A 124,105-nucleotide genomic window follows, 5' to 3' on the forward strand; every position below is an offset into this window, starting at 1 on the left:
TATGCCCCTTTATAAATGAAAAAATTGCAAAATTTTTATTTTCATCTAAATATCAAGTTTTTTTTTAAATTGGAGTTATCTTCCTTTGTCCATGATTATAGTTGAATCAACTACAATCAATGATTTATACAATGCAATGTTTAATTTTGACTTCCACTGATAAAACACAGATCAAGTTGAATTTGGGTAGTGTCACTTTAACCATTATTGAGTTATGGCCCTTTATAAATCGAAAGATTGCAAAATTTTTAGTTTCCATTCTGTAACTTAACTTTGCCCCAACCAAACATTATGAAACCTATACACAATATTCATTACCACAAAACTAAGATCAAGTTCATTTTTTTTCCGTTTTCTAACTTGAGTTTGCCTCAACCAAATGTTATGAAACTTATACACAATGCTTATTACTACATAATACAGATTAAGTACGAAATTTGGTGGCGACACTTTTACCATTCTTGAGTTTTGTCCCTTTATTAACATAAAAATTGCTGAATTTTTCGTTTCCGTTCTCTAACTTTAGTTTGTCTCAACGAAATGTTATAAAACTTATACACAACCGTTCAAGAGTTATGCGTGTTTACAAAAAGAAAAATTGCTGAATTTTTAGTTTCTGTGATCTACTTAAGTTATCCTCAACGTAATGTTATGAGACTTACACACAATGCTTATTACCACAAAACTCAGATCAAGTTCAAATTTGGGTAGCGTCACTTTTACCGTTCTTCAGTTATGTCCCTTTATAACTATATGATATGCAAGCGGGGGCATCATCTGTGTCCACATGTGGACACTATCCACATTTATTTTGGTATATTTTTCAAATACTTATAGCAATAGGTCAGCTATATCTGGTGAATGGAATAATTGTAAGGTAAACATGTCTGTCTGGCAGGTATTATCTGACCCTGACCTCATTTTCATGGATCTTTAAAAATGTTAAGTTTATGAATTACTTGTAGTAAAACCTTTATCTTTAAGACTTTCAACATAAAATCAATGACCAGTAAAGCAGGCGAGACATATCAGCCTGTGCACTCTGGTTTATTTTATTATTGATAGTATTTAGTTGACCAATAAAAAGCGGCTACATTAATAAAGAATACTACACTTTAAATTTGTGGTTAAATGCCATTTTGAAAAAAAATTGTTGAATTGCTTTTCAAACCATATGAAACTATCAGGCAATAAGCTTTACCTAAATATGCATGAAATATTGGCCACTGGACTTAAAGCGAATAACATATCAATTAATCAATCTACCCATATAATAAATAGTTCTTGTCACTTCCTGAACAGCTTAGAACTAACATCTTCGCAAGCCAAGGGTAATGATCCGAGCGGGTCGGATCGTAACCCTTGGCTAGCAAAGATGAGTACTAAAGATAAAGGTATTATCAGTTGATACGTTTTCATTTAAAATTAAAGTCACCTGAACTACTTTTTTTGTAAGTTAGATCCATGTTAAATGGAGTCTGTTGGGCTCTTCGATATCTATAGATGAACAAGGATATCTGGTTTGAATAATTTCTGCCCTTCTATTCAACATGCCCTTGTGCACTTTAAACTAGTGGCAAGCACAATTTCTCATTCTTCTCTCGATTTATCATTTTTTTAACCTACCAAATTGGATAATTGTTAACTGTTCTTTTTCATAAATATGAATGCAATATTTGTCACTGGACGTTAAGCAAACAATAATTCTAATGGCAGTCAGAAAAAAGATATCGTGATTTCACCTTTTTAGATCCTATCAGTTGACATTCTGAATATTTCAACTAGAGATAAGCACATGACAATGATTAAAGCAACACAAAGTATCTAGTTATTGTCTTTACCTCGGTAGTTTAATTGTTGCTTGCTTAATGTCCAGTGGCAAATATTTCATGCAAATTCAGTAGATAAACAGTTAATAAATTATGAACACTATTTACAGGTGTTTTGTTGAAGATGGTTTTGGAAATGTAAGATCATATCTGCATTGATTGTAGGTCAAATATGTAAAATAGTGAAAACAGGCTAATTGGTAAGCATTCTCTTTAATAGAAGTAAAATACCGTTCAATGACACTTTTGAACAGGGTTGAGCAAAAAAAGAGGTGGAAGATACCATGGCAGAGGCGAATTTAGGGGGGCAGGATGCCCGGGCCCCTCTTTTGTGGGAAAAATTTGGTTGATTAAATAGGGAATCACTGAAGCATGACAAAGTGGGCCCCCTCTTATGGCAGTCCCCCCCCCCCCCCCCCCCCCTTTTATAAAAATTTCTGGATCCGCTACTGCATGGGGACATTCAAAAGTCGAAGAAAAGCTGACGGCCTATTGCAATAAACTTACAAACTAAAAGCATAAGACAAGAATGAATTATTTTTGCCTTGTATATAAAGAACTGAAATTAACAAGGTCGATTAATTTTAAGGTAAGAGAAATGCACTATTGAACATTGTGAGTTAACAATATGTTTCTGCAGAGTTTGGATAAAGTAAAGTCAAGATCATTCTTCAACAGATGAACAATCATGAGTTGTTGGTTTTTTTTAATATGGACCAGTAAGATTAAAAACAATTGCGACAACAGTTTTTGTTTTAATTTTTATAATATATATATGCAAAACATACACAACAAAATGAAAAAAATGAAAAAAAAGACTGCCTGCTTTGAATGCACACGAAGTCTGGAGATGAAAAGCTAGGGTTGTAGATATTTTGTCCACATTCTCTAATACTTTTGAAAGGCTTAAATAATTTTACAATTTTTGCAATTTCTGGGGCTAAATAATTGCTCTTTTCAAACCTCCTCGTTTGGAATTAATACGCATAAATTAATTATAATGTAAAAGTTAAACGCAAAATTGTGAAGTACAAAATATTTGCAAGTCGTGAAAACTCAGTTTTCATCTCGTTTGCTTGGTTAATTGGAAGCTGTTTAACCTTGGCGAAGTACTTATTTGCAATGTTCAATGTTCAGCTATCCATCCGCCTATTTGCATAAAACTGTATAGTAATAACACCAACTAAATAAAAATGTCAATTTAAGACTTAATCATATGTTTTAGCAAACAATAAATTATGTTAAAAAGATGTCATTATCAAATTTTACACTAGATTTTGTAAAATTACAGTATCCTTTGAATGAATCATTCGGCGAACATGTCTTATTGATAGTCACTTACAAAATATTTCAGTTTTGGTGTCAAGAATTGCCAAGTAGACGAATATTGAATGATCAACAAATTTATTCAGATCAGTCATCTAAAAGATGTTTTCAGAGTGAAATCAAACTCTGACCGCCTAGTAGTTTTATCCATATTTTTTTGGATTATTGCTTCACTACAACCTACCAGTCTTTTTAAGAATTGAAAACTGTACATAATGCACGACAAAACGGGTCAGGGGGCGGGAACGGGGAGAATAGGGGGAGTCAAAAAAATAAGGAAATGCTAAAAAAAGTTACCGATTTTTGTCTGGGAATAAGGGGTAGCAGAATTCGGAGTAAGGGAGGAAAGTGGTAATCAGGGACCCCCCCCCCCCCCCACCACACACACACACGCACATACACACCTCTGTCCAACCTCTCTTATTAAGATGTCATATAAATTAAAAATAAAAAGCCACCCTGGCCATTGACGTAACTTGATAGATGTATTATCACGTCACATGAAATGTCAAACGAAACTAAACCCTATGTTTTAGCAGTCAATAAATTATGTAAAACAGATATCATTATTGAAATTTACGGTAAATTTTGAAAGCTATTGTTCCTATGGGATGAATCACTCCTCATGCATGCTCTTAGGTAGTTGGTAGTCACATTTTTAAACTATGGTGTTAAAAATACCAACAGATTCAACAAGTAAGGTGTTTTTCGAAGATTAAATTCTGACGTTTCCTACATGTCTCCAATTTCTTTTAATGATAAATAATATATAGAAGAAACAGATTTGAAAAACAAGTATTTTTTTTTTTATCATAAGTATATATTCTAGGGGTAACATTTCTTCCTGTTACCTTGTAAGCCAGCACGTTAAAAATTAAACATACTCAATATGTTGGGCTAGATTCACTTGACATTAATGTTTTCGTCCTCCGGAATATACATGTAATATCTGCCGATGGACGTTAAACGCCAATAAATTTTTAAAATAAGTTTCATTCTGAGTAAGACCGCATATTGACGTTTTTTTTTTGGTATTAGTATATTTGCCATGCACGATTATAGATTTGATTCTGTTATTAGGTTCAAAGTGATATATTATAATACAAATAGTTAACAAAAACTTTTGGCAGTACAAATTAAAATCTCGTCATAACCAAGATTGTGATCAATTGCTCCATATATTATAACAGGTATTGCATGTGACACCAATCGTATGGTCCAGTAGTCATAGCCCAATAAGATGAAGTATGCGTAAATAATAACTTCAATGATAAGGTAATACAAACATTACATAAATAACACATAGAGGAGGGTGATATAGCAGATTGTTACCCCGAGAAAACATTGTCAACTGAGGTGAAGCCAAGGTTGACAATGTCGTTTCGAGGGGTAACAATCTGCTCTATCGCCCTCTCAGATATGTGTTATTTAATTTAGTATACTGAATGCTCTGTTATTGCTGTCTATTAAAGTTCAAATTCAAAGTAATAAACTATGACGTCTTGTACATAACAACCTCCATTTTGAATAAAGGGCACACTTGATCAAGCGTCTCCTTGAGGGGTAACAGAGTATTTGCCATGTGATAGAGTAAATTATCTCCATCGTATTAACCAATCAAAATTTGGCATTTTGACATGAAGTATAATAAAAATGTGCTCCGCCTGGAGCAGTTGGATACGACCGCGGAGGTCGAACTCTGAGCAGTTGGGGCAAGTATTGACACAATATTCAAGCTTGATACAGCTCTGAATTAGGATAGTGATTAAATATTTGACACATAAAAGATTTCTGACACAGAATAAATGTGGTCAGATAACTTAAAAATCCTCATTGAAATTGGTTAAAAGATTTGTATTTATTTTCAATTGAAGATTTCTTGCTGTTGTGCAATACTTTGCTGTTGCGCAATACTTAGTAAATCTGTTTACAAACTAAATATAACAAGCATTCTGAGAGCTAGTATGGCAATACATAGTCCCCTAGCGGTTAAAAATTCATTGTACTGGAACAAAATGCTAACTTGATCTATAACTTGTCATGGTGTAAACTTTATAACAAACATCAAGTCAATATCTTCAAGCATGACGAAAAAAAGTGTGGAAAACTGATTACTTAAGTGAATTTTCTAAGTCCAAGGACCATAACTCTGCACAAAATCATCAGACCGGAACAAAATTCGAACTTTATCTGTAACCTGTCATGATATACCAAAATATACCAGTATACCAAATATCAAATCAATATCTTCAAGCACTTAGAAAAAAAATGTGGAAAACTGATTTGCCAGACTGACGGACGGACGAACGGACAGACTGACAAACGAACGGACGGACGGACGGACGGACAGACAGACGGAGTGCAAACCTAAAGTCCCCTTTTGACTTCATCAGTAGGGGACAAATAATTAACACACCCTGTTTGGTGTGTATCTCCTGCCATATCAGTATTTGTTGTTTCTTTATATAGATCAGAAATAATTTATGTTAGAACCAGCTTAGCCAGTATTAGAAAAGTCTTGTTTTTGGCCCTATTTGGCCTCTAGTTTCTTAACGATTAAAGCCACAACCCACAAAATTGACCCAAACCTTGTGTGTGTGGTATGGAACCGTGTGGTACATTTTCATAGAGATCCATTGACCAATACTTAAGAATTTGTCCGGAAACCAGAAACACCTTGTTCCTCTTTGTCCCTTATTCCTGAACGGTTTGAGCCATAACCCCCAAAGTCAAACCCTACCTTCTCTTTTTGGTATGGAACCTTGTGTTTCAATTTCATAGAGATCCATAGACTAATACCTAAGTAATTGTCCATTAACCAGAAAAACCTTTTTTTCCCCCCTTTTTTTGCCCCTAATTCCTGAATGGTTTGGGCCTTAACCCCGAAAGTCATTCCCAACCTTCCCTTTGTGGTATGGAACCTTATGGTACAATTTCACAATTTATAAACAAGTGTCCGGAAACTAGAAAAATGCCTTTTTTGGCCCCTTTTTGACCTCTTATTCCTAAACAGTTGGAACCATAACCCCCAAAATCAATCCCAACTTTTCTTTTGTGCTATTGAATCTTGCAGTTAAATTTCATAGAGATCCATTAACTTATGCTTAAGTTATTGTCCAGAAACCAAATGTCTTCGGACAACGATGAGGACAACATGATAGCCATATACGAACGCAAATTTTTCTGCGGTCGTATAAAAACAAATGTCTCAAAATAACGTGAGAAGTATCATTCCAGTGACATTTAAGGAAGTGCGTTCATACTTTTTAATTAGATAATGATGGTGGATTGGTGTTAAACGTCCAGTGGGAAACATTACATGCATAACATACTAATGGGATCTTAATATGAACCTTTCTTTGTTCTACTGTGATCTGCAGTCAATAATACCAAAAATTACCAACACTGAATAACCTACAAATGAAAAGAAGGCAAGAAAATATAAAATTTATTCATGTCCTTTGACGGACCACAAACAAGAACAAAAACCAATGTTGTTGATATAGATGTATCATATGCTTACAAGAGTTATTTCATTACAATCTTCACAACAAGTATAATTATTTCAACATATAAATCAACTTAGTGCAAGTTAATATAAATTTCAGCCACGCAATAATGACATTTTAATGTAAAACATACTAAAATGAAAAGTTAGATATGTCAAAGTATCGTAGTACACAATTTAATGAAAATGTTACATGTAACATCCCAGTTAACCACGTTACATGGCATATTTTCGTGTCCATTCCTTCGCTGTTTTATCGTATTGTGTCCTATCTGATTCATATAGTTTTGCAGCATCTGGTTCAAGTGGATCATCAGGATCTGGACAACTTAATAGTGATATTATATTTAGTAACACTGTAATAGAAAAAACAAATCATAAAAAATAGAGCAAATGCATTACACACGCTTGTGTAGTTGAATTTACAAATGTATTCTCAATAAAAGTCACGCTCTTGTGTAGTTTTATTACATATGTATTCCCAGTAAAAATTCACACGCTTCACCTTGTGTAGCTGTATTACATATATTCCCCACATTTAAGCCACACTCTTGTGTAGTTGTATTACATATGTATTCCCAATAAAAGCCATTCGTTTGTGGTGTTGTATTACATATGTATTTCCAGTAAAAGACCCACGCTTGTGTAGTTTTATATCAGATGTATTCCCAGTAGAAGTCACGCACTTGTCACGGTAGTTGTATTCAATATGTATTCCCAGTAAAAGCCACACGTATTACATATGTATTCCCAGTTAAAACCATGCGAATATGTAGTTGTATTACATATGTATTCCCAGTAAAAGCCACGCCCTTGTCATGGTAGTTGTATTACATATGTATTTCCTGTAAAAGCCACACGTATTACATAAGTATTCCCAGTTAAAGCCACACGCTTGTGAAGTTATATAACATATATTTTCCTAATGATAAAAGCCTCGCGCTTGTGTAGTTGTATTACATGTGTGTTCCCAGTAAAAACCATGAACTTGTGTAGTTGCATTACATATTATATTCCCAGTAAAAGCCACGCATTTGTGTAGTTGTATTAGATTTGTATTCCCAGTAAACACCAACTCTTGTGTACTTGAATTACATATGTATTCCCAGTGAAAGCCACACGCTTGTGTAGTTGCATTACAAATGTATTCCCAGTAAAAACCACGCGCTCGAGTAGTTGTATTACATGTGTATTTCCAGTAAAAGCCACACGCTTGTGTATTTTTTTTACATATGTATTCACAGTAAAAGCCACGCGCTTGTGCAGTTGTATTACATATGTATTCCCAGTAAAAGCCAGAGATTTGGTTGTTATGCCACACGTAAAAATAAAGTATGTGAACTTAGGTGCCCTAAAGGGTCAGTCAGTATTTCCTGCTCCATTAGAGACTACCACTCTGTTACCCTGGTATATATTGTTTTCTAAACCGGTTAGTCCACCTAGTCATCAACCTTTTTGTGTTATAATATATATATATGAGGGTCTGGATTGGGGTTATTAATTTCTTTTTTCTACAAAATTTTCTCTATTCTTTTATTTTGACACCCCGTTATTCTCTATTCTTTATAATTTTAGGTCCATTTTTCTCCGTTTTTAAATTTTTTTGACAATTATTCTGTATTTTCCCCCATTATTCTCAATACTGTAAACCCCATTTAGACCCTCATATATATATATATATATATATACGTTGGACATATTGAAACCTAATGGACTGTTAAAGGTGATATTTAATAGGTCACATCTTTGTCCTTGGTATTCTTGGATAAAGTTGTCTCAATGGCAATCATACAGCATATCCTTATTTTCATTTACAATGTAGTAGCATTCTACCTGACATGTTGAAACTTAAAGCTACATCTTACGTTTACGTATGTCTAAAGATGGTGCCCAATTTGACTTAAGTACGCCTAAACATATTTCTCCTGAGCTTCCATTTATGTTTGGATGGTAAATCTTAGTTGTAAATTTTACCTGCAAATAATAGAAATGTAAGTATGGAAATATTACTTGACTATAGAAATATTACTTAAAGCGCAACTTAGTTTAAAGTTTATAAATTTCACAGTACATGTTTATTGTAACACTAAAGGAGTGCGCTGTTGTAACAAAGGTTGCCCTTTTTATATTTTTATATGCAGTGCTTTTATCTCTAAGCAAATCCTTTACTGATATATGCTTATTTTAATTTTTTATATAATTTTGTATTTTTTCACTTTTTTTGCCTCATTCACTTTGATCTGAGACTACACTATGATAGTCTGAGACTACTTTACATAAGCGAAGCGTGGACACCGGATCTTTTTTTCTATCATATTGACTTCATACAAAGTATAATCTAATGAAAACAATTATAGAATAAACAAACTTACCTTTGGTGGTTTTAAAGGATAATCACTTGGAATCATTATCCGCAAGAAAAATAACCCTCCAGCATAAGGAGTTCCATCCTGAAACGACAAATTATCCAATAGGATTTTGTCAATTTTTAGATTTTTGACAATGTGAGTGAAACATTAATACAGAAAAAATTGGTCCTACTCCTTCCAGAAAAATTGATAGGAACTTTCTTTAGGATAATATAGTCATTATAATAAAACTGAAAACAGTACAAGCAGAATAGACATCAGGTTTCAGGGGTGGATCAAGGCATTTTTAAAAGGGTGCTTCCCAACCAACGATAAAAGGGGGGAGGGTCCAACTAAATGTCCCTATTCAAATGCAATAGTCAAAAAAAGGGCCGCCACTGGGTTTTGAGAAAGTCCTTTCTGTAATTACAAAAAAACTGATGACCTATATAACATATTTTTTTCTGAGTATGATGGAGTCATTATGACATGTATGAGGTGTGTTCGAACAGTTACCGTTGATAGATGATATTGACCTGTTTGCTCAAAATGAGAAAAGATAGCAAAGATTTTGTGGTTATTTTGCATGATTTAGTCAGTCTTTTTCGACTTATGAGCTTTGATTCACCATTTGGTATCTTAGTTTAAAGAGGATCTAAATGGGGGTCCCTCAATTCTTTATTTTTTAATATTTTAAGCCATTTTTCTCTATATATATATTTATATTTTTGGTCAATTATTTTCTATTCTTTATATGAATATTGTAACACTGTATAATTCTCCATATTCTTGATTATTTTGGTCCATTATTCTGTAGTATTTGTCAGTTATTCTCAATTATGAAAAGCCCATCTGGACCCTCTTTATACAAAGCCTATACTCACTGGTCCCTGTATCCTGCCCTCCCAATTGAACACTGAAAAATAAAGGAAACAATTTTTTTTTCATTAGCTACATTTCATATTCTTATCTTTTGTGTTTCAAAAAACGACCATTATTTTTAACCTCTAAATGTTGCCATATATTTTGAAATGCTTTTGTGTATGAATGATATTCTAGGTGAATATTCATCAAAGAACACAGATTTCTGATAAGTTTAACTGAAATAAGCCACTTTACCCTACTAAGCGCAAGATACAAAATGAATTCGAATTTCACTCTTAATATATTACGTTCACACGATCCACTACGTTTTCACATAGTTTTAGTAATTCATTCCTTGATGCATGCGCTTCAGATTTATTTATATACTTTTTGATATATGTTTTTGTTTTGTTTATAGATATGAATTTTTACTACACTATACTCTGCATTATAAAAATGCAATACATAATTCTCATTTTAAATAGATTCTATAAAGAAAGAGTACTGGTCAATGTATCTGATATGATTGTAGAATTAATACAGGAAATAGATATCGCAGATTAATCAGAATTAGAGCCAACAAACAAATTCAATTTTGTTTTAAATATATACTACTTTCCAGTAATTTCTTTTTGATCGGGCCCGATTAGGTGGTTTACATCTTACAAAGTCTATTCAAATTTTTTTGCAAATAATTCCGCTTAAACTGTTGCTATGCGCTGTACAATTATTTTGCAAATATCGCTCAAACCATTGCTTTGGGCCGTCTAAAAATTGCAGAGAGGTGAGAGTATTTTTTTGCTCCATGTTGAAGCCCTGACTGACTTTGAGATGAAGTAAAGCAATAAAAGTGCTGTTCCTTTGTTTTTTGTGTGTTTTTTGCTGTGAATGTACTGATTTTGTGTCATGGGTGGATACTCCATATACTTTCTTTTTCTATCAATAACATGTATCGTAAAATATTCTAGAGTCCTTTGCAGTTTCTATAGTCTACAATATCTACATATCTAGACATGATATACCGTAGAAAGGCTTGTATAGTTCGCAGTGGTACATAGTCCGCACCCCCTTCTCCCCACGAAATTTTAGGTAAAAAAACTTTTTGTAACTGTTAGGAAAGGTCTAATGAAACTCCGGTAATTTCAAATCCTGTGCGGTCGTTTGCGGTATTTTCTTGGAAAACCCTGTTTTCCATCATCAAACAGAAGCTGAAACTGCTTGTAAATGATTCTAGAACGCTTCATGATTGTTAAAATAAGTTTAATTCACTTAAAAAACAATTTAGAAACTTGTGTATGTTTAAACAGGAAGTTTAAAAAGCACGTGTAAAAGAAGAAATTAACCGGTGAGAGTCGAAATCCGTACATAACAGATATCACTATAATACGACTTTGAAAGTAAAACAGTTCCATCCTTTTGTAAAACAGTCTTTAATATATCTATCACATTAATGTTTGAAGGGTCTTAAGCTAATACAAACCCTATTAGTCAGTATGAAACACCAAAACGGAACGAACAATGACCGATTACGTTTTGTAGTTTACAAATTCTAAGCTGGTTTACGGTTGTCTTTTTCACTATGTTTGTATCGTTTCAATCAAGCAGATACCAGTTTATTTCAACCAATGCATTGAAAAGAAACGAGAAATTTGTAATGAAAGGTTTAGTTTTTATATTTATCAGTATTAATTTGATATTGAATAGAAATAACTTATTAATATGGATGAGTTAAAATTATTAGTTTGAAAAATGATAAGAGCGCCCTCTACAATATAAATAACAAAGATGGCGGAACGTAAACAAACCACCTCGCCCGCGAAATTGAAATTTTTCTCTTATTTCTTGCTTATTGTACTCTATAGTCCGCACCCCGTCTGGAAGGTCCAATTTTGGAGAATAAAACCGCGGACTATACAAGCCTTTCTACGGTATATAACTCAATATCTCGCTTATAAATTTTATCGCCCTTCATGTAAGTTGTGGGACAAGGTTATTGTAACAAACTCATATCCACTCCAGATTTGTTTATGGATTTATTATAAATCACGACCAAGCCAGTCATTTAGCCTCTGGTAGAGTCTAAACTGGACCCCTGCTGTTGTTTCAATCTTATCTACACAAACAACAGGTCAGCGCTAATATAAGACAGCCACGATTAAGGCTGTACCGTTATCTCTCGTTAATTACGAGAGTTGATAGTTATAAACATTGAAAATGGCGCCGAACAAGTAAATATGACTCCTCGTAAAATTGGAAAGAATATATGTACTGTATGCAAGATTGTTGATTTACCAAATGGATCGACTTGGAGACACCTTAATTCTGATGCTGGTCTTAAGAAAAATTTGTCAACATTGCTTCTGAAATACGGCGAAATAGATGTTTTAGAAGGTGTCGTTTGTAGAAACTGTGAAAGAAAACTACTGAGTATAGACAAACAAGTTTCAGAATTTCGTTCAAAATGTAATGAAAAGTTAGATTTAGTAGGTGGTAAACGTTGCATGTCAGAACATTTATCTAAGGCAACAAAAAGACGGAGTGAGTCGATAGAAGAAAGAGCTAAAACTGAACTTTTCCCAAATACTCCAGATAGTGGAACATGCAGCATCATTACAGAGGATAAAGAAAATGACAGTTCTGTGCTGAATGTGATACCAACAACTCCGAGGCTGAGTTTTTCTAATTCTTCAGATTCTGGATACATTACATTATTAACACCTATTCTTCCAAAACCAAGTTTCCAGAGTTATAGTACAACCCCTGGCACCATAGCAGACATCAACAAAAGTACAGTGCAAAGTAAATGGTAAGTTCAATTCTTTAATATTACAGTTTTGCATCTATGATATATCCCTCTTAAGAAAAGGGGACTGTCCGGCCTCTCAAACTTTAAACCCTTGAATTTCCTGTTCATTTTGGGGCCCTTTTAATCAATGACAATGTTTAAAAGTCACCAATATGTGTTAATATTAAAGTTTCGAGTCTTATTCCGTCAGTACAAGTGTTATTCGGTTAATAATGGTGTAATTCAGTCATTCCTGTTACCCTTTATACAATGTAGCTTGCTGTTCGGTATGAGCAATTTTTTTTAAGGCTCCTTGTTGAAGGCCGTACTTATAATTGCTAACTTTAAATACATTGCGTCTTGGATGGAGAGTTGTGTCATTGTCACTCATACCACATCTCATTATTTATGTTATTTGTACCTAATATAGAAAATATTTTTTTATATACATGTACTAACTGCATGACCTGTCATGTCTGAATCATGTGTGCAAATGTACAGTGTACATGTATCTGAATATTTTAAATTGATATTTTACCTTATTATTTATATGTATTTTTTTAATTTACATTACAGTATAACGTCAACTCCAAAACCAGAAAACAGAGGTTCAGAATTAAAATTAAGCAAAAAACATGAGTTGCCACTTCAAGAGCACAACTATGCAAGCAGTGCTTCAGAGAAATTCAACAGAAAGAAAGCATGTTCCAGAAAGAAAAAAAACCCTTCTGAATCATCATTGAAAACAACAGAAAATAACGATTTACACAAGAAATTATTTGAACAACCAGAAATTTGTGACATTTTGTCTTCTGAGGAATTCTCAACTGTTATTTCTGTTTTGCCAACAAGATCACGGAAAACTTTGGTTAACACCATATTACAATTTGCTGAAATTAAAACTCTTGTGAAAGAAGAACTGTTTTCGGAGTTATCAAAAGAACACAAAATTTTGAAAAACAGAAAGCATGGAAAAATAAGCACATTAATGACAAAGGATTTTGAAGACTTAAAACAGTTTACTTGGGACAGTATTGTAAATGAGGCAGTGACAGAATTCCCTCTTCTTGTTGATGTTTTGCTGGCATTTTTAGTCCCTGACAGTTTGGAACAAAAGACTAAAGTAGAACGAGTTGCATCTTTAACTCCAAGAATTGGATTTTTGTATTCCGTTCTTGCACAGGGCAGAAATCATGAACTGAGTAAGGTGCAGAGAGTTATAAGCATCAACCTGTTTGACAACCTGTGTGATCAAAAGGTAATTTATTTGCTATATATAGCTTGTTGATTTTAATTGAATGGTTAAAAAAAAATGTTTGTTTAACAACTCAGTGACTTACATGTACCAAATTCATGTATATATATGCACAAATGACATGTTCAAGTACATTGTACATGTACATACAATGTACATTAACATGCAGCTGACATACACATGTACATGTATATAATGTGTGAAACAGTGTGATGACTAATCTATTTCAGTAACACACATACATGTATATCAATCTGACACGAAATCAAAATTCAAAATATTCGAACAAATTGAGTTCTGAAATTTTGAAATACAATTTCTTTCTATTGTCAGATCAAAATTGTATGTACATGTAATTTGGACATTAGGTTGGGTAAAAAGCGGATAAACAAACATTTTTTTTTCAGTTTTTTTTATACCTGATACAATGTATGTGAACCTGCTTGAAAATTTAACCCATTGCCTTTTGAAATGTTTTAACTCACCAAATTAATAATTTTTATCAGAGGATTACATTCATACATGTATATGTACATGTATATGTATACATGTATGCTCAACAGTAAGTACTAGTCATGACAGAAAATTAGAATTATCATTTTAAAAATGTACATTGTACCTACGTACAAATATATGATGAAGAAAATTAGATGGAAAAAGCTCAGTTTAAAAAAAAAATAAAATGCAAAATTCATATAAATAATATTTTCTTCCTCCCCTTTGGCAAAATGTTTGGATAATAATATTCGTGAGTACCTGTAAAAGAAGCAAAATTTCTAATACTACATAATTGTAAACAAGGTTTATAGTTATCATGGTTATGTTATCTAACAGTTTATCTGTTAAGTAATTTATTCATATTTGACATATATATTTAAAACAAATATCATGCTCCTACACATGTAGCTTGATTCAGGTAACGTTAATTAAAAAACAGCATGAGATCACACCTGGTTTTTGTATGTCTGTCCTTGGCTTAAGACTGTCATGACTGACACAATGTCTCTAAAAGTTATCAATCTCAGTATGTACATGTACATTACATGTACATGTATGTAATGGTAATATTAAAACATAAGAAGATGTGGTATATGATTGCCAATGCAACAACATTCCTTCAAAGACCTAAAGTAGTAAATATACAGTCATAAATTGTGGTTTGGCATTTCCAGGACCAAATTCATTATTCTCCACATTTTTCTCAAGATTGTATTACAAAATTCACAAAAATCAACAAAACAGAAAAGATTTTCACAGGCTAGAGGCTGGCAGTCTTGTGCTAAATTCGAAGACTTAATATAAAAGCTAACGCAATTACAGGTCAAGCTATGAAAGGCTCTATTAAAAATGACTAGTGTAAAAATGATATCATATATAAAACTGTAAATTCAGAAATATTTAAGTTTCCTGATAAGAAATTAAATATTGCAATGCAGAATAATAGGTCAAACTTGAAAGCATTTGGGGCCAGCTGAAGGACGCCTCCGGGTGCGGGAGTTTCTCGCTGCATTGAAGACCCATTGGTGGCCTTCGGCTGTTGTCTGCTCTATTGTCGGGTTTGAGTTTGGGGGTAATTGCCCTAAACGTTGAGGAATTTGGGGCCAAAAAACAAGCATTTTTCTAGTTTCCAGACAATAACTTGAGTTCAAGTGTATGGATCTCTCTGAAATTGTACTGCAAGGTACCATACCACAAAGGGAAGGCTGGGATTGAGTTTGGGGGTGATGAATCATAAGGGGGTTCAAAAAATTTGGGGGGGGGGGTTGTTTCCTTTTTTTTTTCTTTAAAATTTTCCATTTTAAATTGGTTATTTCTGATTTATATATAAAAGCAAATAATAATGATATGGTTTGAATAGGTAAATTAAAAATTTTTAAGTTCTTAGACCACATTCATTCTGTATCAGAAACCTATGCTGTGTCAAATATTTAATTACAATCCAAATTCAGTGCTGTATGAAGCTTGAATGTTGTGTCCATACTTGCCCCAACTGTTCAGGGTTCGACCTCTGCAGTCGTATCAAGCTGCGCCCCAGCGGAGCATTTTGTTTAATGTGTTACCAATATGCATGTAATGTATATATAGATATAAAGAATCGATCTATATGTTTTTTAAAATGTGATAAAATTTGTTTTGTTTATCCAAGATCCTCTCTTTTTCAAATCATTTTTTTCTAAAAAGTTATCTTAATAAATAAGGTTTATTCCTCAGTGTGGTGTTTTGGGGCATGTTTCCGCACTGCAGCTATATATATATGCTATACTTTCAATTACAATTCAAATATTCTTTTTGGCTCCTATAGTTGTATGGAATAAAGATCAAGACATTGCGGCATCACTTTCAAAGTCTTTAAACATGCATTTTACATTGTATGACACAAGATTCATAAGAATAAACTTAAGTCACATTGATAGCATTCGGTTGAATTTGTATATTTTGGTTAGGTTGATGTCTCTTTGACACATTCCCCAGTTCCATTCTTTATACTATGACTTGACATTTCTTTATTAAATGCAGAAAAAATACTTTTGATCACCTTAATGGTTTTTTTTCCCCAGCATTAGTGCATGAATTAAAAAAGTACAAATCAAATTGGTTAAGCCTAAAACCATATCTATACATGTACAACTGCTGGTCTGCAAAAATACAATAATAAATAATGATGATTAATTAAGATTTTAATAATATGAATTGTTTAGCACAATACTTTGAACAATGATTGAAATGTTTTCTGCAATTTCTGGACCAATTTTAGGATATTGTTCTAGTATAATGGTACCAGAAAGGTAGGCTTGATAGTTCTCAGATATCAAGTTTGCAAGCTCTTTGGTGAGACCTGTATAAATTGCTGCATTTGGCATGTTAAGACATTCGTTTTCTGATTCAAAATAGTCGATAACAGTTGCTAATATTGAACTTTTTAAACCAACATCAGTAGCAGATTGTGGCACATCAATGATATTGTCTGTTTGTTCCATTTCACTTGGAATTTCACTTTTTGTTTCAGAACACTGATTACATGTGCATTCCATTTCACATAAATCACAACATTCATGCTTGAAATTCATTTCACTGAATTCACAACCAAAATGTTCACATAAATAGGCACGTCGACAAGTTTTTGAATTGCAATAATCTCTCATTCCATCTGTCATACCAGGAACAGCTTGTGAAATATCAGATTTGTTATAGTACAAAATAGCTGTTGATGATTTACCATCTCTTCCAGCTCTGCCTATTTCTTGTATGTATACTGAAATGAAAATAAATTAACATGTTAATTGTTATCTATCATTGTTTATGTTTGCATACATGTAAAAACACATGTATAACATACATGTACATATATATAGGTTAATTTAAATTAAGAACATTCCAAATTTTGAAACGTTAACAAAGGTTTTTACTGGTAGATTTTTGTATAAACGATAAATTTATACAAAATTTGATAAATGGACATTCCAATACTGTATTACAGTATTTAACTTGTTTTTTTTTGTGTGTATAAATTGATGAATTTAATTGTACATATGTATAGACATTGTATATATATATATATATATATATATATATATATATATATGCATATTATTTATTGCTTTTTTGTACCACTGAATTATGATGTTTTGAAATACATTCATGTATATATATTAAAAAACTATAATATGCAAGTAACTTGTCTGTTTGTTTTCATTTTTATCGTAAACTTGTCAAGTGTACAGGTCGAAAATGAGGCTTTTTTTTTGTTCGGTGTGATATCTGAAAGCATATAGTTAGAGGACAAAATCCAATTTTCAATGAAATTCATCTCGAGTGATCAGTGAAATTTTATATCTTATTATAGACTACTTAATTTGCAATTGTATTTGAAACATACTTTCTAGTGTTTTTGGAACTCCAGCATGAATAACCCTTCTAACATTTGGTGAATCTGTACCCATACTAAATGCTTCCGTTGCAAAAAGCAGTTTAAGGTCACTTCCAGGACTTGCCATGTCACTCAAAACTTTGCTCTTCATCTAGAAAATTGAAAAAATAGAAATATTTAGAAAAAAATAGTATGATTGCTGAAGTGACAACTCTTAATCTCAGACTAAATGAGTAACAGTACAGTAACATGTTTGTTGTAAATGATCTGGTTCAGTTTCAAAATTGTTGATGGTGTGGTACATCATACAGACAGGCTTGACAGAGCTGTCGTTCATTTTAAATCTCAATGTACATGGAACTATATATATATATATAGCTATATAGAATTATACTATTACGGTTCAGCTTTGAAAGTAATTTTGATTTGTCATATTTGATTTAAAATCTCGTTTTAAAATTAATGGTGTGATACAGTGGATGACTGGACAGACCCAGCTGAACATACATGTACATGCAAAAATGGAGCCTGGAAAATAAATATATTTTTAGCAATTTAAATGTTTTATAATTTCTTATTTTGATGATATGGGACAGAAACCTTTAATTTCTTTTGAATTTGAATAGTTTCTTTAATGACACCAAAGAAAGTTATAAGACATTTACCTCTGATGTACATGGGCTGTGAAACTGGGCAAAACATTTCTCAATATTGTCCTCTTTGTCTCCATTTTTCAATGGCCTGACCACTTCCTCATAACCATAGCCACACCAATTTATTTTCGAATAAACTATTGTCCTTTCAAAACTTGACTTGTCTGTCCGTAGTTCATCAACTAATGGTTGATAGATAAAATCATATGATTCCTGGACAGTGTTTTTTCCACCACATCCAGCTGGTCTTTTGACCAATGTCAATTTTATGTTTGGTCGGTCCATTGATGATTGGACAGTCAATGCGCTCTTCATTCCAAGCTGTTTTCTTATTTCATTTTGCATTTTGGTTGTAGCAGTTGCAGTCAAAGCCAACATTCTTGCATTTGGAAACATTGACCTCAGTTTTACAAGTTCAGTGAATTTTTCCCTGAATCCATGACCCCATTGAACTACACAGTGTGCTTCATCCACAACTATATGTGAGATTTTACTCTGCCATTTCTCTGACTTAAAAAGTCCAAACACGGCTTTATCAATAAATTGTTCTGGGTGACCCAAGATGTATGAAAAATTGCAACTTTTCAATTTTTCAATGTCATATTGACGGAAGCAAGTTAACTCGTACCATTGTAAACTCGTACCACGTAAACTCGTACCAAAAAAGTTAACTCGTACCAACGTAAACTCGTACCACTGGGAAGTCGTACCAATCAGAACTCGTACCACTGCAAACTCGTACCATTAAAAATATATTAAAAAATACGAATGTTTTATGATTTTGTTTTGGTATCACCAGCCCAGTAGTCAGCACTTCTGTGCTGACATGAATTATCATTGATATGGTCATATTTATAAATTAACTGTTTACAAAACTTTTGCAATTTTGAAATACTAAGGCTTTTCTAGCTCAGGAATAGAATCACCTTAGCTGTATTTGGCAAAACTTCAAGTTAGGAATTTTGGTCCTTAATGCTCTTCAACTTCGTGCTTTATTTGGCTTTTTTAACTTGTTTGGATTCGAGCGTCACTGATGAGTCTTTTGTAGACGAAACGCGCGTCTGGCGTAAATACAAAATTTAATCCTGGTATCTATGATGAGTTTATTTAAAACACAATAAATAAATTCTTTCGTTAAATAAAAATTCCTTTTAGAAACAAAAGAAAAATACACAAATCTATTCAATGATACTGATTTGGAATGATTAAAAATTAAATCAAATAGTTGTCAGTAAAAGTTTAAAAAAGAGTCTACTCAAGGGAGACAACAAAGCCAATCTGCCACGGTTTTCTCTATCCAATAAGACAAGGAAAATTAGCTACAAATTGGTCATTGTAATTTCAAATTATATACACTTTACAGATTTACGAGGTATTGAGGGAAATTAAAGTATATATTCATCATTAAACACCATTTGAATGCATTTAAATAAGTTGGTACGAGTTTACAATGGTATGAATTTACCGTGGTACGAGTTAGCAGTGGTACGAGTTTGCATTGGTACGAGTTTTTTTTTAGTGGTACGAGTTGACATTGGTACGAGTTTACAATGGTACGAGATAACTATAATTCATATTGACAGTCCTCAGATAATACACCAGTTTTTAAGCAACGTACAATATCTGAGTTCAAATGTACAGCTTTATCTCCATAACGTACTAACTGTTCCTCTATGATAGAATTCAGCGGAGAAATTACCAGAATAGATGAATTTCTGAAATACGGCAGTGTCTCAAATATTAATGATTTTCCATATCCTGTTGGTAGAACGGCTAATGTGTCCCGAATCAACGCTTCTCTGATACACAGAAACTGAGCTGGTTTCAAAATTCTAAATTCAGTGCCCCTTAATTTGTTAATGGTTGTCAAAACTAACTTTATTTCATTCACGAGTCTAATTTTCTTTTCAAAGTCCGCCATGTTTATCTAGGACGCTGCGTATCGGAATATCTCTAGAGTCACTGAAAAATCAATTGACCAATGCGATGGTCTAATCAGCCGATATCAATTTACCACTGACCCGTTGTTTGTGTCGAAGTATCAATCAGCGGGTGGCCAGTTAATGGTAGAGTCTCGAGAGTTCTGTCGTTGGAAACCATCCCATCATAGATGGTCAGGTGTAATATGAAAATGAAAACTACATATCGTATCTCAGCTTTCATATATATATATATATATATATATATATATAATAACATGAATAAAGAAAACTTCAATAAAATTAAGTACAACAAAAGCTTTGCCTTATTAAATCCTTGGTGCCATCTCCCTTAGGCTGTCAAACCCGTCATCCTCATGTAATAAATAGCTTTAAACAATAGGATATTGAATATTAATTCACAGTAGATTCAGACTTTGAAAGAAAATGTACAAATATATAATATGATACCATCTGATTTAAAAAATAAATTTATAGTCACTTTTATCTTCACTTTACAAGTCATCGAAGAAAGAACAATGCTCGTGTGGTTTTAACCAATTCCTTTAATTTTTGTAGAGTATTTTTTTCTTCTTCCAAAATTCATGTGCACGCCCGAGCGTTTTGACGTAAATGTAGCTACGCGCATGGCCTCCCCCTTTTTATGTGTAAACACAGGCACCCGATGTCTGGACTCCTCCCCCTTTTTATGTGTAAACACAGGAACCCAATGTCCGGAACCCTCCCCCTTTTTATGTGTAAACCCCCTACCCAATGTTTTGACCAGTCAGGGGACTTATTGAAATAAGTGATTTTTAAATCACTTATTTAAGTAGCAAATTCGAAGTTTTGTCACAAAGAAAATTGAAAAAAATGAACTTTTTGCTTCTTTTAAGCAGCAAGGTTTATGCCTTTGATGCAATTATTTAGCTGCAAATTCTATTTTAGTTGAAAAAATGCTATAAACATGGCTTTACATAATGAACTGATACTTTCTTAACAGATTTTTCCCAGCAGTGGGAGTATTTTTCCTGTAAAATTCAAGGTTTCATCTTATAGATTATGTAATAAAATTCTACTGTTCGCGATCAAAATTTCACTGTTCAGGGTGTTGAAATTAGTGGGGGTTATTAAAATAATGATACTTAAAGAAGTGATTTTTTGGAAGGAAACTGAGGTATGATACTTAAACAAGTGATTTTTATGTCATTATCCTAGATTTAGTACAAGGTCATCACCTGATATGACCCGGTCATCCTAACAACACAGATGTTGGTTCTGATAATTTTAGCAACATAATTAGTCCCTGGATCATTAGTATTCTATATTTAAAGCTACAATAAAATTAAATCACTTAGTCTAGTGATTAATTTGAACTACTTAAATAGGTGATTATTAAAGAACGACAACTCTTACTTCCAACCTTTATGGACATAATGTTACTTGAATCAGTGATTTAGAAAATCACTCATTTAAGTAAGTCCCCTGACTGTTGACTGAAAGATCAAATTACTTAAACTTACAAATTTATTAGCCGAAAAACGACTTGACCGTCGATAACAAATAAGAACAGAGAACAACATATTCGGACCCTCCCCCTTTTTATGTGTAACCCCCCTCCTTCCTACCCAATGTTTTGACTAAAAGATGAATTTATTTAAAATTTACCAATTTATTAGCAAAAATTGACTAGATGGTAGATTAAAAACAAACATTTGTCATTGCTGGGTCCACACTCTTTATTTCAACACTTGGCTGCCCAATTGTACCACAATTTTGCAGGCATCTTCTAGTATATATAAATATAATTATTTAAATTGCTTACTGTCATCGTTTATAGGGCCTGCTGAACAACCTGGACTAGGATTTCTAGAAAGGTCTTTAAGTTCCTGAAAAGTAAAATTACACGTGATTAAATCATGAGGCACAGTCCTGGAATAGCAGCAATGCAAGTTAGAAAACTAATTTATATTGCGATTTTTTGTACTGTTTATCATTTCTCTTTTCTCTATCATCATTGATCATACACATTCTTCGTCTATTTTAAAGCATTTTAAAAATTAAACACAACTGACATACCCAGTCTTTCCTCCTCTGCAGTCGTTGCAAAGATACATCATTTGTATTTAATTATCAAGGATAGAGCAGATCTTGTAAAATCAGTAATGTGTTTATATGATAGTCCGTATCCATGGTATCATGAAACTTTTAAAGCATACACCAGGGGCGTATCCAGGATTTTAGGTTAGGGGGGCGCAAATTTAAAATTTCACCAAGTGAAGCGAGGCGTTTTTTTTTTGGAGGTAAAATTATCGAAATATTCTTTATTAAGCTGAGGACAACCAATGCTTTGCAAATTTTAGGGGGGCGTACGCCCGCCACACCCCCACCTGAATCGGCCCCTGTACACATGAAACAGATCCCAACTAAAATTATCTGTTATATCAGAGACATATATACACAATTTCAATTGGATTTCGCTGACCACTGTTGCAGTTGCCAATCTCTATGTATATATGTATATGTCTCTGGTTATATATACTCGGTAGAAGCTTACATAAGATATATTTTTGAAAATGACTGACATAAAAACACCAATGGTTTAAAAAGTATTGGTATTTAACTGAATTTCATCCTTAAATAAAGCTTATTTAGTGGGTCTCATTGGGGTCTAAGCGTGACCCAGGATTGCCGATTATTTGTAAGCGTGACACGTGAAAGTCACAATATTGTGCCGTGAAAACTGGAAATGAAGTCTAGCGGGACACGGGAAATTACAAAAAAATGAGAATTGCTTACGTACATAGTTTAAGCGGGATACAGGAATCTGACAAAACAGTAAGCGAAACCGGGATCAGAACCCCCCAATGAGACCCCCTATTTAGTGTTTGTACCGACTAAACACGTTATTTAAGCCCGTAAACAGTTTATCATAGGAAATCGTGAAGAGTAAACAATAACGCATGCGTTGTACTGTATGTATACATTGTATATTTCTTTCTTCTTCCTGGCTTACTTCAGTTGGGATATGAACCAAACCGAATAACAAATGAATATAAAGACATTTCCTGAAACTGAAACTGATTTTTTTTATATAATTATGGTCTGCATTTGCATCCAGTAAGAATCCATAAAGGCATAATCCAAATTAATAATACCTTCAAAGCTCTTGACTTTATTTTATAAGATATTGATAAGTTGTACATGTTGTAACTTGTAAGTAGTAAGTTCGGGTTTATTTTGTAGTTTTCTGTTTTGTATGTTTGCTTGTAGAAAGATACAAATTATACTGATATGAAAAAGGTTCTTCGTTTACTGTGTAATTTAGGACTTACTTTGTTTAGTCGTTTTGTCGCCATTTGTATTGTTAAAGTTCCGGATATCTATTAAAGTCATCAGACCAAAAATAATATTCAATAAAAATAAAGATCTGGAAAACACCGGCGTTATTTTTAGAATTAATTTATAGATACGTCAAATTGAAAGTTATATTGAACATATGTATTTTCGAAAAAGACTGACGAAATTTTTTTTGTAACAGTATACCTAAAAAGTTCGTTATATGATTATAAAAACCAATAACCTGCTATCTGTATGATTACATCATAAAATATAACACCAAATCATGGAATGGACTGGAATGATAAGGTAATACGTGTAATCGAATGTACATTAAATTTTGGTAAAACATCTTTATTAAAGAAATGACAACACGATCACAGATGCTGAGGACAGGACTCTGTGTTGAGCCTCCCATACAGGGGCGGATCCAGCCATTTATAAAAGGGGGGTCCTAACCCAGGATAAAAGGGGGGGGGGGAGGGGGTTCCAACTATATGTCCCCATTCAAATGCATTGATCGTCAAAAAAAAAGGAGGGGTTCCAACCCCCGGACCCCCCCCCCCCCCCCCTGGATCCGCCATTGCCATAGTCACTTCACTTCATTGTCATACCCGTCCGATTCTAAAATATATATCAGTTATTTGTACCATATGAATACCAATATATGCCATATTTTTATTCTGAATATACATTTCAGATCATACATGTTTACTATCAACGTGCCACGCTCTATAGCTTCAGTAATGCTAATGTTTCAGCAGGTAGTACCGATAATGCCTGTAAGTATAACAGCCACTATGTTCCGTCAGTTACTTTGTTCCGGCGGAACTTTTCAACTAGTTATTTCGTTCCGATGGAACTTTCCAACTAGTTGTTTGACAGAAATATGCTATCCTTGTTGATGAACATAATAAGAAACAATAACTCATTAGAATTTCAAATCCTGGAACGTCAAGTTGCAATGAAAAATGAAAAAAGCAACATATTTTTAAATAGAGTAGAGGAAGCTCTGACAAAGTACAGGATGGAACCGGTTAAGAATCTTATGAAACACCCAAAATCAAAGGAAAAATGGAAAAGGATAGTTAGATATCATCCAAATAAATACTGGCATGAAATATGCCTTGAAGACCAATCCAATAAAACACCGAGATATTGGCATATCTTCAAATACAGGAAAACCCATCATTTATGCCACATAATATCTGGCAGTGTACAGGAAACAACCCTACAAATGTGAAAACAGGAGAAATAAAGAGCAGGCTAGTAACACAAACGTATATGCTACAGACAGTTAGGTCTAAAAACAATAAGAATATATCCGCAATATGTACATTGTGTAATACAGCAAATGAAGACCTAGAACACTTCATACTCTCATGCAATAGGCATACGCATACACGTGAAAGGCACCTCCAGAAAATAAAATTATACCTGGACAACTTAAAGAATGGTCTCTATCAGAACTTAGTTAACTGTAACATGCTTGTACAAATTCTGATGGACTGTACTCACAAAAGCATTAACTACGGATTCCATATGAAACATCAACAATACATAGAGCTAGAAAACCTCACACGACTGTTCTGTTACGACATGCATACCAGTAGAATGAGGCAGACGGCAGGGTAGGGGTGAGGGTGTAGTGACAGTTTATGTAGAAGCATATTATTTATTAAAAAAAAATAACGACAATCCGGCTGGCTATTTACCTACATGTATCGTTTATTTGGCCATTTTACAGCATATAGTACTTTAACATTCTCTTTTCCTTCATATTTACCGCATAGTGCTTTAGTGTACCTAAATTTTAAATATATCTACATATTCTGCAGATGAACGCATATATCCAATATTAACAGTATGTCCAAGATATAAGACATTAACAGTTAGTGCTTTCCTAAAGACTGCTAGAAAGCTAATGTATATATTCGCACACCTAGCATGAATTAGCAACTAGTATTTTAAGCATGGAGCAGTGAAGATGATCACATCCGTCTTAATCGTAACTTCACTGTAATGTACGATGTATATAATATGTAAATAACAACACAGTATTTGTGCAGCACGCTTTTACCGTTACCGTTATATATATATATATATATATGCATGAATTGGTGGATTAGTGGCACATTCCTTTGTGTGTAATATGAGTTTTTAGTGGGTGCGGGTGTATATTTGTATATAGCGCATTAGCCATCCTACTATGTAGGAGTGCGCCGATCTAGAACGGCGATTCATACCTGTAGAAAGAAAGAAGTTTTATTCCGAGTGCAGTCGAAAAGTTCCGGAAAAAAGTAGCTAGTTGAAAAGTCCCGGAACAATGTAGCTAGTTGAATAGTTCTGGCGGAACAGAACAACTAGTTACATCGTTCCGAATATACCATATTTTGTCCTTTTTGTAGAAAGAGGGAGAAGAATGAGTATCAGTATATATAAGAGCAAATCATTAATTTACAAGAATACCCAACGCACTGAAAGGGGTTTCTTTGGCGACAAATATGCAAAATTTAAGTTGTATTTCATAGCTCACATAAAACGGAATAAGTTGCATTATCATGCAAATTTAGTATTCATAGTACCCTCAAGAGAGGGAAGAATACCCCTCCTCATGTGGTTCTTTGCATCAATTCTCCAAATGGAACTTTGTGACTGGTTGATAAGTTCCGTTGGAACTTTTGGGCTAGTTTGTTAGTTCCGGTTTTGACTTATTTGCCAAAGAGGAACTTTGTGGCTAGTTGATAAGTTCCTTTTGACTTTTATAATCAGTATCTTGGTTTCCCTTTGAAAGGTTCAAATATAATATGTTGCGCTTTTACTTTGCATCAATTCTCCAAATGGAACTTTCTGCCTAGTTGATAAGTTCCGTTGGAACTTTTGGGCTAGTTTGTTAGTTCCGGTTTTGACTAATTTGGCAAAAAGGAACTTTCTAACTAGTTGATATGTTCCGTTGGAACTTTTCAACTAGTCACTTTGTTCCGGTGGAACTTTTAAACCAGAGGAAGAATAAAGTAACCAGTTAATAAGTTTCTCCGGAACTTTTCGGCTAGTTATTTCTTTCCGTACGGAACTTTCCAACATCGGAACAAAAGAGCATTTACATAAGTCAATGACACGATGGCCCCTATATGTTATGTTTATTCTATGTGCGGTGAATCAGTCCTTACACAACGATTTCTTACAACTTTGATGTATACCAAACAATGTCATCCCCTTTTAATCAACGCTGGTATTTGTGGGTTCAATGACCGGTCGGCTCAAACCAAAGACTTGATAACTGGTATTTTCTGCTTCTCACTAAGCACGCAGCTTTTTGAGTAAGATCGAAGACGGGTAGGCTCGGAGTCAGAATATTGTGTATGGGGTAGATTGTCATGTCTTCCTGTGGACTGATACCTTGCGAACTAGCACGATAAATATCCCGCCCAGTGTGTCAGTCTATTAAATATATGATATACTTATATAATATGTTGGTTAACTTAGTATATTGTATGTTTGTAAATATTGTCATGTTTGTCTTCGTAACAACCCAATATTTGGAATTTACTCCAATAAAATAATTTGATTTGATTTGATTTGATTTGCGTACTAAGCAGGGTTCATTTGCATTTTATTCATATAATTTTTTACAATTTAAGTTCTCGTTGTCAATATGGAAGTAATATTTGCGCTGTACGATTAACAGCCTTCAATAAATCAATCATCGTAATCAGAACCCCTATATATTTTACTCCAGTGTTCACAACACATCTGCAATTAATACGTTAAGTATCACAAGAAGACGTGTCACTCTATACAGGACACACTACACTGACCCTGAAAAAACCAGTCTTTGCTCTTACTCATAAATTCCACATACTTAGCGTAGAAGCGCACGCTACCACGAGACATAAAAAGCAGTCTTTTTAATTAAAGGTATTGCAGTCTTAAAGGTCTCAACGACCTGTAAAGTCGGAACAAATAAATTATATCTTCAGTTCAAATAAAAGGAAACCGATAGTTATTTCATGTACAACGCGATATCTTGGCTTGTCCTGAAAAAATCTGCTTACCTTTAATTGCACTTAAGAGCACATTGGTTTTACACAAGTTTAAAAGTACAAAACAGGTACACATGCAAAACATGCCCTCCTATTTCAATTTCCAACATTCTTTCTTTATTCAAAATCAATATGTGTTCTAGTATTAAGCTTTTCATTTGATAAAACAAATTACCTGTCAGTGAACTGAACAACCAGTAAATTGAAGAAGGCGAGAGAATATAAAATTTATTAAAATCTTTCGAAAATATACATCAATCCAGACACTTTTATAATGTAAATCATCCTGAAACGAAAAGTCATATATGTCAAATTTTTGTACTACATATTTAATTTGAATTAAACACGTGTATGACATTTCAGTTGACAATGCTACATGGCATATTTTCGTGTCCATTCGGTCGCCGTTTTATCGTATTGTTTTCTATCTGATTCATATAGTTTTGCAGCATCTGTATCAAGTGGGTCATCAGGATTTGGACAACCCAATAATGATAATATACTAAGCAATACTGAAATAGAACAAAAAAATATAAAAATAGATGATTGCTTAAGCACTGTATTTTAGATAAGTCACTCGTTTTTTGTAGCATGACAATTCATTGGTTGTTTAGATGTAATCCCAGTAGAAGTTCTGAGTTCCCCGCATGTGTAGTTTTGTTAAAGTAACTTGGTTGTTTATACAATAAAAGCCACGTGCATGCGTAGTTGTTCTACAGTTACTTGGTTGATTAGACAATAAAAGCCACGTGCATGCGTAGTTGTTCTACAGTTACTTGGTTGATTAGACGGTCAATGCACACATACTGCAAGAAGAATTCCAAATTAGAATACGTATAAATAAAAACAGGGTGATTTAGATCGACTTATTGAATAGACACCTGTTGATTGTTGAAGACCGGATGTTGACAACTGAACATCGTTGTTTATGTTTTGTGTCGTTTGGTTGGCGTTTCATCGCCGTTTATCCCATACATCCTTTCATTCACAAAAAGAGGGAATTAAAGATACGGAGAGGCAATCCAAAAACAAACCATAAGTTGAAGAAAAACAGACAACATCAAAAAGAAAAACAATGGAAACAAGACCAATGGTTTATATACAAGTACTAAAAATTAGAAAATTAAAGATTAAGCACCATTGACAACACAATGGTTAGGGAGAAAAAAGGGGGCGTATATGAACTCAGGTGCTCCTGAATGTTCAGTACTTCCTGCACCACTAGCTATAACCACCGTGCTACTCTTGTATATATATTTTTTGAAACCTGTTTGTCTTCAAATCTTTTTGTGTTATAATATAATAAATGTTTTGGACTGGTGGACTGTAACGGAGATCTGTAATTATAGTTTACATCTTGTCCTTAATCGACAATCATACCACATATTTTTATTTTTATTTTGTATCATTCTACCTAAAAGCTTCAACTTACATTTATGTATGCTTAAAGCTGGTGACCAATGTGACTTTAGTAGGGCCGTACATATTTCACCAGATTGTCCATTTATGTTTAGATGGTAAACCTTTGTTATAAATTTTACCTGCAAATTATAGGAATATAGCTTAAAAGAATGGACTTATTACTTAAAACGCAACTAAGCTTAGTATTATTACAGTACATGTTTATTGTAACACTAAAGTGTGCTTTTTTACAAAGGTTGCCCTTTTTATCTTTTATATGTATTGTTTTTATTTGTAAGCAAATTATTTATTGATTTATGTTTATTTTACTTTCTTCTTGTTTTGTATTTTTACTTTTTTGTCTCGTTCACTTTGATCTGAGACTACTTTATGATAGTCTGAGACTACTATATGTTAGCGAAGCTTACGTTTTATCAGATTGACTATGATAGTATTCACAATTTTCTTCATACAAAGTATACTCTACAAGATAGCAATGATAGAATAAACAGACTTACCTTTGGAGGTTTTAAAGGATAATCACTGGGAATCGTAATCCGCAAGAAAAATAATCCTCCAGCATAAGGAGTTCCGTCCTGAAAAGACAAATATATAATGTACAAAAAGGAGATGTTGGTGTAATTGCCAATGAGACAACAGTCCACCAGAGACCAAAGGATATAAAATATTATCTGTATCACCAGTACTGCAGATTTCATCACCAGTACTGCAGATTTCATCACCAGTACTGCAGATTTCAATCTGTAAATTTGATTCAATTTAAATATTGGCCGTTTTGATATTGAAGCATTGACTAAATAGAATTTCATTCTCGAAAGTTGTCGCAAAGACTAGACATAGTAATCATTAATACCATGAACATCGTAAATTGATTAACCCAGATATCACATCTTGAATGAAGTCCTCATGCGTAAGATAAAGAGTTATGGCCAGTTTCCCCTGAATATGTTTCCCGTCAGGTGTGAATTTTGAGTATTTATCCCAAAAATGTATAAGAACATCCTTAACTAAAACAAAAATATCGTTGGAAAGAAAGCTATGTATTGTCTTTCGGATACAAATAGATTCATTTCGGTAAGGGATATCCGCGACGGGCCAGTCGATACAAAAGCTGAAAAAAAACATGTAAAATTTGTAATTTTGAAATCAAAGTGTATTCAACAGCGCTATATGTAGCGAATAACTTTTTAATTTTATGGAAATATGTTAAATTTTTAAACAATATGGATTGATATATGTTCATTTTCAGTAAATTTATTATTCGTAAAATGTTGAATCATTCGGAACACTTAGATTTTTTTCTATATCCAGGAATAGATTGGCTTAGTCGTATTATGCAATACTTTCGGAATTTTCGGATTTTGATGCTCTTCGAGTTTGTAATTGATTTTGATTTGAGCGACACTAGTGAATCGTATCTAGACGAAACGCACGTCTGGCGTACCAAATTATGAGCTAGGCATCTTTGATGAATAAGAATAAGAATAAGAATACTTATTGAATCCAATTAAAGGGCTCGTTTCCGAGCATATATATATATATATAGTATTAATTATACAGTAATTTTTAAGATATATTATATTAAAAATAAATTATTAAATAACTATACTCCATACCAGATGGTGTTTGAAAATAAATAAAATAGAATATTAACCCTCTCTAATACATAAAAAATAAACTACATCATTGCTATTGTATATTTAGTTTCTGGAATGCAAATATTCTCTTATTTCAAAACAAGTACTAATAAATCTTGACATTGACATATTAACATTTTCAGACTCACAGGACATCAACCAAATAAACTGTTCGTACTTTGAAATATAAGGGAAGTTTTTACATTGAATGAATGCTTCATTAAGAATAAAATTCCTTTTCTTTTCGTATGCAGTGCATTCCATTAAAAAATGAAACTCGTCTTCAACCTGCATATTTTTACACTGCCCACAAAATCTTTTATCTTTATCTATTTTTTTATATCGACCTTTCTCAATAGCTAACTGATGAAAACTGATTCTAAATTGAGTAAAGCTTTTTCGATACTGAAATTTATTAACTTGACATAAATATGCTTCCTTTTTGAAGATGTTTTTAAATTTGAAATAAGTACGCAATTTTCCTTTTTTAACATTTGCATTATCGTCTATATAGTATTTTTTCCAGTAAATCTTATATCTACTTATCAAAATATTTTTAACCTTTTCAATGTCAAAACTTTTCATATCAACATCAATGCATCTTAAAATATATACAATATTAGAATACCAAGATGACTTATTACATGTGATGAGTTTTTTAAGTATATGATCTAGGCGCTTTAATATTCAATTTCCAGTAGGATTTGGTGACTTTTAGATTTTGACACTGTGAGAGAAACAGATACAGGGGAAATTAGCCCTACTCCTTCTAGAAAAAAATAATAGAAAATTCTTTGTCTTTATTCAATAGTTTTGTTATTGTAGTCATTATAATAAATTGAAAACAGTAAAGGAGAAAAGACATCAGGTTTCGAGAAACCTTTCTATATAACCAAAGCGGTCAACCTGTATAACGCATTTTTTTCTGAGTAATAAAGTCATGTTGATGTGTGTTATAACAATTACCATTGATAGATGATATTGTCTTGTTGCATAAAATGTGAAAAAATAGCAAAGATAATATTTGGTGTCAATGATACTCCTGTGCATTCTGTACTAATATTTTGTTTGTTTCAAAGAAGAAATCTTGCTTCTGTTTTAGCTTATTTCATAGATGTTTGGACCAGTGTTTTTTTGTGAATTAGTTCCGTAAATTAACATCTTGATAATGAAACTAAATCTTCATTTCATGTATGTAATATTGACACATTGTTCTTTGTCGTTTTTTTTTTCGTTTTTTTTTGTCATGATTTTGTCAATTTTTCTTCGAGTTTTGATTATCCCTTTGATTTCTTCCGCCTCTCATTTTAAACAAAGCATATACTTACTTGTCCCATTCAAACAAAGCATATACTTATTTGTCCCATTAAAACAAAGCATATACTTACTTGTCCCATTAAAACAAAGCATATACTTACTTGTCCCATTAAAACAAAGCATATACTTACTTGTCCCATTGAAACAAAGCATATACTTACTTGTCTCATTAAAACAAAGCATATACTTACTTGTCCCATTAAAACAAAGCATATACTTACTTGTCCCATTATCCTGCCCTCCCAAGTGAACACTGAACAAAAATAATAAAAAAATAAAAAAAAAATACAGGTTTAATATTTTGTTTTATCAGCTACATATTATAGTTCTATTCTTGCGTTTCAACATGCGTCCAATATAATTAATAATGCAAGTTTTTAAACTCTAAATGTTCCTTTATATTTAGAAATAATTTTGTGTCTGAATGATACTAGGTGCATATACATAGAAGAAGAAGAAATCTGACATGTTCACTTTAATAAAACAACTTAACCAAACGAAACCAAAGATACAAAATGGATTCTAATTTTACTCTTAAGGTTCGCGCGATCCATTTCTTTTTTTTTAACAACGTTTTAGTAAGTTATTCCATTATGCATGGGCTTCATTTCAAATTAATACAGATATATTTACACACATATACTGTCTTCTATACTTTTCCTTTTGTTTACATATATTCATTTTTACAACACAGTACTCTGCATTATCAAATATGTACATAATTCTCATTTTAAGTAGATTCTATGAAGAAAGTGTACCATCGTTTCCTTTGTAATATCGCTGAGTATTCAGAAATATAGCCAACAAACAAAGTTAAGAACATGTATCGTAAAATGTTCAAGATTTATTTCAGGTTTCTATAGACTACAATTTCTACAGGTTGCAATTCTGTAAATATAGACAATGCAATTTCCCATAGGAACTCCCTCGGCGGCTTAAACTGTGACACTTTTACTATGAAGTTTCGTGAAAAATAATATCCCAGAACGGAAAGTTTATATGCACTACTATTTTATTCAAAGGTCAAAATATAGGGCTGTGCGGCATATTTTCAACATTTATATGCCCTGAACTTCTAAGAGTTTAAACTTATACTAAAATTCTATACGACCCTTACCTTCATATTTGGACCTCCTAAGAATTAAAATTTAGGCGCTACCATGTTTTTCTATACTGGTTACATTCCAAAGTGATGTCTCTATGAGATGAAACACAGAGATCATAAATGGGAACCAGTGCATTAACAAATTAACGTATCTATGAATATTATATATCTCCCCAAAAGAGGCGTGGTTTGAGAAACAGCTGTATTTACAAAGTGCAACCTACATATTTAGACATGATATATAACATGTATAACTCAATATCTCGCTTTTAAATTTTATCACCCTTCATGTCGGATGTGGGACAGGGTTATCATAACCAATTCATATCTGCTCCAGATTTGTTATGGATTTATCATAAATCACGAACAAGCCAGTAACATCCCCTTACTGAAGAAATCAGCCTCCTATAAATAATTGGTGCAAGTTTTGCTGCAGACTTGCAGCAAACACAGAGTCAGTATTTTCGGCGTGTTTGCTGCAAATGTGCTGCAGGTCTGCTGCAAACAATTTACCATGCAAATGAGTGTTTGCTGCAGGCCAAGATTTCAAATCTTTAATTTTCAGGAAGTAACCAATAGTCATGCTCAGTCACTTTATGTAACATAATATTTAATAAGTTACAATCTCCAAACATATTAGAGAGTACTGTATATTTGTAACATGTTTGTAAATGTTTTTCAAACCTTTAGGTATTTGTGGAGGTGACGAATTTCATAATTTTACAGTTCTATGAAGAATTTGTACTAACAAATAATGTCTTTGAAAACTAAGGGAGCTACCATTTGATTTTTATGGGGGGGGCTAGGATGAAATTTGAAAAAAATAGGCAGGACAGGAGTTTTGAGTAAAAAAAAAGGCAGGATGACAATTTATGTAAAAAAAAAAGTCAGGATAAACTAAAAAAAAAAAGGCAGGACTGAATAGAGTGAAAAATAAAAAGGCAGGACCGAATAGAGGGAAAAATAAAAAGGCAGGACAAAATTTTTCATCCTAGCCCCCCCCCCCCATAAAAATCAAATGGTAGCTCCCTAAGTATTTAATATCCAACCTAAAATGCCTCCCTTAACACTAATATATAACATGACCCAAACACCATCAACATAATTGAGCACCACGAATTTCAAATCTTTAATTTTCAGGAAGTTAACAATAGTCATATGCTCAGTCACTTTATGTAATTCTTGCAATGCTCTTTCAAACATATAGAATTGGTCAAAGATTTCGGCAATCTAGCTGCGAACATCCGTTATATTCTAGTTTTTCCTGCAATCTTACTGCAAACATAATTGTTTATGCAAACTTGCCGCAAGCGCTTGCAGCAAAAAGCTGCAATGTTTGCAGGAGGTTTGCAGATAGCTGCAAACAACTCCAAACATTATTCAAAGGATTCCTGCAAGTTTTTGTTTGCAGCAAATCTGCTGCAGATCTGCAGCAAACATTTCAGTTCCGTAAGGGTCGTCAGTGGTTGTCGTCAAATGTCATGATATCTTAATAGTTTTAATATTTTAAAATGTTTGTGTTAATAGCAGATCTTTGATGGTCTCTGTATAATTTATTCACCCTACCATGTGTTGTGTTTATAAAAAGCCATGCTTTCTGAACCACGAGTTGTTTGTTGTTGTTTGTCCTTGTTTGTTCGTATATCAGGTGTTGGTGGTTGGTTGGTGTAATCTGTTGTACTCTCCAATATTTGTGGTTATTCCTGTTATCATTTTATTTATTATTCAAAACTTTTAAAGACTCGAGACCATTTAGATCTGTTATGTTGTATAGGTACCTGATTGATGTTGAAGATGGTGTGTTGCCCTCTAGATGTCTATTGGTTACTTGTGTCGTTGGGGTGCTGTCCCACTGACGCATACTGCACATCTGCGTCCATTCATAATGTAACAGTTCGCTACATCGCGGACCACATGGAAATTTAAAATGTGAAATAGAGAACCGGTCGGTTTTTTTTATACTGATAGTCTTCAACTCAGACCTAGCTAATATATATAATTAAGGAATGACTTTAATATTTTTTCTGTCTATCGGAAGAAATAACATAAAAATGTGCATGGTGCACACTGAATAAAAAGTGCGCACCACATTTTTTAGGTTACTTCAAATAGGCAGAAAAAATATTACAGTCATTCCTTATAATTTAATTCAAAATTCCATTTTTAAGAACATGAAGAAGTAAATCATGAAAAAACGTTGATGACGTGACGACATGACAAAATTATGTCTATGGGCTGATAGACAAAAACCTTCAGCCAATCAGAAGACGTGTTAAATCCAAAATTAAATCATAAATAATTAGATTGCTTACTGTCATCGTTTAATGGGCCCGCTGAACAACGTGGACTAGGAGGGTTTTTAGAGATGTCTAAAAGTTCCTGAAAAGTAAAATTGCAAATCATGTTAAGCAAGTTTATCAATTATTAAATTAGAGGTACAGTCCTGATGTATCAGCAAGGATTTTTACTATATAAATCCTTGGTATCAGCAACACTTTGCAAGGTAAAAAACTACTAGCTTATAGTGTATTTTTTTTGCCGGTATAGTGGATCATTTTTGTTCTCTCGTTCATACACATTCATCGACCATGCAAAGACACATCATAGCAGACAATTTCTGTTCTGTAATTTTTATTGAATTATCAAAGAAGGCCAATATGGGTTACAGACGATAACTCTTAAAATCAGTAATGTGTTTGTCATGGCCCTTTAAAGCATACGTATGAAACAGAACTAAAATAATTTGTTACTTAGAAGCTTAGATAAAAATATAATTATGAGGGTCTGGATGGGGTTTATAGAATAGAGAATAATGGGATAAAAGTGCAGAATAAAGGCCAAAAAATATAAAGAATAGAGAAAAATCGGCCAAAAAAAAAAAAGAATAGAGAACTAGTATCTCAATTGTTTGTAAAACAATTGAAAGGTCTTTCCTGTTAAAGTGATGTTTTCGTAATGTACTTTGTACGACCTTTCATTTGATATACGACAAGCATACCTTCTGAAACTTTTCGCTTTTTACACTTAATGACCCCATCTGCCTTCATTTTCGAGATCGGAAGTATGATATATGTAATGTAGACTTGATGATCTTTCATTTGATATGCGACAACGCCATGTTCTTAAAAGTTTTTTTTTTTGCACTTAATAACCCCATCCAACTAGTTTTTGGAGAACGGGAATTTGATATTTGAAATGTACACGTTTTGACCTTTCATTTGAAATACAACAACCTTACCTTAAAAGAAAATTTTTTTTTTTGCACTCAATGACCCCACCCAACCCATTTTTGGGGACGTCAATTTGATATTTGAAATGTACGCTTTATGGACTTTCTTTTGATATGCGACAACCTAACCATCTGAGAAGTTTGAATTTTTTGCACTAAATGACCCCACCCTTCCCCCTGGGATGAAAAGGGGGTTTAACATTTTCATTTTTGAGTAGAGCTCGTTAAGACCTTCAATTTGATATATCAAATGACCCCATTTGGCAAAGTGCCAAAAATGATGCAATATCAATTGTATAAATAGAACTTATGAAACTCACAAAGTCAATGCAAAACATGAAAATTTCAAATTGATTTTTTGAGGTTTTTTTTTCGTTGAATGTTTTTGGTATTTGGTCAAACATATAACCATGTTAAACTCTTCACTTTCTGAAAATTTCAGGTGGTTACCTGTTGTTAATTCAGAAATACATGCCGCCGCTCTCAAATATTCAAAGTGAATTATCTCTAAAACGACGACAGATATCGCAAATCTGTTAAAAGTAAAATGATCTACAATAAAAGGAAAACATTGTAGAACAAATTTGGGACAATTCCGAAGTTCATCAAGGTCACAATGAATCATCAAATATATGATGCAATACCAAACTTGAGAACCGGAAGTCGTAGAGACATGGGACTACCACCATTCAACTCAGGACAACTTGACCTTATAAATATCACAAGGTCAAGGTCATAGTACACTTTGAAGGTCAGGGTAAAATTTCATCATGACCTGACATTGACCTCAAATTGAAGGTCTTTAAATACTGATCATTTTTGCAATTTATAGTACATTGATATCTGTTACCTTTAAAAAGATATACACACAATAATATACTTTTAAGAATTATCTCGTGGTAACTTTTGAACAGACGGTCGGACAGTTTTAAGCTTAATGTATAAAATGTAGAGCTCGTTTAGAGGAACATTTTATACACAGTATGTATGCAGCAAACTCTTATCGTTTTCTTAATATGTAAGCTTGAAATTGCAGCGTAAATTTTTTTTGCACTCACTGACCTTTGACCTTGGGTGCAAGTTAAAGGTCACATGAATTAAAGATTATTGGTGAAGGTTCCAAGTCTCTACAACTTCCGGTTCTCGAAATACAATTTTTGAAAAATGTAGTAATTTTTTTCAAGGGAAATAACTCCTTATATTGTTTGATAATAATATAATTGTTTATGTTTATTAACATTGCCCTTTGTTCCTGTAGATGCTGCCATTTTCAATTTGATTCTATCTCTTATACTTTTTAAGAAAAATGCATATAAAAGAAATTGCTTCAAGGGGATGCAACTCTCAATGGAGTCGATTAAATCCTACCCAGCCTAATATGGTAATACATCATGATGAGATCTACCTATAGTACAAAGAAGGTCATGATATCTTAAAAAACAACGAGGGGGGACCATGTTGAAAAAACCCAATAAAAGGGAGATAACTTTCAATGGGGATGATGAAATCCTTAACAGAGTCATCTGGTAATACTTCACAATGAGGTCTATCGATGGTTCAAATTTGGTCTTGATAACTTCAATAGAAACGAAGGGAGGGCATGTCAAAAGAATGTTGGAAGAAAAAAAAGAAAAAAAAAAGAAAGAAAAAGAAAAAGAAAAAGAAAAAAAAACATTAGAAAAACAATAAGGTCTTTCCTAACGGAGAGGAAAGACCTTAATAATGGAGTGCTAAAATATTAAGAATAGAGATTAATGGGCAAAAAATATAAAGAATAATGAAAAATGACCTAAACAATTAAAGCATATAGAATTGAAGGACCCCCCACCAGACCCTGACTTATGAAACATGGTTGACATAAACACACGAATAATTTTAATAGTAATGTCATGTAACTTTATTTTCTCCTTAAGGATGTAGTTAGGTGAAATTAAAAAAATCTAGAATTTAAAATTGATACAATAAGTCAGAAGAGCATTAGTTGAGGAACAAAATAAGCTTAAAATATTGATAGGTTATGGAGCTTTTTTTCGAGATATTTAATTTTTTAAAAATGGCGGGAAAAGACTGACTCGGACTTTTACCTTATATTTACATTGGTATTATTTGGGTCTCAAATCGAAAGAAAAGAAATCTAGAATCTGATTAAAGTTTGGTAAATGACTTTTTATGAGCTATTGAAGTCTTATATGAAAAGAAAAATGGGTGTTATGGGGCAAAATATTTTACCCTGTATCCTAGGAAAAAAACCTAGGAGTCCGAACATCTGACAAAAATTCCTAAACCTGACCTAAGTACATCCTTAATACATGTTATTTAGTTTTTGTACCGACTAAACAAGTTAGCTATTGCCGTCAACTAGTTTATAATAGGAAACTACGAAGGTTAAACAATAACGGAAGTGTTTTTATTGTCTATATTTTTTTCTTCTTCCCTGGTTAAAATGGGATTTTCATGAATCAAACCACAAAACAAATGAAAAAAGACATTTCCTTTACCTGTGCCATTTTTGGGGTTATATAAATATGGTATTTAAGTAGCGTCTGCACTTACTTCCAGTAAGAATCTAACTGTATTTCATAAAACTATATCTTTACTGATTCAAATTAAGTGCACAGTTATACCTCAATGGCGTTGATGGCAAACATGAAGTTAACAAAATAACACAGTACATAATACATCTCAAGAATAATGAAAATACAAGACATACCATATATTTCATAAGATAGTGTTATATATATAACATGCATGATTAAAAATAATTGTAAGTTCGTGTTTTTTTGTAGTTTTCTGGGTTTTTTCTGTAGCTTGTAAAAATACTGATATAAAAATTTGATTTCGTTTACTGTGTAATTTGATATTTACCTTGTTCAATCGTTTTGTCGCCATTTGTATGAAATTTCCAAAGAACTAAGTCATGACCCAAAATAGTAGTCCATAAAAAGAATAAGATCGGGGAAACACCGATGTCATTTTTAGAATTAGATATATAATTTTGTCAGTTAATGACTTCAAGGTAAATCAAATTGGAAGTAATATTGAACATATGTATTTTGGTAAAAGACCAAACCTCAACGGTGCATTAGCGGTCAAATGGCCACGAAATATTTGTTACATTATACCTAAATAATTCTTTATATATAATTTAAAAATTTAAGATCACATAAGGTTACACTAGCTTCCGGTATTGTTTACGCACATACAAACATGTTAACATTATTTGCAACCGACGATTGTTGAAAAAAACGAAATATAAGAATATATATAATAAGGATTAAACGCATTTATTTTTAGTTTATTAGTGTATGCGTCAATAAGATAGAACCAAATGCAAAAAAAAAAAACAAAAAAAACCGAACGAACAGAAGACATCTAGAGCATGTAGAGGGCAACACGTGTAGTCGTTGACAACAGACAGGTGTCTATATAATATGCCAAGCTCTAAATCTTCCCTAGTCTTTTCAAGTTGTGTACACATTTAACAGAAATATAAAAATATCTGCCTTTAAAACTTAATTCTCCAATAACAAAAAAAAAAAAAAAAAAAAAAAAAAAAAAAAAAATTAAAAAGACATAAGAAATTACGAAGATACCAAGGGGTCGAAGAAAAATTGACAACGTCTAATAATACATGTGCAACCATACAAATATTTCGGACCTAATTTCTATTTCAAAAAACAACGGCAGACATTATCTATTAACCAAGCTCTGTTCTTTACCTATAAATAAATTAAATAAAATTTTAGAGGATTGCAACACAATTTCATATTGCAGTCCTAAGTTTGAAATCGTTCAAATTATAATGGCATATTGTTATTCTAAACTGTTTCCCAAAATTGATCGCCCTGAAGATCATAAAAAACATTTTATTAAAATAAAGTATGTCTGCCCCCAATAAAGGTTTTGTAAATATTGCCGGTATTTTTAACGACCATTCTGTTAAAGAACAAATTCCTGGATTTTTTGATAATACTGAACTCCCTCTTATTTGTTATATTTACAAGAAATCTACCCGAAAATTTGTGTTTAATTATAGCCAAGTCTGTAAAGATGTAAATATCAGTGAAAATACACTTCCGTCATGTAATTTCCATGTCAGCTTGTAATCCAAGTATTGATACTGCAATCCATTTATATGATCACACAATAAAACCAATTTTATTATATTGTAGTGAAATCTGGGGTACCTTTAAGATTAACTCTGCTGCTTGCAAGAAAAAAAGTGATTATCTATTTGAATTAATTTACATAAATGGTTATTTGGAAAAATCACATTTCAGATATCTAAAATATATTCTTGGTGTAAATAAAAAAGCCTCAAATTTGGCAGTGTTATCAGAGGTTGCAAGATTTCCTCTTTATTTTTCTGTCATTATATCTATGGTAAAATATGTACACAGGCTTAACAAATTGGACGATGGGTTACTTTATGATGCTTATGTTTGTAATAAAATTTTAGATGCAGGAAACATTAATTGTTGGTATTCATCTATGAGATATGTCCTTCAATCACTTGATATACAAAATTTGAATACAAAGCTCAATAAATTAATTAAATTTGTAAAATGTAAACTTTGTAACAGTTTTAAAACATTTTTGGGTGGTCAAAAGATCTGATACCTTATCACAAGGTAATAGTAAATTAGAAAATTATTTCAACCTCAAGACTGACTTCGTAAAGGAGGCTTATTTATCAATTAAAGATTTTAATATAAGAAGAGCTATATGTAAATTGAGAATAAGTGCACATGATCTTAAAATTGAGAAAGATAGATATAGTAAAAAATACATAGAGAGAAGTCAGCGTCTATGTCATCACTGCCTATCACATGGATCAAATTCTATTGAAGATGAGACCCATTTCACAGTAAGTTGTCCTTTATATAACGAACAGAGAAAATTTTTATGGAATAAAGTAAACAGTTTTTGTAATAATTTTAAAGAATTACCCAAGGATAAAAAATATTTCTGGCTGTTCACAAATGAGCATTTACCAACTCTTATGTGCCTAGGCAATTATATAATTAAGTGTTTAGAAATAAGATCCAGGTGGATACAAAATATATAAAATAATATTTAATTATTATGAAATTATTGTTATAGTTATGTAAGACACATGATGTGTTAGGCTCTGATCCTGTCCATAATATGATAGTATTATATTAGGATCTAGTTTTTCTTTTTTCCAATCATATTGTGCTTAATATTGTAAATGATGCCCTTTATGGGTTCTTGATTAGATTAATAAAAATTCTATTCTATTCTATTCTATAATTGTAGTAATTCCGAATACACTTATGGCCCCATTTCCCATGTTATAACAGGAGACCTTAACATCGTTCGCGACCGAGAGTTAAAATCATTCCTCATTAAAGGACCTAAATATCGTCCCCCGTCAATTATTAATTGGAATGAGTGTCGTAATATCATCCACGACTCACTTCGTGCTTACTGTTTGAAATGGATAAAACGGGAAAAAGCTGACAAAAAAATCTTTGGACTCTTTTTTTGATTCAGTAATGAAGATAGTTGATATACGTATACAACATTTTAAAGAACATTTTACTCTTAACAACAACCATAAAAATCCTATTTCTCGTATCAAACATAAACTAAAAGAACTAGCCAAGGAATTTGTTTTTGTCCCGGCTGATAAAGCTGCTAATAGTATCATTATAGTTTGACGTAAATTTTACATTGAGGTTCTGCAAAAGGAAATCACGAATTCACCAACATTCCAACTGACTTCATTTTCAGAAAACGATATCTGTAACAAACATAAACTATTAGCTACTTCTTTACAAGCAGAACCAAATACAATGAAAGTCCCAACTATGTACTGGCTTCCGAAGCTACACAAATCACCTTACAAATATAGATTTATTTCGTCTTCAAGTCATTGTTCCACTACTAAATTGTCTATTCTACTTACTAGTACACTTGGTACAATCAAAAACCTGATAATAAATTGTTCAAATAAGGCCTTTGAAAATAGTGGAATTAACTACTTTTGGAGTGTCAAAAACTCGTTGGAAGTACTTGATAAATTGCATGCATATATTGGTGATTTTGAATCTGTTCAAAGTTTTGATTTTTCTACCCTATATACCACTTTGCCTCATATTCTTATTAAGAAAAAATTCACACACCTAATTAAATGGGCATTTAAAAAGTCGGAATGCGAATACATATGTTCAAACTCTTTTAGGTCATTTTTTAGTAGCATCAAACAAATTAGCTATGTCAATTGGACATGCTTTGATACTATATCTGCCCTTGAATTTTTTACTTGATAACATTTTTGTTCGCTTTGGAGATTCCGTATATCGTCAAGTTATCGGAATTCCAATGGGGACTAACTGTGCACCACTTATTGCGGACCTGTTTTTATATTGTTAAGAGTTACAATTTATAACTAAAATCAGCAAAGACCCATTGAAACAACATCTGAACAATACTTTTAGATACGTGGATGATATAAATGTCTCTCAATAATGACGACTTCAGTATGTATACTAAAGAAATTTGTCCTGTTGAACTTACTTTAAATAAAGCTAATACTAACAATGACCACTGTCCTTTCCTCGATCTTGATATCTATATCATTAACGGGAAGCTTAATACAAAAATTTATGATAAAAGAGATGATTTTTCATTTCCTATTGTTGATTATCCATTTTTAGATGGTGACGTTTCCTTGTCACCATCTTATGGTGTTTATATATCTCAACTTGTACTATTCGCTCGTGTATGTAACAACGTATTAGATTTTAGCGAGAGAAATTTATGTATTACTGAAAAAATATTACACCAGGGTTTTCGATATCATAAACTAGTCAAAACATTTACTAAATTTTATCATCGGTATAAGGACATCATTCGTAAATATAACTCAACATGCAGACATCTTATACGTTCGGGTATTTCACATCCAATCTTTTATTGTAATATTCTTTACAAAGCACAAAAATGTCAGTATTCGCCTCAAAAGCTAACAAAACCTTTAAACAGACTTATTAAGAAGGGATATAGTTACGATACTGTTGTCAGGTCATTAAAGATTGCATATTTTGGCTTTAATATTGATGCACTTATAGGGTCTTTGCATCGGAATTAAACATATTTATTCTAAAACCAGTTGTTGGCATGACACGGGTTATGTTCTTCTCATATATTTTATGATGGTATAATACTAAACCCCTAACAGGAGGGATTGTGCCTGATATTCATATGATGAAGACACAATCTTTCAATCAGTTTAATTGAGGTCTGGAGCTGGCATGTCAGTAACTGCTAGTAGTCTGTTGTTATTTATGTATTATTGTTATTTTGTTTTTTTTCTTTTGTTTCCTATTCTGACATCGGACTCGGACTTCTCTTAAACTGAGTTTTACTGTGCGTACTGTTGTACGTTTGTTTTTTCTATATTTGCTAGAGGTATAGTGGGAGGGTTGAGATCTCAAAAACATGTTTAACCCCGCCGCATTTTTGCGCCTGTCCCAAGTCAGGAGCCTCTGGCCTTTGTTAGTCTTGTATCATTTTTAATTTTAGTTTCTTGTGTATAATTTGGAGTTTAGTATGACGTCCATTATCACTGAACTAGTATACATATTTGTTTAGGGGCCAGCTGAAGGACGCTTCCGGGTGCGGGAGTTTCTCGCTGCACTGAAGACCCATTGATGGCCTTCGGCTGTTGTCTGCTCTATGGTCGGGTTGTTGTCTCTTTGACACATTCCCCATTTCCATTCTCAAATTTATGTGCTGTTTGATTTGAAATTTACATTTTTTTTTGTCATTCTTTATTATAAACAGTAGCAAAATAATGTATCGAATAGTTATTCTTGTAAGAGTTTATGTTACGTTATAATAGATTTTGTTTTTACATGTAAACACAATTACGGCCTCTTATAATTTCTCTACATTTTAATTTGATTCTTATTTGCTATTTTGTTGTTGTTCTTATTTGATATTGTGTTGTTGTTCTTATTTGATATTATTTTCGTATTTTTTTTGTTTTATTATTAACAGTAGTTTTATAATTTATTATATTATTCCGGTAACAGTTTATTTTGCGAAAGAATAAAAAAAACATGAGATTTACCCCCTTTTCCATGGACACTTTTTTTCCTATCGAAGGTCGGTGGTTTTCTCCGGGCACTCCGGCTTCCTCCACCAATAAAAACTGGCCGCCACGAAATAGCCCAAAAGCGGTGCTTAAAAGTGGTGTTAAAACACAAAAAATCAAAATCAAATCCATGGACACTTTAAATATTATAGATTTTTGATGTATACATCTCTCTACATATATTCATCGATACGCAAAAGATGTATGAAGGACCATCCTAAGATTTCTTTGTTTTACATTCAAGACATGTCTCAGCCATGATCTAAAATCAAGTCATAAGATTATCTTAGGACATATCTTGGAATACTTCCATTAACATGGTCCCTGGCGAATAATCAGTACATCAGACTTGCGTTTTGTCTTCATTCGACGTACCAGTGACGTTTAAATCAGAACAGTTTGAAAAGGAAAAAAAATAGCAAAGTTGAAAAGTGCTGAAAACGAAATTTTCAAAAAAGGTTTTACTACTTAGCTGGTGATACCCTCCTGGACGAAACATTTACCATTTAGGGCATCGTACCAGTGGATTTAAAATTAAGACACGCAGTCCTGTTTTCTCTCTCTCTATATATAACGATATAAAAATTTAGGCAACAGTAGTGTACCGTGGTTCAAATCTCGTAAATCGACTAAAAAGATACAAATCAAAGTAACAAACACAAACTGCAAAATGAGCGAGACATTGTGCGTCGACGGGATAAGCTTCCTTCGCTGCTATGCATGCACCATCCCCTATGCGAATCAACGCTCAGTCAAATTTTTCAAAATCGGGGAAAAGAACACAATCGGTTTAATAACAGGTCAGATGACTATTTTGGTATCTCAAGATCTTAAACTTTGAAAACATGTCGCTAATTAGTTAAGCAACATACACATCGTATCGGTCAACTACTTCGTAATGTTAACCGTGAAACTTATGTATTGTCGATTTCAGTCGTTCGTCTTTCTTACTCTGTCAGAGCAGTTTTTGTGTATTGAGCACGCCCTTGTTATTGAAGTCCGTATAGTGTGAATATGCACGAGCGCAACATCGTATCAGATAAGAAATATGTAATCGCAATACGATGGCATTGTGAACTCATCACGTTTATCATAGATTGTAGTTAGAAGTCGTCTATCTGTGTGTGTCAATACCGTGGACAAGATATCAAGCAAATATTAAAGTTTCGTTAGTATTCTTGGTCTAAAATTTGTTTTTTGGCAAAGACACTCGAACAAAATATTAGTTACTTATATTCGAAAAAAATCTAATTTTGACCAGCATCGAACCAAACACAGTTAAGGAGTTCAAAACAAAATCAAGAAAAGCCTTCACATCGGAAGGATAACATTTAATAGTTATCAGCACATATTGATAACACAAAAAGTATAAAATTTTGAGAATTGTAGGTAAATGGCAGCTCTTTGTTTTGTATACTTTTTAAAAACTGTTATGGACATTATGCTTGATGTATTGTGTAGACATCTGTCTATGTTTAAAGAATATACGGTGACCTCTAAAGATGACTTTTAGTTATTTTTGTGGTTGGCTTACTGTCTCATTGTCGTATACTTCACATCCCTATTATTTCATGTAAAAGAGCAATTTTAATGCCGGAACACCTGAGATCACCCCCAGTTTTTGGTGGGGTTCGTGTTGCTCAGTCTTTAGTTTTCTATGTTGTGTTTTGTATGTATACTTTTGTTTGTCTGTTGGTCTTTTTCTTTTTTAGCCAAGGCATTGTCGGTTTATTTTCGACTTATCAGATTTTATGTCCCTTTGGTATCTTTTGCCTCTGTTTTAATCAATTCATTACAACACTTTGACAAGCTGATACTTTTATGAAAATCATGTCATTATCAGAATTCAAAATGATTAAAAAAATTATGTAAGTTGTTGGAAACATACTTCACCATTATCATGATTATGTTGTAATAATTTAAAACTACTTATCAAACCATTTCGTCTGTCTATGATAACTCTTAAACAATGCATACACTATTAATACTAGAAGAAGGCTAGAGGAAATAAAAGTTATTCAAGTCCATCGACAGACAAGGATAAAGAATCAGACAAACTTTTGTTGAAACATATATTTTATATGCATGTAATAGTTATTTCATCACAACAAACAAGCAAATATACTGATTAAAAATTTAACAAAAAATAAATATATTCCTCTCGTGATACAGAAAATTCATAACGTGTAAAAAGTGTTATACGAAAAGTAAGATATGTCCATGTTTCGTAATACAAAATTAAAGGAAAACGATTTATATAACATATGTGTTGACCATTTTACATGGCATATTTTCGAGTCCATTCCGCCGCTGTTTCATTGAAAGTTTTCCTGTCTGTTTCATATAAATGTGCAGCTTCTCGGTTTAATATAACATCGAGTTGTGGAGAAGTTAATAACGCTGTTATAATCAGTAATACTGAAATAAAAAATGAAATCGACCATAAAAAGAGAGAGAGAGAGAGAGAGAGAGAGAGAGAGAGAGAGAGAGAGAGACCTTAAGTCGAAAAACAGACAAACAGTTGACGAGTCAAATCTGTTCACTCTGTGATATCCCCATACTTCTATAGCATCGTCACAGTACATTCTTACCGAATTTGAAAGATTGCAATGCTTACAAGGAAACCAGGACACATGGTAGATAATACTTTTACCAGAAGAAACAACACAGACAATTGAAAATTAAGGAAAATATACAGCTCTGAAAACTTAAACTAAAGCAATCACATTAATAAAAAACCTACTGGTGAACTAAGGGTCCTCCTCTATTTACTATCTTCTCATCGGTTTCCTATCTAACAGCAAGATATAATTCGGTGAAAACTTGTATTCGGTAATATAACCACCAAGGAAAAGAAAGCGCGACTATGACCTCCACAATAGGAACATATTAGTGGCCATCTACGATACAGATATTCGACAACCGTCAATTAGACATCAAGCCAACCAGAAAATGATTGAAGAACATTTTGAGACGTTATTATTTTAAGAATGCCTATGAAGTCTCACATACGTATTAAGGAACGAGTCGACAAAAAGAGTAGCACAGTTGGTTGACATGAATGTATGTTAAAAAGATGTAATACATATATTGTTAAAAAATGAAATAATGTAAGTAACTAAAGTCAGAATCAATTCACATCGATCAGCTACGGAAAGGTATTTTTCTTCATATAATTCGTGTGACGTTTTTGTTAGGACATAACTGATCGAAAAAAGCCCTAAAATTGTAATTACATATAGTGATGAAATGTCATGGGAGAAACGTACACACTCTTTTACATAGTTCGTAGTTCGACCCTACTATTACTGTAGCTGCCACACATGTGAGGATTAAGTGATATATGAAGTAGATATCGACCACCCTAACACTTGCCCATAGATATTACATTTGTACGTGTGACCTTGTAAATAGTACAATACATGTTCTCCACAGCTCCCCATTCCAGCGACTAAGAAGATGAGTTTTTTTTTCCATATACAAACTAGATAAGATATTTTAATGTGGGTTAGTTATTTAATCAAAAGATATAGGGATAAAATTAACGTGGAAAACTGAGATTGTTTACCCGTTACGGTAATGTTTTGTTAATGAATTAGCAAAATCGTGTACCTCTTTCAATTGAAAAAATATAAAAGTGATAATTGTTCGGCCTGATATATTATACAGCAATACAGTATCGTATACACTGAACTCCAGCCAATCAACTACGAACAATATTCATTCACACGGACGAAAAGTGCAGTCACCAGCAAATCGTTAAAACAGATAAAGAGTTATCAATTGTACTTTTCATCGCGGTGTATCGAAACTTTATCGTCTGTTCTAAATAGGGGAATTGGATAAGAATTGGAAAATAAATTTTGATTTTTGTTTTTGTTTCAAACATTTATAAAGGCAGAATAAAGAAATACCATTTCGCAATTAGCAGTCAATTTGGTTCATTTTCGTCAAAATAAGCGAAAGAATATCAGTGGTGTATCATTGACTAGCAAGTCAATAATTCAACTCATTTGAATCCGTATCCATGCAATCTTTAAATTAGACATTTAGTGCAGATAGGTTCGCATATCTTTATCATGTTGCTCATTCAGTAATAGGTATCCCATGAGGACGCGGTGTGTCAGTGTCAGATCATTCCGACAGCCGGAGGGTGATCTTACACTGACACACCAAGTCCGAATGGGATAACTATTTTACATCCCAACTCTTCTAGCCTATATGAAAAAACATTTATTTCAGAATGCCATACAATAATTATAATATACTTATAATATATACCCTTTATGAGCCCCGGATACAACGTTTAAATATGTTAAATTAACAGTGAGTTTGTATCCAGTCGTCCTGGTGTAGGAGTATGAATCGTGGCTTCATATGTTAAAGGTCTTGAGTTCGATTCTCCGCTTAGACACTGGAAATTTAATGGATTTTTTCTACATAATTTTGAAAGTCTTTATTCCGCTTAATTATTTCTAAGTTTCATTGTGTGTTCGACATTCCCGCCAAAATATTACAGAACAAAAGAAAGCCTGCAGAACAAAGAAACTCAAGGTAGAGTGATCTGGTAGGGGTGATCCGACTCAGATCACCCCTGTTAGAACAAAGGAGTTGGGATGTAATTAAAAAGAAAAGTATGTCAATATTGAAAAGTGAAACAAAGTTCCACCAGGAATAACCATTTCGTTGACTGACCTGGGATACACAAATCATTCTTATACAGATAAAACGATGTTATAAATATATTTTCTACCTATAACATGAAATGAAAAAAAAAAAACAGAAAAATCCGATTGCACATCCTCGCTATCTATTTATATTTACTTTTATATCGGGTTATCGAAGGTCTTCGAAGGTAATCTCGGTGGAATATTGGATGGCGTATGGTCTAAAAAAAACGTACAAAATGCTGATGCATTATAGCGAGCAAATGCATTGTTAATTGTTTCATTTGGACTTTTTATAATTTGGATATTCGTTTTAATATGTTATAAATAAAATATGAGAATTTGGGTCAAATCGGTGAACATAAATTTGACAGTTAATGTCTATTTAAATTTGTTTGTATTTCTGTACCAAATCTCTCTTTTAGATAATCATTAAATTATTACTTTATGGTGTACAGTAATATATTTTATAGTGTTATGATATGACTTTCTATTGTTAGGTTTATCCCCCTGGACATCTTTGTTTTAACATGTTTGATCCTGGATATGGACCATATGTTACGGTACTAGTATTTCGGAGCTTGCATTTTCTACCATGATCTCATAAAATGAGGATTGCTGCTAATAAGAAGGCTATTAAACCAAGAGTTCCATGTGCTGAAGTTGAAATCATCCCTTCGAAAATCTTACGGACGCCATCTCGAGTTGACGACGGATATGTTCCAATTGTCGTAACCACAATTCCGTCCTGTTTTCCCCGAATGTGACCTACCGAATTAGACATATCACCGGATTTGTTCTTACATGAGCAACACGACGGGTGCCACAGGTGAAGTAGGATCTTCTTATCCTTCCTGAGCACCTGAGATCACAACCGGTTTTTAGTGGGGTTCGTGTTGCTCAGTCTTTAGTTTTTATTTGTTGTGTTTTGTAAATTGTTGTTTTTATCTTTTGGTCTTTTTCTTTTTTTTTGTCATGGCGTTGTCAGTTTATTATCGACTTGTGAGTTTGAATGTCCCTTTGGTATCTTTCGCCTCTCTTTAATTTTGTCCATTCAGTATTACAGTTGTAAAATATTATTAAATTCTATCAGCAAATAGTAAATGTATTTTGTTTACGAAACCGGTTTGACCAATTTGTATTGTCAGCTATCTGTATGTAACGTGTTGTTAAAATTTGAAAAGATGTTGGACTAATGCCACATGCAGAAACTTTACCATCATCTTACATTTTGATATAATGTAACCTACAAACCAATCTGAATAAAATATGGTTGAATATATTTCTCCTGAGTTCCGCTCAATATTTGGATGATAAATCTTTGTGGTAAATTCTACCTGAAATAATAAAACATGTATTAGATCAATTTAAGAAATACTACCAAAACACAACTTGGCATATCTTCGTTAATTATCACAGTACGGAGCAATAACTCACAGTTTTAATTGTTTCAACTAATTTAGAAGATGATTATCCTAGTTGTGATGCCTTGCGTCTTAACCTATTTGTTATACGTAACATCAAGACGCATATGTAATATAATTCACCTGTTACAACTAAGTGTATATGGTTTTAGTTCCCTCCCAACCCACTTTATTTTGACAATAAAACTTTTGCATTTGAGTGAAAGCCATAATTCAGAGATGATGTCTCTTTAATTGCTACTTAATTATGTATTTTCTTTACCTTTTATATAACTTAAAGGAGTAGGCCCAGTAAGACCCCTTTTTGGCCCCAAAATATAGCAGTTTTACAAAATTGTTAAAACGTAATTTTTAGCTATTTATTGGAAAGAAGAATACTTCTGTTACATAAATATGGGCTGTTTTTGACAATACAATGCACATGTATCGGGTACTAGCATCATTAAGTCATGCTAAATTACTGAAATCTTCGAAATTTTAGCATTTTGGTTAATTTTTAGACGGTTTCCGTCAGAAATGGAAGTGGCCGCATTTGTGTTCATTCTTAATATCTAAATATAAGTTGTATTTGATGATAATACATAACATATATAAAGGTTGAGAATGAACACGGATGCGGCCACTTTCATTTTTGACAAAAAAACATCTGAAAAGTGACATATTATGGCAAATTTGATAGATTTTTCATGTTTAAGCTTGAATTTGAGCATCTTTAATGACTAAATCAGTTCAAATCTTTCACATAAACTAATTGAATCGACTGAAGTAGACACTTAAGTGTTTAAAAAGTGTCCAAAATCATTCATCAGATGAACCTGAATTTTGAGGCCAAAATCGACCCTTACCGGACCTACTCCTTTGCGAATTCTTTGATAAGCTAGGAGGGTATCTACAAGACAATAATATTAGAATAAATAGACTTACCTTTGGGGGGTTAAAGGGGTAAGTAGTGGGAAACGTTATTCGCAAGAAGAACACTCCTCCAGCGTAAGGACTGTCATCCTGTAACGACACAATTTATATAGTAAATGTATTATCAGTATTGTTCAATCTGTACAATTATATCAAAGGGGCATTAGCTACGAGATATAAAAAAAGTTTAAATTGATTTTTTTTTGTTCAATCATTAATGAAAATGAAATAGTGCAATGGTAATTCGCTTCTAGCAGCAAATTTGGTTCAGTTTTGACACAATAAGCTACGAATCATTGCTGATGAATTATTCACTTGCAAGCAAAAAATTCGACCTCATTAAATATCCGTTTTCATGTGACCTTCAATTTATCCTATTAGCTGGAGATGGGTTACGCATGTATTCAGCTATTAAAAAGAAAAGAATATCCATATTGAAAGTGAAACAAAGATGAACCACTTGGTTGACTGATTCGATCTACAAAATATCATTCTTATACAGGTAAAAACTACTTTTTAACCTACAATATGAAATCAAACAGACCCAGAAAAATCCAAATGCACGTGGTTTCTATCTATTTATATTGATAATTATGTTTATATCGGGATAAATGAAAGTCGACAGTCTTCGGAGGTCTTCTCGATGGTTAATTAGATGACGTCTACACAGGAAATGTTGATATATATATTATCGAGTTCATGCATTGTTAATTGTTTATTTTTAGCCTTTTTGTAATTTGGATATAAGTTTTAGTATGTTATAAATCAAATTTGAGAATTTGAGTCAAATCGGTGAACATAAATTTGACATCTAATGCCCCTTTAGATATTAAGCGCGGTAGGTATAGTTACCGGCTGGGATCGTGTTTTTTTTCGAGTGTGACCACGTTTTTCGAGTGAATATGATAAAAAATGTAAACAAACAGAAATCTTTTTTTTTTGTAAGACGTGAAATAGATGCTTAAACTTACTATACAAGATCATATTAGGTAAGTTAGTATTGGTGATAAAAAAAATCATCACTCGTACATTATTTTGTGTTCTAAAAGTTTAATTTAGCTTTGCATTTGCTTTAATTCCAAAACATAGATTCAAGCTATTTTCATACAAGTACTAATACAAATGTCATAGGCAATGCATATTTGGAATCTATATATCCTTTGATATAGACACTTTACAAAAATTCTTGTTTTTGCATGAAAAGGACATTTTTAGAATACATTTATTTTTATATGTCTGTGTTTTTTAGAGAGCAGCCCGTTTTTTTTTTAGTGCGGTCCAGGTTTAATCGAGTGATTTAACAAAATGTTATATGTCACTGCGATTACGTTTAAAAAGCAATGAAAAGATTTAAATAAAGTACTTTTCAAAGCACAAAACCAATGCATTTAACCAGTTTGATGATACCGTAGTACGTAACACGTACATTCGTAAAAAGCATCGTATATTTGTATATAGTATTGTTTGCCGCATCTTATTTATTGCATGGACACCGGTATTGGTATATTTGGATAGATCAAACATGTGCAAGCCCATGTTAATATGGTGAAACTATCCAACAAGTCAACGCCGAGGTACACCTGTTGTATCGATCCAAACATATGTATGTCGATGTCGATTCAACCAAATATGCATATCATACAGTAGATATTCGTGTTGTTAACAATATTAATGTGATCACATACATATATATAAAGAAAATGAGATGTAATATGAATGTCAATGAGACAACCATCCACAAGAGTTCAAATGACGAAGATAAAAGTAGATATAGGTCACCGTGAACCAACGACAACCACTGACTTACAGGCTCTTGGCTTGGGACAGACATATAAAGATTGTGGCGGAGCTAAACGTGTTTGCAAGCCCTAACACCCCCTAACGTTGGACAGTGGTGTTACAGCACAAAATAAGAACTAACTGTAAAAATCAGTTACAAATGACCATTCATGTGACGCGCAGTTTATGTTTCGTTTGTGGTATCCTGGTGTGCTGTCAAAAATTTATGCGAGTTGTCCGTTGTTATTCTGCGGTTTACATGTTGTATTGTACTATTATATTATTTATTTATATATTTCTCTGTGCTGAGTGTTCTTGCGTTTGTTTGTACTGTATTCCTGTCACGTAGTGTTGTCATTTTAGTGGTATTTTTAACATTGCCATATAAGCGGGAGGTTTGGCAAGCAATTAAACCAGGTTCAACCCACCATTTTGTCTTAAAATGTCCTGTACCAAGTCAGGAATAAGGCAGTTGTTATCCACAGTCCGTTTCTTTGTATGTTGGCGTTTGCTTTTGTTGTACTTCAGTGTTTCTGTTGTTCTGTTGTTTTCCTCTTATAGTCGATGTGTTTCCCTTGGTTTTAGTTTGTTACCTGGATTATTTTTGCTTAATAGAATTATGACTATTGAACAGCGGAATACTACTGTTGCTTTTATTTACTCAAAAAATCGGTATGAAGCACAAACAAACCAACTAACATAAAAACAATAAATCCAAAGTATCGATATAAGAATAATCGCGGTTACTGAAAGCTAGTTCAAAGCCTGTTACAACTAATAAATAAATAATGGTTTCCCAGAATAAAGTATCAAGCAGTACAATGTTGGATTGAGACGAACGTACATTGTGTGTGATAAGCGGGTATGTGTATTTTTTTTTACAGAAAATACATCCTAAATGTTTCATTTACTATTTGTCTTGATGATAATTTGTTTTATCGTTCTATGAATGGAAAACAAAAACAATTTTCAAATGCTTCTACTTTGATGAGGAGTATGACCAAGCGTATGTTATACTTGGTTACACAGCAATAAAACCCCACGATAGCTTCCTTTCCATCACTTAGCTTTGTTTTTGTGCTTTTGATTTTGCCATTTGATTAGGGACTTTCCGTTTTGAATTTTCCTCGGAGTTCAGTATTTTTGTGATTTAACTTTTTAGCAGTGCTTCAAAAATGGATCTCTATTCTAGTTTTTACAATTCTTTCAAAAGAATCATATAAAAGCTTATAGTGACTTGGCTGGTCCCAGGCCACTCTTAGTATAATATATGTGGTAAACTGCATTTTACTGAATTTATAACTTCTGTCCCTCTTTGTTTTCTTAATCTATTTTTAAAACGCAAGGTTTCGCCAATGTAATATATATAAATCATAAACAATTATTTACTGTAAAAAATATTGTAGCATGAAATGATATTGAAAAGACTATGAGTCCCCTGTTCTCGGTTCTAAAGACAGTTTTACAAAGAACCCAGTAATTTCTAATATATGTTAGTACTGCAACGTTATAGTTAAATGTTATCAGAACAGAAAATTATCATAAAATTGAAAAGGGTTAAATTTGATCAACATAGTAATATGTTTTGTTACTTACTAGGAATATATAATGTTGCCCTTCGCTAAATTACAGTTACAGACTAGAAATAGGTAGAGTTTAAGCCCAAGAATGCCTTCTTTCTTATTCACATTTTCTAAGAAAAACCCAGACCATTGGTTTAAAAACCCGGACGTTTTAAATGTTGCTCTCGAAAAAACACGTACAATATAAAACACTGAATTATTAGTGAACTACATGGAAATTGTGCATCGTTTGTGCTCAAAACATGTTTAGTATTCAGAATAAGATGAACAGTCATGAATAAAACTATTATATAGGCGAAATAGCAGTAAATTGATCTGATCGCATGTAATATCACTCGAAAAAACCTGATCTACACTCGAAAAAAGTGGACCGATTCACTCGAAAAAACACGATCTCTGCCGGACACTATACCTACCGTGTTAAGTGTTGCATATTTAAATTTTTTAAACAATGATTAAATAGGTTTCCATTCTCGTCGCGACATAGCCATTGTAACTCCCGTCAGCACCATTAAACGAGTAATACTGATATTGAATTTTTTTCATTTCTAAATTCGTCAAATAACATTCCTTTAGCTTTATTAACGACTCCTATAACGATTTAATACATTTTAACTTATTAATGACAAAGCCTGGCCTGTACTCACTGGTCCCGTTATCATTCCTTGCCATTTGAATACTGAAAAATACAAAATAAAGGTTTGATATTTTTGTTGTTGGGTTGATGTCTCATTGGTGTATATACAAAATCATTTTAAACATATTGTTTAAATATATCTTTTCTCCTTTAAGATATCCATTCAATTTACAGTAATCTACTATTTCAAACTTTATGTCATTTTAATTCAATACAGATTCTATTAATAGGTTTTCTGTAATATGATTCTTACGTATCCATTGTAATGGGCGAATTTATGACAGAACTATAAATTTGCTACCTACTCAGAATGATAGACAACAAAAAAATTCACTGATATGATATGTATATATATAGAAAAATCTACATGCTACATTTTTTACATATTTTAATATGATTTATCTCTTGAATATCATGCTGTTAAATTTATCAACTTCCTTCTCAGATATAAGTTATCAGAACTATTTCATATCAGCTCCAGGTTTACATGGTTTAGTGTAGCTTTTTTTTTAATTATAAATTGCGACCATGTGTCAACGAACGTCGTGAGTGATCCTAAAGAAATTTGGTTGCCCACTAGGTGCCTTTTTATTATTTGTGTCGATGAGTTGCTGTTTCATTGACCATATCCCCACACATTCTTTCATTTCATGTGAAACAGTTCCCATATCGAACCATACTGAAATAATTTGAAACAATGCCTTTTTAGATTGATAACAGTCCTTCATTAAGACATAGGCTATAAGTAAGACATCTGAATGATATAAGTCATTAACTATTGAAAATGCAGTTTCAAACTTACAGTCGTCGCCTATTGGGCCCGCTGAACAACCTGGAGGAGGATCTCTAGTAATCTCTGAAAGTTCCTGGAAGAAACATTGCAGCTCAAAGTAATGCAAATCAAGTCTATCAATGATGATAACAATCAAAGACACTGTATTAATAAAGAAACAACCTAATTGGCATAAAAGGAAAGAATAGAGGCATACGAACTACCAGCCTGAATCATCCAATTGTCAAAAAAATATCTATAATTGGATTCAAGATAAGAAGCCAAACTCTAAAATTTCTCAAAATTGTTATTTAAGGGCAAAACTCTAGGACCTATAAATATAAAAAGCAAGATTGTCCTTTTCCAAATTTGAATATTTCAGATTCGAGAAAAGCAAAGCGAACATTTTCGACACAACAGATAATTATTTGTTCCCCATTGTTTATTTTCTTTATTCAGACGATGACGTTCCTTTGGCCCTCCTAATGGTGTGTATATCTCACACTTAGTTCGTTATGATTGTGTCTGTAGTAACGCTTTAGATTTCAATGAGCGTAATATATGTATAACTGGCAAATTAAGTCAGGGATTTCTTTGTCATAAATTACTTAACATTTTACTAGATTCTTTCATATAGCACAGATTTGGTTTTAAAGTTTGGTTGAACTGTACAAGTCCTATTAAAAATGGGAAATCACATGCTAATATTTACGGTAATATAGTTTAGAAAGCCCGTAAAATTAGATACAACTCATTAAAACTTATTGATCTCTGAATAAACTTATCATTACAGGATGCAAATTTACCAACATCGTAATAAGGTCATTGCATGTTGTTTTTATCGGTACTTACATTGATTTTGCATTTCACAACTAAAAAAAACCATCTGGATATATTACTATACATATCTTTAAAACTGCCTGTCGACATAATGTACTTATATTTTGGCATTGCAAAAGGTCATGCCTTATTTTGACTGTTTATGACGCCTTTACACTCAATCCGTCGGATGTGTACTGATTGATATTTTAATCTAAGAGAAAGTGGTGTATTTATTAGCTGATATTAGATTTGAAGGAGCTTTCAATATATGCGAGTGCTCTTAGAATCGTATTTTGTACATTTTGTCTTTATGTTAATTTTTTTGTGCATCGTGCCGTTCTTATTATCAAGCCGTTTCCAATTAATTTCTTCTGTTTGTTCCTTTGTTGAATTGTTACATCATATTCCAAGGTTAGGGGGTTGAGCACTCACAAAATAACATGCTTAAACCAGCCAATTTCTCAATGTGCTTATCCCAATTAAGAAGACTGTAATTCATTGTTTATCATTGCTTGCTATCTGATATATTTGTTTATCGTTTATTATATATTTAGTTCGTCATAAATCAGGCCGTTGAGTTTTTTCTTACTTTTTGCCTAATGGTTTTGATCAAGTAGCATTTCTGAAGATCTTGTGTTCCTCATATACTAATATATAGAGTGTCGACCTATACATTATAGTTTTCGAGATTATGCGCACTAACTCGAAAACAAGTCCAAATTCGTCATTCAAGGGCAATAACTCATGTAAGCAGTCGTTCAAAGGTCTCGGTCATAAAAGATTTTTTTCTACATCTTAAAACTTTTATCTTTTTCGCTGTATCAATTCTCTGTCTATCTATTAGGATTTTAAGATAATAAGCAATACGCAAACATTTTTTATAAATCGTTAGCGAATGGCAGTAACTCCTTGAAGGAGCAATCTTCTAATGATTTTGGTGAAATTGGGAAGTAGGTTGATTTTGATGTTTTGAGCAATAAACTCATCATAGATACCAGGATTCAAATTTGTACGCCAAAAGCGCGTTTCTACATAAGACTCATCAGTGACGCTCGAATCAAAAGAGTTTAAAATACAAAATTAAGAACGAAGTTGAAGATATATTAATATAATCAATACTACACCTGGTATTAATTTTCCTATCTATTTCTGATTTTGAGATACTAGAAATGTAAAACATTTTACCGGCATGTTCTATTATAGCATTGGCCGCTATGTTGTTTATAAAATGTCATTAATGTTGCATTTTATTGTGTAATAAAATATTATTTTCGATCTTCCTGCGATTGTTGTAAGCCAATACGGATTCTATATAGAATAACCTTTGATTGTGTCGAAGTAAAAAAAAAAATTGTTGGACAAGGCTTTGAAGAAGTATAATGTGAGGCTAAACCGAGCATTTCGATCCCGTTTCGAGCAGTGTATACATAAATTTTATATTTTGAGACAATGTTTAGTTGTTTTCTTTAAACCGTAACTTTTACAAAAAAGTAAAGTAACAAAAATACCGAACTCCAAGGAAAATTCAAAACGGAAAGTCCCTTATAAACTGTTCCAAATTAAATATCTGGGGTATAAAGACGATCAATTTTTAATTTGCAGCGGACGATTAAAATATTCCACGAACCTGTATTCCTAATTGACGTCATACATAACACTCTACGGAAACACATTATAAACCTTAACACAAGGCGATATACGCTCAGTGTATATGACAAATTATTATAAATAGATAATCGGTCAATGCAATTTGACTGGACAAAAAGCACAATTAAGTATTAAAATGAAACAAACATGTAATGTAATGTAAATTGTACATGATCAAAGAAATTGTAAGTTGATGTCTATTTTGTAGTTTACGTTTTGTCTGTTTGCTGGTATTTAGATGAAAATGACTGATATGAAAAAAGGCATTTTGTTTATGTAATGACTTACCCTTTTTATTCTTTTTTCTGCCATTTATAATAATTTCCGGTAGAACTAAGTCATAACCCCAAAAAGTATTAAAAATAAGATAACACCGGCATTATTTTTAGAACAGATATCTGACTGTTTCCGTTTTAAATCAAATTGAGAGAAAAATTAAAAAAATGTATTTCGGAAGAAGATCGGACCGCAAACGGTGCATAAATAGCCGTATGTCCAATGCAACATTTTTAACGTTGTACATAATATTTTTAAAATATCTACAACACTTTAGGTACTAATTTTCCGGATGTTCAGGAAAACAAAACATGGTTTCAAATTGAAAGAAAAATTATTTAGATTGTGCATAATTGTTAAGTCTATTAATTACACCTTTGCATATAATTTGGTGTTCTGTGTAATCAATAATGACCTCATTTAACAAATTCTGGAATTAACGAAACGCTGTAATCTTATGATTGTTGACTCATTTTGCATCGACCCAGTTAAACAGATATTCCAGACAGGTGGAACAATGTAATCTGTCTGGAATAAACATTTCTCGTTTTTTATATAGATTAAACCGTTGGTTTTCCTGTTTGAATGGTTTTACACTAGTCATTTTTGAAGCCCTTTATAGCTTGCTGTTCGGTGTGAGCCAAGGCTCCGTGTTGAAGGCCGTATTTTGACCTATTATTGTTTACTTTTACGAATTGTGACTTATATGGAGAGTTGTCTCATTAGCACTCATACCACATCTTCTTATATCTATTTATGAAAGTTGCTTGAATCAACAGAATATTTGATTTACTTGTAATTCAATTTTAAATTAAAATGAGAAAACATAAAGAATGACTCTACTGTATTCATCAGGGATTACCATTAGATATTCGTCAAGAAGATGCAAGGGGATTTTAGGAATGCATACTTCGACCTGGTAAAGACTGAAAAAAGACAGGATGAAAATGAATATTCTGCTCAACAAAATACAAAACAACAGTTGTGTAAAAAGTAAAAATAATTTTCGCACGGCTGAATTCAAATGGTCGTACATCGATTAAGTAGATACAAACCAAAGCAACGTAAACTGATGGAACCGCAAGAAATCCACAAGAAAAAAGACCGGATATGTCGAGTTTGTGGATAGGGTTAGCGTCTCCCGCTAAGAAGACATCAACCGAAATGCAAATCAACACGTGGTCAAAATTCACAATTGGGAATAGGAAGTGATCGTTCAAATAACAGATCTCATGCGTCTAAAGATCTAAAACATGGCTAGTGAGTTGAGCCACTGACACATGATATCATTAAACTAATCTGATAGTGACTGTAAGACTTTTGTGGTGTTGATTTTAATCTTTTACATTCTGTTGGGGCAGTTTTTGTGTAAACAGCACATTCCTGCTAATGAAGTTCGTATAGTGGAAACTGCACGAGCACAATGTATTAATTGAGAAGTGTAAACGCCATCCGATGGCATTTGGAATAAAGTATATTACAGTTGAGGAAAGGGAAGTTGACTATCAGAATGTTGAAATCATCACGTTTATCATAGATTCAAGTTTGAAATCGTCCGTCTTTGTTTATATCGTGGAAACGATCAAGATATGAAACAGACCTTATAGTTTCGGTAGTATCCTTTCTCTGAAATTTATTTTTCGTCAGTGGCACTAGAACAAAATATTGGTTACTAAAAAAATAAAAAACTTTACCAGCATTTAACCTGACCTAACACAGAAAAAGAGTTTAAAACAAGATAAAGAACAACTGTAACTGCATTATTTGAAATATTGGTTACAAGACAATCAAAATCAAAATCTAGATTATAAAAAGATTAAATCTTCAGCTTTTATTCGAGTGTACTATGCATGTAAACTAAAAATTTACTGTTATTTAATCGGTTTTAAATGTTTGTAAATATAAAAATTAATTGGAAAAAATAAATTAACATAAATAAGAAAAATAAAAACATATAAATTTAATGTAAAAAAGATATTTAAATCAAATATATATTGGAGTAAATTAGAAAAATAAAATCCTGTAAATTAAATGTAAATAAGATTAAATCAGAAATTTAGCTGATTTTCTAAATTTCTCTAAATTTGTAGTTTAATTTGTTAATAAATGTTTTGTAAATTTTAAACCTGAAACTAACGATTATTTTAAATTCTGTAAACGCATCATTTCATGCAGTGAACCTGTACATCAGAAAGATACAGTAGTTTGACTACTTAGACCACTCGACCACCGGTGCCCCTTTATATACATATATATATAGATTATCTATTTGGGTTAATTTAACGATGCAATTCATTTAAAACTTATTTTAGATAAAGTCTATACTCATTGGTCCCGCTACTACGGCTTCCCATGTGAATACTAAGCAAATTCAAAATATAGGTTTAATGTTTTTGTTGTTGGTTGATGTCTGATAGACGTATACCCACAATCTCATTTCACTTTATATAAGTTTTATCAAATTTAGATGCTATAATAAAAGTGTACTCATGTATCCATTTTGTTTAAGAACTTTGGTAAGAAATAGAAATTCGCTGGTTTGTCAGAATTATAAGCAACTTTGAAATTCACTGAGATGTCGCGCAAAATGTAGACATTTTTGTTAACATATTTTGATCTGATTTCTATCTTAAACATCATACTTTTACATGTTATCAACAGTCTTGTTCGATAATAAATATCATAACTAATCCATATCAGCTCAAGGTTTAAAGTAGAATTTTATCATAATACATGACCATGCCTATCCAAATCAATGAACGTCGTCATTTGTCGTCTTATGTCTTATCTTAATGTTTCGTTTTTTTTTGTTTATTTTGAGATTTTGAGGGGATGGTAGATATGTGATAGTTTACAATTAGTTAATCCCTCTCTACATTTGTGCGCTTGTACAAAGTCATGTAATCTGAACCCTATGTTTCATTGTTATTTGTTTTTGTTTATTCGTCTATCATTTTGAAGGAGTCAGGTGCTGTTGGTTGATGTGACATTTTGCTGTCCTCAATATGTTTTTTTTTCATTATTGTGTTTTTGAGTTGCGTTTCATTAACCTTACTCTAAAATCTCTTTTCATTTAATACGAAACAGTTTCTATAGGTTGCACTTTGCAAATACAGCTGTTTCACAAGCCACGCCTCTTTTGAGGAGATATATAATATTCATAGATATTTTGTTTTGTTTACGTACTGGTTCCCAGATATGATCTCTATGTTTCATCTCATAGAGAAATAACTTGGGAATATTTCCAATATAAAAACACATGGTAACGGCGATAATTGAATTCTGATGGAGACCCAGAGTGAAGGTCTGGGTAGTACAGAATTTAAGTTTAAACTCTTAGAAGTTCGGGGCATAAAAATGTTGAAAATATGCCGCACATTCCTATGTTTTGACCTTTGAATAAAAAAGTAGTGCATATCAACTTTCCGTTCTAGGATATGGTTTTTTTTAAGGAAACTTCATAGTAAACATGGCATAGCTAAAGGGAGTTCCTATGGGAAATTGCATTGTCTATATTTACAGAAGTGCAACCTATATCTGGACTCACTGAAATAATTTGAAATATACATATTCTAACCGCCCTTGACCTAGTCCATATATGAATCGCTGAATGATACACTGTATTATAAAAATAAGAAGATGTGAAATGATTGGCAATGAGACAACTCTCCACAAGAGACCAAATGACACATAAATTAACAACTATAGGTTACCGTACGGCCTTCAACAATGCACAAAGCCCATACCGCATAGTAAGTCTATTATTATTAAAAATGCAGTTTTAAACTAAGTCATCACCGATTTGGTAATAACTCTTATAAGAAATCTTGCAATTGTTTTGGTCAAAATATAATTAAAGGCAACAGTAGTATACCGGTGTTCAAAAGTCATAAATCGGTTGAGAGAAAACAAATCCGGGTTACAAACCAAAACCGAGGAAAACACATCAACTATTAAGAGGAAAACAAAGGAACAACATGACACCGAAGTGTAACAAAAACAAACGCCAACACACATAGAAACGAACGTATTGATATCAACTGCCATATTCCTGACTTGGTACAGGACATTTTAAGAACAAATGGTGGGTTGAACCTGGTTTCATGGCATGCCAAACCTACCGCTTTATGACAATGTTAGAAAATATCGCTAAAACACTACGTGACAGAAATACAGCACAAACACACGCAAGAACATTCATAACTGAGAAACGCACAAACAAATAATATAATAATCGACACAACATGCAAACCACAGAACAACAACGAACATATTCCATCAACAAAAAACACCACAGGATATCAAAAACAGTATAATTTTTGTATTGCTGGTCATTGCTGTTGTTAAATTTTGATAGTTTTCAATACACAAGACACTATTTAAAAAAAAACAAGTAAAAAATCGTGTTGATATCTTCCCCCTATATTTTAGGGGAAATGACTCTATAAAATGTCATTTAATGGATTCGGTCATATTAACATTTTGTAGATCTTGTATTGCTATTGATAATGTTTCAAGTTTTGCCTGTCTGTCATATTTTTTGAGATGCAAAAATTATAAAATTGATAAGGAATCATCTAATGATTTCGCATACTAAGAATATTTGTAGATTTTGTGTTGCTGATATTTTATCTTGTTTTTAGTTTCTACCTACATTATAGTTTTTTAGATTGATGACAAAAATTTGTCGAAAACCATTATTTATTATCAACAACTCCTTCAAGGAGTCGTTCAATAGTTTCGGTCATTTACACAGTTTTTCTAGATCTTGTATGAGTGATCATCTTTTATGTTAACAGTTTGTATTTCCGTAAACTAGTTTATCGTGTTAAACATGTTAAAATTAGCTATGGAAATAAGTAAGATTTTTCATATCCGTTCACAATAACAGATGTGTTTTTTTCCATATATTTTCTTCTTCAGGTTCACCTGGGATTTTCACGCTACGTAAAAGATATAATAATGAAAAAACATGGTTTTTAAGTGTGCCAATTTTGTAATAAAATGAGAAAAAGTAGCAAACAAATAAAGAAAAGAGAAAAAGTATAAAGAAAAACTGTGAAAAATAAAAATGATAAGTCAATGCAATAACAGATTACAGAAATGAACGATGTATAGATTAACGAAAAATCTAATTGCAGAAAAGGTTAACAATAAAAATATTTTCTTGAATAAGCGTTATTATACCCCCACGCAATTTATTGCATTGGGTATAATGTTTTTGACCCGTCCGTCTGTCTGTCCGTCCGTCAGTCCTGTTCTTGTCATCGCAACTCCTCTGAAACCACACAGAATTTCATGAAACTTTGTAGATAATAAGGACATACTATGTAGATGTGCATATGGACAGGAAATTATGATTCATTTTTTTTTCTAGAAGTTATGCCTCTTTGAACTGATTGGACTCAATTGACTACTGCAACTGTTTGTTATCGCAACTCCTCTGAAACCACACACCAGAATATCATGAAACTTTGTAGTTAATGAGGACATATGTTAATGTGCATCTTCACAAGAAAATTTTTATCAGTTGACTTTTGTAGAGTTATGAGTTTTTGAACTTAGAAATCTGGTGAGATTTTGTTTGTCCAGTGACAATGTGGGGGCGTCGGGTATGTGAGCGTGCTCACAAAGGTTCTTTAATTTCTGAAGATACAGAAAAATGCCATAAAAATTTAAAGAATATAGAAATTGACCACCTATCAATACCCTCTTGTATATAAATCAAAAAGACATGAAAATAGGTTTTATTTACTATGTAACTACTTACTTTGTTTAGTCGTCTTTTTGGCGTTTGTATAGAATGTTTTAGAAGAGAAGTCATGACGCAAGCAAAGTATTTAGTTTGAACGTTGCTTTCAATTTAGACTTGTTTATATTTTTTCGTTTGGGCTTGTATTATATTTGCCTTCGGGTTGATATGATCCGTTCATCTTATTTTGACTCCTCAAAATTCAAGAGTCTATCCTAAATTGAGGTAAATTGTATGGCTTTCCAAATACCGTTTCGATTCCTTACATCACTGAAGAGACATTAATTGTCGAAATCCGGATATGGTGTGCAAAAACCTTTGCACCTTTTGTTTGCGGTATACCATCTTTTCCGCAAGTTTATTGTTTTCTGTTTAGTATTAAATTTTTAATTAAGATCCATTTATTACATCGGTGATCCGTTTATTTGGCGATCGCCAATGGCAGTCAGCAGGGTTTAAGAACATTTGTTGTTCGACCTGTTAGTCAAATGCGTTTTGTTAAAATATACTCTTTCAGTTTTTTGGTCTTTTGGAAACTGTTGTTTGTGCTAGCTGTATTTAGACCCCTCTAACAAGAAATTTGTTTTGCATGTACATGTATAAAAATTGCGGTTTGTATACAACACGATCATAGGTTTGAACGTTGTTTTCAATTTAGACTTGTTTATATTTTTTGATATATATATATATATACGAAATTATCTAAAATATTGAATAAATGAGTCGTGGTTGTAACCTAAAATGACCCCGGACTTCAAGTTGTTTGCATGAGAGAATCAAATATATTCTTTAGTTCGAGGTCACTTCAGTTCACAGCCGGACTTATATTTTTTTACGCCAATAAGTTTATGTGAGCCCGGACTTAAGACATGTAAGAGTATACGTTCGCGAAATAAATACACATCGACAGAAATGTAACTTATATAATCATTATAACATGTATAAATATAAATACTGGCACGAAGTATGCTTTGAAGACCACTCCAATAAAAAGACATTGAAATCTATATTACTAAATGAATAGAGTTGAAATTGGGTATCGCGTTTTCTTCTTTCACATAAAATCCACGAATATTGTTTTATACCACAAAGGGGTAATGACCAGCGTAGTTTATTATGTGTTCATTTCAAGATCTTTTGGGAGGTATTTAGGGGTTAAAATCGGAAAAAAGCCAGTTCGGATCGACCGTCCTTCACGACGTTCGGTTCTAAAATTTACGTGTAGTCATCATTTCCGTCATTGCACGTCTGCCAGTATTAGGTCAATGTCAGAAAAATCTATTTTTTTTTATTCGGCACAAAACTGTGGAAGGGTTCGTTCAAACCTCGCCTTTCCTAGTTTCTCAGCCTTATACAAAAAAGTTTATATTTTGCTGACATTGACCTAATATTGTATAATTATCAATCAACAAATTGAATAAGGAAGTTAAGACAAATCACATACGTTTTATTGTATTTATTTTTTCTTTCTGGCTTAGCTGCGATTTTAACTAAAAGCAAACAAAAATATAGAAACTTCCTTAAACTGTGCATTTATTTTATATGAATATTGTTTTTAAGTATCGTCTTCATGTGCTTCCATTAGATATCAATACCTTCAAAACTTTGGTTTTAATTCATTAGATATTAAATTATTTTTCATACTAAAAGAAATCACAAGATTCTGTCTATTGGTTGTCGTTTATTCCGATTGCATGTATGTAAATACAAATGACGGATATTGAAAAAGGGGCTTCCTTTATAGTGTAATTATCTACCTTGTTCAATCGATTTGCCGCCGCCATTTGTATAAAATTTCCTGAGAACTAACTTCTGCCTCAAATGAGTATTCCATCAAAAGAATAGAGGATCAGTAAAACTCCGATATTATTTTATAATTGATATATAGAGAATGATATATGGTAAAATCTGTATCAGATGTTGTATCAGCCCGAGTAACAAATATCAGCCAGAGGGCCGAATGTAGTACAGCATGTGATACGGATTTTATCATGTATTTATCACTTTTTTTCATCTATTTAAACAGAGGTCTTTATGTTTTTCCAATTTGAAGTCTCCTTCCAAAAATTATATTGGAAACAAAATACAGAACTCCAAGGCATTTTCAAATAGGTTGAGAGTTAATATAGCATTCATCATGATCAATCTGGATTGCTTATCTTAATATTAAAATAACAATTCTAATATGGCGTGCGTAATTCGCTTTGCAAACAACAGCATGATAAAATTATCGATAAATCTTTACTTAGCGCAGACTCAGAGATATGCATACTAACGACTGTAACAATTTACCTCCAACGTAAATCCAAATTTATCGTAACCTATGTGCAAACACTATGCCGATCTCGCTGTGCTAAAGGGGCATTAGCTGTCAAATTCATCTTCACCAATTTGACTCAAATTCTTATATTTGATTTATAATACACTGAAACGAATATAAAAATTACAAAAAGTCTAAAATAAATAATTAACAATGCATGGAACCGATAATATGTATCAACATTTCGTATGTATTTTTTTCTAGACGTCATCTTATTAACCATCGAGATGACCTCCGAAGACTGCCGACGGTCATATAACCCGATATAAACATAAATATAAACATAAACTGATAGCGAACGGATTGTTCTAGGTCTATTTGATTTCATATTGTAGGTTAAAAAGTATGCTAATCATTGTTTTTACCTGAGTTAGAATGATATTTTGTGTGGATCAAATCAGTCGTCCACAGACCACAATTAATTCCTCTATTAGTTCTTTATAACGTTTTGTCGCATTAAAAAAAATTACCTGGATTTTTTTTTGTCAATTTTTTTGTGTGTGTTATGTACAGTACAAGTTCAAAAATATATCCAACTTTCAGAAAAATTGCATGTATACATCATACGAATTTAGCCAATACACATCCATACCCCTATAGACAAGTCAAGACATGTTCCGAAAACTGTAAATATTACCTTTTTGCACCTGGCCTTATCACTCTTTCCATATCAAAATCAGTTAAAATAAAACATCCAAAAATTTATTTCAGCTCTCTTCTTTCATTTCCAGCCCATAAAAGCTAAGAAATGTATGATAAAGGGAAAGAAAAAAATAAAGAAAAAATACATTTTAATTAAAGGGAACTATATTCATGGACAACGAAAAGCAGGATCATTAATTGTGGTCTGCGGCCAGTCCACCAGATGATTCATTCTTGTTTCACTTTCACTGTTCATTGTTATTTTTCTTTTAATAGCTGACTACATGCGTAACCCATCGCCAGCCAGCTAAAGGGTTAAATTAAAGGTCACATAGGTCACATGAATACGGATTCAAAGAGGTCGAATTATTCACTTGCAAGAGAATAATTCATCAGCAATGTTATTCATCTTATTTTCAAAAAATTGAACTAAATTAGCTGCTAAAAGCAAATCAGTATTTCATAATATGACTTTCATTAATGATTGAACAAAAAAAATATTTTTTTTTTGTATATCTCGTAGCTTATGCCCCTTTAAGATTGACTGAATAAACATCATATCAAAACATGACGTCATACGAATGAAAACTCTCAAGCTGAAGGTTACTCCGTTACATTTTTGTTTCAAACTCGAATAATATCGCATTAAAATAGAGTTTTGAGGTAGCTGTTGTTTTATTGTCTATTCTATTGCATTATTCGCACATTTATGGTTTCAGCAAGGCAACATAACGATCACTCCTAAGTTACGACATTTCAACTGTAGATTTGACGGTTAGGCTGGTTCTTTCCATTGTAACATACGGGTATCTGAGATGGTTGGTCATTACCTGATCCTTATATCTGTCAGAGCCCAACAGTTAGTGGACAGGGAACCAGTTCAATTTGACGGTAAATAGTAGAAAATCATGAAAGGAAATGCAAGCTGTGGAATATCGTATCAACTTGGAGATATATACTCCATATGCAGGATCCGTTGAAATGTTGCTTCATAGAAATGGAAATTTTACAATTAGGAAGCTATAATCATCTCTTTTGTCGTCAAGCTTTCTTCCCGACCGACCCTCTTTGTCAATTTCTAGATGTAAGTCAAGACATGAGAAACACCTTAGTGTATCAGTCGTATCCCCATTTCAGATTCGATGGGATAGATGTGTTCAATATAATCACCAAACTTTGAATTATTTATTGAGAGAACATCATCTATATAACTCTTAAACAATACTTATACTACGAATAGAACGCGACTGCCGAGAGAAAATAAAAAAATATCTGATTTAGAATTTGGAGATGTGGTATGATTGTCAACGAGACAACTACTACCTGACACCAAATAACATAGATGTTATGCTGGTTCTCTCCCTTGTGAGTCACACAGAGCCCAACAGATAAAGGGCAGGGAACCTGTCTACGTAGATGTAAGAAACTATAGGTCACCGTTCAAGTCCATCAACAAGAATCAATAAAGAATAAGACCAACTTTTGTAAAAACATAAAATTTGTAAACATATAACAGTTATTTCATCACAATAACCACAATAAATAAACTTATTGGAAATTACAAATTAACTGTCCGAGGCGCGTACCACAAATTTAAAGGAAAACAATTGATATAACATATTTAATATTCATCTAACATTGCACATTTTCGTGTCCAATCAGCCGCCGTTCTGTTGTATGTCAAAGCTTCCGATAAACTCAATTTTCCACCATTAGGATCTGGAGAATCTAATAATGCTTTTATACATAGCAATACTGGAAAATAAAATAAAATCATACAAAATCGATCTATATATTAGACATATGACAAGTATAAAACACGGACGTTCGTAGTTCAAATACAATAACAATTATTATTATTAACAAATATTACAGTTGTTAAAACAAAAAATGAACTGGTACTGCAAGGACTATTTAATATGATATGTACAGATACTACAATTTGTTCACAACTTTTTTTAGGGTAGAAATATGTTTAATGGTAAAATTCGTATGTTTACAACACTAGATATCTTTGTTTTTATTGTGTCATTTGTTTGCTTCCCCGTTGAAGTAAATATTATATCTCCTCATAACCATTTGGAGAGAGAGAGAGAGAGGAGAGAGAGAGAGAGAGAGAGAGAGAGAGAGAGAGAGAGAGAGAGAGAGAGAGAGAGAGAGAGAGAGAGAGAGAGAGATAGAGAGAGAGAGGGTCACATTAGGTAAATATGCGACATAAATGCAGCATAAAGGAACTGATTAGTGAATGTTTCTTTTTTTACTTTTTTAACCAAAACTTTTTTTACTTTTTTAACCAAAAGACATTACAAATTCCTTAACCATTTGCACAAGTACTTTACCTGAACCTAGACTTGACTGAATAGGAAAATTTGAAATAAAAACAGGGGTTTTAGGACAGATCATATATAAACTGTTATAAGTTGAAGCATAATGGACATATTAAAAAAAAAAGCAAAAAAAAAAAAACAGAAGCTCGAACACTTGATTCACGATAGCCAAGAATAAAACTGAATTTTCACATGTGACGTAACTGTCAAACTGAAAAAATATTAAAAATTTGACAAATGACAACATAACTACATTAAAAGAGGGACGAAAGATACCAGAGGGACAGTCAAACTCATAGATCGAAAACAAACTGACAACGTCATGGCCAAAAATAAAAAGACAAACAGACAAATAATAGTACAGATGACACAACATAGAAAACTAAAGACTAAGCAACACGAACCCCACCAAAAACTGGGGGTGATCTCAGGTGCTCCGGAAGGGTAAGCAGATCCTGCTCCACATGTGGCACCCGTCGAGTTGCTTATGTTATTACAAATCCGGTACATAGTCTAATTCGGTAAGTCACATTCGTGAAAAGGGAAGGGTATTGTAGTTACGACATAAGGAACATATCCGATATCATCTGTGAAACGGTTATTCCATAACGGTCAACCAACTCGTGATGGCGTCCATAAAATTTACGAAGGGATGACTTCAACTTCAACATTTGGAACTCTTGGTTTAATAGCTTCCTTGTGAGCAGCAATCCTCTATCAAGGAAATCATGATAGGAAACACAAGCCCGGGAATATCGTATCAATTGGGAGATATATACTCCGTATGCAGGCGCTGCTGGAATGTTGCTACATAGAAATGAAAAGTTCACAATTGGGAAGCTGAAATCATCTCTTTTGTCGTAAAGTTTTGTTTTCAACCGACCCTCATTGTCAATTTCTAGATGTAAGTCAAGATATGAGGCAGACTTAACTGTATCTGTAGTATCCTTTATCTCTATTACTTGCGATTGAAAGTCTTTTCATAACCCGAGGTTTGAATTGGGTTTATTTTCAGTGATGGCAATCTAGGTTGACAGGCAGGATCATTGGCAAAATTATCAAAGAGAACAACCTCAGGTTTCTCCCAGAAGAGTTTGGTCCTATTTGGTACAGCAGTTTCAGACAACAAAATAGTTAAGTCCTTTTTTGCTAAATTTTCAATTATAAACAACAGTAGCCATTAAATATCATAACTGGAAAGCCTAAATTAACATTTGACAACATGCATCAATCGCGTTTTCCAATTGAAGCTTTGTATATGTTATAAACCTATGTTTGCATCAATTATATGACTAGTTGGTAGCTGGGGTCAACAGACATGATTCTGAAAGCAGACCACACAAATACTATTCCAAAAAAATGTTTGGTTCATTCGGTCAGGTTTTTTCGGAGGTGAAGATTGTAAAACCATTTGTTTGGCCATATTTTCTATTTTTATATGCAGTGATCATTTGGAGCAAAAAATAATTACTGGAATGCCAAAATTACCAAAAGAAAACACGCGTTAACTTGCCATTTAGAATCTTGCGATATGTCAGAACGTTATAATTGTATCATTTCTAGTTTAGTAACGGTGGCCATCTTGGTTTTTTGAAGGAATCATCGAGCATAATTCTGAAAGTGAAATATTCAGGAATTATTAAAGCAAAGTTTGGTTTCAGTTGCCTCAGTGGTTTTAGATGAGAAGGTTAAAATTGAAAAGTAAGCACCAAAAAATCATTAAATACCACTTCTATCTGATGATTCAGGCATAACAATATTTCATCTGTCAACCAGTTCCTGAGAAGAAGCTCTTTGTTTCAATTTCCTTTAAGGCACTAAGTTAAACTATGTTTTGCGGTGGCAGCAATCATAGTTTTTGGATCGGCACGAGCACGCGCACTTTTGCCATTATCTGATATTTCAGGCACAAAATTAATTCAGTCTTCTATACAGTGAAAGAAAAATAAAGTTGTTTGTAAGTACTTTCAAGAAGGTCCTTTGTAAACTCTATCCCGTGGTGGTAACTTTTAGATTTCCGATCAAAATAAAATTTACAAACTAAGAGGAGGGTCATCATATGATTAATCAGCCAAATTATCCTTTCAACATTCCAGAAGCTCCTACATACGGAGTATACATCTATCAGGTGATAGGATATTCCAGGGCTTGTATTTCGTATCATAGTTTCCATGATAAAGGGTTGCTGCTCACAAGGAAGCTTTTTAATCAATAGTTCTAAGTAATGAAGTTGAAATCTTCCCTTCTTAAATTTAACGGACGCCATCACGAGTTGGTTGACCTTTATGGAATATCCGTTTCACAGATGACAATAGATATGTTCCAATTGTCGTTACTACAATCCTGTCCCCTTTTCCGCGAATGTGACCTGCCGAATAAGACATATCTCCGGGTTTGTACTAGCATGAGCAACATGACGAGTGCCACATGTGAAGCTTGATCTACTTACCCTTTCTGAGCACCTGATATCACTCCCATTTTTTGGTTGGGTTCGTGTTGCTATCAGTCTTAGGTTTTCTAAGTTGTGTTTTAATTACTTTGTTTGTCTGTTTGTCTTTTTCTTTTCTAGCCATGGCGTTTTCAGTTTATTTTCGACTTATGAGTTTAAATATCCTTTTGGTATCCTTCGCCTCTCTTTTCAATCTATCTAACCATGTTTAGAGAGAGGATGTTTGTATTTTCCCATAGGACCCTGTATTACATATATGCTGCAGTCGTAGTTTTGTTTTCATTTCTAATCAACATCAACATTACAAACTTAGTATAGGACTATAATATAAAAATTTAGACAAATCAGTCAAACAGTTTCGAAGAAGTTTGTAAGTATGACATGTCCTATACCAAACAACATAGATGTTGTGTCATTTGTTCATGTGATTTTAGAGGAGAAGATTAAAATGTAAAAAGTTAACTGGCGGACGGACGACAGACGACGGACGCAAAAAGATGACACAAGCTCATATGCATCATAGCCAGCTGAGCTGATGATAAATGACAACATACAGTATTGAAAACTAAAGCAAAAGCACAGACATTGAAACAAACTAAGGGGTAACATAAGGTTCTTTGACAACCGAGAAATATTGTTTAATATTTTGTATTACAGATTCTTTCTTTGTACTTAAAAATATGACGGGTACTCTTTCGAAGCATATACAATCACTTGATGTGGGGTTCGTGTTGCTTAGTTTCAAGTTTTTATGAAGTGTTTTGTAAACTGTTGTTTATCTTTTTTTGTGATTTTTCGTTTTTGCCATGTAAGTTGGTTTTTGACTTATGCATTTGAATATCCCTGTGATATCATTCAGCATCTCTTGGTTACAAGATAACAATTTATTTTTACCTTATGTTATACAGTAACATATTCTTGAATATTTTAATTATACTTTCTTTTTTGTGATATGTTATTCTGTACACCTTTATTAATACATATTTTTGCCAGCTTGTTGTTTAAATGACGTTTGCATTATAAAAACGAAATCAAGGATATATCTGAATATACAAATCTATCAGAAAAAAAACCCAGTATTGTTTTTCCCAATTTGACCACTTGGTATCGTCCACCATCTTTTGTGACAGTTTTTTTTAAATATTTAAAACTTGATGGACTTAGTATTCCACTCAGCATGTTGAAACTAAATCTACCATCTTACATTTTGATATGGTTAAATCTGGCGACCACCCTGAACTAAGTATGTTTAAACACAAATCCCTCGAGCTTTGTTTAACATTTGGATGGTAAATATCTGTGAGAAATTTAACCTAAAATCATAAAATATATATCAGACAACATTAATCCAACACTACTAAACACATTTATATTGGAGAACAAAAGGCAAAAGTTAAGAAATAATTCCTTTATGTCATACTCTATGCTCATTTTAACATGGGTAGTCATTATATATAAACTTTATAGAATAAAAATGAAAATAACGAGAATGTAAACAGTAAGTTTGTGCGCATGTGTCAAACATAATTTGTGCACATTAGAATACGGCTTTCTTTACAAATCGAAATAAGGTCCTCATATTAGAATCGTATTTACAGGACTCCCCCTTTTTAATGCACAAGTCAGTATTGATCACTTTGATGAGTAACGCTAGATCTAGATTTACTTTACTGAATTATAACGCAAACTACTTAATCTAAACAATAGTAAAATGCTCCGCGGGGCGCAGCTTGATACGACACATCATAGGTTTCTGACACAGAATGAATGGGACCAAAGAACTGAAAAATTTGACATTGGACTTTTACCTATTATGGTCCAATATCCAAAATCAAAATACTTGGTTAGGTTCAGCATGTCAAAGAACCTCAAGAATTTAATTTTTGATGAAACCAAACAAAGTTTTAACTTTGACTCTTCGGACCTCAAGGTGGACCAACTTAATAACAGGGCTCAAAATCTAAAATCTAAATACAACGTTAGATTCGGCATATCAAAGAACCCCATATATAAATTTGTGTTGAAATCAAACAAATGTTAATTTTGGACCACGATTTGGGCACATTCAGCATATCCAAGTATACCAAGCATTTAATAACTTTATTTATGAATGGTCAATATGAGCTTAGTTTTTCAAGGGGTTCGCTTCATAAAAAAAATATAAAAAAGATATATACTTAGCATTCTGAAAATTAACTTATACAGAATAACAAACAAACCTAACACAAAGTTCTTTAAAAAATTTACAAAAAAAAAAAAAAAAAAAAAAATAAGATAAAATTATATATATGAAAAAAAAAAGAAAAAAAAAAGAAAACAATTTCCAAAATTTCATTCCTCATTCATACAGACCTACAAAATGAAAATCAGCTTATATCAATCATGTCATTTAGAAAACACCAAAATTTCAAATAATTTGTCACCCCAATCATAAGTATGTTAGTTGATGAATATCACCTGTTTTGTTTTCTTGATAATAGGTAGTAATTGTTGCATAAATGAATTTATAGTAAATACACAACACTTATCTTTATTCATATATGTGAGTATTTAGTCAATTACAAATGTAAATATGTAATACAAATTGTGTGAAGTTTTTATAGGAAGTAAAAATTAAAATGTCAAAATAATAATAATTCTTTATCTAAAGAGGGCTAAACTGTTAGCTGTAAAACTAATCTCCCCTGGGGCCCTCTTAAAATACTTTGAAATATAACAAACAAAGAAATACAAAATAATCAAACAAATACACACATTAGAAAATGTGTTGGGAAATAAAACATCACAAACTTTCCTTCATTTATTTTAATATTTAATTTTCACAATTAGTAAATAAAAATGTTAAAATAACCAAAATTTCAATTGACTTTATTTTCCTGTCCTGGAGTGGTAATATCAGAAACATGACACAATCATCTCTACATGTAATATTACTTTTCCCTATATCAGCATTAGATTACAGATAAACAGCTCTACTTAACCATTTTATAACTCAGAGAAGATATGAAACTTTCATTCTGAAGGGTTAAAATTAAGACTGAATACAAAGTCTTTAAAAACTCTACAAAACTTACCTTTATACATAATTTCTTGTCTAAATCTAGACTGATTTGATGCTATATCTATTTGTAACTATGACTCTACTTACAATTTCTATTAATTGTGCAATACATCTCTGAATCTGGATTTTATTAAATATGTGATACATTATAGATTCTGACACAGAATGAATGTGTTCTAATTACTTAAATAATTTAAAATTGGACTTTTACTAATTATGGCCCAATATTCAAATTCTTTATACATGGATGGAATCAGCATATCAAAGAACTCCGACAATTCAATTTTTAAAGAAATTAAACAAATTTTAATTTTGAACTCTGGACCTAAATGTAAACCAATTTGATAACGGGACCCAAAATCCAAAATCTTAACAGACGGTTAGATTAAGCATATCAAAGAACCATTTACATTTAATCTTGTTGAAATCAAACAAAGTTTAATTTTGGACGTTAATTTGGACCAACTTGAAAACTGTGCCCAATATCAAAAATCTAATCGTATGCTTTGATTCAGCATATCTAAGAATCCCAACAATTTAATTTTTGATACTTTGGACCTTAATGTGGACCAGTTTGAAAAACGGGTCCAAAATCAAAAATATAAAACACTGTTAGATTTGGCACACCAAAGAACACCAATAATTCAATTTTTGATGAAATCAAACAAAGTGTAATTTTGGACCCTAATTTGAACCAACTTTGAAAACCGGGTCCAAAATCAAATATCTAAAACACTGTTAGATTAGACATTTCAAAGTACCCCAATTATTCAATTATTGATGAAATCAAACAAAGTTTAATTAAGGACCCCAATTTGGATCATCTTGAATACTGTGCCCAAAATAAAAAAATAAATCTACATACACGGTTATATTCAGCATATCAAAAAACACAAATGATTCAATTTTTGATGAAATCAAACAAAGCTGAATTTTAGACTATTTAGACCTTAATATAGACCAATTCAAAGAAAACAGGGCCCAAAATCCAAATTCTAAATACACAGTTAGATTCAGCATATTAAAAAACCCAAATAATTCAAGACTTTGAATTACTATATATATTAAACTCCATTGGAATCGGTCAAGAAATAAGCAATTTATTCAAAGTATTACAAAAGTATTGCTTTTTGCCCCTAATTTCCTGAACCATTTGGGTCATAACCCCCAAAATCAATCCCAACCTTCCTTTTATGGAATAAAACCTTGTGTCACAATTAAACAACAATCCATAGACTAACACTCAAGTTGTTGTCCAGAAATCAGAAAACGCTAGTTCTTTGGTCCCTTTTTGACACCTAATTCCAAAATGATTTGGGCCTTCACCCCATAAATCAGCCCCAAATTCCTAAACACATGGTTAGATTCGCCATATCAAAGAACCCCAATAATTCAATTTTTGACGAAAACCTACAAAAGTTTAATTTTTGACCCTTTGGACCTCAATGTAGACCAGTTTTAAAACGAGGCCCAAATCTAAATACACGTTTAGATTTAACATATCAAAGAACCCCAAGAATTCAAGATTTTGAATAAACCCCATTGACATTGGTCAAGAAATTACCACTTTATGCAAAGTATTAGAAAAGTGGACTTTTTTGCCCCTTTTTTGCCCCTAATTTCTTAACCTTTTGGGCCATAATCCCCAAAATTAAACCAAATCATCCTTATTTGGTATGAAACCTTGTGGTACAATTTCATAGTTATCGATAGACTTATACTCAAGCTATTGTACGGAAACAAAAAAACTTTGGAGCCTTGATTTTTGGCCCCATTTTAGCCTTATCCTCTAAACGGTTTGAGCCATAACCCCAAAAACCAATCCCAAACTTTCTTTTGAGGTATGACTTTTAAGCCCCTAATTCCTAAATTGTTTGAACAATAATTCGTTAAATCATTCAGAATCTTCCTTTTGTTGTTTGGAACCTTGTGGTATAATTTCATAGAAATCCATAAGTTATTGTCCCGAAGCCAAATGTCTTCTGACGACGACGACGACGCTGACGACGACATCGGCAAACCAATATACGGCCGCAAAAATTTTGCAGTCGTATTAAAAAAGACTTACCATTGGAGGTTGCCAAGGGTAATTATTGGGGATCGTTAATCGTAAGAAGAATACTCCTCCAGCGTAAGGACTTTTTTCATCATCATACTACAAATTACATACATTAAAAGGTCATTAGCTACGAGATATACAAAAATTAAAATATGTTTTTTCTTGTTCAATCATTAATGAAAGTGATATAGTGAAATGCTAATCTGCTTTTAGCAGCCAATTTAGTTCAATTTTGTCAAAATAAGATAAATAACATTGCTGATGAATTATTCACTTGCAAGTGAATAGTTCGACCTCTTTGAATCTGTATTCATGTGACCTTTTTTTAACCCCTTAGCTGGAGATGGTTACGCATATATTCAGCTATTTAAAGGAAAAGAATTCCAACATTGAAAGTTTAACAAGAATGATTCATCTGGTTGACTGATTTGATCCACAAAAAAATCATTCTAACACAGGTAAAAACAATGATCAATATACTTTTTATCCCATAATATGAAATCAAACAGACCTACAACAATCCAATTGAACGTGGTCGCTATCAGGTTATGTTTATATTTATGTTAATATCGGGTTATATGACCGTCGGCAGTCTTCGAAGGTCATCTCGATAGTTAATTAGATGACGTCTAGACGAAAATACACACGATTGTTGATTGTTTGTTTAAGACTTTTTGTAATTTTTATATTCGTTTTAGTATGTTATAAATCGAATATGAGAATTTGAGTTAAATCGGTGAAGATGAATTTGACAGCTTATGCCCCTTTAACTGTATTATCAGTATGGTTCAATTTGTACAATCAGATGTACCATTAAGTGTTTGCTCTTTTAATATTTTAATCTTGGATTAAATAGGGTTCCATTATTAACGAATATAGTAATCAACATCGTTAATTCGCCGTTTAAGAATGCATTCCGGGTAATTTTCAAAAGTGTACACCAAAACGTCATGATTGGTTAAAAACGTTCTAAACAATGGAAAAATCCACCAATGACATAACATTATTTTCATTTTGGGGTTCGAACAATAAAATTACCCATAATCTTTTTGATTCTGAAATGGTCATATTTTCAGGCAATACTGATATTGCATTTAGACTTAGGTCTTCATGTATTTTTTTTAAAGTGAAATAAACTTCTTGATGTTTTTCTTCTGTGTTTTATTTTCAAAATATGTATACGAGTGATCCATTTGACCTTAACAAACAACTCCTATTACGATTTAATCCATTTAAACTTAGACCGTTCTCACTGGTCCAGCTATCATGGCTTCCCATATGAATACTGAAAAGTACAAAGTGCAGGTTTAATATCGTTCGGTTGAGGACTCTGTTTTGTAATTTTTTACATGAATATTCATTTAAAAAATGTAAAGTATTGTACACTTTCAACCTGTCTTTGATTTTAATTCAGAACAGATACTAAAAAGATAGGTGATCATGTATCCCTCATAATTGTAGAATTTGTGTAAGAAAAAGAAATTCGTTGGATACTCAGAATTATAGGTAACTAACAAATTAATTCACAGACAGAAATAAATAAATGACCTAGATATCTTTTAAATTGTACATGTTAAAATTATGCATATTAATTATTATATTTATCTCAAATATCACGCTTTTATATTTTAATCAATCGTTTATCTGATTTAATTTATTATAGCTAATCCTTGAGGATGCGGATGGGGGTCCTTAATTTCTGTATTTCTTAATTTTAGTACATTTTTCTTTATTCTTTATTTGCTTGTCCATTATTCTCTATTCTTTATATCTTAGCACCCCATTGTGCTCTATTCTTTACAATTTTGGTCCACTTTCTCTATTCTTTATATTTTTCACCCATTATTCTCTATTCTATATACCCCCATCCAGACCCTCATCCATAGCAGTTCCAGATTCAGGAAGGATATTTATCATTAATAGCGACCATGTACCTATCCTAAGCAATGAACGTCGTCAGTGGTCGTCTTATGCCATAACTCAATGTGTTTTGGTGATTTTGAACTTTTGGACAATGTCAGATCTTTGATAGTTTATGATTAAATTATCCTTCCACTTCATTTTTTGGGCTTGTACAAAGTCAATTTATCTGGACCATACGTTTCGTTATTGTTTGTTTCGTCTTCATTTCAAAGTTGTTGGGTGCTGATTGTTGATGTAATATGTTGTGCTCTCCTTTATATTTCATAATTCATGTTATCCTGTAAATTATTTTGCATTTTATAGATTCGAGACAATTTAGAGATGGATGTGTTATATAGAGACCCTGTTGTTATTTGAGACGTTAAATTGCCCTTTAGGTGTCTTTTTGATATTTGTGTCGATGCTTTCGTGTAATGTGAAACAGTTCCCATATCTAGTCCATAAATTAAACCTCTTAATAGTATTATTCCATCAGTTTCTAACTTACTGTTATCATCTAATGGGCCAGCTGAACAACCTGGAGGAGGATCTTTAGAAATTTCTAAAAGTTCCTATAAGAAAAATTACACATCATATTAATACAATATCATCAATTGTTGAATTAGAGACACCGCAACAAAAATTGTCAAGGATGGACAAGGAAACGAAATACAAATGTGACAGACATGAACCAACGACAACCGCTGAACTACAGGCTCCTGACTTAGGACAAGCACATAAAGAATGTGGAGGGGTTAAACACGTTTGTGAGAGATCAAACCTCCCCTAACCTGTGACAGTGGTGTTACAACACAACATAAGAAAAAACTAGTTGAAAAAGGCTTAACTCATCAGATCGATACAATACAGAAAAACATCAAACAAAAACACAGACCGGACGTGGCAGGGTATTTATCCCTAACACACACACACAAAAAAAGAAACACTAAGCACATACATGAGAGTACTCGCAGTTCCTGACAGCTAGTCCAAAGCCAATAACAACAAATAAATCATATATATAAGACTAAAATATCAATCAGTACACATCCAACATCCAATGAATTTAGTGTAAAGACGTAAATAACAATCAGAAAAGAACATGATCTTGTGCAATGCCAAAATATAGGTTTCGATAGATTGTAGTACCGTGAAAGTACATATGTGTACTAATATTTAGTAGCGTTTTAATTTACTGATAACAAAATCAATATTTATACCAATAAAAGATTTAATAACAGTGTTAAATTTGTAACCAGTTTATTTAAAGGATCGATAAGTTTACCCGGATCGTATCTAAATTTCTGGGCTCGGTTAACAACATCACCGTAAAATTTAGGATGTTCTATTCCGTTTAAAATAAGTTTACTACAGGTAGAGCCAAACTTGCAAACCAAATCTTTGTATCTATGGAAGAATCAAGTAAAGCTTTTAAGTAATTTGTTGTGTTTATTAGGACAGTTACCTTTTTGAAGGAGTCATCCAATGGTCTCAGTCATATACACCTTATCGCTATTTAGTCCAATCAGGAAAAAACCGTCACTTAGACAAATTCCTGTTTTTTGTCAAGTGTCGCTAAAACAAAGGTCACCAGTAACGAGCTGAGGGAGGAAAAAAGTTAAAAAGCGAACAATTTGAAACTTTGATTGATTATAATCCACTTTTTTAATACACAAATGATTTTATCATAAAAATGCTTTGTTTGAAGTGTTTACGATGGTAAAAAATGTTTCTTTGAAAAGTTTTGTGCAAAATACATTGTGTAAACAAGGCCCCCAGGTAGGTTCAACTGGATGAAAAAGTTGTGTAATATCAGAATTTATCCGGATTGGAACAAATAACGGTAAAGCGTATTGGAATTTGTGTAAACTTTATATTGATGACATTGTTTTTTGTTAAATCTATTATAGTTTTCAATATTTTTGACAGAATCTCGAAAATAAAGTCTAAATTCGTCATGGTAGCTTCTTGTCTTTAAGGGCAACATCTATGAGAAGTCGTTTAATAGTTTTCTGACTTAGCATGTTCGTAGATCTTGTATTGCTGAAAATTTATGAAAAGGTGTTTTTGTTCATTATGTAATTACTTACCTTTTCCAATCGAATTTCGGCCATTTGTATGCATTTATGAAAAACTAAGTTTCCCGAAAATGATATTGAAAGCATACAAAAGAATTTAAAGGTCATAAAACCACCGATATTATTTTTAGAATTGATACACAACATTTTAGTTGTAAATCAAATTGAGAGTTATATTGAAAAAGAAAAAAAAAAAATTGGTGAAGACCGAAATGCGTTAATTCATTCACATGAATTATATTGTACGATATCCCTAATAATTCTAATCTATCTATTATACTAAACGAATGATTTTCTGGAAATTGCGTGGCAATCACTTAAATAGATATACAATACCCGTAGTTCAGATTGTTCAGGTTGAACTCGCATAACATATAAGCTCTGTCAAGCATAAATCTTTATGCGTTTATTTACAAATGCATTTTGTATTTACATTTGAAATTAAAGTTTCCCAACAATAGAAAATTATGGAATGTTTTTGAAGTTACAAATATTCATATTTGATGTAAAGACCTATCCAGTTAAGTTGTGTTTTAGTGTTCTTAAGTCTGCTAATTACATCCTTTCAGATTCTTCTGTTTTCTCTGTTATCATTACTTACTACTAACAGTTAACAAATTCGGGTTTTAACGATCAGGTTTTATAAGTGTTGTCTCCTTGTTCATCAACTAATTTAAAAATTAATAGACTAAAATTCAATTTCCTACGTTAATATGTCTAAACACTTACACGAGGGTTGCATCAGCTCAGTAGTCAGTACCTCGGTACTGACATGATTTATAACAAACATTACTAAAATTGTCCGTTTATAAATTTTTAAATTATAAAGAAACTGAGGTTTCAACTCCCTCAGGCAAAGTTGTCCTTAGATGGATTTGGTTTTATTTTAGGTTCCTTTTTGGTCATATAGCTCTTCAACTATTTTGGTTCTTATACACCCACGGATTTCAAATATTCGGCTTTGAGCGTTCCTGATGAAGGTAAATCCAGAAAACTGCTTCGGGCGCATTAAATTTATAACATGTTGTTTTCATTTTTTTTAACAAATTCACAGACAGAAATAGATAAATGACTGAGATATCTTTTAAATTTTTCAGACTAAAATTATACATTATTAGTTATTATATATATCTCAAATATAATGCTTTTACATTTTATCAATCGTTTATCTGATTTAATCTATCATAGCTAATTGACATCAGCTCCAGATTCAGTAAAGATGTTTTTCATTAATCACGACCATGTCTATCCCAATCAATGAACGCAATAAGTAGTCGTCTTATGCCATACCTTAATGTGTTTTGGTGATTTTGAACTTTTGTGCAATGGCAGATCTTTGATAGTTCATGATTAAATTATCTTACCACCTAATTGTTGGTTGGTTAGTACAAATTTATCTGAACCCTATGTTCCGTCGTTATTTGTCTGTATTTATTAGTCCATTGTTTTGAAAGAGATGGGTGCTGGTGGTTGTTGTGCTATCCGTTATCCCCTCCCCCTTTCCAATATTAACAAATTTTATAGATTCAAGACAATTTAGAGCTTGATACTTTGTAAAGACACCTGGTTGTTGTTAACGACATTAAGTTGTTCTATTGGTGTTTTTTGGTTATTTGTATCGATCTTTTGCTATTTGATTGACCTAATCCCCACATCTCTTTTGATTAAACTGAAATAGTTCCCACATCTCTTTCAATTTAAAGTGAAACGGTATCCAGATCGGAACACACTGAAATAAATTTGAATTAACTATTTGAAACAGGTTGTCTATTTAATTTGATAACTGTTTTTGAATCAGACCTTTTCCATGTATTAAACCTCTATATGATATTAGCCTATAATACTCAAAATGCAGTTTACAAACTTACTGTTATCGTCTATTGGGCCTGACGAACAACCTAGACGAGGATATTTAGAAAATTCCATAAGTTCCTAATATAAAGCGTCTATCAAATATTAAATTAGAGATGACGTCCCGATCAAGTAGCTTCGGTATGGTTATGTTGGAACAAGAGGCTCCTAATAGCCTGAATCGCTCATCGGTCAAAAATATATCTATAATTGGTTTCGAAATAGTTAGCAAAAACTTGAATATTATTAAAAAAATGACATTAAAGGACAATAACTCCTTTAGGAAAACGTCCAATTATGTCTGTCATATTATAATTTTTTGTGTATTGGTGATTTTCGTTAGTTCATACCTATTGTAGTTTTCGTTTATTCGGCAAAACAACAAAAAATATTCAAAATTGTCATTAAGGACAATAACTCCTAAAAAGAGTCGTCTAATGATTTCGGTCACTAAGCATGTTTGCAAATCTTGCATTGCTGCTAATTTACGTTGTTTAAAGTTTCTGCCTCTCTAAAAAAAAGTGTTTGAGATAAAAGGCAAAACACACAAAAAGTAATCAAAAACTGTCATTTAAACTTGTTAAAAGCAATAATCCCTATAAAATGTGAGCATTTTTTTTTGTATTCATGCATTTGCAATAGCATTGTCAGTTTGTTTTCGACTTGGTATCTTTCGCCTCTATTTTGCTTCTAGTCAGAATCTATATCTAAATGCCTGCAAAAAGTTGGCCTTATTTCAGAAACTATTAATATGTATTACATGATGAAAGAAATTGTAAGTTGGTGTAGTTTTCGTTTTCGTTTTGGTTGATTGCATGAAAGAAGGATTTTGTTTACTTTGTGATTACTTACCTTTTTCAATCGAATTTCCGCCATTTGTATACATTTTGTTGTAACGAAATCATGGCTCAAATCGTATTAAGAAAATTAAAAAAAATAATTCAAAGATCAGGAAAGCACCGTTATCATTTTTAGAATTGGTCTATACATTTTTCATTTGCATATCAAATTGAGAGTAATATTTAAAAAAAAAGGCCACTGGGAGAGGACCGAAACGCGAACGGTGCATAAGTTGACATATGGCTCATAAAATATTTGTTACGTTATACCGAATAATTCTAATATATCTATAATATTAAATGAACGAATTTTTCGATTTTCTGGAAATTGCTTGGCTCTTACTGAAGGTGATATACAACAATTGTTGTTTAGATTTATCAGGTTGAACTCGGAATGGCATATAAGCTCTTACAAGCATAAACCTCCCTGCGTTTCTTTACAAACTGCATTTTGTATGTATTTTTGAAAATTAAATTTTTTTATACATAGAAAATTCTAGAAAGTCTTTGACGTCACAAATACTTACACTAGGCACTTAGATGTAAGAAGGGATCCAGTTGTGTTTAACTTTGTTCAGCCTTTCAGATCCTTTTGTTATTCCGTGTAATCAATAATTACTAACAATTAACACATTCGGGTATTTACGATACGCTTTGATGTTATTGGTGTTGTCTCATTTTACAACAATCCAATTAAACAAATATTATAGACTGTCGAGAATATTTAATTTCCTTGTTTTAATCTGTCTTTGTTTATCAACGATGATTATTTCAATTACGAGACTATTTTATTTACTGGTAAATTCATTCAAACGAAAATTAAGAAAAATAAAAGGAATAACCATTCGATCTTCAGGAGGGGAAGGCAGGTGGATGTTGAAAATGAATATTCTGTTCTAATAAAGACTAAAAAAAATAACGACAAGATAAAAATGAAGATTCTGCCATAGAAAATGCAGGAAACATTTGTGTACAAAAGTAAAAGTAATTTTTGCAAGGCGAAAAAATAAATCGGTGAAAATGAGTATTCGTCCCCTAAAAAATCTCGATCCCCCCATCCCCTGCCGATTATCAAATGGTCGTTCTTTAAGAGTCGAAGGTATTCTTCATGCGCAGGATACTTTCTAGTGGTTTATAAAACATGAATAACCCTGCAATGTTATAACATGATAACAATCGCTTCTGTATTGTTTTAAGGTATCACAAGTTCCTAAAGTTACGCACATAAAATATTTTAAAAGTAATTAAAATAAAAAGTCGGAAGAAAACAATGGGATATTCAAAACTCATAAGTCGAATAGAAACCGACGACGCCAATTGCAAAAATCTTATGACAACGCAAAGACAAAAATATAGAGTAAAGTTTCTCTACATGTAGTGTGTTTTGAACAAACGAAGAAGAAATGATGAACATCCTCAATATCAGACCCACACTGACAGGAAGGATCCCCTGTAATGTTAGCTTTGAAAAGGTAAAAGTTTTAAAATGAGGCGGAACATCGCAACTGAGTTAAAATAATATTCAGTTTCCTCGGACCGTACAGATAATACGTTGTAACTTTGCTTTGGTTTAATTATTTATTAATTTTATTTCCGAATTGCAAGTTTTCTAATTTATTTGAATAACATATCTCAGAATTATATCAGAATTATCCGTGGCATATTCAAAAATGGGTCTAATAAAAACTAGGTAGATTTTTTTCTAAATTATATCGAGTCAGCCGGTACTCAAGTTTACATTTATAAGTATACTGTCAGTATGATTGTTCCATTGTTCCATTTTGCGTCACTACTGAAGTTTACTCTAAGGTGCTTATGGGAAGTACTTATAGGGATATTTTTAGCCATTTTGTCGACAAATTATCCAAGTCTATTATTATGCAGTCTCTCTCTCTCTCTCCATAAATATATTAACACGATATATAACCAAGTTGATAAATAACAGCAAATCGACCACCTTCGAGTTCATTGCATTTCCGTCAAAAACTTTGGTTTCAGTGAACATCATTCGTGCGTTTAGGGGCATCGTCACTTCCTTCCCATGTTGAGCAAGCGGTTGAGAAAATATATGATGCTATATATTGCACGAATTATTCGAAAAATTTAATTCTTATAATTGATTATTAGCACTGCTGTCATTAGGAATTGTGGTTAAGTACCTAGTTTATCCTGCTTAATGACGATCACGAAAACGCTTCATGAACTTTAATATTGCAGGGATACATGCGGTCTATCTGGTTAATAACGTCATAAAGGCATGCATATTCAACGAACTTTTCCTGAAGGACATAACTCGAAAGTGGTCTTTCAAAGTACTAAAATTCTTTTCAAAAGTGAAAAATATGTGAATATTTTCAGAAAACAAAATAATCAAAATAATTGTATAATATGTTTGGAACAATCTTTGCCATTATCTTGTAAGAATTTAAAACTGCTTATCAAGACATTTTAATCTTAACTGCACTTAAACAAAGCCTTCACTGAACAACATGTGGACTAATAGAAAGTGGGAGAAAATAAACTTCACAGAATTTAATCTTTACAAATATATAAAACAAAAATAGCGTCTATAAAATGTTTGTAAACGAAAATATATTTAGTAACAAAATGTAGAAATTAACAAAATTAAAATAAAAACCATTTATACTAAATTCCAGTTGACCACATGTCACATGGCATATTTTCGTGTCCATTCTGTCGCTGTTTTATTGTATTTTTTTATATTCAACACACGTGCTCCATATTTTTCTCTCCATTGCAACCGGCAACCGGGATTAATTTGACACTAATGAAACAGGAACAACTTACCCTTCCGGAACACACGAGTTCATGCCTAAAGTTTTGCGGGGTTAGTGTTACACAATCTGAAGTTTCGTTTGTATCGTATTGTGGACTTTTGATTGATTGAAGTCTTTTACGCTGTGTTTATTTGACCTAATATATTTGTCTTTTTACGGATAATAACGATTTTTTTTAGTATTCACCAGGAATCAGTGGCAACAGATGCAACCAAACCCATGAAGTAAAAAAAGATAATGAACTGTCAGTTGTATTTTTAAACGCAGTATATCGGGAGTTCACAGTCATCTCAAGCTTTGTTGTATTGTAATAAATAAATAACCGACTTAAAGATAAAAAGCGATGAAAAAATCATTAAATGAAATCCCGCTGGTTCCGTGGGTATTTTCTACGTTCTGTTTGAAATTTTAATTGACTCCTAGCTATATACCTTTTTCTAACAAAAAAGAGAGTCAAACAATAAACACAAGCTTACATTTTGATATAGTTAAACAAGGCGACCATTGTGAGCGTAATACATCTAAAAATATTTCTCCTGAATTTTCATTAATATTTGGATGGTATATTTTTGTTGTAACTTTAACCTGAAATGATAAAAAATAATCATCAATCAAATCACAGAAAAATTACTAAAACACAACCTTGCTTATCATCAGTTTATAAATTTACACAATACTTTTTTCCCTAGAATTTTCACAATTCTAATGTATTTTAAACTCAGATGACTGGATTAATGTAAGGTAATGTTTATGCATGATTGTCCTAATGTCTTGTGGCTTAAATAATTATCAATATATGCTAGATTTACTACATTATATTTTTTTCTCCGTTTGATGTTACTTTGTATCTTTGTTGTAACTTATTTTTCACTTGTTTACTTGAAGCCATTATACAAAACCCTAGGTTCTCATCCAAATTTGTGAAAATTTGATGAGGGGGAAGACTCAAACGCATCAAACGAATGGAAAACAACCGTCATTTTTCTGACTTGGTACATGTATTTCCTTATGTAGAAAATACTGGATTAAACCTGGTTTGATAGCTAGTTAAACCTCTCACTCGTAAAACAGTCATATAGAATTCCATTATATTGACAAAATAGAAATTTTCCTAAAAATTTGAGACATTTTACTCATTTGAACTCAGTCACGTGGTTCGATTCTTATTAAAATATTATGAATACATAATATAAATTTAGAATTGTTTTCAATCTCAGTTCGGATTGTTAAATGTACAATCTTATTGGAAGAAATCATCACGAATCTACTTCATCGTTGTCGCTATCATATTTTTTATATGAAAATTTACCAGCTCAGATCGGATATGTATTACCTACAGAAAACAATGTTACAATAATATACATACATACCTTTGGGGGGGTTTGAACGGATAATTACTTGGAAACATTATTCGTACGAAAAATACCCCTCCAGCGTATGGACGTTTGTGCTGCAAAAAAATATAAAGATCATTAGCATTGCCCTTAGACATTTTGTAACAAATTAATGTCGCAGTGGCGAGACATAACGATCCTTGTTTCTGTCAATATCGTTAATTTAACCTCTATTTTACGTCTTCAAAGAAGTCCTCATCTTTACAGGTTTAACCCCGCCGCATTTTTGCGCCTGTCCCAAGTCAGGAGCCTCTGGCTTTAGTCTTGTAAGTTTTTAAATTTTAGTTCATTTATATGTTTTGGAGTTTAGGGTGACGTCCATTTTCACTGAACTAGTACACAATTTTATTTAGGGGCCAGCTGAGGACCACCTCCGGGTGCGGGATTTTCTCGCTGCGTTGAAGACCCATTGGTGGCCTTCGGCTGTTGTGTGCCCTTTGGTCGGGTTGTTGTCTCCTTGACATATTCCCCATTTCCATTCTCAATTTTATGTATTGATTTTCAAAATAAATGTTTGTTTTACAAAATTACAAGAGGCGTGAACGTGCGTAAATGTCAATTAGATAACAACTAAACGATACAAAAACACTTTTGTCGGTAATAGCATATCTAGCTCCAAATGGTCATGAGTCTAAACAAAAACGTTTTTGTGTACATGTCCAAAGTCAGGAACCTGTAATTCAGTTGTTGTCGTTGGCTCGTGTCTATCATATTTGTTTTTTCGTAACTTGAAATGTTATAATTTATAATAAATTAGACCGTTAGATTACTCATTTGAATTGTTTCACATTTTTCATTTTTATAGCTGACTATACGGTTTGCATTTTTGTCATTGTTGAAGGTCGTACGGTGACCTGTAATTGTTTACATCAGCGTCATTTAAAGCCCCGCCCCCTTAATCCCTTGCATCAACTCTTTGAGTGATTTGTTGGTTGCCTTCTCAATGCTGCATGTTACAAATCCCTCAATCCAACAAACCTTCTTTTTCAATGGCAGTAGAAATTACCAACTCTTCATCCCGGTCGACCTACTATGTTGGAACTTCCCATTGGAACTTATATTGATAATTTGTTCTTATCCTAAAGTTCCATGTTAAATTTATAAAAACACAGAGAAACATCAATCAATTTGATACCAGTTAACTGTTTCACAGTTTGAGCTTTAGAGATAGAGCTATATATTTAATGGACCGTGAACAGCGAAAACAAATACTCTTAGTACTCGTCAAGTATCAATTGTATGAAATGATTTAAGGAACCAAAACCGGCCGTGCTCAATTCTAGATTCAAAATTAACTTGAAGCTTGTCTTAGGGTTCATTCGATGCTGTTTCTCAAATTTTGATTACAGGCGCATGCGCTAGACGATAATTGTACATGTTTATTGTTTCCTATATTTTCCCACTGCATGGCTAATTTCAATTACATTGTACTTTAAATAACGGTATACAATTATCATCAAACATGCAGATTATATAGAAAAGGTTGACTTATGTATCCGTTGTGTTACAGAAATTATACAAAAAAATAGATATATACTGGTACCTCAGAATTTTAGGCAGCTTATAATACTACATATATATTCGATTTCGTATTCGTATATAACATTCGGAAATTGATTAGTATAATCAGTGGCGTATTCAGGAGTGGGGCTGTAGAGGGAGTAGGCCCTTCTCCTTTTGATCGAAAAAGAGTATTCTTTTTTTGAATAAAATCGTCCAATTTTTATAAACCATATATATTCCATTTTCGGATATTACGCCCCCTTTTAAAATTCCGGAATCCGCCCCTGGTAATATTGCTTTTGAATGTATATAACCTGCCATAGTCCTTCAAGTTTTACATATATTTGATTTCACTTTTCCTCAAATGAATGTCAGGCTTTAACTTTTAATCAACTGTAAAGTCCGATATGGGTTTTAGTATAACATCATACCATCATGTAAGAGAGAGCTATGTTATCGGACCACATTAATAATGTTACTAAATAATTTTATTTTACACGTCGTCATTATATTGTTTCAGACCTGATGACATGAAGCTAAAGCCAATTTACTTGAAGTCCCTGATGATACTAGAACACGACACACGTCAAGCCATAACCAATAGTTATTATTTAAGGATGTTCGCTGCTCTGTTTCAAAATTAAAAAAAAAACTGTTATAAGTTGATATTATATAAATAGTGGACCTAAAAAAGCAGACGAATGTCCGTGTCCTTATTTTGGAATTGAAAATTTGACGGCAAATGATTTCCTCTATTTTTTTCATATAGTTAACAATTAACAAATGACCTTCTAAATCGTCATGTAATTAAAGGGGCATTAGCTGTCAAATTCATTTTCCTCGATTTTACTCAAATTCTCATATTTGATTTACAACATACTAAAACGTATATCCAAATTATAAAAAGTCTAAAATAAACAATTTACAATGCATGGGCTCAATAATATGTGTCAACATTTCGTGTGTATTTTAGTCTAGACGCTATCTAATTAACTATCGAGGTGACGTTCGAAGTATGCCGACTGCTATTTAAACCGATATAAACATAATTATAGATATAGATAGATAGATAGCGAACTCGTGCAATTGGATTTTTCTAGGTCTGTTTGAATTTATAATATAGGTTGAAAATATACGTTAATCATGGCTTTAACTTGTTTAAGAATGAGGTTTTGTGGATCGAATCAGTCAATAAAATGGTTTACCCTTGTTTCACTTTCAATGTTGGCATTCTTTTCATTTTAATAACTGAACACGCCTAATTCATGCGTAACCGATCCCTTGCTTAGGGGTTAAATTGAAGGTCACATGAATATGGATTCAATGAGGTCGAATTATTCACTTGCAAGTAAATAATTCATCAGCGATGTTTCTTAGCTTATTTTGACAAAATTGAACCAAACTGGCTGCTAAAAGCGAACTATTATTACACTATTTCACTTTCATTAATGATTGAACCAAAAAAGTCATATTTTAATTTTGTTTATATCTCGTAGCTTTTGCCCTTTTAAAATATAAAAAAGAAAAGTAGGGATTAGCGGCCAAACATTTTAATGGCACTACATGGATAAAACCAGGGATTCCGAATGTCTGAGAAAAAATAAAACAAGATCAGCGAATATCATTTAACTAAGTTGTAAACTTACTGTCATCGGTAATTGGACCTACTGAACAACCTGGTGGAGGATTTTTAGAAATGTCTAAAAGTTCCTGAAAAATAAAATTACACATTAGATAATTGTATTGCAAGTATATAAAATATGGTTATACCGTCTCTATTAGCAATGCTGATTTGCAAGGTTAACAAACGACGGCATTAGTTATCTAGTGTTTTTTCGTATACAAACTTATCATATATAAATAAAATAATAAGATGAGATATGAGAAATGAAAACAACACGTTAAATAATTCCATGCGTTCGAAGCGCTTCACCAAATTTAAGATGGCCGACATAAGGTACTGGGAATACAATACCATACACTTAATGAGTTCTACCAATATGCTACAGTTCAGTACATATGTATGGTATCAAATGAAAGCCCATGTTATGAATATTACCAGGTTTTTATGTTTTTGTTCACGATTATTCTAAGAATTGAAAGATATTCCCCCTACCCCATGAAAAAATTGAAAAAAAGAAAAAAAAAGTTCTTTCAATTCTTTAGAAACACCAAAATATATATCGATATCACAAACATGTCAAAACGTTTACTTAATCTTATCATCGGTACAATGACATCATTCGTAAATATAAATCAACGTTCAGGTAATTCACATCCCATCTTTTATGACATAGTCTATACAAAGCACAAAAAAGTCAAAAGCTAACCAAACATTTAAACAGACTTATTCAGAAGGGATATAGTTGCGATACTGTTGTCAGATCATTAAAGATGGCATTTTTTGGAATAAATATTGATTCATTCGTAGGGTACTTGCATCGGAAATAAACACATTTATGCTAAAATCAGTTGTTGGCATGATACGGGTTATATTCTTCTCGTATATTGTATGATGATATAATACTATATAACGGTAGGGATTGTGCTTAATTTTCATATGATGAAGACATAATCTTTCAATCAGTTTAATTGTAGTCTGGAGCTGGCATGTCCGTAACTGCTAGTAGTCATTTGTTAATTTATGTTGATCCTTGTCATTTTGCTTAGTTTCTCCTGTTACCTAACATCGGACTCGAAATTCTTTGAAACTGAGTTTTACTGCGTGTATTGCTGTGTGATTGTTTATTCTACATTGGCTAGAGGTATAGGGGAGGGTTGAGATCTCAATAAACATGTTTACCCACGCCCCATTTTTGCGCCTGTCAGAACTTTGAATAACTCTGCTGATAAAATCGCAGATTAATGGACTTTTTGTTCTATAGAACTCCAATGAATTACTGATTCATTGACGCAATCAAATTCAATATTAACAAATTTATTTAAGAAAAGTGAAAAAGTCAAAATTTGGGATAATCTGAGCATTTTGAAAATCTGAAATGGGCTGTTTTTTTTATACATGTTTATATATTCTGCCGTTACAGAATTGGTTTAAACAACCTGGGATGCCTTGGATATAAGTATTGGATATCAATTAAAAAAAATAAAAATTGAACGAAACTATGCTTATGATTATGATTTCAAGCTTTTCTCAGTCAAATTTATACATTTCTGCTCAAACTTGAATTGGTATGGTATTGTTTACCGTTTTGATAAAATTTTGTTTGACATAAAACTTGATCTACTATCAGTAATGGTCTGTTTTTAAAAATTTGCGGCAACGACAATAATTGGGAACAAACAAGAGTAATAAAAATGCATATGTTTGATTTGGAAGCAAGTTCTTTGACTCAAAACATTGTCTACCTATGTGATGTTTTACCCATTTATCAAATTGGTGTGTTTTTTTTTATCAAATTTGTCAGGGGTAGGAGTTATATTTTTCAGTGCCGTAATATTTTGAACAAGGAAGTGATAGATATCTGGGGTTTGTAAGATGTCAAAACATTTGTTGCATGCAAGAAGGCAAAGTCTTTTTTAATGTCAACATATTTTTGTTTATTTCAAAAGGATAAAAATGATAAACTTGAGATGTTTTGGAAAATCTATAAATTCGAAATTTCCCTCATTTTCAAAACTGAATCAACAAAAATAACATTAGGCGAGCCAGAGGCTGATATTCGTCTTTTGTATGGGATCACTTCTGATTTATACCAGACAATTCTTTAATAAAATAATTAAAGGTGTTCAGTGTTTGCAATTCATAATTTTCAGTTGAATTAAGTAAGGTAGGGGTAATATTATCAATGTTTTGAGGTTTTATTCTTTTAAATTTCCCCATTTTTTGTAGTCATTAGAAAGCTTAAACAATGTTCCATAAAATGATAACAATAAAAATAATGAGTAAAATTTTAATTGGGTAAAAAAAGGCAAAATATGGTAAAAATTTGGAAAATTCTCCAAGTCTTAAAATTTCCCATATTCCTGGTATTCTTACTACAAAAAAAAAACTTCAAGCAGGTCAAATGCAACCAAATATATTCAGTTATAACAAGAACTATCAAAATACATAAAATCTTCAATTAGTGTTTCTATTCTGTGTATTTGAAACAATGAACACATTTGTCGATTTTTCATTGGTTAGGGGGTATACATTTCAATTGTAAGAATAATCGTGAACAACATGCTGAAAACCTGATATTTAATAAAAAAAATCAATACCCTGGGCTTTTTTTTGATACCCTACACCAATATGTACTAAATTGTAACATATTGGTAGATATCATTAAGTGTATGGTATTGTATTCCCAGTCCCTTATGTCGGCATCTTTAATTTGGCGGCCATATTGGATTTCTTTTTCGTGCCTACATATCCAACAATGTTCATAAGCATCATAGCTACAATGTAAGACATGTGCAAAGTTTCATGCTTTTACCGTAAAGTGATGAATAAGGTTAATTTATAGGACTTAGCTTCTGGACTACTAAAGGAAATAGCAAAACCATCACTTTCCTGTTATTCAGGATACATTCAATTACCTACAAGCTGAATATTTTGTTTTACCTTAAACGTTGTCAATACTATATATTATTTTTTGAGCATTTTGGTATTTATGTCAGAGTTTGATAGTTTTCATGTTAAAATTCTTCACACCATTTTATTCTCTTGACGAGTTAGAGATTGACATATTGTATATACACTTGGTTATAGTTCAAGGCTGTATGTAAGCCTATAATAGTTTATTGGTTACTGTTGAAGGCTGTATGCTAGCGTATAATAGTTTATTGGTTATAGTTCAAGGCTGTATGTTAGCCTATACTAGTTTATTGGTTATTGTTGAAGGCTGTATGTTAGCCTTTAATAGTTTATTGGTTATTGTTGAAGGCTGTATGTTAGCCTATAATAGTTTATTGGTTATTGTTGAAGGCTGTATGTTTGCCTTTAATAGTTTATTGGTTATTGTTGAAGGCTGTATGTTAGCCTATAATAGTTTATTGGTTATTGTTGAAGGCTGTATGTTAACCTATAATAGTTTATTGGTTATTGTTGAAAGCTGTATGTTAGCCTATAATAGTTTATTGGTTATTGTTGAAGGCTGTATGTTAGCCTAAAATAGTTTATCTCCTAACTGATACGATATTCCCGGGCTTGTATTTCCTATCATGATTTCCTTGATAGAGGGTTGCTGCTCACAAGGAAGCTATTAAACCAAGAGTTCCAATTGGTGAAGTTGAAATCATCCCTTCGTAAATTTTACGGACGCCATCACGAGTTGGTTGACCGTTATGGAATAACCGTTTCACAGATAATATCGGATATGTTCCTTATGTCGTAACTACAATCCACTTCCTTTTTCACCACGAATGTGACCTACCGAATTAGACTATTAACCAGATTTGAAATAACATGAGCAACACACACGAAGGGGGCCACATGTGGTGCAGGATCTTCTTACCCTTCCGGAGCACCTGAGATCACCCCCAGTTTTTGGTGGGGTTCGTGTTGCTTAGTCTTTAGTTTTCCATGTTGTGTCTTGTGTACTATTATTTGTCTGTTTGTCTTTTTATTTTTTAGCCATGGCGTAGTCAGTTTATTTTCGATCTATGAGTTTGACTGTCCCTCTTGTATCTTTGGCCCCTCTTTTATTGGTTATTTGTGTCGTTTGGTTTCTGTCTAATTGACATCTTTACTAGTTCATCACTTATTCCAACCCTTACCTTGTTCAATCTGTATGTCGCCATTTTGTGATAATATACTATAACTATATTTTAAACTTCCTTGCTCAAGTCTTTGTCAAACAATAATTATCAAGCAGTTTTGCAGTGTTCTAATCTTTACTCAAAGTCGTGTGACATCAGATCTTAATTCTAGTACAAAGAATGTTCAACATGTTCAAGGTAAATAAACATTTCAATAACCAATCAGCTAATAGTGTTATTATTTGTGTAAAAATAGATTATAAAATCACCTGTGGTATTTTTAGAATATTAATTGGATTTTAAAAGAAAGGAAGACAAACATATTTCAATGAAGAATCAAATGATTATATATTGACTTCATATTGAAAATCTTTTGAAATGAAATAATGTTATGTTTTTAGAAAACATCTTTTCATAAGGACTGGTCATTTGTAACATGAAAAAGGGGAAGGAACTAAGGGGGCCTTGAAAATACTTGGAAATGGAATGGGGGTTTCAAATTTTCAATACTTCAGAGGGGGTGGGCTTTGAAATGTTTTTACAAGATTTGATCATTCCAGATTTCAAACATGCAAAAATTATAGATCATTTGATGAATCCGTATCTGGTCATTCAGCAAAAGTGTCTAACATTGATTCAGATGCCATATTTATATGTCATTTGTCATAATATTTTGCTTCGAACTTCATTTTCAATTTTTTATTCATGTGTTGTCATTATTTATTGTGTGTTGGACATGAAGAATTATAATAATTAGGAATAATGGTTTGATGTCTTTGTTTTTGCAGGTTTTCTAGAAAGTTCATTTAATATTATACCCCTTATGATGCGACTGTCATACGAGTGAGATGTTGAGCGCTATAAAACCAGGTTCAATCTACCATTTTCTACATTTGAAAATGCCTGTACAAAGTCAGGAATATGACAGTTGTTGTCCATTCGTTTGATGTGTTTTATCTTTTGATTTTGCCATTTGATTAGGGACTTTCCATTTTGAATTTTCCTCGGAGTTCAGTATTTTTGTGATTTTACTTTTTCTGTATAATAAATCGACTGATAATATTAATTAAGTTTCCTTACATGATTAATCGTAAAAGAATATATTTCAATGGTTCAAGATAATATCTTGGAGTCAATTGTGGAATTTTGAATATGTCTTTAATATTCCGTTATGACGTTAGGACGCAATAGATAAGATAACAGATGAAACAACTATATTGGCATCAGGAGATCTTAGATCGCGAGAACATGTCACTAGTCAATTAATACACAGGCACAATGTATCAGTAAAGCAATTCTTGATTGTGACCGTAAAGCATATGAAGTGTCTATTTCAATCGTTTATATGTTTTGGAGTTAAGTGTGATGTCCATTTTCATTAAACTAGTACACATTTTTGTTTAGGGGCCAGCTGACCCGCCTCCGGTTGCGGGATTTTCTCGCTGTGTTGAAGACCCATTGGTGGCCTTCGGCTGTTTTCTGTTCTTTGGTCGGGTTGTTGTCTCTTTGACATATTCCCTTTTTCCATTCTCAATTTTATGTACGTCAAGTACAACTAATTAAGATGTTTTTTCACGAGACATGACGTAATACATATTAGGGATTTTAAAAAGCATTCTTAACCGTGACAAATATAGATTACCAGACGTCATACAGATTAAGGGTTTAATAAAGCCTTTGTTACAATGACAGATATCGATATCATCACGGATGGCTGATACAGCACAATTGCCATTAATTGTATTACACATACAATCAATTCGTATTTACAACTAACTATATAATAAAATAAATTATCATATTGTTCCAGTAACAGTTTATTAAAGTTTAGAGTAAGAATATATTAAGATAAAATGAGACGATACAATTTTCACACGAATACATTAAATATTATAGATACTTATCTTTATATATATATTCATTGATAAGCAAACGATTTGGATTTGGATAGGAATGACCAACTTAAGATGGTTCTGTTTTAAATTCTACGACATGTCTCAGCCATGTCATAAGACCTTCCCATAATCAAGTCATAAGAATATCTTATGGTATATCTGAGGTAACTTTAATTGAAATGTCCCCTGGCTTATGATTCACCAGCAGCACATCAGACGCGCGTTTTGTATATAGTTGATTCATCAGTGGCGCTTCATTCAAAACAGTTGCAAAGATAAATATATATATATAAAAAAAAAAAAAAATTGAGGAGTATTTGAAACCAAATTTACCAAAGGGTTTTGATTACTTAGTTGACGATACCCTCCTGGACGACCAGTCTACCAACAGGACCATCGACTCGGTGGTTTAGAAATAACAGTACGCTGTTCAGGTCTCTCTCATTATAAACAAACAATATATAAATTTAGGGAACATTAGTGTACCGACGTCCAAATCTCGTCAATCGATTTAGTAGATAAAAATAAAAGTAACAACAAAAACTTAGGGAACTATATAAACACCAAAAGGAGCGAGATAAGGTACGTCAATAGGATTAGGGTCTACTGCGAAGCATAAATCAACGGACATGCAAATCCACACTCAGTCAAAATTTGATAATCGAAAATAGGACGCAATAGATAAAATAACAGATGAAACAACTTTATTGGCATCTGAAGATCTAAGATCGCGAGAACATGTCACTTGTCAGTTAATACACAGATACAACGTATCAGTAAAGCAATCCTTGATTGTGACCGTAAAGCATAGGAAGTGTCTATTTCAATCGTTCTTCCTAATAACCCTGTCAGGAGAGTTTTTGTGTAAGCATCACATTCCTGCTGATGATATCCGTATAGTAAAACATGCAAGAGCACAACGCATTAATCGAGATATGTAAACGCCAGAGGGTATGTTACTGTTGAAAAATGGGCAGTTCACAATTTGAATGTTGAAATAATCACTATTATCATAGTTTCTAGTTGAAAGTCGTCCATCTGTGTCAATATGAAAGAAAAGATCAACATATAAAACAGACCTTGTAGTTTCGGTAGTTTAATTAGTCTTAATTTTATTTTTCGTCTATGTTATTCGAACAAAATATTGCTCACTTATATTCGAAAGAATTAAATTTTGACCAGCATTGAACCAAACTTTACACAGAAAAGGAGTTAAAACAAGGTTAGGAACAACCTTCACATCGGAAGGATAATATTTTATTGTTATAAGCATATATCAGGGGACATAAAAAGTGTACCTTTTTAATGGTAGCTATTTCATTGTGTCTACTAAGTTTATTCAAAACGTTTTTTTCGACTCAGAACGAATTGGACCTTGACATATTATATAGGCACCTGTCTACTGTCTAAGACTACTACCAAAACGGTGCCCCCCCCCCCCCCCCCCAGATGCCTGTCAATTATTTTTGTGTTTGGCTCATTGACGTATACTCCGCATACCTATTCTTTCATATAAAAGAGCCATGTACATCAATTCTTGACAAAGATTGATACTTTTATGAAAATCATATTAATATTAGTTTTCAAAGAGATCACAAAAAATAGTGTAAGCTGCTAGGGACATATTTCACCATTATATTGTAGTAATTTACAACTACTTTCAACTATGAAAACTCTTAAGCAATACCTACACTATTGATTAAAGACGAGAGAAAATAAATAATTCTAATATGACGTGCTTCTTTCGCTTTGTAAACAACACCGTGCAAACATTATGTCGATTTCGTTGTGTTCAAATAGAATTAAAAAAAAAAGAAACTACAAAAGAGGGACGAAAGATACCAGAGGGACAGTCAAACTCATAGATCGAAAACAAACTGACAACGCCATGGCCAAAAATAAAAAGACAAACAGACAAATAATAGTACAGATGACACAACATAGAAAACTAAAGCCTACAAATTATTCAATAAGTCGACAGACAAGAATAGAGAACAAGATAAATTTTTGTTGAAACTTTTTTATATGCAAATAATATTTCATGACAATAAACAAGCAAATATACTTATTAAAAAATAAACAAAACATTAATATATTCCGCTCATGCATCCAGAAAATTCATAATTTGTAAAAGTTCTAAAACAAAAAGTAAGATATGTAATACAGATTGAAGGAAAACGATTTATATAACATGTCTGATGACCATGTTACATGGCATATTTTCGTGTCCATTCCGCCGCTGTTTCATTGTATTTTATTCTATCTAATTCATATAAGTTTGCAGCTTCTCCGTTCAATCGACAATCAAGATTTGGAGAAGTTAACAACGCTGATATATTCAGTAATACTGAAGTAAAAAATGAAATCATAAAAAAATATTAAAAAGCATTGTATTTCAGATATATTCCAAATAAACACCTTGCATAGCTTTAACACAGTTACATGCTTGTTACAACCAACCAACTAGTACTGCAAGGACTATTCAATATTATACAATGTCCAAACTGTCAAATCTATTTACAACTTTTTTAGACAGACTTGGGGCGATCTAAAGCACGAATAAGGTATAAAACCTGTTTATGGTAAATATCGAATGTTGACAACATTGAACGTCTTTGTTTGTATGGCATTGGGTAGCTGTCTCATTGCGCATATATTATATCACCTTTGACTCATAAAGAAAGAGAGAGAGAAAAAGTGAACGAAACCAAGGGGATCATAGAAAAGCATTAGTCGATAAAAAAGATAAACCAAAAGGAATAGACCGTAGTCTCTGCTTTCCTTGTTACACTCGTCGTGAATCTCCTGCACAATACGTTGACGAGTCATTTCAGGTGAATACCGAACATATAACAGCTGATTTGTGACTTTCCTTGTCTTACTTAACACTATGACATCCCCATATTTCTAAATCATCCGTACAGTACATTCTCTAAAACTTAGCTTGACCAAATTGGAAATATCACAATGAAAACACGGGCTTCAGGACATATGATAGACAATATTGTTTCCAGTAGAAACAACACAGACAATTGAAAATTAAAGAGTACAAAAAACAGCACTGAGAACATAAGCCAAAGCAATCACATTAAAAAAGACCTACTGGTGAAGTAAAGCGCTTTAAAAGGGTTACAGTAAGTCCTGCTCTACTAGCGGCACTAAATACAAAGTTAATATTCAGTGATAAGTTGTATTCGGTAATATGACCATCAAGGAAAAGATAGCGTGATTATGACTACGACATATGAAATATTTTAGTGTCCATCTGCGATATTCCATTACAATCAAAGCGATAGCAAACCAACCACAAAATAATTGAAGGACTTCTAGAGACGTCATTCTCGTTAAGAAAGGTCCCGTATAAAGCCTGCCATTTACGTATTAAAAAACAAGACGGAAAGAAGAGTAGAACAGTTGGTTTACATAGGAATATCAATCGTCTGTTGAAAAAAATGTAATACATATTTTGTTTAAATAACAACAAAGCAAAGTAAATACAGGCAACAGTAGTATACCGCTGGTTGAAATTCATAAATCGATTGAGAAAAAAACAAATCCGGGTTACAAACTAAAACTGAGGGAAACACATTAAATATAAGAGGAGAACTACGACACAACAGAAACACAACATTAAAATGTAAGTAATTATAGTGAGAATTAATGTTCATCGATCAGATCTAGAAAGGTGTTTTTTCTTCGTATAATTCATCGTGACTATTTGTTTGGACGTAACTGGCCAAAAAAAACCACCCAAAAATTGTTACTGAATATAGTACAGAATTGTCGAGGGAGAAACTGACACACTCTATTACATATAGTTAGTAGTGTGACCTTGTAAATAGTATAACACATCTCCTCGACAGCTCTATATTCCTACGACTAATAAAATGAATCTTTTTCCAAATATCGACTGGTTAAGATATTATGATGTTGGTTAGTTGTTGGGTCAAAAGTTATCGGTATTTACTTCCTCTGAACTTGGGAAAATCAAATTTAACGATTTGTTTTCCCGTAATTTGTTTTGTTAATTAATAACCAACATTTTTCTTTTAAATTAAAGAAATAAAAGTGATAATTTTTCTACCTGATATTCTATACAGCAACACGAAATCGTCTTGCAAGAAGCAAATCAGTAAAAAAGATAATGAATTCACATGTACACTTAATCACGGTGTATTGAAACTTCATCGTATACTTTATTTTTTTTTGTATTTCTATACAGATTCTTTATTATCTTTTGGTATACAGTGATAACGTGGTATTTAACGCCACTTTTAGTACTATTGTCTATATCAAGGCGGTCAGTTTTTATTGGTGGATGAAGCCTGAGTTCCCGGACAGAATCACCGACTTTTGGCAGGAAAACTGACAATCCTAGTCAATTAAGATCGGAGTCGAATCTTGCTTGTCCCCTAGGTATTTGCGACTTGATGTTTGACATTTTTTAGACATTATTTCATCCTTCAGAACTATAAAAAATAAATAAACAATAAACGCAATCTTACTTTTTGATATAGTTACCGCTGGCGACCATTGTAACCCCATATGATATTCACAGATACTTCCAGTTACATAAATATTCAGATGGTATATTTTTGTTGTAAAATTGACCTGAAAGTCATAGTAAAAAGATCAATCAAATCAAAGTAACTTAACCTAAAAAGCAACGTTTCTTATCATCAGTTCATATATTTACAAAATTCTTTTTCTCCATACAATTTCACAATACTAATATGTTTTTAACGCTGAATAACTAGATTTAAGTAAGACAATGTAGTTTGATGCATGATTGCCCCCTTTTTTTTTGGTGGCAACAATGTTTATAAATTTATGCTAGTTTTACTACTTTTTTATAATTTTTTTAATGTCAATGTTACTTTGTAATTTCGTTGTGTTTGATGTTTTCCTAAAGCCATTAAAAAAATATATACTTGGTTTTCATCCAACTCTTTGAAATATTGGGAAGGGGGAGTCGATTTTATGTTTTTCCGTTTTTGTTGAAAACGTCTAGTAATATGGGAAATAGTCATTTATAAAAAAAAAATTAGAATGGGATTGAAAAAATGGACGAAATTTTAGGTTTTTTTTTATAATGGCCGAAGTTTGGATTGAAAAGTGTCCGATCTTATTTCAGGAAATCGTCATAAATATACTACATCGTTATCACAATCACAATTTACGAACTGTAATTCTGTCGTGCATTTGAATTAGTGTTTGATTAACGTCCAGCGTCAATTTGTTTTATCCATAATCAGACACTTAAATTTACGTATATTCAGTTAGTAGGTAATCCAATTCTCCTTTTATTCATGCTTATTTGTTGGATATTTTAAATGGTATGAATACTTATAAATAAGTTGTTTCTATATCTTTCACATTGAACGTTTTCTAACTAACAAACACGATTCTTAATAACTCATATCCGGAAACTATATCTATTTTTCTCATTTGAATTTAGTAATGTGGTACAAGTCCAATTTAGATATTCTAAATATCAATATGTAAAACTACCTTCTTATGTCGGGATATGTATAATCTATAAAATAAACATATATACCTGAGGAGTTTTGAAAGAATAATCACTTGGAAACCGTATTTGTACACGATTCTTAATAACTCATATCCGGAAACAATATCTATTTTTCTCATTTGAATTTAGTAATGTGGTACAATCTCAATTTAAATATTCTAAATATCGATTTGAAAAACTACCTTTTTATATTGGGATATGTATAAACTATAAAATAACAATATTACAATAAACATATATGCCTTAGGAGGTTTGAAAGGATAATCTTCTGGAAACCGTATTTCTACATAAAATAGCCCTCCAGCGTATGGACTTCTGTCCTGAAAGATTAGAATTATTATTAAGATCATTATCAGTGTCCTAAGACATCTTGTAAAAAACGAATGAATATTTGATTTACAAGAATACAAGAAACTTGTTTATACGTCAATGAGAAAACAACCTAAAAACAAAAACTACATTTATTTCCCGATATAAGACGGATGTTAAACAATCCAAAGTCTTAACAAAAACCCTGTTTGTTTGTCTGTCCCAAGTCAGGAGCCTGTAATTCCGTAGTTGTACTTGTTTCATGTTGTCATATTTGTTTTTAGTAAGTTTCATGATGATCAATTAAACCGTTAGTTTTTTATTTTTATCTAATTCATATTTTAGTATGTCGGGGCCTGTTAAAGCTAACTATACGCTATGAGTTTTTCCCATTCAATTTGTTGAAAGTCGTACGATGACCAACACTAGTTTACATCCACTTCATTTGAATTCTGGTTGATACTCATTGGCAATTATAATTCATATCTTTATTTTGATTTTGTGATCAGACGACAGTGTTCAATAATAATAATAATAATACGAAAATATGCACCATTCCCACTTCATTCATCCGTGTTAGTACTTTAATTAAATGATACGTACAGTAATACTTATCTTGAAATATTAATTCTAAAGGCCGAAAAGACACAAGGTTTCAAGAAACCTCTGAGTTTTTTCTTCAGATTTGGTTATGAAATAAGGCGGCAATAGTTTCCCTTTGTTCGAATTTCGTTAGGAAGAGACATATTAAGGTAACAAACAAAAAATGAGGGAATGAAGTAGGCTTTTTTGAAAATGTCGGTTCGTTTTATGGTAAGTATCCTATCTTATTTACATGCTGTGAATACAGTTTTATTAAGACATTATGTTCTGATTTTACCTATACTGTATACTTACTGGTCCTGATATTATGCCCTGCCAATTCAACACTGAAAAATACAAAATATAGGTTTAATATTTTGTTTTAAGACATATTAAATACTTTTTAAAATTTCTTTCACAGTTTCTTATTACATAGTTTATCGTAATGCCATATCCATGTTTCAACTTTGACTGTGTAGGATGTATAACTACGTATCTCCGTTCGGCGGAATTGACACGTTCTTAGCATGCTGAATAACACTTGCAACCCTTTTTTTGAGGGATTTTTAGAAGGTCTGATGCAAGACACAATTTCCTCAATCGAACAAATCCTCTTTAACCAACGGCAGTTCGGTCGACCTACAATAAAAGAGGACACTGAATAACTTCTAGACTATAAAATTATAGAAAAAATATTTTGCTTCATTTTACTTTTGTTTTGCTTGTCACTTTAAGAAGATTGCACCCACCTCCACACACACACATACACTTTAAGCGTACCAACTTATTAAGACATAACGTGACTTCGATGACGTGTTAATCAGCATTCTGTAGGAAATTTGTCTCATAGAAATTGAAATTAACTTTACTTTTTTCGTTAATCGGACCCGTTTTCTATCTTTTGCTGCTCTTTCCTTTGTCTTCGAAAATAATTCTTTCTTAAATGTTGACCCTGACAGTTTAATTTTAGATTAAATTACGTCTCTGGTCAATTGTAAACATGGCTCTTTTTCTCGTCGTCGGTCAATTGGTTCTGTAGCACAAATAACAAACCTACGTCTTCTTTTACATCAATTTTACAAATTCCTTGCTATGTTGTAATACTTGAAACATATGTCTAGTGGTGCATGCTATTTTAAGAGTTTTAATTTATTCATATACAAATTACGTCCCTAGTTGATTTAAAACTACGAATTTTCAACGATATTAGGATTTTTGAAAAATGGCGATTGTGTCATTTATCGTGTTTAAAATTCAAATAAAATTTGCTGTTTTCATTTTTTAAATTGCGAATGTCTGAAGATTGCATGTTTTAAACATTTTTATAGTAGCCAAACGATAAAAATTGTACAGTCCATACATATTTTAGCATATTTTATCTGTAATACTCGAAGGCATAGATGTATCAGAGACTTATTATATGTCTCTGGATGTAATCACACCAGGTAAGCATGACAAGTAACAGACCGGTTGATACCTGTCCACATTCCACAACTAGTAAGGTAATTCATAAGAAACGTATGCTAAACTAAATCAACAATACTTGTTATAATCATCCCGTGTACAAATTTATTTCCAGAGTTTTAAAGTAATATATATACGACATATTTTGCCGCCGAGAAATTTTTTCAAATCAAATTCTATCAAAGGACTGAATGAAATATCATAACAATGATAATGAAGAAAAAAAATAATATCAATATTCAGCTTCTTAAATGTTGTAACGTAATTTTTTTTTTATAAATATATATCAATAGTAAAATAAATCCATATTTTTATTTTATATTCTGTGTGTAAAATTTATCATTTGATTTTAAAATTGGAAGCAAAAACTCTATGCGAATGATTTTAGACAATTCGATTTTTTTTTTACCAATTTTAGTTGATAATATTGTTATCGATATTTGACGTAGTGTAATGATAAAGTGCACATAATTAAATGCTAGAACTTATCGTCCCTTTACCAGCCGATATGTAGCGGCAGAGTTGTCGACCGTTATTTTGACGTGTATGTCTGCGTATGTCTACCGAAGACTCTGTAGAACTATCTATCTGATGTATCATGAAAAGCGAAAACAAGTACTCGACCAGGTTCAGTTGATTCAAATGATTTAAAGAACTAAACCATACAAAATTCTAATTTCAAAATTAACTTTAACCAGGCAGCTACGTTAGCTCTATTTCAGAGTTCTTGCAATACTGTACGTCACATTTAAGTCTGGACTCATCCGCTAAAGCCGATAATTGTACATGTTTACTCTTTCCTCTATTTCCCCACTGGCCAATTTCAATAAGATATTACGTTGCACTATAAAGATTATGTGGAAAAGGAGGATTTATTTATGTATCTATTATTACAAAAATTGTACACCCAAAAAAAATATGGTGACACCTCAAAATTATAGACAACTATAAATTCTACATATTTAACACGGACATTTATTATTTACATATTGTTTTTGATTTATTTTATCATCTATAGTCCTCAAAGTTTTACATACTTTTGATTTCACTTTTTCCTCAAATGTATGTCATGCATTTACTTTTTATCATTAATAAAGGTTTTTTTTTTTTAGACCTAATGACATGCAAGTAAAACCCATTCATTTGAAGTCCAGGATTATACTAGAACAAGAGACACGTCATAATCTTTATCTTTAATTTAAGGATATTTAAAAAAAACCAGATATTTAAGAACGAGGATTTTATTGTGAATATTTAAGGAAGTTACATGTATTGAGTAAAAATGATAATGATAACATTATGAATTAAGTTATTTACCTTTTTATATGACAAAAACTCAAAAATTGCTCAGCTAGAAACATAATTAAATCTATTAGCCTTAGTGGACCATTTGATTTTCAGTTGGAGGGGGATTTTATGCTGCTAGAGTATCAATTTACACCGGTTGATGGTACGGCTTATACATTTAGTGCCAATATTATTTTCACTTTATGTAACTTTTTCTTGCAAAGTTCTGCATTTAGTAGGACAAAATATTCATTTTCATTATGTCTTGGAAATGTTATTACAAACGCAATCCCAATTTAATATTCTTGTACGTATCTATAAATAAAACAAATCTGTTTTCTTTTTAGAAATTTACCTGTGATAATATAAACGTCACAAAAAATACTTTTTGTGACGTTGGTCCATTCATGTGACGCGCAGTTTATACTTCGTTTGTGGTGTTCTGGTGTGCTGTCGTAGATTCATGACAGGTGACCGTTGTTATTCTGCGGTTTACATGTTATAATGTATTATTAATTATTTATTTATGTATTTCTCTGTGTAAAAATTACCTGTCGTATTTATTGTTAATTTGTTCTCGTCCTGAATATGCCGGAAATATTTGCCACTGAACGTTAAGCAACCAATTATCTATCAATCAATCATTTTCAAAATCCCTATTTCGCCTATTGTTACGGTGTTTTAGTCTGCGTAATCGTGATATCTCTAGAATTCTCAAAGTTCTCCAAGTCAATAGGAAGGTTTTTTTTTTGTATCGACCATTTATCTTCGTGGGACAAACAATTGTTTTATTACTTTAATAAAAAAATGTTCAATAACATACAGGAGTATTTTTTAACTCCAAGTTGAATCACCCTGCCCTTTTTTACGGTTTTGAATCATTTTTCTCACTTCCGAAAAAAAAAATTTTATTTAACAATTTATCACCTTCCCCTCCCCCCCCCCCCCCCCCCCCCCCAAAAAAAAATAAAAAATTAGAAAAATGAAAAAAAATATGAATTGGTCTGCGCTTAACTGATACAGATGTTTACAGAGAAATCTTTAATTTAATTCTATGTAATAAACACATATTGTTTACTTGTGTGAACAATTTTCAAGTACATGTAACTAAAATACCGATGTACAAATGAGAACAAATTTAATGTCAAACCAGTGTTCATTACATGATACTAATTGCAAACAGGCTTGCAGTACGCAGCGTTTGGTGTAAACTTACTGTCATCGTTAATTGGACCTGCAGAAATACCTGGTGGAGGATTTGTAGAAATGTCTAAAAGTTCCTGAAAAGTAAAATTTCACACATTAGATAATTGTAATGCAAGGATATCAAATATGGTTAAACCGGCTCTATTAGCAATGGTGATTTGCAAGGTTAACAAACAACGGCATATTTTATCTATTTTTTTTTATTTTTTTCGTATACAAACTTATCATCTATATAAAACAAAGAAGATGTTGTATGATTGTCAATGAGACAACTCTCCACCAAAAATTAAATGACAAAGAAGTTAAGAACTATAAGTTAAACTGTTAAAGATATATATGTTCTCTTAAGCATAAACATTTTTTCTTCTGGTTAAATATTTGTATTTGTTTCCTATCTGATTAATGTAATACTACACTCAACATTTTCTTTTACACATATTCACCGACTTTAATAAACCATGACACCGATTTTTTTGGTATTTCGCCATTTACAAATAGATGTTAGCTTTTTCAATCGAAGAAATCACTTCTGTAAACATGTTGATGATGACATTGAGCGCTTAGTCAGGGGGATATCAGAATTATTGATATGGCCGCCAAATTAACGATGGTCGACATAAGGTACTGGGAATTCAATACCATACACTTAATGATTTCATTACATATGTAGGTTATCAAATGAAAGGACAGGCTATGAGCTTTCTAAATATTATCTGGTTTTCATGCTTTTTATTCTCGATTATTCTCACAATTGAAAGACATGCATACCCCTTGCCCATTAAAATATGGAGAAAATGCTAAAAAAAGTTCTTTCAATTGTTAACAAACAGCAAAATAAGATAAACAATTTATTATTTGATGTATTCCAAAAATATTGAAGTAGTGGACATATTACGTGGTATTTCTTAAGTTTAGAGCACAATTTGTAGTCAGAATATGAGGAAATTGTAAACATATTTTCAAATTTCCAGAATTGTCAACTTTTATTTACTATTGCCACTTATGACCAATCTGCTTTTGCTAAACCAGTTCGGTTGATCTCATTTGGAAAAAAGAATGTTTAAGCCTTCATAAAAACACCAGACATATGTAGTTTTAATATAAGATAAATATTACATATATTGAAAAATGTTATCCATATTTCCCAAGAGTTTTAACTAGAAACTGTGAATATTCTCAAATGAACAACTTAGATACTTCAACCGAAGTATAATCTGACAAAAAATTAGTAGGAACTATGTTCAACAGATATATTTGGAACCCATTTGGCTACATTTATGTCATTTGTGTAGACCAAGTTCGGGGAAAAAGGAAAATTTTGGTTTTTCAGACCATTCAGATTTTGTTAAATTTTGTAATATCTATCTTTTTAAAATTAAAATACTTATAGTATATCCAAAACCATTGGCTTTCCTATTTGGAGGAACAGAACATATATTTGATAAACCCAAAGCTATCTTTTACCTGATATTATGAAATCTTATCAAAATGGAAAATTTACCCCTGCCCATCCACAGTTTGAGCAAAAACGAATAAAGGCATCAAACAAATGTTTTTAGTACACCCAATTAAACAATTATTTGGTAATAAAAATGAAAACAACACTTTATAAATTGCATGCGTCAATAGCGCTTTTCTGGATTTACCTTCATCAGGAACGCTCATAGCCGAATATTTGAAAGCCAAGAATGTTTGAAGCCCGAAACAATTGAAGGTATCTGATACAAAATGACCCCTGAAAAAGGCCCATAAAGCAATATAAAGTCAACTTGCGACAATTGCCTGAGAGACGAATAATTTTAATACTAAGTGCTTATATCTAGGATACCTAGATCGTTCAAAGTCTTTTTTTGTTAACAGAGAAAAAAAAACCTGAATAATTTCGGATTTGCAGATTTTCCTGATTTAAAAATAAAGTGTCATATATATCCATCTAGCATTTACATGCTTTTGTTAACTCCAAAGGTATTGGCTTTTATAAATGTCGTAATGTATTTAACGAATTTTACCCGGTTAACTCCCATTTTTCCCTTCATCTTTTTATGGAAGTGAATACTTATATTAAAATGAAATTTGATTGCCTCAATGAAGACAGTAATGTATTTGCTTTCAAATGTATACACACAGAACTTCGTTCTATTCTACTGATAAAATCGCAGATAAATGGATTATAATACCCCACTTATAAACATATACATGCGTGTATAAATCAACAAATGTTTGAGGGAGGCATTATTTCAAATTTTGCTGTGATTTACGCTGCAGAATTAATTTAAGATTAGTGGTATATAGAACTCCAATACATTACTGATTGATTGAGCCAATCAAATTCAATGTTAACAAATGTAGCTTAGAAAAGTGATAAAGTCAAAACTTGGGATTATCTGAACATTTTGAAAATCTGAAAAGGTCCGTGTTTTTATACATAAAGTGATTAATTAGGTCAATTTATAGGACTTAGCTGAAGGATAACTAAATGAAAAGGAAACCATCACACTTTTCCTGTTAATTTCCTTTATCAACAAGTTGAATATTTTGTTTTACTTTAAACGTTGTCATTACTATATACAAAATAAACCTTTATATCGATTTTTTGGTAAGGTCTTGTCAACATCAAAAAGGTATACGAAAGGTACACTATACGAAACCGTATCAAATTACAAAGTATATAAATAATCTCATATCTCTTTTTCAGTCTGGTAAACATCTTTAGTGGTTGTATATGTTATATATTTTTTTTTCTTTTTTGGCACATATTGGTATTTATGTCAGAGTTTTATAGTTTGCATGTTAAAATTCTTCACACCATTTTATTCTCTTGACAAGTTAGGGCTTGAAATATTGTATATACACCTGGGTATACCCCTTATCGTTATTTAGTCCAATCCGAAAAAAACCAGTAACTCAAACAACTTCCTGTTTGGGTCAACTGGCGCCAAAACAAAGTTCATCAGTAACGAGCTGAGGGAGGAAAAAATTTAGACAGCGTACACTTTGAAACTTGGATAGATTATGATCCATTTTTTTCGAAACTCAAATTAAAGTTAAAAAAATATTTTGTTTGAAATGTATACGATGGTTTAAACAGGTCTCTTTAAAAAGTATCATGCATAATACATTGTTTAAACCGTGCCCAATATAGCTTCAACTGGATGAAAAAGTTGTGTAATTTCAGAACTTACCCGGAATGGAATAAATAGCGATAATGTGTATTGTTGAAGACTGGTTATTTGTGTCGTTTGGGTTTTAACTAATTGATACTAATTCCTTACCCGGTTTAATCTCCTTGTCAATCTGTATGTCGCCATTTTGTGAGAATATACTATAACTATATTTTAAACTTCCTTACTCTCAAGTCTTTGTATTATTTATCAAACGTTTCTGTAGTGTTCTTAACGAAAAGTCGTGTTACGTCAGATCTTTATTCTAGTACAAAGTATTCATTCAACAGTTCAACAAAAATGCAAATTTAAATACCCAATCAGCAAATAGTGTTATAATGTATGTAAAAATATAGATTATAAACTCACCGGTGGTATTTTGTAGAATATTAATTGAATTTAAAAAAAAAGGAAGACAAACATATTTCAATAAAGAATCAAATGATCATATATTGACTTCATATAGAAAATATTTTGAAAAGAAATAATGTTATGTTTTCAGAAAACATCTTTTCACAAGAACTGGTCATTTGTAACATGAAAAAAGGGGGGGGGGGGGTGTATTAAGGGGCCCTTGAAAATATTTGGGAATGGAAATGGGTATCCAAATTTTTAAGTTCTTAAGATGGGGGTGGGCATTGAAATTTTGTTTACAAGATTTCATCAGTTCCGTATTTGAAACATGCAAAAATTTTAGCTCATTTGATGAATCCGTATCTGATTATTCAGCAAAAGTGTTTCCAGATGCATATGTCATATTGATATGTCTTTGTTCATAATATTCATTTCAATGTTTTATTCATGTCAGTCATGATCAACGTCTGTTTGTTTGTTGGACATGAAGTATAACAGTAATAAGAAATAATGGTTTGGTGTCTTTGTTTTTGTATGTTTTCTATAAAGTTCTCTTAATATTTTACCCCTTTCCCTATAATAAAAGGACTGATAATATTAATCAAGTTTTCTTACATGAATAATCGTAACACTCGTGATTGAGCATATATTGAGCATATATTTCAATGGTCCAAGATGATATCTTGGAGTCAAGTGTGTGTATTTTTTTAATGTCTTTATATGAATAATATCCAGTTAAAAACTGGAGATGTGGAGTCAGGCGACCAACACCCGTTGCTTCTACTTACAATTTGGCAGGAAAGACATCATTTTTTTTCATATCGCTCCGCTCGGCTCAACTGTCATTTGTTTATGGATATTCATTTAATACACAGTAATCTACTATTTGAAACTGTGTGTTGTTTTAATTCAATTCAGATTCCATCATGTAAGTGTTCTAAAATATACGTTTTAATTTAGGAAAGAAATAGGAATTCACTACATACTCATAATATAAAGCTACTAACACATTTATTAACATGTATCTAAAAATGTTCCATCTCTCTGTCAGATTCTACGGCCACAATTTTCTAACTATTTTGATATGATTTATATCTTAAATGTAGCGCCTTTACATTTTATACACTGTCTTAATACAGATTATTATTATAAATCGCGACCATGTTTATATACCAATCAATGACCGGCGTAAGTGGTTGTCTTATGTCATATCTAGACAATTTAGAGTTTGATATGTCGCAAAGACACCTGGTTATTGTTAATGATATTAAATTGTCCCCTAGACGTATTTTGTTTGTTATTTGCGTCGATCTTTTTTCTGTTGCATTGACTGTATATCCACATCTCGTTTCATTTAATGTTAAACGGTTCCAATACCGGAACACACTGATATGAGACATCTAAATGATATAAGTCTATAATTGTCAAAAGTGCAGATTCAAACTAACTGCCATCGCCTATCGGGCTTGCAGTACAACCTGGAGCATGATCTTTAAGAGCTTTTTAAAAAATGCACACTATATAAATGCACAGCACTAATATACCAATTGTTACTACTTGGAGGTGTTAAACGACCTTGACTACCCATGAGAATCTCGGAAGGTCGCTTATCAATTATTGAATTAGAGAAACTGAATTTTCAATAATGGAACAACGATATTTGGCATGTTGGGAAATAAAAAGAGGCTCCTACAAGCTTGAATAAGTCACCTCTCAAAACATATATCTATTATTGGTTTCGAGATAATAGACAAATTCTCTAAAACAAGTCAAACTTGTCTTGTTTATGGTGAACTCGCATTATCATATAAGCACTTACAAGCATAAACCTTACTGTGTTTAGATACAAATACATTTTGTATGCAGTTTTGGAAATTAATTTCACCATAGAAAATTCGGGAATATCATTGACGTCACACATATTCATACAAGCTATATGTACTTAGATGTAAGAGGGTATCAAGTTGTGTTTTACCGTTGTTAAGTCTGCTAATTACACCCTTTAAGAGCCGTTTGTTATTCTATTAAATCAGTTACTAACAATTAACAAATTCGGTTTTTTACAATACGCGTTAATGATATCAGTGTTATTGGTGTTGTGTCCTTTTGCATCGACCCAGTATTATAGGCTGGTGAGAAATTCAATTTCCTGGGTTTAATCTGCCTTTGCATAATCGACGTAGCAATCCGCTATCTTTAGTAAATTTGTCTCATAGAAATTGCATAGGCCTTTCAATAAACTTTATTTTTTCCGGTAATCCGACCCGTTTTCTAACTTTTGCAGCTCTTTCCTTTGTCTTCGAACATAATTTCTTTTTGAAATGTTGACCCTTACAGTTTAAATTTAGATGTCCTTCATTGTACTGGAACAAAATGCTAACTTGATCTATAAGTTAAATTGGTGTGAACTATATAACATTTATCAAATCAATGTCTTGAAGTATGACGAAAAATTGTGCAAAACTGATTATTTAAGTATATTTTCTAAGTCCAAGGACCATAACTCTGCAAAATAATCATCAGACCGGAACAAAATTCAAACTTGATCTGTAAAGCGTCATAGTAAAACTATATATGAATAAATGAATGAATAAATAATTAATTAAAGTGCAACCTGTATTGACATAATATAATATACAAAAGTTATGTTCATTTACATTTTCAGCCAGCCATATAGACTAACGAACATTGTCATTTTAGAACATAATTATACCTGTAGCTACATGTGATTCGATTTGAACAGTCTTTACGTCGTGTGGTTTTGATAAAGTAAAAGTATTTATAAAATATATTGTCTTATCTTTAGTCTAAGCCAGTATTTGCCACCGTTTTCAAGTTGCTCGTTAACAGTTCGTTTAATGCTTCTTCTTGGGAGTCAAAGTTAATAAAAGTTAGTTCACGCATCAGTTCGTTTCGTCTAGCGGAGTAACGGTCACACAAAAGCAAAAAGTGGTTTTCATCTTCGATCAAGTGAGAATTGCACACTTTGTAGATTCTCCGGTCGGCTGGAATATTAAGATATCGACCGTGTTCGATTTCTAAAGGCAGTGTACCACATTGAATTCTAGCTGTAACTAATCGCTGTTTTCTCGACAAACACTTTTTTTAACATACGGCTCAGTACAAAATTCGGTCTTAAGTAATTTATACGTTCTTACTTTTGGTAAATCCTGAACATTAATAATCCATTCGCTTTTGAATATATCTATAAATTTAGTTTTAACGGAATCAACTACATATTTTGTTGATATCGGATCGTGGTTGTTTGTGTTGTTAATTAAGGCTGACAGACTACTATTGTTCAAAATTGTTTAACACTGCTGAACAAGGTATTTGTAGCGTGTGGAAAGATCGACATACCAAAGGAAAAGGAATACTTTGCGACAAATCCTGAAATCCGGCATTTTCATAAGTTTACACCATACACGAACAATATTACATTGATTGCCCACAAGTACAGAAATCCATGCAATGTCACCTGTTATTTCTGGAATCGTTTAGGTTTTTCCAACACCAAGGGAAGTTCAAATAACTCTATACTGGAGTCTTTCTAGTACTGTGTTGTGTTTTGGTCCACATACCCCCGGCACATTTTCCATTACGGGGATAACCATTTTTCGTATATCTTTGTAAAACAATTCAAACGAGAAAACTAACGGCCTAATTTATGTACAAAAAAAAAAGAAAAAAAGGAAAAACAAATATGTAACAAACGACAACCACTAAATTATAGGCTCCTGACTTGGGACAGGCACATACAGAATGAAGTCTATACTTTTGAATATCATTAATTAGATATAAGAAGATGTGGTATGAGTGCCAATGAGACAACTCTCCATCCAAGTCAAAATTTATAAAAGTAAACCATTATAGGTCAAAGTACGGTCTTCAACACGGAACATTGGCTCACACCGAACAGCAAGCTATAAAGGGCCCCCAAAAAATTACTAGTGTTAAACCATTCAAACGGGAACACCAACGTTCTAATCTATATAAAAAACGAGAAACACTTATGAACCACATCAACAAACGACAACTACTGAATATCAGATTCCTGACTTAGGACAGGTGCAAACAATTGCAGCGGGTCTAAACGTTTTAATAGTATCAAACCTTCACCCCATATCTGAAGCCTAGAAAGCGATATTTATCGACGAAATTAATACCGGTATTGCCAAGCATAAATACGGAATCACAATTAACAGCGGTACCTTTTGGAACATGCATAAGCTTCGTTTTATCAATATTGACCCTTAAGCAGTTTAATTTTATCCATTCATGTAAAGTGTCCAGTTGAGTTTGTAAACCATGAGGACTATTAGAAATAAACACAATATTATCAGCATAGAGTAAGCAACTTACCATATCATTTCCAATTTGAACTCCAGACGATGGACTGTTAATCTGTGGCACTAGGCTGTCTATGAATAAAGCAAAAGGTGTTGGAGCAAAGTTGTCACCTTGACGTACACCAGTATCTATCGGAACCATTCCGTAAGTAAGGTGATAATCGGACATCATTTTTAGTTTTGAATAGATACATTTTATCGTTTTGAACATATTCCCAGATATTCCTGAACTTAAAAGTTTATTCCACAAAATAGTGTGGTTGACCGAGTCGAATGCTTTACTCAAGTCTATAAAACATAAGAATATATCCAAATTCATCAGTTTTCTATTTCGCAGAATTGTGCACAAAGAATAAATGTGATCAAGACATGACCCGAGACACTTAAATCCATTCTGTTCTTCGCTCAGTAAATTGTTGTTTTCAAAATATCAAAAAAACCTTTCATTCATTATTTGACTAAAAACTTTAGCCACAGTTGACATTAAACTGATGTCTCTATGTCCCAACGGGTCACGAAAATGCTTTCAGTTCTTTAATATTGGACAAAGGACAAATAATGCTTTGACACCACATATCAGGTACTACACCATGTCAAAAGCAAACGTTATATAACTCATGAAGAATGTAAGACAATTTGTCACTTTTTAAAATTTCATTAGGAATGTTGTCGATTCCACCTGCTTCGCCATTCTTTATACTTCGTAATGCACGAGTGAAATCGGATCGTTCATGTGTTGTAATTCCGTATCAGTTGTTTCGGTAGAAGGATTGAGAGTTTCGTAATAATGTTCTAATTGTTCATTTAATTGCTGTAATTGCTCAATAAATTCAGAGTCGGCTTGCTGGATATTGCTGGAAAAAATCTTGAATATTCCTGTTTCCATCTGGTCAAAATATCATTTGGATTACTAGAGACAATTCCATTAGCCATAATCACACTATCGATATTTGTAATAGCTTTTCCCGGACAAGTTTATTTACTTCCCGCCAGAACTCTTTTGGATTTGTAAGGTTAAATGTTTTAATATTATTTAGTCTCTGAGCTATATATTTGCGTTCTTCCTGACGTAAAAGTTTATCAAATCGTCGCCTTTTTTCTTTAAATGTGTTTTTCAATTCGTTTTTTCGGTCGTCGGTCTCCTTTGAAGTGTAGACAGTTTTTCTCTGATTTATTCGTACTTATCAATAAGTCTCGTAAGTTGTTGTGCCAGTAAGGCTTAGCGTTCGTCGTTTGCGTTTGTTACAGCTTGGTGTGAAATCTTTGAAGTCCATGTTGTCGTCCATTTCATTGTAAAAAGCTTCAATGAGGGATTCATAAATAGTGTTTATTCTTCCGCCAATGTTATGGAGATCAAGTATTGAGTCAACCACATTTTCAAGACATTTTGCACATCGCTCACTGAAGAACAAACCCTGTGGTATAGCAGAAACATTATATTTACGTGAAGCTTAATATCTTATATCTATAGAGTTAGCTTCACTTTTACATTTATCAAGCCTTTCGTTGCGGATTCGTTCATATTCCGAGATATTTAGTGTACATGTTAATATTGAGTGATCCGGTATTCGTGAGTTCGTTGCTAGATGCATGTTATACTCAATTAACAAGGATGAAATCAGTTGTACTTCAAAGTTACAAACATTCGAAAGGACTGTGTATGGAACAATCATATAATCAACTACTGATTTTCCGACTGCTGAAACATACGTAAAATTGTCTTTTTGGGGATCCCCGCTACCGTTTAACCTACAACAATTCGAGTCCTTCAAAAAGTCTAATAAGAAATCACCAAAATGCGTTTCATCTATAGAAAGGCGTGTAGGTAGATGATCTAGTGAGTCATGAAAATCATGAAGACCTCCAACTCGCCCATTAAAGTCACCGCTGATAAAAGTCGAATTCCCTGACCTATACAGATACATTTGATAAAGAAGATAGTCATAAAATTGCGGTGCAATGTTACCTCTACATGATCGTTCTGGTTGTAAATAGCACACATATAAGTATATACATAAATCTGTGTCGTCTTTACCTTTCAAATAGATCCATAAGATTTCAACTCTACTATCATCATTTCAAAATTTTGATAAACCGAGTTTTTGCACTAAAAATCCGATATTTCCACTACCACGCCATGCGTTTTTTAGTTTTGTATTATTTCCGATCCATTTAAAACCTTCGAAAAGTATCGCTTGATCATTTCTCAAATGACTTTCGTAAATTCCGACTATATCATAGTTCATTGCCGTTAAAACATTTTCCCTTAAAATTCGACTATCATCATTTTGTCGTGTCACATACCAACCATTATAATTCCAACTAGCTATGGTTAATTTAGCATCGTTACTATTTGACAAGCTTAAATGTTAATTTGATTTCTGAGTTACACGTACGCCCTTGAATTGGAGTACTGGGATAGATTTAATCATTTGTCTTATGTTTGCTTCATGCATTTTTCTTCATTAATGTCATTTAATTTGCGTTTGTTCTTAAGGACATCTCTGCGTAGCTTTTCTTCTGCGAATGTGACGATGACTGGTTTCGGATGTGATGTATTCCCCGTGTTTACTCTCCCGTTATTAGTATTACCGACCTGGTGAGCGTTTACCACACTGAATTCTAATCCTAACGCATTTAATGTTCCGTTAATATATGTCTTCAGGCCATCGGTATTTTCTCCATCGAATATAATGTTTTTAAAAACAAGTTTGACTGAACTCTTTTCTCGATGACGGAATTCCTTTGTTTTGTTATCAACCTAAGCGAATTCTAATGACAACTCATCTTTTAATGTTTTCATATTTAACTTTATTTCGTCTGTAAATTTTGTTTCCAGGTTTGTTATTCTCTGTTCAAGAGACGTTCTAAATGAATCTTGATTTTGTTTTACTGTCATCATTAACTGATAAAGGTCATTTGTTGATACTGTGTGATCCGTGTGAGACTGGGAAGAGGTTGTCTCTGGTTTGGAAGACGTGGTTTAGTTTATAGGCAGGGAATATGATTTTAGCTTTCATGCGTTTTGCATTGGGCGATTGGTTTCCAATGCACTGTACCTCTGCCTCTGATTTAGCTGAGTTTTGTATCTGCTGAGTGCAAATATACCTTTTACTTCTACTGTGTGTATCTTTAAGAATATCATTCATATAATAATGAACAAATGTTTTCACTACATTTTCTATCAACAAAGACACACGTCCATTTTGTCTAGCCTCATTATCATATATAACAAATATCAAATCAATATCTTCAAGCATGACGAACAAAAGTGCGGAAAACTGATTACTTGCGTGAATTTCCTTAGTCCAAGGACAATAGCTCTGCACAAAATCATCACACCGGAACAAAATTAGAGCTTGTTCTGTATCTTGTCATACTAAAACCATAAACCAAATATCAAATCAATATCTTCAAGCAAGAAGTAAAAATTGTGGAAAACTGATTTGCCGGACTGACTGATGAACATACAGACAGACGAACTGAGTGGAAACCTAAAGTCACCTTCGATTTCGTTGGTAGGGGACTAATTAAAATATATATGTTAGATGATGGATGGCTGCTTATCGTCCAGCGGCAAATTAAGATGCATATTCAGGACGAGAACATGTAAGGGAATATGAACATTAAACCTGTTTTGTACTAGACCGACACGCTGAGCTGGATTTTCAACGTGCTAGTTCACAGGAAGACACGTCAACTTACCCGAACACATTATTCTGACTCTGAGCCAACCAGTCTTTGCTCTTACTCCTTAATGCCGCGTGCTTAGCAGAGAAGCGGAAAATACCAATTTTGAAGTCTTTGGTTTGACCCGGTCGGTGTTTGAACCCACGACCATCGAGGCGGTTGTTTTATGCCATGGCAAAAAAAAAAAAAAAATAATAAAAACGACAAAAGACGAACAATTCCACAAAACACAACACAGAAAAATAAAGGAAAAGCAACATGAACCCCACCAAAACAGTTGTTTGTTGAAAAAATAAGCCAAATCAAAAGATATATGTTACAATGTATGATTAAACGAATATATGGAGTGTATTTGTGTTAACGTCAATGAGGTAAAACCCAATGACAAAAATAAACAAAAGACATTTGGAGAGCAACACACAGTCTTCAACAATAGGCAGGTGTTTTTTCAGTATGTCAAGCTCAAACTTGTCCCCAGTCTATAAAGTCGTAAATCAATTTTACAGAAAGAACAAAATATCTGCCATTAACAATACAAAGCCAAAATATGACAAAACGACTACTACCAGCGAGGTTCATGACTTGCGACATGAAAATGAGATGAGGTGTGCTTACTGAACTATTCACGAATAAACATAACATTATATGTTTTTATTTAAATTGGTCCATAAAACACATCGAATTGTTGAGTTGGTCAAAAATATTTGCTACTGGATTCAAACAAACAACAATCAGTCAATCAAAAACATCCTTTTTTTTTTGCTGCTTCATATAACACACTTCGGTTTTGAATCTAGATTTTCTAAAATTTCGTTTGTAAATTTAGATCTGTTGTAGGAACAATTTGTCCTTAGACATCATGTCAAGAAGATCATTTATAAGAAGAAAACAGGAGACGTAAAAAATGCTTCAAAAACGTGCGTCGCTAAAACGATTACCTACTTCAAAACAATTATTTCCTTCAAAGTTATTAAATTCTTTTGCCAATAACGAATTTTCATTACCACATTTTTTATTTGTTCGCAAAAGCGAAAATGGCGACCTGCTATGTGAGATACAGAGCGAGTACATTTTTAATGATATTTCACTAAAAAGAATTAATTATAGATATACAAACTTTCCTGGATGGTATTTGAAAAGTAAACTGAATCATTAGTTGTTTTTTTTTGCAAGATATGGTTACATGTTTCTCAGTAACAGTTCATAAAGAAAGAATGAAATAGCAAACTGATCTCAAATAAGTATCAGAAAAAAGCTATATGAATATAACCAGGTTTAATCCACCATTTTCTACACAAGAAAATGCCTTTACCATGTCAGGAATATGACAGTTGTTATCCATTAATTTGATGTGTTTGAGCTTTTAATTTTGCCATTTGATTAGGGAATTTCCGTTTTGAATTTACCTCAAGTACAACTAACACTACAAACCAGTAAAAGTCTGAAATGGCCTATATCTGTACTCGACTGTACTAATTTTTACTCGACCAGTCTGAATTGGTCTGAAATTTACTTGATAATACTCGACTGTAGTCTGAACCATACTTAACAGTCTGAACTTGTACTCGACTCTTACTCGACCAGTACTTAACCATTTTATACGCGTCTGAACCATGCTCGACCTAGTCTGAACCATGCTCGACCTAGTCTGAACCATACTCGACCTAGTCTGAACCATACTCGACCAAGTCTTAACCAAACTAGACCTATTTTTTGTATCTGTCTATTGTATTTCATCAATGTAGGAACTGTTTTTAACAACAGCTATTTCCCCTGGCTAGAAATTTGAACATCAATTTGAAATTAAAAATGTATTCAATATAGCATTGAAACCAAAATTTCGCAATAAACATAATATAACTTCATCACCTTTTCATCAACACTTATATACATACATATATATATCACCTTTAAAATAAAAATAAAACAAGCTGATCAATAATCTCAAAACTGAATTGTGGCTAATACTTAAATGTTATTCAAAATTTTTTGAATGTTTCAGATATATTTTATGGTACTGGACAATTTTCACCATTAACTTAAGCCTCGTATAGATTAATGGTGTTAGTTGAGTTTAGTTAATAATGCAGTGAACATTTTTTTTATTAAAATATATATAAAATAGCATATAAAGCAACTTAATAAATTTATAAAAAGACACCTTTGTTTTGTTAAACCAAGCATTTAATATAATCATGATAATAGAACTTCAATAGTAATCCTGTGATAAACTTTTAAAAAAGGAAATGTGTTCCAAAGTTACAGTAAAAATTTATTTCAATTAAATTTAAATTTTTTTTGTCAAAATTAAAGACATGGCATACAAGAAGCACTTTAATAAGGTTTAATTACCCCAGTACATGTGTGTTTTACAGGTAAAAAGAAAGCCCTATTTTTCTTTAACTCGTGTATTACTTATCTAGTGAATTTAAAAGGCCTTGCGATTTAAGTTTCACAGGATGTTGCAATTTTGAATGAATGTTATTTAGAATTTAATACTCTCTGACCAGGTGTGATCTTTTTCATGAGTTTGCCCCAAGCAGGAGGTATTACTTTATACTTTCCCACTAATCAGAAGAACAATTTTATTAATTTCTTTAATTTTTATCCCTTTTTGATATATATTGTATATAATATATCCCAAATTATAATAATAGATACATTTCTAAAATAAGGTTAAACAATTTCTTTAAAATTAATATAATTAAATTATTATATTAGATAATTCGATTTAACTATCTCTATTCGATAAATCTGAGAATCATGTAAGAATGTAAAAATCTGTTTTTATAATATATCTTTATTTTATTGTGGCTGTTGTCATGTCAGTAAAAAAGAAATTTATTTTAACAGTTAAAATTTAGAAAAAGTAGAGGTTATTTGGTCAAGTATGGTTCAGACTGGTCGAGTATTGTTCAGACCTTTGGTCGAGTATGGTTTAGACTGAAAAAAATAGGTCGAATACAGGTCGAGAATGGGTTAAGACTGTTTCAGACTGGTCGAGTAATAGTTCAGACTATTTTCAATGGCAAAGATAAGGGTCAAGTACAAATCAGTACAGTCGAGTATGGTTAAGACTGGGGTCGAGTAATGTCGAGTAAAATTCAGACCAATTCAGACTGGTCGAGTAAAAATCAGTACTGTCGAGTACAGATATAGGCCATTTCAGACTTTTACTGGTTTGTAGTGTAATTTAGATGTTTTTTTTCACGAGACATGACGTAATACATATAAGGGATTTGATAAAGCCTTTTTAACCGTGACTAATATATATTACCTGACGTCATGCAGATTTAGTGGTTTGATAAAGCCTTTGTTACCATGACTTATATCGATATCATCACGGATGGCTGATTAAGCACGATTGTCATTAACTATATTACACATACCATTAACTTGTTTTTACAATTAAGTATATAATAAAAACCAAATTTACCAAAAAGTTTTGATTGCAGATTTAGTGGTTTGATAACCTCCTGGACGAACAGAAAGGCCATCAATCAGTGGTTGAAAATAAAAACACTGCACGCTGTTCAGGTCTCCCTCAATATATACATACAATATATAAATTTAGGGAACATTAGTGTACCGACGTTCAAATCTCGTAAATCGATTAAGTAGATACAAATAAAAGTAGCAACAAAAACTGGGAAAACTGTATAGACACCCAAAAGGAGTGAGACAAGTTGCATCAATAGGATTAGTGTCTCCCGCGAAGCATAAATCAATCGACATGCAAATCCACACTCAGTCAAAATTAGATAATCGAAAATAGGACGCAGTAAGTAGAATAGCAGATCAAGCACCTATATTGGCATCAAGAACTTTTAGACTGGGAGAACATATCACTTTTCAGTTGATATACAGACACAACGTATCGGTCAACTAATTCGTGATTGTGACCCTATCAAGGGAGTTTTTGTGTAAGCATCACAACCCTGCTAATGAAGTCCTCATAGTGGAACATGCACGAGCACAACGTACTAATTGAGATATGTAAACGCCATAGGGTATGTTAGAGTTGATAAATGGGCAGTTGACAATTGGAATGTTGAAACCATCACTATTATCATAGTTTCTGGTTCGAAAACGTCCATCTGTTTCTATATCGATGAAAGGAATCAAGATATAAAACAGACCTTGTAGTTTCAGTAGTTTTCTTAGTCTTGAAATTATTTTTCGTCAATGTTACGCGAGCAAAACATTGTTTGCTGATATTCGAAAGGATTAGATTTTGACCAGTATTGATCCAAACTTTGCATAAAAAGGAGTTAAAACAAGGTAAGGAACAACCTTTACATCGGAAGGATAATATTTTATAATTATAAGCATAAATTAGGGGACATAAAATGAATACTTTACTAATGGCAGCTATTTAATTGTGTGTACTAAATTTATTAAAAAATTTATAGACTCAGGACGATTTAGACCTTCACATATTAAAAAGGCACCTGTCTACTGTTTAAGACTACCAATAAACGGTGCCCTCAATATGCCTTTCAGACATTTTTG

General features: G+C 32.4%; 7 protein-coding genes and 1 long non-coding RNA gene across 13 annotated transcripts; 1 reads left to right on the forward strand and 7 right to left on the reverse strand.

The window, feature by feature from the left end:
• Positions 1–6,590: 6,590 nt before the first annotated feature.
• Positions 6,591–23,763, reverse strand: LOC127712033 (ubiquitin-conjugating enzyme E2-17 kDa-like). The gene is made up of 6 exons (XM_052218201.1): positions 23,691–23,763; positions 22,181–22,244; positions 9,896–9,927; positions 9,036–9,113; positions 8,529–8,637; positions 6,591–7,019 (listed from the first exon to the last, which is right to left on the reverse strand). Exons 1-6 carry the CDS (start codon positions 23,712–23,714, stop codon positions 6,880–6,882), a joined length of 447 nt encoding a protein of 148 aa, XP_052074161.1. The 5' UTR covers positions 23,715–23,763; the 3' UTR covers positions 6,591–6,879.
• On the forward strand, positions 11,958–14,083 carry LOC127712027 (uncharacterized). Its single transcript, XM_052218185.1, has 2 exons — positions 11,958–12,681; positions 13,237–14,083. Exons 1-2 carry the CDS (start codon positions 12,110–12,112, stop codon positions 13,946–13,948), a joined length of 1,284 nt encoding a protein of 427 aa, XP_052074145.1. The 5' UTR covers positions 11,958–12,109; the 3' UTR covers positions 13,949–14,083.
• On the reverse strand, positions 15,677–17,981 carry LOC127712028 (putative ATP-dependent DNA helicase Q1). Its single transcript, XM_052218186.1, has 2 exons — positions 17,793–17,981; positions 15,677–17,168 (listed from the first exon to the last, which is right to left on the reverse strand). The coding sequence occupies exons 1-2, from the start codon at positions 17,932–17,934 to the stop codon at positions 16,594–16,596; spliced, it is 717 nt and encodes a 238-aa protein (XP_052074146.1). The 5' UTR covers positions 17,935–17,981; the 3' UTR covers positions 15,677–16,593.
• Positions 23,764–27,951: 4,188 nt separating the features above from the next.
• Positions 27,952–66,606, reverse strand: LOC127712030 (ubiquitin-conjugating enzyme E2-17 kDa-like). 4 transcript variants are annotated; one of them, XM_052218192.1, is made up of 6 exons: positions 66,601–66,606; positions 35,531–35,597; positions 32,335–32,366; positions 29,657–29,734; positions 29,170–29,278; positions 27,952–28,249 (listed from the first exon to the last, which is right to left on the reverse strand). In XM_052218192.1, coding segments are annotated over exons 2-6 (360 nt in total). In that variant the 5' UTR covers positions 35,532–35,597; positions 66,601–66,606; the 3' UTR covers positions 27,952–28,109. The 4 variants fall into 4 exon arrangements, with proteins under 4 accessions (XP_052074152.1, XP_052074151.1, XP_052074150.1 ...); XM_052218191.1 differs by having other exon boundaries at positions 32,305–32,366; XM_052218190.1 differs by lacking the exon at positions 66,601–66,606 and adding an exon at positions 39,313–39,402.
• Positions 50,409–59,127, reverse strand: LOC127712900 (putative ubiquitin-conjugating enzyme E2 D2-like protein). Its single transcript, XM_052219498.1, has 5 exons — positions 59,104–59,127; positions 56,377–56,440; positions 55,585–55,616; positions 51,588–51,665; positions 50,409–50,576 (listed from the first exon to the last, which is right to left on the reverse strand). The coding sequence occupies exons 1-5, from the start codon at positions 59,125–59,127 to the stop codon at positions 50,409–50,411; spliced, it is 366 nt and encodes a 121-aa protein (XP_052075458.1).
• Positions 66,607–69,412: 2,806 nt separating the features above from the next.
• LOC127712029 (ubiquitin-conjugating enzyme E2 D2B-like) lies at positions 69,413–87,748 on the reverse strand. Of its 2 annotated transcripts, none has more exons than XR_007986924.1 (6): positions 87,646–87,748; positions 80,112–80,175; positions 78,955–78,986; positions 77,711–77,797; positions 73,786–73,894; positions 69,413–69,560 (listed from the first exon to the last, which is right to left on the reverse strand). XR_007986924.1 is itself a non-coding variant. In XM_052218187.1 (6 exons), exons 1-6 carry the CDS (start codon positions 81,826–81,828, stop codon positions 69,427–69,429), a joined length of 561 nt encoding a protein of 186 aa, XP_052074147.1. In that variant the 5' UTR covers positions 81,829–87,633; the 3' UTR covers positions 69,413–69,426. The 2 variants fall into 2 exon arrangements, 1 of the variants encoding a protein (XP_052074147.1); XM_052218187.1 differs by lacking the exon at positions 87,646–87,748 and adding an exon at positions 81,694–87,633.
• A 788-nt stretch (positions 87,749–88,536) lies between these two features.
• LOC127712036 (uncharacterized) lies at positions 88,537–95,972 on the reverse strand. The gene is made up of 3 exons (XR_007986926.1): positions 95,785–95,972; positions 91,713–91,776; positions 88,537–88,619 (listed from the first exon to the last, which is right to left on the reverse strand). It is a non-coding gene; the product is annotated as an uncharacterized LOC127712036 (long non-coding RNA).
• Positions 95,973–99,671: 3,699 nt separating this feature from the next.
• LOC127712031 (uncharacterized) lies at positions 99,672–111,480 on the reverse strand. Of its 2 annotated transcripts, XM_052218193.1 has the most exons (6): positions 111,312–111,480; positions 108,050–108,113; positions 104,398–104,429; positions 103,434–103,511; positions 102,167–102,272; positions 99,672–100,008 (listed from the first exon to the last, which is right to left on the reverse strand). In XM_052218193.1, exons 1-6 carry the CDS (start codon positions 111,345–111,347, stop codon positions 99,869–99,871), a joined length of 456 nt encoding a protein of 151 aa, XP_052074153.1. In that variant the 5' UTR covers positions 111,348–111,480; the 3' UTR covers positions 99,672–99,868. The 2 variants fall into 2 exon arrangements, with proteins under 2 accessions (XP_052074153.1, XP_052074154.1); XM_052218194.1 differs by lacking the exon at positions 103,434–103,511.
• Between the last annotated feature and the right edge of the window lie 12,625 nt (positions 111,481–124,105).

The sequence above is a fragment of the Mytilus californianus genome, unplaced genomic scaffold, assembly GCF_021869535.1.
Source record: "Mytilus californianus isolate M0D057914Y unplaced genomic scaffold, xbMytCali1.0.p SCAF_8, whole genome shotgun sequence".
NCBI lineage: Eukaryota > Metazoa > Mollusca > Bivalvia > Mytilida > Mytilidae > Mytilus > Mytilus californianus.

Excerpts from the sequence above, each read along its gene's own strand:
- LOC127712033 (XM_052218201.1), bottom strand. The coding sequence starts at position 23,714 with ATGGCGACAAAACGACTAAACAAA. Across the intron at positions 9,928-22,180 it reads AGGCCCTATAAACGATGACA|TGTTCAATTGGGAGGGCAGG; the intron begins GTAAGCAATTTA and ends TTTATTTTTCAG. Across the intron at positions 8,638-9,035 it reads ATCCTTTAAAACCACCAAAG|GTAAAATTTACAACTAAGAT; the intron begins GTAAGTTTGTTT and ends TATTATTTGCAG.
- LOC127712900 (XM_052219498.1), bottom strand. The coding sequence starts at position 59,127 with ATGGCAGAAAAAAGAATAAAAAGG. Across the intron at positions 56,441-59,103 it reads CAGAAAAAAGAATAAAAAGG|GAACTTTCAGAGATTACTAG; the intron begins GTAAGTCATTAC and ends TGTTTCTTCCAG. Across the intron at positions 55,617-56,376 it reads GGGCCCAATAGGCGACGACT|TATTCAAATGGCAAGGAATG; the intron begins GTAAGTTTGAAA and ends TGTATTTTTCAG.
- LOC127712028 (XM_052218186.1), bottom strand. The coding sequence starts at position 17,934 with ATGAAGAGCAAAGTTTTGAGTGACATGGCAAGTCCTGGAAGTGACCTT. Across the intron at positions 17,169-17,792 it reads AGTTCCAAAAACACTAGAAA|TATACATACAAGAAATAGGC; the intron begins GTATGTTTCAAA and ends TTTTCATTTCAG.
- LOC127712030 (XM_052218189.1), bottom strand. The coding sequence starts at position 39,336 with ATGGCGACAAAACGATTGAACAAG. Across the intron at positions 32,367-35,530 it reads GGGCCCATTAAACGATGACA|TGTTCACTTGGGAGGGCAGG; the intron begins GTAAGCAATCTA and ends ATTTTTGTTCAG. Across the intron at positions 28,250-29,169 it reads AGCTTTAAGCATACATAAAT|TATTGCTTAGTATATTATCA; the intron begins GTAAGTTGAAGC and ends GTTCTATTTCAG.
- LOC127712029 (XM_052218187.1), bottom strand. The coding sequence starts at position 81,828 with ATGTTGTGTATCAATTCTAAAAATAATATCGGTGGTTTTATGACCTTT. Across the intron at positions 80,176-81,693 it reads CCGAAATTCGATTGGAAAAG|GAACTTTTAGAAATTTCTAA; the intron begins GTAAGTAATTAC and ends TTTTTCTTATAG. Across the intron at positions 69,561-73,785 it reads AGATTTAACCATATCAAAAT|TATTGCTATGTATAAAAGCA; the intron begins GTAAGATGGTAG and ends TTTATTTTCCAG.
- LOC127712031 (XM_052218193.1), bottom strand. The coding sequence starts at position 111,347 with ATGGCGACATACAGATTGACAAGGAGATTAAACCGG. Across the intron at positions 102,273-103,433 it reads ATCCTTTCAAACCTCCTAAG|GTCAATTTTACAACAAAAAT; the intron begins GCATATATGTTT and ends TATGACTTTCAG. Across the intron at positions 100,009-102,166 it reads AGCGGTAACTATATCAAAAA|TATTACTGAATATATCAGCG; the intron begins GTAAGATTGCGT and ends TTTTTACTTCAG.
- LOC127712027 (XM_052218185.1), top strand. The coding sequence starts at position 12,110 with ATGACTCCTCGTAAAATTGGAAAGAATATATGTACTGTATGCAAGATT. Across the intron at positions 12,682-13,236 it reads AGTACAGTGCAAAGTAAATG|TATAACGTCAACTCCAAAAC; the intron begins GTAAGTTCAATT and ends TTTACATTACAG.